General features: G+C 41.7%; 3 protein-coding genes and 2 long non-coding RNA genes across 7 annotated transcripts; 2 read left to right on the top strand and 3 right to left on the bottom strand.

The window, feature by feature from the left end:
- Window positions 1-31,388: 31,388 nt before the first annotated feature.
- Window positions 31,389-74,490, bottom strand: mapk8ip1a (mitogen-activated protein kinase 8 interacting protein 1a). Of its 2 annotated transcripts, none has more exons than XM_023806145.2 (12): window positions 74,337-74,490; window positions 54,065-54,176; window positions 48,934-49,176; window positions 44,467-44,548; window positions 42,604-43,494; window positions 38,632-38,707; window positions 36,700-36,872; window positions 36,419-36,522; window positions 36,204-36,308; window positions 35,001-35,071; window positions 34,703-34,801; window positions 31,389-34,437 (listed from the first exon to the last, which is right to left on the bottom strand). In XM_023806145.2, exons 1-12 carry the CDS (start codon window positions 74,417-74,419, stop codon window positions 34,365-34,367), a joined length of 2,112 nt encoding a protein of 703 aa, XP_023661913.1. In that variant the 5' UTR covers window positions 74,420-74,490; the 3' UTR covers window positions 31,389-34,364. The 2 variants fall into 2 exon arrangements, with proteins under 2 accessions (XP_023661913.1, XP_023661919.2); XM_023806151.2 differs by lacking the exon at window positions 74,337-74,490 and adding an exon at window positions 59,902-59,979.
- LOC111840870 (uncharacterized) lies at window positions 73,845-80,967 on the top strand. Its single transcript, XR_002837534.2, has 5 exons — window positions 73,845-73,865; window positions 74,013-74,139; window positions 74,280-74,385; window positions 77,740-77,930; window positions 78,638-80,967. It is a non-coding gene; the product is annotated as an uncharacterized lncRNA (long non-coding RNA).
- Window positions 77,239-94,796, bottom strand: cry2 (cryptochrome circadian regulator 2). Its single transcript, XM_023806163.1, has 12 exons — window positions 94,462-94,796; window positions 93,491-93,599; window positions 92,695-92,837; window positions 91,183-91,367; window positions 86,618-86,706; window positions 86,054-86,194; window positions 85,606-85,917; window positions 83,809-83,960; window positions 81,300-81,502; window positions 78,684-78,764; window positions 78,123-78,267; window positions 77,239-77,868 (listed from the first exon to the last, which is right to left on the bottom strand). The coding sequence occupies exons 1-11, from the start codon at window positions 94,617-94,619 to the stop codon at window positions 78,125-78,127; spliced, it is 1,716 nt and encodes a 571-aa protein (XP_023661931.1). The 5' UTR covers window positions 94,620-94,796; the 3' UTR covers window positions 77,239-77,868; window positions 78,123-78,124.
- Window positions 94,797-98,093: 3,297 nt separating this feature from the next.
- On the bottom strand, window positions 98,094-101,279 carry slc35c1 (solute carrier family 35 member C1). 2 transcript variants are annotated; one of them, XM_023804748.2, is made up of 3 exons: window positions 101,207-101,279; window positions 100,143-100,654; window positions 98,094-99,829 (listed from the first exon to the last, which is right to left on the bottom strand). In XM_023804748.2, exons 2-3 carry the CDS (start codon window positions 100,621-100,623, stop codon window positions 99,267-99,269), a joined length of 1,044 nt encoding a protein of 347 aa, XP_023660516.1. In that variant the 5' UTR covers window positions 100,624-100,654; window positions 101,207-101,279; the 3' UTR covers window positions 98,094-99,266. The 2 variants fall into 2 exon arrangements, with proteins under 2 accessions (XP_023660516.1, XP_023660525.1); XM_023804757.2 differs by lacking the exon at window positions 101,207-101,279 and having other exon boundaries at window positions 100,143-100,810.
- Window positions 101,280-119,295: 18,016 nt separating this feature from the next.
- LOC111841404 (uncharacterized) lies at window positions 119,296-120,559 on the top strand. Its single transcript, XR_002837661.2, has 2 exons — window positions 119,296-119,788; window positions 120,048-120,559. It is a non-coding gene; the product is annotated as an uncharacterized lncRNA (long non-coding RNA).
- The last annotated feature ends 23,620 nt before the right edge of the window (window positions 120,560-144,179 follow it).

Here is a 144,179-nt window from a genome sequence, read left to right as displayed (position 1 = left end):
ACCCTGTCAGCTAGGAGAAATAGATGCGGTTCCCCAGTTTGGTGCAGCTCTTACCCAACTTTGCATAATATCTGTCCTTATTCTACGCTTGGCAAAATAAATTCTGTGTGTCTAATGAGGTCCCTGCCACCACACAAGCACATACAAAACTGACTTCACTTTGAACTGCTGTTTTTCGAATAGAACTGGGGTGTACTTATGGCAACAATCTTCACAATATTAAGTCTATTTGAAATCCTTAATCATCTTCTCACACAATAAGCTAATCTTATATGTAAGTATATGTCTCCAAACTAAGCAATATAATTTATATTTAATTAGTGCGAGGTCACAAAAACATGCAACTAGAAAATGAGACGATTAACTGTTCCACAGGGTAACATGAAGGAGAGTGTAACTATAATATGAATTATTTGTAATAACAAGCAGTGATCCCAATTTGTCCTGTAAACATGCTAGACAAACACTACACTGACATCATTCCATCGAAATGATGAACTGGCAGTTCATTATTTCCTAAAACATCATTTTATTCATACCACAAGGCCCTCACTGGATTTTTTTATGTTGTGTATTAGCTGCCTCCCTGAACAACGAAAAAAAACGTTTGTGCACAGTTAATGCTTCTTAAACTCAGGCAGAGGGACTGCTGAAAGGAAGGCAAGGGTGGATTAACCAGATCACACCATTGTAGAGATAATCACTGTGTGTATCAACCTCAGAGACAACAGCAACTGTCAGTATTAGCACTGTTTATTTTATCTTTAACAACTCTAACAACTTTGAAATCAATCTTCTTAGATAACATAATATTCTACAGATGGATCTCTGTAAGCCTTGCTCAAGCACTATGCGCCAGAGAAAATAAATCCTCATCTGGCAAGGTATTGGGAGACAAATACCATTGAATCATGTATCAGTTGGAAACAGTAGAGCTATAATGGGTCCTTTAACAGATGAATGGGCACTAAGGGGTTGCTCTTCTTCAACTGCATGAAGTCTCTGAACGGCAGCTCCCCACTGGGTCTTCTGAGGATTTCTGCAACCAGTAAAATGAAAACAGCCCGATCAATGTCTTAACTTTGGTGCATTACACTCCAGGAGATACTATAAACATTTGCAGAATACCTCCTGTGTTTGTAAATGTGTCCAAAAATGGATAAACAACACCTGGAAGTCAAAACAGACATTGGTGCTTTATTTATGGGAGGCAAGTGTCCCGCTTGGCTCTTTCCTGGCTTGCAACCAGGCTGCGAAATCCAGTTTAACATCAATGCAAGTTCCTGTCTTCGCTGAATGGCACTTCAATCAGGTTATTGGATGGTGAGTGTTTGGTCATGAAATTACATGCATTATGCTGTCTGGGATGGGCTTCAGGTCCCCAATAACCCTGATCAGGATAAACAATTGTAAGATGGGGGGATGTATTGATGGATGGATAGAATGTAATATATGCCATGGGTAGAAGTTTTGTACAGAGTTCTGAAGATAGTAAGTACATATTTTGGATCACGATGCCTTGAAATAGTTTCAATGTATAAGATTTGTGTCCAGACTTCCCAGTGAAAATTAAAAGATCCCCGAGATACAGACAAAATGTTTCTGAAAATTACTGTGATTTTATTCAACACTTTTATAGGGAAATTTGAAACAGGATGGCAGTATTTCCATTACATTACACGTATTTCATAACACATAACAAAAGGTGAGGCACAGTGAGATTGGATGTTTTTACACAGCATCTATGACCAGAAAAAGGTTGAGCAGGCAGGAGGGCTCACATCCAAGAGGATGGTTCTGAGTTTGTGATAAAAAGAAAAGCTTTTTCTCATTTATGTAGAGGAGGCCCTCTGGCTTTAGTAAACGGAGTGTGGGAGGGGGTCAGTATTTGATGCTGCGTTCCATTTACCTCGGAAGCTGGGGCTGGGAATGATGTCACACCTGAGTTAAGACAGGTTAGCCATTAGCAGTTAGCAATACCAGTTCTAGCCAGGTTCATTGTTAGCTATTGTTATGAATTCCAGTTAATAACATGATAATTAAATGATATTTTGCGCTAACACCATAGCATGTTCACAGATACAGTGGAGGTCAGACAGTATTGTGCATATGGGGGATTAAATGAGACACAGATAACTCAGAAATTCTGACTTCCCAGTTCAAATGGAATGTACCATGCCACAGGTGCATGGATATACATTATAAGCTTATGGACTGTGAGCGCCTGGCCTGCCCCTGAGAGAGGGCCAGCCCATGTAGGGGCACCTTTATGTCCTTCATGTCTCCATCACCGGTCAAGGTGAGTCAGCAAAGCCAGCTTTGTTACTGCAAAGCCAGCTTTTAATCAGGCTGTGACTCACTGGTGGATTCAGTGTGTGATGACTGCTTCAGCCTGAACCAGTGACCTGAGTCTTGGGGGAACAGTCAGTATAGAGAGAAAAGATGGTCTGCTATTCTATCACACTATCCATGAAAAACACACTGAATAAGCAAATAATTGTACTATTTTCTCTAGCATTTCCGTTTTTATTTTGTGTTATTTTTATTACTATGCAGTTATGGCTACAGCTTGTCCTTGTTCTATAATAACTATGCAATTCTACAACAACACTGTGTATTCTTTTTCATAATGTTATTGTATAGTTAGGCTGTTTTAATATATTCTTTTTTCAATGGGAGAAAAAGGTTTAAATGACACAAAATTTAAATTTTTATGTAACAATCCACAAGGCACTATGAATTGTTGATGTTTTACTAAGGAATTTTATTCACTGTGAATACTGCAGCTGTAAAGCTTGAATTTACTGCCTGGAAAAAGCTGGATGAATACCTTAGTCATTTTAGTCCAATGCAATGGATTATTAAAACATAAGGAATTACAGCAACCGAAAATGGAGAAAAAATGAGGATGGATTTTCCATCATATCTGCAAAATAATCATGGGAGGGAAAATTGTAGACAGTCCTGGACAGGATTAGCAGCAATAATGGAATGCAAAACATGTGTCTTTGTGTTGATATAAACTATAAGTATAGAAGATGATATTTCAATCATCTAATCCCACAACAAAGACACAAGTTCCAGAATGTCCATTCATCTGAGACTGTGCATTGTTTCATCAAAAATCCGGTCTGAATTCCTTTTAAAGAAATGAATAGGCATGGAATTGAAAATTGAGTAAATTTTTTTGCGACCAGATTGCTTTTAATCAGAGCAGGCTGTGCATTTCTGTGGAATATTGCATAACCATGAACTCCCATTACAACCAATGAAGTCTCCGTCCATCCATCCATCCATCCATTTTCCGTACCTGCTTGTCCATCTGGTAAAATTAAGCAAAGTAAGCAAAGACCCACAGACAAGAATGGAGTGTCTAAATCTGCCTTGCATAATTTTCTTTGGTGTATTGTGTTTTGTTTATGTATGGCTTTCACATGCTAATTTGCATGCTTACCTACTGACTTTCCTATATACCTGAAAAAATAACGGATGCATCATTGCATCCCAGCCCTAGTGCCTGATTGTCAGCATTTCAAAAGCTTTCAGCAACATTTGATTTACCTTTATCATGCAAAAAAGGGCAATTATTCCTATTGAAAACCAGCCCGTCACAAAACACTTCATTAAACAGCAATACACATCCTGAATGATTCTTGTCTTTTGTATCATTGCACATAAGGTTAACTTTCATAAGTCTGAAGTACTTTAAGCACGATGATAAATCTTTTATTTGTCATTTGCGCAAGTAAATTAGAATGCTTCTGTTCACCTACCCCATCTTGCTCTCCATAGCTTGGGGGGTCACAGTGCAGGATCAGCCAATGTGCAGTGCCAATGTGCAGTGCCCCTGGAGCTGGGGGTTAAGGGCCCACGGACATGTGATTGTTCTGCCAAGGCCAGACCAGTGATGTTCTCGAACCAGTGATCTTCTGAGCCACTTATTGCCCCCATGGGTCTGCCCCCTTTCGTGCTCCAAAGGTTCATTGGCATTGCAGCCACCAGTGTATGGACTCCTCCAGCAGGTTCACATTTACAATAAGCTGGCCACTCACAGTCCTCATATGGGCCAGCTTCTGCAGATGGCTTGAGGGATGCTTAAAATTCCTCCTCAATCCACTGTACTTGCCAGGATTGTTTTTCTGTGTTCTGTGCACAGTCTGTCTGTGAAATTTAGAAGACAAAGCTGATTATACACCACTGATTTTTGATCTTCTATTTACAAGTGCATGACTGTCTTTATATTACCAACAAGTGCATGAAAGTCATTATATTAACAACAGTAGAATTACTTAGTGGGAATGAGGGTACAAGGATTGTTAACTCCTCAAATACATTTACTATAGGCTTTATCAGATTTTCATAATAACAAACAGATTACTAGTTTGCATATATAACGACAATGAACATGTTTTATCATAATAACAATAGAGTCATATATCATCTGATGTAACTTGAGTTATTTTGCATCATGATCTTTATTATATCTTCTGTGGAAGTAGGAATGGCAAGTATATCCCAGCAACAAGTTCTGAATAATAAGTTTCTGTTAAATAAATTATATTCCATGTCAGGACGAGACAGTGACAGATAACAGAATGTGGTGTGGATGTCCAAATTCACAGGTAAACACATCAAAAGACCTCTTTATGTAACCTTTGTTGTATTTCACCCTAAAACACTGGCACAGCGTGCACTCAGTTTGTGAGATGCACAACTTTCTCACTTCCACCCACGGAGCCTCTGTTGTAGCTTGGGTTTCCAGCTCCTGCATCCCCCCCCCCACAGACACACTCTTATCAACAGTGTCTATGGGCCAATTAGATGGACTCCTGCTGGGGTACTAGCTTTCATTCTGCAGAGAAGGTGCCATCTGCAAACTTCCACTGCATGTCAATTAGTGTGCAGTCATATTGTCTCACTCAACCATAACTTCACAAGTTAAATCTTCAGGCACCGCAGGGAAAATGGATTTGTTGATGAGATTTTATTTTTGCGCATTTATAACTTGACATGCAGTCATCTCAGTAAATTTGAGAACATTTTTTTACTACAATATTTTGAAGTGTTCACTTTAAACTTGCCCTAACATATGCAGGTATGGTGTAATATTAACATTTAATAAACAGACCCCTGACATTTGCAAGGCTTTCTAGAGCCTCTCTTTTGAAAGACTGCATGTGAAAAATGTAATGAATCCAAAAATTACATTCTTCTTTGGGACAGTGAAATCCAAAATGTAGTTCATACATGTTACTCCACATGACAGGCTAGGGTTAGAAAACAGGTCAGGTAAATGAGATTCCAATTTTAAATCGACAACAGAAATGGGACAGGTGGGCATGTAACGATGAATCGTGAATCGGTTAAAAATCGTGTAAAAACTGGTGTAATATTACATTTGATTTCAGCTTGACATCAGACGTTACTGCGTATTCACGTCAATGTCGCACGTAAGTTTTTGGTTTTGACCAAATGCAAGATGGTGAGCGAATTTGAAAGTGAGGACACAGGCCGTGCGACATGGTGGCGCATTGGTTAGTGCTCCTGCCTCACAGTAAGAAGATCCTGGGTTTGGTCCTGGGTCCATTCTGTGTGAAGTTCACATGCTCTCCCCTTTTCTGCCAGGGGCTCTGGTTTCCTCCCATGGTCTAAAAACATGCAGGATAGGTTGATTGGTGAGTCTAAATTGGCTCTGTAGTTGTGGGCACCCTGTGGTGTGTTGGCGACTGCCCGGGGTTGGTTCCCGTCTGCGCCCCATGTTCCTGTGATAGGCTCTGGTCCCCCCCGCAACCCCAGTTGGGATTAAGCGGGTTCAGAAAATGGATGGATGGAGGCACCACCTGATCTTAAATCGTGTGGCAGCATTTTAGCTTTCCAGTAACCACAAACGAAAACGACGAGAAAAGCACAGACAAGACAAAAACCTGCGTGCAAACATTGTAAAAGACTGATAACATACACAAATAGCACAATGAACATGCTTCTGCATGTCCACCGGCACCACAGTGAGCTGAGCGAAGATTATTAAAAAGGCAAACCATGCTAAAAAGCCACAGATGCAAGCCTTAGTTTATTTGAAGATTATTTTTAATTTACTTATTTTGATTTAGGATTGTTTTTAATAGTATTTTATTCAATTTCAGTTGCACTGTTAAGAAAATGACACGTTTTGCACAGTTTAGAAAGATAAATAAAGGAATATTTTTGAATAAATTTGTCTGCAGCTCATTCTGCTAAAACATCGTATTGTAATACCTTCAGGTATTATGTGTTCCTTGTTATTCTGTTAAGTTTAGGTTCTATACTTATGAGGGTGTCACGGTTGTGGGCATCTCGGGCACGGGAACGAGGCATGGTGCAGGCACGGAAAGGATGGCGGACGACCCACTTGCGGCTCAGAGAACAAAACAGGGTTTATTTAACTGAATAAAGAAAAACACAAGGAAGGGCTAACAAAACAAAAAGGACCACGAGGGGTCGAAAACTAACGGATTAAGTAACAAAACTAAATAACAAAACCTAAATACACAACTAATACTGGGAATCTCTGAAACAAACCATGAAACACAAGAAATACAAATCAACTAACACGCAATCACAAACAACCTAGACATAGACAATGAACCACTAGAGAACAGAACAGAAGCAGGGACTTAAATACAGAAACCAAAACTGGGTAATAAGACTAACACAGGACAGGTGAGACTAATTAACACAGACCAGGAAAACAAGGCACAGGTGAAACTAATAAACTCAAAGGAACAAAAACAGGGAAACTAAGAATTAATCAAGGAAACAGAAGCCAACACTAGGGAATTAAACAGGTAAAGACACAAGCAGGGGCACAAGGAACAAAATCAAACACAAGAACTAAAGAAACTCAAATGAAACACTAGGGAGCAAAATACAAAAACAGGAGGTGAGATTCAAACATAGGACGGAAGGGTACTCAAGACAGAAGAGTACACAGACAACCACATGCTCTACACATTGAGCCACAAGACCAGACAGGTAACAGGGGAGAACAAGGACTGACGTATGAACGGGATGACCAGCACCACCTGCTGGTCAAACGGGGAAGGGGCACGGAAGGACCACAGCGGGAGGCCGACCCTAACAGTACCCCCCACCTAACGCGCGGACACCGGACGCGCGCCGGGGCACTGCCAGGGCCACAGAGAACAGGCAGACAGGACGCAGACGCGGAGCAAGACAGGGAGCAGACTAACGACAACCGAGAAACTGGACAGACAAAACCAAAAACTCAGACAAGGGCATGAAAATAGACAGAGCAGACACCAGGAGCTGGGACAAAGACCAGACGGGAAAACACAGCAGGAGACAGAACATGGGGACCAAAAACTAACTGACTCGGGAACGGACGCGGGGACGGAGGAACAAAACCTGGGGCATGAGGCGGAAAACAAAATGTAGGGGAACCGGAAGGGAAAGGAACAAAAGGAGCAGGGCGAGGGAAAGGACCAGGGACATGGGACTGGGACCAAAGCGGGGCAGAGGGACCGGAAGGAAAGGGCAGTAATGGAACTTGTTGGGGCAGCTGACCAGGAAACGGAGAGGGGAACTGTTGGGCAGGATGTGGGGTAGGTGGTTGGTAGGAGGGCGACAAGGAAGGAACTGCAGAGTGAGGACGGGAACTGGGAACGGAGGGTGACAAGGAAGGGAGCGAAGGACCGGAGGATGAGGAAGGGACCCTAGGACAAGGACGGGAACTGGGAACGGAGGGCAACAACGAGGAGGGGACTACAAGACAGGGGAACGACGAGGAGGGCACAAGACCGGGATGGGGACTGGAGGACAATAAGGAAGGATGGGGACCAGAGGGGAACAACGAGGAAGGGACTGCAGGATTGGGACAGGAACTGGGACTGGAGGGCGATGATGAGAAGGGCACGGGACCGGAATGGGAACTGGAGGGTGACGGCGAGGAAGGGACTGCAGGAGTAGGACGGGAACTGGAGGGCGATGAGGAAGGGACTGCAGGACGGGGACGGGAACTGGAGGGCGATGAGGAAGGGACTGCAGGATGGGGACGGGAACTGGGATCAGAGGGTGACAAGGAAGGGACTGCAGGACTGGGAATTAATGAAGAGGGGTCTGTAGGATGGGAACCGGAAGGTGACAAAGGAGGGAGTGAAGGACTGGAGGGTGATGGGATGACTGCAGGACTGGGACAGGACCTGGGACTTGAGGGTGACGAGGAAGGGACTGGGTCTAGGTGGTTGGACCGCCTAGTGTGTCCCCGTCTCCCCTTTCGGGAGACAGAGAACCGGCCTGGCCCTCTGCTGGACCTCCACCAGCGCCAGGAAAGGTCCGCTTGGGTGGAGGTAGGCGTCCGGATCTTGGGGCTTGGGGCCAGGACGGTCTTGGGTGGAGAAGCAGGGGCAAAGTCAAAAGGCCTGGCCCCCTGTGGGCCGGGCGCGGGCAGAGCAGAGGAGGCGGCCCCTTGTGGGCCGGGCGCGGGCAGAGCAGAGGAGGCCGCCCCCTGTGGGCCGGGCGCGGGCGGCCGGGGCAGAGCAGAAGCAGAAGCAGAGGCTGCTGTCCCCTGTGGGCCGGGCGCGGGCAGAGCAGAAGCGGCGCCCCCCTGTGGGCCGGGCGCGGGCAGAGCAGAAGCAGAGGCGGCGGCCCCCTGTGGGCCGGGCGCGGGCAGAACAGAAGCAGAGACGGCGGCCCCCTGTGGGCCGGGCGCGGGCGGCCGGGACAGAGCAGAAGCAGAGGCGGCGGCCCCCTGTGGGCCGGGCGCGGGCGGCCGGGACCGAGCAGAAGCAGAGGCCCCCTGGGCAGGGCTCGGGCAGAGCGGCGGAGGCGGCCGCGGCTTCCCCTGGGCAGGGCTCGGGCAGAGCGGCGGAGGCGGGCGCGGCTTCCCCTGGGCAGGGCTCGGGCAGAGCGGCGGAGGCGGCCGCGGCTTCCCCTGGGCAGGGCTCGGGCAGAGCGGCGGAGGCGGCCGCGGCTTCCCCTGGGCAGGGCTCGGGCAGAGCGGCGGAGGCGGCCGCGGCTTCCCCTGGGCAGGGCTCGGGCAGAGCGGCGGAGGCGGCCGCGGCTTCCCCTGGGCAGGGCTCGGGCAGAGCGCCGGAGGCGGCCGCGGCTTCCCCTGGGCAGGGCTCGGGCAGAGCGCCGGAGGCGGCCGCGGCTTCCCCTGGGCAGGGCTCGGGCAGAGCGCCGGAGGCGGCCGCGGCTTCCCCTGGGCAGGGCTCGGGCAGAGCGGCGGAGGCGGCCGCGGCTTCCCCTGGGCAGGGCTCGGGCAGAGCGGCGGAGGCGGCCGCGGCTTCCCCTGGGCAGGGCTCGGGCAGAGCGGCGGAGGCGGCCGCGGCTTCCCCTGGGCAGGGCTCGGGCAGAGCGCCGGAGGCGGCCGCGGCTTCCCCTGGGCAGGGCTCGGGCAGAGCGGCCGGGGCTTCCCCTGGGCAACCTGGTTCAGGTTCCTTAGGTGACCCAGCCAGGTCCACCAGGTGCCAGAAGGCCCTCTCCAGCCTTCGCACCTCCTCCTCCGGAGATGCTGGAGAGAGCTGGAGCAGCTGGTTGCCGGCCTCGGTCAGGGCACGGCATAACCAGGGCGACTGGAGGAGCGTCGGGGTCTGGGACAGTCGCATCCAGACCTCCCGAAGGGTGCTGACCTCCTCCTCCCGGGTCTGGGCGGTGACTTGACCGTCAGGTGGGGCAGGTGTCTTGGAGCCTGGGGATCGTCCTTGTGAGTGGTTCATTCTGTCACGGTTGTGGGCATCTCGGGCACGGGAACGAGGCATGGTGCAGGCACAGAAAGGATGGCGGATGACCCACTTGCGGCTCAGAGAACAAAACAGGGTTTATTTAACTGAATAAAGAAAAACACAAGGAAGGGCTAACAAAACAAAAGGACCACGAGGGGTCGAAAACTAAAAAGGGATTAAGTAACAAAACTAAATAACAAAAACTAAATACTAGTGATGTTAAGCTTGACACCGAAGCTCCGAGGCATGTGTCAAAAAAAACGATACAGTGCGTTCTGAAGCAGAGCTTCGATGCTTCTTCCGTTCTACCCTAAACACGTGACCATGGTGATCCGAAGCTTCGTTCTGGGCTCAACCACGTGACTGCTTCAGAAAAGTGAAAATGAGACGCGAACCTCAGTGGCCCCAATATACCACATACTGAAGACCCTTTGAGGTTCTGGGATATGCACCAGGCTGTGTATCCACACTTATACGAACTTGCAGTACAGTTTTTATGCACTACAGCGTCCTCCGTTCCATATTCTCCAAAGCAGGAGAAGTGGTGAATAAAAAACGTAACCAACTTAGCCCCCGCAATGTTGAACAAATACTGTTCCTGAATAAAAATCTGTAGACTAATGGCCCCTCTTCCGTTACAGAAGCACCCCTTCCCAGTTAAGTCAATGGTTTCCCAGTCCACAAGAAGTCACATTCAATTTCACCAGGTCATTAATGTTCATAACGCACTACAGACCGTTTGAATTTTTGCCAATTTATAAATATTCAGATTCACTGCACTCTCAAAATTAAGTGTCATTTCCTTATTTGACCACTTGGTGTCACTAATGGACACCATTTCGGAAGGCTTCGAGTACTGAACCATTTTTCGACACACTTGAAAAGGAAGCTTCAGTGCTTTGGAAAGCTTCGTTTTGCCATCACTACTAAATACACAACTAATACTAGGAATCTCTGAAACAAACCATGAAACACAAGAAATACCAATCAACTAACACGCAATCACAAACAACCTAGACATAGACAATGAACCACTAGAGAACAGAACAGAAGCAGGGACTTAAATACAGAAACCAAAACTGGGTAATAAGACTAACACAGGACAGGTGAGACTAATTAACACAGACCAGGAAAACAAGGCACAGGTGAAACTAATAAACTCAAAGGAACAAAAACAGGGAAACTAAGAATTAATCAAGGAAACAGAAGCCAACACTAGGGAATTAAACAGGTAAAGACACAAGCAGGGGCACAAGGAACAAAACCAAAACCAACTACAAAATCAGACACAAGAACTCAAATGAAACACTAGGGAGCAAAATACAAAAACAGGAGGTGAGATTCAAACATAGGACGGAAGGGTACTCAAGACAGAAGGGTACACAGACAACCACATGCTCTACACATTGAGCCACAAGACCAGACAGGTAACAGGGGAGAACAAGGACTGACGTATGAACGGGATGACCAGCACCACCTGCTGGTCAAACGGGGAAGGGGCACGGAAGGACCACAGCGGGAGGCCGACCCTGACAGAGGGTGTGGTTATGGAATTGCGTGTGATGTGGGACATAAGGGAGGGGGAGGGTTTTTGTCGGGGAGTTCAGGGTTGGGAGCTGGGGTGAGTCTGATTCGATCTCGGGGTGTGGAGATTGGTGCTTGTTCCATTTTGAGTTGATGTCTGTGGACATATCCGCAGTTACTGTTATTAAATCCACGTTCTGCAGCAAACTCTTGGAGATGTTGTTTCTTAAATCTGGTCATTACAGTATTGTGAATGCAGAATCGTGAATCGTATTGAATCGTGAGCTGAGTGTAACGTTACATCCCTAGGTTCAGGGTCACTATACCAGGCAAAATTCTGAATGACACAATGAGCAAATACAAAAAGGTGCAACTAATGACACTTTTCCATTGACATACAGGAACCGAGGCATGGAACCGAGAGAGTAGTTGCAGTGCGGTTCCAGCTCGCTTCAGTTTTCCACTGCAGAAAGAAATGCTTATTTACTGTTTACATGGTGTACATCATGATTTACTATGTGCTAATTTCCTAATTTTCTAGCACAGCTGTGAGATGTTACCATCAAGTGCTAGCAGAATTAGCATTCGCTCTCATAACTTACATTACGAATCCATTCAGCTTTTCTATACTACTATTTTAAGTAGGGGGTTGGAAATCTTCAAGTTACAAGTTGTCTGGAATGCATCAATACATTGTGGTGTGTGATACTACTAATGAATAATATATATATATATATATATATATATATATATATATATATATATATATATATATATATATATATATATATATACACTGTACATGTCAATTTCCTGTGCCTTTGTCGGCATACTGTCTCCCCAGGCCAACTGCCAAGCCTGAAACCAATGATATAAAGTCATTTGTAATCCTTTTTGGATCATTTCTAGTAGACTACATATCCTACCACAAGATAAAGAGGCTGAAGTCATAACCATGAATTGCAATACCGTATGGCTTTAGTTTATCTTTAGTAAAAGTCTATATACCATGACGCATTTGGACCTTGTGTGGGCTACTTTCTTCTCAGCCATTGTCCCCACCAGAGCTCCACATCTTCGGGGTCAATCAGCTTGATCAGTTGTCTTATCCTGTCTTGAGATATAACATATCCTTTCTGGATTTATCATAGTTGTAATTTTGGTACTCTTGTATTTCTCCACTAGCACTCACTTCTCAAAAATACTGGGAAAAATACAGTCAGATGCCTATACAGTAAAATCCAGTTATACTGGACTTCAAGGGACCTGGCAAAACAGTCCGTTATACCCAAAGTCCGTTATATCCAGAGTTGCTGTATGCCCGGAACACAACTACAGGACACCTTTTGCTCATGCCACACCCCAGCAGACACACTTGTGGTATAGCTTATTATATTGTACATGTAGTAATCCAACTTTACCTGACCAGATGCATGACTATTAATAATCCCGACTACGTATGTATCTGCGCTGGATATCACCGGCACGCCACACGCCTTGTGGGCGGAGCTGCATGTCCGTTATAGCCGAACAAAACGACAGCTAAAAGAGGCCTTGGGGACCAAATTGTTTGTCCGTTATAAGTGAAATTCCGTTATATGCGAGTCCGCTATATCCGATGCTTTTTCTGCATGTTCGTAAAGGTGTATGGCTGGGATCAATGGACCTCGTCCGTTATAGACGATATTCTGTTATAAATGAGTCCACTATAATGGGATTTTACTGTATGATTCTTCTGTCTGTTTTTTCAGCAAAAAGTCTGTACACTAAGTATGATTCAAACTTTTGTGAAATGTTGCATGATCGCCATGTAAATTTTAATCTTGACATTTCAGTTTTAATCTTGACACTTTGCCTAAATTCTTGAAATGTAATTTGACTATTGTGAGTTTAATATAGACACTTCAATTTCATTTTTGGCATTTTGACTTTGTGAAAAAAACTTCTCAAAATGCTTTTCTTGCTTTTCGCTAGGTAGTCCCTAATAAACTTCTTTAGGATCAGTGATGGATGTGAGATTCTTTACTGGGACAGCAAAGTTTGTCAATATGAAAAGGGAGAGTTGTGGTACTCCAGTCTGGAACTGGGACTCGAATTCATTCTCCAGTCCACATTTTCTTGGTGTCCTTTGTGTTACAAGGACCTGGCAGCCAGTTGTGATCTTATTTTGGATTTCAAGTTGGATTATGTGAACAGAGATGCTTATAAAAAAGCAGTATCAAAAATTACACAAAAATCCAGGAGCCTTATTTCAATAACTTCATCTCTACTGGTTCAAATGAGATTGATGTATTTAATATGTAGGCCATAACGAAAAAGACATCGATTGAGACTGAAACAAGTCTTTATTCTCTTTAACTGTCTTTTCATCAGTCAGAGAATAGCCAACTCTTCCTTTGGACAGAAAGATGAAAGTGTCAGATACGGTAGGTACAGAGGTGGATGTGTTCACAGACTTGGTGACTGCCAAAGATCACCATTACATGCTTATGAGCTGCGAACAGATTTGTAGTAGCACAACTTTCTTAGGCTAATAACAAAACTTTTTGACCCAAACCCCAATCACTAGTTTGAAACCTGTCTGTTGCTAAGAACAAAAGCTGGTTGTTAGTTCAATATTGCCCGTTAATATTAATTAGAAATCACATTATCTATCAGCAGTTCTAAGTAGGCTAACATTAGTTTGAATCGATGATTATAATAGAACATTTATTTGCTGCTGTGATCTGCCTGGCTGGCACTACATGTGTGGTAATAGAGAATTAACCATCAGCCTTCTAGCTAATCAGATTGAGAATTCAACACCACCGTGGTATAATCACATTTTATTTTAATGTACTGCTGTTCATGCTATACTGTATATAGTATAGCACTGTGTTGATCTCTTCAGCCTTTGGCTTTTTGCCTGTGAACACCGTGCCAATATTGAACAATTTATCTTACAAATAATAAATCTGGCACCTGACTCTTAAATTTGCAAATTGCTTAGATGATTTTTTTCCTTGAGCTGTCTTTGATGCAGAACAATGTGATGATACAGCATCACTTTGGAAAAAAAAAGATTTTTTCTTTACAAGTTCATGCTTAACCCAAGCATCATCCAGCAGAAATACATTTTCAATTCAAGTTGCAAAAGCAATGTTAATATTTTGAGTGATACTTTGTTCAGAGGCCAAAGGGTTAAGAAACCCAGCTATTTCCATCCTCAAATAATAAGTTTTAAAGTGCATGTGGCTAATATTTATGCATTGATGTTTAAAGGAGAACGTTTTGGAGAACAGAATCAAATTTTTGTTAGTTTTTCATTGTGTTACTGTTAATTTGTGTATTTTCTAATGTTAAATTATGTTTTCTCATGAATAAATATGCACTAACTGGCAAGACACATAGCTTTAAACATTTTTGACTCATTCCATTCTAAACATATGTATGCTAGAATGTTTAAGTCCTAATTTTAGACAAAGAGTATCTAACAGTAATTTTCAAATGCTCTGATGAAGCATTTGTATATTTATATTACACCAGATTACACATATTTTAACAGATTCCTGTGATTTTTATATTAGTTGTTTACTATGAGTATTCTTTTACAAATCCATCTGTTGTCCTGTCCATCCAAACATCAACCGTCTTTCTAGATTCCCTAAACACAGATGGTCAAAGTAAATATAGCGAGGAATTTGTATAATGCTCTAAGTGCATTCAGACTAAGTCACTGTCAACGTCTCGAGCTTTCTGCTAGCCTGGAGATTTTGCTTCTTCTGGAGATATTCTTAGTCCAGCTGTTAATAGCCTGAAAGCTACATCCATTAATCTGCTTTTACTGTATCCTCTAGAAAATGACACAATTAACACCTGCAGCTACTTCTCCCATGTTACTCTTTTCTCATAACAGGAAATAAATACATGCACATTGCTCCCTAATATCCATTAGATAAAGAACCAAAGGAGGTAAACTCTGACAACATGGGGAGCAAAAAAACCCAAAAACTCCCCAAAACTGTAAAAATGGATTCAATCATTTCCCATCATTTTTTTTTCTACCAGATTTGAATAGCCTGGGGTCCAGGCAGGGATGGGAGGGTCGCAAAGATCTGCACTTTCTGGGAAACACCGATTCTGATTCTGAACTAATTTCTCCCAAAGATTTCAGAACCTCACCTGGGTGTCATAATAAATGTAGTCTGCAGCATTGTTTATATATGCTGATTTTAAATATCCAAATATCCATTCATTTTCCAGTCACAATAACAACATTCTAACTGTAACACACACACATACCTATCTAAATGTGGACCTTCCATTAATTTCTATGGCAAAACCCTAACCCCAGTCACGACACCCTTAACCCCTATCCAGCCCTAACCTTAACCATAAGTAATCAACCAAAAGTCTTTTGGAAGTTTTACTTTTTTGATTGAATTCCCAGATTTTTTATAAAATTGAGGTTATCCAAATGCAGACCTGAAAAAATGTCCCCAAATGCAAAGAAGTTTCAGGTTTTACCACACTTTGGGAACATTTTGGTCCCCAAATGTGACCTATGCAAACCGACACACACACACACACACACACACGCACACACACACAAACAAACAAACACACACACACACACACACACACACAGACCTGTACTAATATCTTTGTGTGGACCATCCATTCATTTCCATGGGCAAAACCCTAATCCTAACAATGACAATGTTAACCTGTACCCAGACTGAACCTTTACCATAAGTAACCAAACAAAATACAAGTCTTTTGCCATTTTTACTTTTTACTTTTTTGATTGCATTCACAGAATTTTATTAAATTGAGGTTATACAAATGGAGACCAGAAAAATGTCCCCAAAAGTACGAAAGTTTCAGACTATACTATGCTTTGCAGACATATTGGTCCCCAAATATGACCTATGCAAACCCACACACACACACACACACAGTTGACATATTCATATTTTGGGGACTCTCCATTCATTTCTCTGGGCATAACCCTAATCCCAAATATGACAACTGTAACTGCTACCCAGCGCTAACCTTAACCATAAATAACCAAACAGATTTTTAGTTTTTTGATTTCGGTCACAGTTTTTTATGAAATTGTGGTTATTCTTGTGGGGACTGAAAAAATTGTACAAAAAGGTAAGAAATTACAGGTTTTCGTGACATTTTGGGGAAACGTGGTTCTCACAATGTAATAATTAGTAAAATGCACACACACACACACACACACAGGCAGAGGTAGGATCCATACTGCCAAGCTCCGAGGTGTGAGGCACCGTGCCACCTACAGTATGGAGTATTTGTGGCTAAAACAAAGGTGGATCATTGAAAAGCCCCGCAATCCTTCTTTGTCTCATTCTATATAAACACTATTCAGAGGCAGTGGCACACGTACAGCCACACTCTGTTACATAAGATGAATAATGAGCGTGCGACAAGCCCACTTCTTGGGCCTTGTCTGCTCTCCCCTTGGGTGAAATGTGTACTCAGCTTACCAAAAAAAAAACTTCTCTCTGTGTCCTCTGCATTTCCCTGCAGCCCTGTACCTCAGCCGCAATCTGCAGTGACACAGAGCCTTGCCATGCACACACATCACTCACCAGGGCTGCAGAACAACAGCTCATGTGAAGGCCATATCCCTCCGGAGTAGGAGATGTCTTCAACATGTCTGTTTGTCTTTTTGTTTCTTCCCCGTGGAACGCTGATGTTTCTCCATACCATATTGTCTTTGTCTCCAGTAGGAATTATGAAATAAACCGCATTCTGCGGCATTTAATTTTTTTGGGATCTTTGGAAATTTTAGGGAAGCTCCTGATGAGTGTTGGAATTCATTATACTTTCAAATAACACTTTTGTGGAGTTACAAAGTTTAGTTCTGTTTTTTTGTTTTTGTTATGTGAAAATTGAATCCAGTAACTGGGGATAGATGCCACAGGATACATCCAGAGTTCAAGGCCCTTTTCAAGGCTGAGTCTGTTCGCTATGTTCATTTTTTTTGCTCCAATCTACTTTGGACTGACCACCTCCTTTTTACAGTACATTACTGCTTTGACTCTGAGTGGCAAAATCATGTGTCTGGTCACTGGTTTCTGGTTTATGTGTGGGTGAGGGAACGCGGGTGGGGGGGGGGGGAGTACTTTGTTTGTGAATATGTACCTTGGCAACAGCAGAAACCTGCAGCGTATGGCCCAGATAGAGAGGCAGAGATCTGAGTACAGGGTCAGACACGCTTGGGAAAGGCAATCAAACTGAGCACACAATCTCATAGTACACCTTTTGTATGTCAACTAAATAGTGCCTTCAATTTGCCTTCTAGAGATAAGACGCACACGCTAACCAAAGTTTACTTTTTTGTCCACTGAATAGTGCTTTTCCACCATCCAATACATTATATACCGTTGGGAATGTTCATAAATTGACATTTTGTGTAAAATCCCTCTCCCTTGCTGATTCTGCTATAAATTAGCAGCATCTGCTTTTCCTACACAGTGCTCATACCTCATCAATTTCAGTAGAACATCTCCCCCTGTTGGATTTTTGTAACATTAGCATCTTTCCTAGCAAATGCATGTTTGTGCCTTTGAGGGATGCGAGTTGAATAGTAGTTCTCTTAATTAGACATTATGGTTATCAGCTATTTGCAGTCAGAGATGCTAGTCTTCCAAAGCAATTGTCCCAGATAAAAGCAAGTTCTGAAATGGTAAAACACGACAACGCACAAGAAAGATAAAAGCCAAAATGAGATAGAAAAATGTCATTTGCTTACTGACTGGAATAGAAAAAAAAAATCTAAGTCAGGTGTTTATTCTGACTGTGCTTTGATGTACTTGCACTTTTCACTCTTATTTAAGGATTTAAAATGCAGCTGAGTTGGTGTATGATGAGTTAATGAGCTATAACAGAAGACAAACACACCTGTCCTACATGAAGCAGCAGCCTCTCACAGTAAGAAAGGATCTATCTAAACCCCTCTTCTTTCTTTGAAGATCACACCCTTTGTGAAGCACATAATTCAATTTGTTCTGTATTTTCTTGGCTCAGGGTCATGCAGATTCTCCCTTTGCAAAATTATGAATTGGATCCAGCTTGGAGACACAATAGTCTTTTGTAACTGAACTATATGTATGTATTGTGTACATAAGAACATACATTTTCCTTTTTTCTCTCATGAATAAACTTAAATGTAAACATAATGTGTAATATGTGTGTGTAATAATGAATGTTTTCCTCCAGAGGATATCAAAGCTTTGAGGGTAATGTCATATAATACTGTATCATCCTGGTCTCTGCATGCATTTATCACTCCTAAGTGAAAACTGAGAGTGTGGAATGGAGATAACAAAGGAAGAAGATGACTTATAATTAATCTTTTTCCATTTACTTTTGTATTTGCACCTGTTTGCGTCTCTGTCAAAAAAAAAGAAAGTTCTTTGAGATTTTTTTTCTTGTTTCATGTAACCCCTGAAAATGGTTATAAATGAGCTATGCCTCTTTGACTGCAGGTTCCAATGTGTATTTTTGACCCTTGGAATGGGCATTCTTCTGAGACAGAGACCCATGGTGCTGCGGGGGGATCATTAGATCTGACACACTTACTGCAGCTAGTCCTCTCCCTGACCACAAACACGTATTGATACAGTACATTGGCATTTCTGTCTTTGTGGGGACCTCTAATTGATGCCCACCAAAAATGCAGTCTTTGATTCCTGCTTCATGTTCCCATAAATCTAAAAGAAAATGTGTCTTGTGAATGTGAATCTATGGGGAAGTCCCAGAAATGTCTTTAATCCTTTCTTTAGGGGGTGTGTGTTGTTCAGCAGGCTAAGTCTCTGTGCCTATGACTAGAAGGTCACTGGTTCAAGCCTGGCCTCAACCTAACTGTCACAAGTCTGTGGGCCCTTGAGCAAGGTCCTTCACCCCCAGGTGTTGCAAGTTGGCTGACCCTTCGCTGTGACCCCGAGCTTGCTCTCACCTGCACGTGTGTCATGGAGAGCATCATTATCTTTGCAAAAAAAAAAAAATGTTTTGTACCCATAAATAGAAAAATACTGACGCACAAACAAACTGCTATCTTTGAGGACATCCAAAGATGTCACAGACTCTTGTGACACTCTAATGTCTTGACTAGGCACAAAGCAGCCAATCAGGATATGAAGACTGGGTCGTTAAGAATAACGTCACAGTGTTATGGGAACAATGTCTTGAATTGATTATGTCTGGTTGCCAAGTGCAAGACAGAAATAAAGTTATTAGCATCTGAGTGCAATTACTAAGCTTTTATGGTGTAATTTAACTTTGAAGTCTAATATGGAGAGATCTGTAATATGGAGAGATCTGTAATATGGAGAGACCTGTAATATGGAGAGATCTGTAATATGGAGAGATCTGTAACATGGAGAGATCTGTAACATGGAGAGATCTGTAATATGGAGAGATCTGTAATATGGAGAGACCACTATATATACCAATTTATTGTCAAGGTCCTTTCTAGAATGTTTTCATAAATCAATCAATGTTAATTTATAATAGAATACATTTCTGTCACCAACATGGTAGAGAATGATGTTTATCAATAATAACAACCATAACAATAAGCAGCATCCACCTGCCCATCCATCTATCATCTTCTAACCACTTTGCAGAGACATACAGAGCAGTTTAAATTTAGATTTTTTACAATACATTAATGAAACATGCTTATTTTCATGATTTTCAGTCTTCATGATGTTAAAGATAGTGAATGGCTCAGTATCTTACTCCAAGCTATTTTTACTGCCAACCCCACACCTGGCAAAGACATTAGGACATTATTTAAATCCCCATTAAATATTTGGGCAGATTCTCCCTCCCTGTGTAAATACACAGTGAGGAACTGATAGGCAGATATTTTAAGCACTTTAGCGCTGTCTCCCAGTTTCCTCCTTAGAGTCACGCTCAGTGGGCCAAATATATAGAAGAAAACCATTGTTTTTACTCAGCCATGCATTGCTCAGTACAGTGTGTCAGAACACTCATTTCCCTGTCTCCCGAATCACAGTTAATACATCAACAACATAAGTCAGTTACATAAATGCAACTGATGTGATTCATAGGATGGGAACTTGTCATCATGAAAGACCAAGTATCTGACATGTGACAGATGCTTCTGTTGATCATTTACACTGGGAAAAAAAAATATTTCTTTAGTACTAAAATGGCATTCATTGTCAGTCTAAGCAATTTGATTATTAAAATATTGTAATGCCCTGATTTATCTTATCAAGTTCTCTTAATAGTAAATATAAAGTGTTTTAGCTTATATAATGCCATCTGGCCACAATTAAGCTATTATTACCAGATATGTAGGAGAACAAAACAAATGACTGGTGTCATGGATCACTCAGGGGAAGCCCCTGTGACATCACACAGGGTTCCCCCGCAACGCCCTCAGGGTTTCCTTAGACGAGAGTCGAGCAGCGGCCGGAGCGCTTCTTCCACACTGGTCCCGAGAACCGGCAGGACCGGTTACCGTATGCCCTCCTCACCCAGCTGATACCGATCTGAGTGATTAAGAGACTTTTTATTCGCTTCTGGCTTGTCAGCCAGACGCGAGATCTTCAGCCTTCGTTGCGAATTTCGAGCGTTTATTCCCTGCCTGTCTGTACCTCTGCCTGCCTGTTTCCCTGACCTCTGTTCTGTTTTTTCCCGACCACCGATTCTTCGCCTAGCCCTCTTACAGCTGACGCCGATCGCCTGACCTCCTGCCTGTCCCCGGATTCCGAGCCCTGCCTATTCCCCTGGATACCGACGCCGATCGCCTGACCCCTGCCAGTTCTATCCCCTCATTCTTTTGGACAATAAAGCGTTTTTTTTCCTTGGACTGATCCGCTATCGCGTCCTCCTTATTTTTCCGGTGCCCCGCCGTGACAGAAGATCTCGCCACTGGGATGGACCCTGCGGATCGACCGGACATTCAGAACCTCACTGAAGCCCTGGGAAAGCAGGGTATCCTGCTTGGGCGACATGAGTCTGCGCTCGTGCCGATCAGCGATTCTCTGGAGTCTTTTAACGCTGGCCTGATGGACCTAGCGACTCAGGTACAACACACTTTGTCGGTTCGTCCTTCCGCTTTCGCCCCGATCAGTGAACCCTGATTGCCCCCGCCTCCACAGTATAATGGTGAGCCAGGAACCTGTCGCTCCTTTTTGTCACAGTGTTCTCTTATTTTCGGGTTGCAGCCTTCTGCATTTCCTATAGATCGCACCCGGGCCTATATAATTACCTTGTTGACCGGACCCGCTCGCGAATGGGCGACTGCAGCGTAGGATGCCGGAGCACCGTTTTGTATTACCCTGCAGGGCTTTACTGCCGAGATGAAGTGGGTTTTTGATCGCTTGACACATGGCAGAGAAGCGGCACACGAATTACTACAGCTCCGTCAAGGCGACCGGTCGGTTTCTGATTTTGCCATTGCTTTTCAAACTCTTGCGCTGTCCACGGGCTGGGATAAGCAGGCTCAGTTCGATGCCTTTTATAACGGACTGTCTGAAAGCATAAAGGATGAATTGGCATCCAGAGAGATGCCGGCTACGTTTGACGATTCAGTGAGCCTTGCGATTCACGTGGACAACCACTTCCGTCAGCGCCGCAGGGAACGTCACCGACTGTTGGACATGCCGGCTGTCTGAGAAACAGCTGGTGTGAGCTCTCCTGAGTCCCACGCTGAAGCCATGCAGGTGGACCATACTGGTTTGTCCCCTGTGGAACGACAACGGCGACGGACTGCCAATGCCTGTCTGTACTGTGGGCAGGTGGGACATTACATTTCTCAATGCCCAGTAAAAGGACGCACCCACCAGTGAAGAGGAGGGTCCTGGTGGGTGTACAGTAGCTCCGATTTTTCCCTCCTCCATTCGACGCACTTTCCTTCCTGTGCTGCTCTTCTATGGTGATATCCAGCAGCCCTTGGCCGCCCTGGTGGATTCAGGAGCGGATGATAATTTCATCGACACTACGTTGGTCCGCCAGTGGGGTCTGCCTACCACGCCAGTCCAGACGCAGTTGACAGCCCATGCACTGGATGGACATCGAATGGCCACCATCACCCGCGCTACGCTTCCAGTGAGTATTGCTATTAGGGGTAATCATGTGGAGGAACTATCCTTGTATTTGATTGATTCTCCCCAAGCACCTATAGTATTAGGCCACTCCTGGTTGGTTAAGCACAATCCTCACCTTGATTGGAAGAAGGGGTCCATTATGGGTTGGAGTCCTTTTTTGCCATTCACAGTGTCTCCGCACAGCTCTCCCTTCATTGGTTCCGGAGGAGAAAGAGGAGTTCCCTGACCTGTCTTCAGTTCCCGCTGCCTACTTAGACCTGAAACAGGTATTCAGTAAGGCCCGAGCATCCTCTCTTCCTCCTCATCGACCTTCTGACTGCGCGATTGATTTATTACTGGGTACCTCGCCCCCTAGGGGTCGCCTTTACCCCCTATCTGCCCCTGAAAGGAAAGCTATGGAGGATTACATAAATAGTGCTTTAGTGTCTGGTATAGTCCAGCCGTCATCCTCACCAGCGGGAGCAGGGTTCTTCTTCGTAGAGAAGAAGGATGGGACTCTCCGGCCTTGTATTGACTACCATGGGTTGAACCAGATCACCGTCAAGAATCGTTATCCCTTACCCCTGTTATCCTCAGTTCTTGATGTGCTTCAGGGGGCTAGCTGGTTCACCAAACTTGACCTACGAAGCACCTATCATCTAGTTAGGATCCAGGAGGGGGATGAGTGGAAGACCGCCTTTAACACGCCCTCTGGGCATTACGAGTATCTCGTTATGCCTTTTGGATTGACTAACGCACCGGCCGTGTTCCAAGGGTTGATTAACGACGTTCTGCGAGACATGTTACACAAGTTTGTTTTTGTCTACCTGGACGACATTTTGGTATTTTCCCAGTCCGAACAGGATCACGTTATACATGTGCGTGAGGTCCTCCAACGCTTATTAGTTAATAAGCTGTTTGTCAAGGCTGAGAAGTGCGAGTTTCACTGGCAGTCGATCTCCTTCCTGGGGTTTATACTCCGGATGGATCCGGAGAAGATCAGAGCCGTCGCAGAATGGCCCCTTCCCCACAACCGGAAGGAGGTACAACGTTTTTTGGGGTTCGCTAATTTTTACAGGCATTTCATTAGAGGATACAGCACCGTTGTGGCCCCTCTTACGACACTCACTTCCACCAAGGTCCACTTCCAGTGGTCCCCAGCAGCTGAGCAGGCCTTTCTGGCGCTTCGCAGAAGTTTCACCTCTGCTCCTGTTCTCCAGATCCCCGATCCCTCTCGACAGTTTGTGGTGGAGGTGGACGCATCCAGCACTGGTTTAGGGGCCATTCTTTCCCAGCGACTCGCGACAGACAAGAAGGTGCATCCTTGTGCTTTCTTTTCCCACAAGCTTACCCCCGCCAAAAAGAACTACGACATCGGTAATCGAGAGCTGGTGGCAGTCCGTCTGGCCTTGGAGGAGTGGCGGCAATGGCTCGAGGGCACCAAGGACCCATTCCTGATCGTCATGGACCACAAGAACCTCGAATATCTTCAATCGGCTAAGCGACTCAATGCCCGCCAGGCTTGGTGGTCACTGTTTTTCAACTGCTTTAATTTCCTTATCTCCTTTAGACCAGGCTCCAATAACCGCAAGCCTGACGCCCTGTCACAGCAGTTTGGTGATGAGGGCTCCCAGGAGTGCCCGGGGCCTATTCTGCCGGAGAGCTGCTTCATCGGAGCAGTGACCTGGGGGGTTGAGGAGGCCGTCCAGGCTGTTCAACAGTTCATCCAGTTCCCAGGGGGTTGTCCGCCAAATTGGCTTTTTGTCCCTGACTTCCTGCGTTCCCGGGTCCTCCAGTGGGGACCTTCTCTAAGGCCATGCATTTTGTTCCTGTTCCCAAGCTGCCTTCAGCCCAAGACACGGCTCAGTTATTAGTGGACCACGTCTTCAGGTTGCATGGTCTACCTTCTGACATTGTTTCTGATAGGGGTCCACATTTTGGAGGGAGTTCTGTAGGCTGCTTGGTGCCACCACTAGTCTGTCCTCCGGATTCCACCCACAGTCCAATGGACAGACAGAGAGGGCCAACCAGGACCTGGAGCGGATGCTACGTTGTATGGCCTCGCACTCACCGGAATCATGGAGTGGTTTCCTTTCTTGGGTGGAATACGCCCATCATTCGTTGCCCGTCTCCTCCACGGGTATGTCTCCGTTCCAGTGTTGTGTTGGTTATCAACCTCCCTTATTCCCAGCCGTGGAGGAGGAGGTCCAAGTCCCATCCGTCCACCGTTTTCTTCGTTGTTGTCAACGGACCTGGAACAGGGCCAGGTCCATCTTGCTACGTGCCCGTAAACGCATGGAGGAATATGCCAACTGCCGCAGGTCTCGGGCTCCCACTTTTCATGTGGGAAAGAAGGTGTGGTTGGATGCTAGGAACCTTCTGCTATGGGTTCCGTCTTGGAAGTTGGCACCCCGGTTTGTTGGTCCCTTTCCCATCGCCAAGGTTGTTGGTCCCTTGACGTTTCTGCTTCCGGTGACCATGCGGAGAGTCCATCCGACCTTCCATGTCTCCCTGCTGAAGCCCCATGCGGTCAGTCACCTGGCTTCTCCTGCTTTGCCTCCTCCTCCCCCCAGGTTGGTCGACGGCGGGGAGGTGTACACTGTCCGTCGCTTGCTGGACGTCCGGCGAAGGGGTCGTGGCCTTCAGTATCTGGTCGACTGGCAGGGATACGGCCCCGAAGAATGGTCCTGGGTTCCGGCTTGGCACGTCCTGGATCCATCTCTGATCTCCGACTTCGAACGTTGCCGTGCCGGGGGGCCTGTTCGCCCGCCGGGTGGCGGTCGTGGAGGGCGGGGTACTGTCATGGATCACTCAGGGGAAGCCCCTGTGACATCACACAGGGTTCCCCCGCCACGCCCTCAGGGTTTCCCTAGACGAGAGTCGAGCAGCGGCCGGAGCGCTTCTTCCACACCGGTCCCGAGAACCGGCAGGTTCCTCACCCAGCTGATACCGATCGGAGTGATTAAGAGACTTTTTATTCGCTTCTGGCTCGTCAACCAGACGTGAGATCTTCAGCCTTCATTGCGAATTTCGAGCGTTTATTCCCTGCCTGTCTGTACCTCTGCCTGCCTGTTTCCCTGACCTCTGTTCTGTTTTTTCCCGACCACCGATTCTTCGCCTAGCCCTCTTACTACTGACGCCGATCGCCTGACCTCCTGCCTGTCCTCGGATTCCGAGCCCTACCTACTCCCCTGGATACCGACGCCGATCACCTGACCTCCTGCCTGTCCTCGGATTCCGAGCCCTACCTATTCCCCTGGATACCGACGCCGATCACCTGACCTCCTGCCTGTCCCCGGATTCCGAGCCCTGCCTATTCCCCCTGGATACTGACGTCGATCGCCTGACCTCCTGCCTGTCCCCGGATTCCGAGCCCTGCCCATTCCCCCTGGATACCGACGCGAATCGCCTGACCCCTGCCAGTTCTATCCCCTCGTTCTTTTGGACAATAAAGCGTTTTTTTTACTTGGACTGATCCGCTATATCGCGTCCTCCTTATTTTTCCGGTGCCCCGCCGTGACAACTGGTCTTAGTAGACATTAAGTAGACATTTAAGTAGACATTCAAGAAATGCCTGAAGACCCAACTGAATTTCTCTGCTAACCTGATGCCTTTTTATGGTTCCTGAGTACCTTGGCAAACATATGCCTAGTCGACTCTTTGACAGCATGTATGATTCCAATGTGCTATTTGCCTGACTTGTGTGTAACTTTGGACAAAAGTGTCTGCTAAATGTGAAAACTGTAAATGTTAGTGAGTAGCAGCTTTTTGAATATTAAATAAGAAACAAAAGTAGTAACATAAATAATACACAACATAAGGAACACCCTTGTCTTTCTTTTATCGTATTTTTAATTTTTATGACTGCACTGCAACACAACAAGTGAAGCGAAGTTCAGTTCTAAATACAAATCGAAAACCGAACTGGGTGTATTTAAAAAGTCTGTATTCCTAAAAATAATATGCAATGATGCCATTCCCTCCCAGAGTAAGCAACAGAGTCATTCTTAGCTGCTGGTGGAAGCCTGATAGTCATGTGGCAGTATACTCAGATGTAGGAAGGAGAATGGTGCCATTATTCCTGCAAGGTGCTCTGTGTTCACCGCAGTTGCTTCCTGAGGTCAGCTTACAATATTAATGATTTATTGCACAGTACTGCTAGAAGGTCATTAAATATGGTGTTAACCCTGAAATTCCTTGACTTTTGTATTCAACAAAAGCCCCATCTCACTCCTCCCTTGATGAACATTTCTTGGGACAAATTTATCTTATGTTGACTTGTGTAGAACTGAGGTGAGAGGCCAGCAGGGAATGCAGAGGGAATGCTAGACCATATATGCTGATTTTTCATCAAAGTCATTCTATTCCACAGGGCTCTGGCTAATCAGAGCTGGAGTACACGCTGGGGAACATGTTGGGGTACAAGTTGGCATACACACATTGGGGTACATGCTGGGGTATAAGCTGGGGTACATGCTGAGGTATGAGCTGGAATACACACATTGGGGTACACGCTGGGGTACACACTGGGGTACATGCTGGGGTACACGCGGGGGTATGAGCTGGGGTACACTCTAGTGTACATGCTGGGGTATGAGCTGGATTACACTCTGGGGTACATGCTGAGGTATACGCTGAGGTATGAGCTGGGATACAAGCTGGGGTACATGCTGAGTTACACGCTGGAATACACTCTGCGGTACATGTTAAGGTGCATGCTGGGGTACATGCTGGATAAGATTATTCGACTGTATTCCCCAAATATCTTTTCAAGAGGAAGATATTAAGGGATCATGCCTGTAGCTTCTGGGATAGGCTCCGGACCCCCCGTGAACCAGAAGGATAAGCGGTTTGGAAAATGGATTGATGAATGGACATTAATGCAACATTTTGGATCATTTTAAAGTGCCATCATTTAATCAGTTTATTTTCTATTTCTATTATGTTTTTTTATGAGCTCTCATGAAAACCTGACCTGAATTTGATTCATTAATTACCTCTAGATTGTTCTTCACTTATTGTTCACAAAATTCAAAACCAATTTAATGCCAGTCAAATTACTTCATAAATGAGTAAATTGAATATTATAAAACTTGTGTATTTTTTGTGTCAAGACATCAAGCATGACTTAGAACTTAAATTTGCAATAACATATAACAATTTTAAAAGACGTTGTAATGATCCCTTACATAGCCAGACACAGTACTAATTGTACTAATTAAAACTGAACATTGTTCTGAAGTACTACATCTATAATGTCTTGTCATGTTTTTTTCTCAGAGAGGTAATGTCACAATTGAACACAGGGAATGAGTGACAATCCATATGCTGCTTCGTTGGAGTAAACAGGACTTAATTACAGGACAGAACTCACAAAGGACCAAGAGGGGTCAATACAAGAGGCAGGGAGGTTAAGGCAGGAGGAAGAAGGGCAGGTCTAAACCTTGGGTAAGCTAAGGGGAACTACAACACTGAATACAGATATAGACTGTGGGGTTCATTACTGAGCACTCACAATGACCGACTGGGGAACTTGATATGGGTAGGCACTTATGTGCAAGTATATATACACAGGGAGAAGACGAGGATAAACTAGGGACAGGTGTAGGTCATTGACAATACACCAAACGCTATGAATCACATGGAACAGAAAACAGGTGAGAGTACTTAGGAAGCTGAGGGGGAAGCTAACAGAGTCCTCTGCTGGGCAAACATGAACATGACAGCATGAACGGGAGAGATAGATCATGACAAGTTACAGGAAAATATCACGCTAATTTCTTCCAAACAAATCGGACACTTAGGATGTTTTAATTTTGCCTTTTTCCCCCAATGTATTCTTTTGTTAATATTCTTGCACAGTGGTCAACTTCAAACACAAGGCTTCATTGCAAATGTATTCGGCTATTAAACAGCCTAATGAACTCCTCCATATCTAAAGTACCCTGCCTCATTTTTTATTTAAAATTTTCAAAGACTTCATCTACAAGACCTAGGTTTTCAAGGGTGTCTAAGAGTGCATAGTACCCTTAAATTAATAATGTGCAACCTCAGGTGGAAGTAAACTACACTGACTATACTGTCAGAAAAAAGGTACAGCCATGGTACAATTTTGTTCCCTATGGTACAACCAACATTGATGTATCCACAATGGTACAGAAATGTTCCTCAGAATCCATTTCTATACCTTAAAAGGTCAATTTACCTACAGCTAGGGTACAACTGACAGAAACCTTAAGGGTACATCCCTAGTGACAGGTAATTGTACCCTCAAAGGTACAAATTGGTACTTTTTTCCTGACAGCATGTCAGATGCACCCTGAGTAATTTCATTCTGGGCCCAGCACTGCTAGCTACCTGTTGCACCAACTCACTACATACAGTATGCATGCAATTCTTTGAATTATTAAAGTAATGGGTATTAAGAAAACTGTACAGTATTCTGCACTAATCGCAGGCAACAAGATCAGGGTGCACCCCAGATGGGACGCCAGCCCATCATAGAGTCTGTAGACCCACACAATCATACAATACTTTGCAAATTAAAGACATCAATTTGCCCAGGGGTTCCCAAAGCGGGGGGCCATTGTAACGGTACCCACAATCGGTCTATTGTAATAAATCTAGGGGGACCATTCTCTGCATCAGCGAAATGGGGGCCATGAGTCTCTAGTACTCTTATTTTGGTGGTTGTGGGCTGAAAAGTTTGGGGACCCGTGAATTAGCTTTAACAGCATGGCTTCGATATAGGAATGAAAACCACAGCACATGGGAAAACCAGGATTAGAACCCCCAGGCGGGAGGGGGGAGAGAGACACAAGGCTAACCGCTAAGCCACTTTGCAGCCAGTCAAATCAAGATATCAGACCATTTTCCCTTGCTGCTTGTAAGCAATTGTATTCGTCATTAAACATAAAGCAAATACAAAAATCATAAATATAAACATTTTGTATTCTAAAGAAATTACTAAAAGTAACTGGAATTTTGTGTTAGACAGCAAGAATTTGTTACATAAATCCTTTACCAGAAGTACATCAGCGGTAGGAGTAATTTCAAAGTTATAAAAAACACCCGGATGAACAGAAGGAGAACACAAGACCAATTCAGCTTCAGTGTCATTTTGAGTGTTAGTGTTACTTCATCTAGGCCACAGCCAGAACCCAAACCATTAAATTAAGTATACATAATGGTGCCACGGTAAAACTGGTTTGCATGTTATATTTATGCACCATTTCTGAGGTATTATCTGACTCTCTAGCAAGTCGCTTTTGAATAAAAATGTAGGCTATCATTAGAGATCATTCTTGCAATTTAATGGTAGCTATGCAAATATCATAAAAGAAATGAAAGGGATAAGATGGACACAGAGCATCTAAATATTCCATATCACAATACTGTTGAATTCTCGATTCTGAAGGGTGTTGATTAATTTTCTATAACCACACATGCAGTGCTGGCCAGGCAAATCACAGTAGAAAATCAATGCAGAATTATAATCTTTAATTCCAAGTAATGTTACGTAATAAAATCAATGAAAGCGAAGAAATTGCTTCAAGTCACTTAGAACACAGCAGTGCTTCAGGCTGAGGAACAGAACCTGTGGTCAGTGATTAAATACCAAAATGATTTATTGATGTAATGCAGGGTTGCCAAGTATCAGGCATCTGGCGTGACACTCGCGCCTTCAGACTCTAACACCCACGCAAGAAATCTTACGGCAAATATATATTATTCCATTATGAACCTAAAATTAGCCACATGAAAAGCATCGGGGCAATTTGTAAACCCTACAGATTATTTATAAGGTAATAAAACTTTCACATGCATGTAAATGCATGTGCATATGTATGCAGAATTGAAAATCTCGCTCTAGCCAGCTAACCAAAGTTGACAACCCTGTGCAATGCACTTGTGTCCAGTCATACTTTACAGTCCTGTGTAACCTGCCTAATCTAGATGGTACGCAAATCCGGCTTAAAATAATAACACATCTGAATAGCAGGAGGTACATAAAGATAAATGAATAAAGCAATGGCTGAATATATATTTACAGTTCTTTGTCTTCACAGACATTCATTTGAAAAGCGTACAATGCACTTCTTGCATTGCATTTACCTGCTTATACCACGGTGACTACACACTTGGCTTACTCCTCTCACTCCTTCATATATAAATATTCACATATTTATGTCCACAGCTGAAACACTTCTCCACATCTGCTTCTATTCTGTACTAGAAAGAAACACAATTTAGTATTTGTTTTAACTAAAACATCGCATTATGCATTGTATACATGTTTTAAATGTGTATAGTTAGGTTAGGGTGCAGACCACTAACAGCACACCTTCGAAAGTTGTTGGGGGGGTTCTGCTGTTAGATAACAGAATGTCTACACTGTGCTTCTGCACTTTCCGGAGGCTATACCTACCTTTCAGAAACACTAGAAATTTACACGTGAGCCTATATGAATGCGTGTGTGTGTATGTGTGCGTGTGTGTGTGTATACAGTATATATACAGTATATACTGTATATATCAGCCATAGAGACCATAGGACATTTTTTTGTTTCACTCAATTCTCAATTTATGGGTGTGCATCTGTGAATAGCAAACCGCATGGTTATTTCCCGTTTCTCATTAATGAAAGGGTTCATCCATTTTTTATATGACTTTATTCCTGCTTGTAGGAGACTGATATGAATTCTCCTAGCAGTGCACTTCACATCTGGACTTAATGTTTCCGCAAAGGTTTACAGTCGTCTCTGGCATTAGAAATTCCCTTCCGTCCTTTACCTGGCTGGTTCATGGTCATTCCCAGTGCCTCCTGCTTCACCTTCTTCTTGTGTTCCATCTTAGAAATTTTGAACCTGGAAGCAACCTGCTGCTCAGTATAGTCTTCTGCCAGCAGAATCACAATTAAACCAGGATTTAAAAATGCAGCTTTGTTTAAAAATATAGAGTGGTCTCTTAATTTTTTCCATGGCTGTATATCAAACAAATATCCAGGAGCAGAACCACATTATGGAACACACACTTTGTTATTAATAATGACAGGGCACACATGATGCTGCTTTGAAACCTTTAAATAAAGAATAAAATTCACACTTCAAAAACCAAAAAATAAGAATTTCAAATACTACAGTATGAATTGGTACAGTGTAACACTGTAATTACAATATATAGTATATGTCTTATATGCCATATCTTTACACCTTTTTAATTCTTTACCATTTCTTCATATGTTAATGTTAAGATTTTGAAAATAATGTAATGCACAAAGTTTCTGACATTAGTCTGTTTTACTCAAAAATGAATCATGGAAGCATTATGCTCTCATTACATATTAGGACATCGTCTTCACCTTTATTCACACACAATTCAAGGCTTGTTTATGTGATAAATATGCAAAAACTTCCAGCAGGACATCCAGTAAAATGATAGCTTCTATTGGTTTGCAATGACAGCTCAGTTTGCATATCATAAGATGTAAAATAAAATAAACCATGGAGTGAGGGACCTTTCCACAGTGAGAATCTTAAACACTTGCTCAGACAGCTTCTTGTGTACAATGGTACTTACTTATTTCAGTGTCCCAACAAGATTAGCCACCATATTAAAAAAGCATTAAAAACAAAGGTTCAATAAATACAAAATAGGTCTGACAATAAGACTGCTCTTGGGCTCATTTGCATCTGGTGATCCAGAATAATTTCTATTTTGTTTATCGGACCCCGTCATTAAACACAGGTCAAGATATCATTTCCTATAAGAATTTCTTCTATTGAGTATATCTCCATTCCCTGGTTTTGGCAATGCAGAACTAATATTTGCAATGCTAGCAGGACCAGGGACTACAGCTGAACTGCATGGAAAATCTGACAGGGATGTACTGGCATGTTATGAGCCAAGTTTTTCAGGTATGTCTGGAGTGAACAATGTTTCAAAGGTGAACAGACTCCAACATCATGGCTGTCTGACTGATGTATTACTGAGCTAATGTCAGCATAGCTGTTCATCTGTCCATGTGAAAGGTTACGAGATTTTAAGCATAGAGTATGTCTCATCCCATTCTTAAAGAACCCATTCAGTATTGTATAAATGCGATCTGCCATTCATTCATAGTTTTGTCCATATTCTGATACGCTCTGTGGAACGTTTAAACTACTATATAATTAAAGAAATGTCTGCAGAACATTCCTGGTTTAAAATTTACTCTCTGCAATGATATCTGAAATTCATAAGAATGATATATTGCATTAGACTCCTTTTCTTCCTTTGAACTTATGTTAAATCTGATCTACAAGCTGGAGAATTTCACATGCAGACAGCTTTCAGCTGTTCAGAAGAGTGTGACCAGCAGTGTGATAGATAAGGAGGACATTAATTGGCCTCATGGGCACCTCATGTAACCTCGTGTTATGGAATGATAATAACCTTAAATAATAGGCACAAATTGTGAATATCTGAAAATACCAGGACTCCTATAATCTCTCTGCTTCCCAGACAAAATCACATCCTCTGTTAAACAGTTGGGATTTTCCCTAGTTTCACATTTAAAAATAGCTTTATTTCACATAAATTTTTATATCTATTTTGGGTGGGTTGTTAGGTACTTTGCCTACAGTTTCAGGGTGAAACAACCCAATTTTCCCTAAAACAAACATGTTCATTAAATCACCAATAAATATGTCCTAAAACCTGTTTTACAGTTTGGCAAAAACTTTGAACAGAGTAGCCCTTCCTGTGGATGCTGGGAAATAGTGTGAATGTCTACCCACACACTACATTATTCATTATCTGTGGGTTATTATCAAAATAAAACAGTGGATACTTCATATCCTTCCACTAAAGTGGTAATACATCAGTGGTGGGATCCCACTTTAAGTCACTTTATTCCAGGTAGTACGGTCACTGACCTGGATGAATCATTCACATCTGACACAGTTCCCTATTTCCACAACTGGAGCAGGACATATCTAGATTTAATTTGAATGACCACATATCCAAATGAAAGGCTTGCTGTAAAAAATTATATAGAACCCTTACTTTCATTTTTAAATGGTTGGCTTTAAACATAGCTACTAATTAACCAGCGAGTCTTCTCACTCTGTTGAATGACAGCAATAGAATTGAAACCTCCATTTTAAACAGGTTATCAAGTTTTCCAGTGCATCCTTAAAATACCCCCCAGTTCCTCTAAACTCAAATAAAAAATGGCAGGAACCAACGTACATTCAGTACAGGAGAATCACAAGCTCGAAAATCAAACAAACTGTCACATGTTTGGTCTTTATCCATGTGCAAATATGGGTCACCAAGAAAATGCCTGCTAATCTGATGTCATTACAATTTATAAAAAAAAGGAAGAAAACCTTCAGAAAAATGGCCCATGACCTTTCATCAGACATCTGATCTGTGGCTTCTAGCATTTTCTTTGTATATCAGCACTTTGATGCAAGAACACGTATGTATGTATGTGTGTGTGTGTGTGTGTGTATTACGTTTATATTACGTTGTGGGGACCAAATGTTCCCCACAATGTAATAAAAACCTGTTATTTTGACATTGTGAGGAACATTTTTCAGGTCCCCACAAAGATCTGTGAATGCAGTCAAAAAACTAGTCTCTACTTTGTTTGGTTAGTTATGGTTAAGGTTAGAGGCTGGGTAGGGGTTAAGGTTATCTTGTGAAATGAATGGTGAATCCCCACAAATATATAATTACAAACCCGTGTGCATATGTGTGTGTGTATGTATATGTATGGATACACCAATCTATTCCAGATCCACTCAACAGAGGGAAATACTACAGTGGTCCTTTGAGTGTTGTGCTTGTTCCCTTTGAGATGTTTATAAGAATTGGGCCATGTGTTAATAATGAGCAGTGGGCCCAATTTAGCTTTGAATCTAAGAAAATGTTTTGGCCAGAAAGCAGATGCCTCATTCCCTTTTTTAAATGTAGATTTTCCTCTTTTGGATTCATCATGCAACAAGTTATGATACACAATGATGTACAAGGCTCTAGAGAGCACCAAGGGCAGGCTACTCCAGGTAGATGTCTTCTGTTGGGCACGTGTATTCCACATACTCCTTGTAGAACTGCTGGAAAGCTCTCCTGCTCAGGAGAGAAAAAGTGAGACCAGTAATGAAACAGCTAATTTGATGACAATGAAACTAGTAACACTGAGTAAGTACATGTCCAGCTATCGGTGGCTGAATTTGTTACGTTAAACACCATGGACGTCAATGAGTCCACAAGCGATGCACGTACAGATCAAGATTAATTTATTTCTTTAGAAAGTAAATAACAAACACAATTTAGCATCAGAATATATGCAAATAAATTCTAATACAGCAAAAAATAGAGAAGCCGTACTCACCCCACGGATTCTGCCAGAGGCTTGGTGGAGTGCTCAGACACAAACACATGACAGGCAAACCTTTGATCTGCTGGGTGCTTTGTGATGAAGCCGAAATACCTGGAAGTAACACAGGTTTTATCTTTCACTCCCTGCAAAATTCTAAACCACACCCAGTGTCACACAACGGCCCCATGGAAAAAGCGTGCAAGGGAAGATTTGAAAGGATCACGTGTGAAAATGTTTTTCATATGGGTATGTAACATGACTATTAAGTATAAAATGATTAAGATTCTTTGAAATTGAAATATCGACTCACTTATTGTTCTTTGGATGATATCCACAGAAGGACATGTTCTTAAGCTGAAAGAAGTGACTGCATTTATTCTCCTGGGAAAACACAGAAAATATGGTTCTTGCACACTAAATACAAGGCAGTCTCACGTACGACCCATAACTCCACAGATGCTTATCACACTGCAAACAACTTCAAGTTCATTATTTGCTTTCCCAAAGAGAATCGTTATTTAGGTATGTGTGTACATTTCTACAATAGTTCTCCATTTTATTTTACAGATATTGAACTGTGCTCTTTCCCACAATACCCCAGTGCTTCTATAAATTCCACATACATTCATACATTTTTATAATACCCTAAAAACAGGGTTTCAATCTGGGCTCTGTGACCCCCCTGCACTGAAAAAATACGTAGGGGGGGATGCCGCTCGGTCTCTCTCACCCCCCACCCCCCCGGGTCCGAACAAAAAATACTCTGTGATCAGCACAATGTCTGCCTCCGGTGCTTAGTGCTTAGTTACTGAAGTGGTCACACATTAGTGGTGGGGGCCCAAAGCTCTGATTTCTTTTCACAAGGGGGTCCCTGGTTTAAAAGTGGCTGAAAAGCCCGACCCTAAAGTGTGCAAAGCCCCATGGGCACTGGGCTCCAAAAGCCTGCACACAACCACTGACAGAACCTGCCAAGGAAGTCTGCAATGTAGTGGTGAGTAATGCTAGCAGGTGCTCAGGCCTGTCTCCATCACGCAACGTTCTCAGATGCACCACACAACACTCATTCTTCTCCCAAGATGTCTACAGCACACCATTCAGGGTCTGTGACCGGGCAAAATCACCTCGCAAATAAGATAAAAACCCTAGGCTGTTCAGAACATACGAATTGCCACTCAGTGAACATTACGCAACTGAACTATTACATCACAGGATATATTGTATTTCACTGTCCACATGAGGGCAGCATCCACCTTCCTTGATGTGTCGAGCTTAATGTAAGCAACCTTATGTGAGCTGGTCAAAAGATGATTTTTAGACATTATGCGATTTTAGTCAATTTTGAAGTGAAGCTAATTCAAAGAGTAAGAACTGATCTGTTGCATTAGAATATACTATATCTTAAATCAAATTAAATTTAGCTATATATTGTCAAACATTAATGTCAAGTACAACACCTTCATAAAAAACAGTAGTATAAAAGGTTACATGAAACTATTACAGCGTGGTGACATACTCTGTAGTCATTCTGCACCACGATTTTCACTCCTTTTATGTTGATCTCCAGTATGCAGGATGAGGGTGGATTGAACTGCACTGTCATTCTTCTGTTGGTGGCAATCTGGAACAGGGTGCAAACACGTTAGTCTTACAACACCTCGTATTAACACCAGTAAGCCCTCACATCCCCCTTCTCCTGCTCCCCGTGTGTCTCCCATGACCCCACAGTACCTTCTGCATAGCAGCACAGAGGATGTCGTTCCCTTTGTGGTATGGCACCTGGACGGAGCCCAGAAACTTCACCCTGAATTTGTCCACCCAGTCACTGCTTTGCTCTGTAGGACAAACCTCAGATTAGAAAGCTCATCTGTGGCAAAATGTTACACATTATTATCAGTATGTGTACTGATATTCACAGCAGGCATCTCTGAAAATCTACATAAAACACACAGAATTTCTCCAAAAAGAAACACATTTCTGGGAATGATGACCGGTTGTCATGGCAGCCTCACCTTTCAGGCTCTCGGGTTCCTTGGCAACCTCGATGGCATAGTAGGCCGGGAAGATGCCGCGGGCCCCGGTGCGCATGTTGTAGCCCTCGTACCAGTAGTCCTCCGCCTGCACTTCCACCAGCAGCGGGTCGTCAACTTCCAGCTCCAGCTCATCGCCATGGCGTGGGACAAACCTGAGGCCCACAGTGAGCAGGTCGGGGGGGGTCAGACAGGGGTGGGAAGGTCAGGTCCTCATAGTCCGACCATCATTTCCAGGGAGGACGCTCCGCTGGAGCTGAGCTGGGATTGGACCATTAGCACACAAAGCAGATCTTGTGTGTAATCTGCCTGATGAGCTTTTGGCTTTTAATTGTATAATTGTTAATGGGGTTCTATTAGAAGACAAGTAGAAAACAAAAATGGCTGGCATAATCCTTACCTACTGCAAATATAGGTATTGTCAGAGCACTAAATCATACCTGACATTGTTTTTTTTCCCCTAAAATTCCTCACTGCTCTGAAACTCAGAAAGATTAAAGTCACATGTGATTGGATTCTTCTCAGATCCACTGGGTGGTTCCATAACCTAGTAAAACACCAAGACCAGATTAAGTATCTGTGTTAATATCAGATAAGTCTCTGTTTTAATCCCAGGGTCCCCACACATTTGCTTTCTAAAATTCCATATTTTTCCAGACTCTTCCGCGTGGTTGTCAGGGCTAGGTGGTGGTTGGCACCAGCGATTTGCTAAGTCTCCCCCCTCGCCCCTGAAGATCCCTCCCTGGCCAAATGTCCATCTTACACTTGCCAAGATCTTCCACTGGCTGTGACTAAATGTCAATGTTTCTGCCTGCTACGTGGTAAGAACCCACTCAGGTTCCAAATGTCGAACTTTACACATGCTCTGCATTTTGCATTCTGTTAACATTTGGAATCCTTAGCCAACCAGTTACAATATTTGGGTAAGCAAAAAGGATAAGAACTTGCATTTCCCCACAGTAAGCATTGTAAATTACAAGGTAGTCTACATCAGTCTGTCTTGCTGGAAATTATTCAAGCGTGCGCCCCATAGACCGACCCCTAGTCCTTTGTTGGGGATGCTGCTCTTCAATGTGCACTCTATCTACATTCTGGCACGGACAACCAGCTCACATCAGTGATTTCATCAAAAACATTAATAAGTACATTCATATGATTTGTTTAGTATACATGTTGTAATAGTCTGGAAATATTTCTATAATACTTTCTTTCCTTTTTCTATACTAATCCAGACTTGGAAAGCACCAGAAAAAAAAATCAAATTCCATGCTTCTCCATACTGTGCAGGAACCCTGTAGTCTTCTTGTGACAGAGTGCACGGGGACATGGCCTGAACATGTTGGCCAAATCACAATAGCAAGCCTTGGTGAGCTAAAAACTGTCTATTCAATAGAACTTCAATCATTAAACTTTTGTGTTTTAAAAACAAGATGGAGTTCTGAACTGGAACTGATGTGTTGACATTTTAAGATGTAATGCCAAGGTCCTTTGATTATCACCGTAACTTATGACCCTGTTTTTACCTCATCCTTAGTTCACGGCACAGAAGCGGATTGTGTAGCTCAGTGCTCACAGCCTGCAGCTGTGGAATCTTACTCTCTCACCTGAGCCTCACCCATTGCTGCCATCACAGATAGAGATTTATTGGTTCCACTTCCTGGAAATGCAAAGGCCAAGAGCCAGGGAAGCATATTAGATTGGGTTCAAGCTAAATCTCTTGTGTTTTTTTTCATGTTTGACAGAAAGTACTTATGGGAAAGGAAATACAAGCCTATTACGAAGCAGTTTTTGCTGGATTTTGGCATTGGAGAGTACAGTGTATGATACTTGATATGTGTTGTGCTGGACAAAGTGCTGACGAGGCCCGTCGATATTCCCCATATTCAACATCTGGGATCTTTGGAATGGACTCACCTGAATACTGCTCTATGACTCTGGTCCCTCTCCTCCCCATTGATGAAACAAGAGAACAACCCAAAGGACTCTGCACCTGGGGGGAAGGGTGTAGAGAGACTGTGTGCACATCACAGACACATCATCGTCACAGGCAAAACCAAGGCAGAGCAGTGACAGCACCACACCCTCGGTCCACATCTACCATCACAGTTAAGGAAACTGCATTTCTAAAATCCATGCAAAATTGGTCTGCAACAAAATCAGGACCTACACTGAGGAAGTGAGAGCACGGACCAGTTTGGAGCATCACAGATTAATAATGAACATTTGCAAATATATTTTAAAACCATTCTACTCTGAATTATTAGCATTAGGAACCTGGCACAGTTTAAAAAGTGTATTTTTATGCATTTCTTTATAATAAATGGTTTGCCTTCCTCGTGCTGTGTACCCACACAAAGAAGAAAATACACACGCATCCATGTCAGAGTAATTCACACGTAATTAGAGCCCATCTCTGCACCCTCTAGGCAGCACATGTTCCGCAGTGGAGGGGGTGAAAAAGCATGTTAAGCAGCACAGGCTCTGGGAAGGTGGGGGCTCTCCAAGGTGACTCAGGCTCACAAAGAGATTTATGCACACATCCCGTGTTGTGATGCGCCCGGTAACCTGCTCATCGTCCTCCTGGAGTCCCCCCACCCCCCCCCCCCACCAGCAAAACTCCTAATTTAAAATCTCATGCAGACATTTGTCGCTCCAAGTGTTGGAAATCTGCCGCAGCTAGATGCCTTATCAGGTAACTAGGGTGTAGGTCTTGAGAATAGCTGGGGGTAAGGGCCTTATTCACGGACGCAGCAGCAACACGATTACTCTGCTGGTCACAAACCTATGACCTTCTGGACATGGACATAGAACCCTCACCCACCAAGGTACGCTCCACCCTGATACATGATATGTAATATCTAGCGCATCTTTAACATGATACATAATACTTAATCTTTCCATAATAAAACTATATGCAAACAAAGGTCTCACGGTGTATGGCTCAGTGGTGTACGACTGATCAGAAGGTCACTGGCTCAAATCCTTTTGCTGGCAGAGTGATTTCACTATTGGGCCCTTGAGCAAGGCCCTTAAATCCAGAAGGTCAATGAACATAAATCATTATGTCAGCACTGGCATTTAACGCTCGTCTGCAATAAACTATGTATCTTAACATACAGGTGAAAGAATTTAATGGGCATCCTCTCCAACTGCCAGCAGGTTCAGAGGGTATGGAGACCAGGAAGATAAAGTGATTGATGGGAAAAGTCCAGCACACACTGGGCAGGGGTCACCCTCTAACTCTGTCTTTTGTACATGCTATACAGGAACTATGAGTTCACTAGAAAGTGGGATTATCAGCACAACATCTGATCCATACTCCTCACACGCTCACCAACCTGTACAATTTCGAGAAGTACTGGATGGATCAACTGGAAATGTGAAAGCCAGTAAATGTATATTTACTCAAATGTTCTTGAGTCCTTGTTGTGACATGTAATTCTTGAAACTACACCTATTCATTCACTGCACATCCCACTTAGCAGAATCTTCCCCCACCAATTGGGGGGGGGGGGGGTAACTTTTATTTCTTTGTCTTAGTCTTAATGCCATTTATATTATTCATATTTTTTATATGACTAAATATTTATACATATTTTTCATTTGCAATATGACAAACATTTTTCATCACATAATTATATGAACTGTAACAGACACACTAATGAAAAGGCCATGGACAGTTTTTTTATGGGCATGATGTACCAAATTGTGCACAAAATTTAGTTTGAGATTCCCATGAAGTGTTAAAATCAAACTCATATAATCCTTAAAATGTGCACAATTTACTTTTTTGTGCTCTTCATTTGCTATTTCAAGCTCTTGAATTAATTTTCAATCTAATTAAATTTAACATTTTAGTTATTTGTTTTCTTGCCTAAAGAAAACGTGACCAAAAAGCCAGAAGTTGGAGGGTGAGCGAATACCACAGATTTTATGGTCATAATTAACTAGACCTGACACTTGTTCAGACAAAGTTTGAACCAGTTTTATGGCAGAAATTAGGCTTATGGTTATCTAATTCTAAATACAGTGCATGGTAATAACCAATATATGCATACTTCTCCAAGTGCGTATCTTTATAATAATTTTTTATGAAGTTGCCTTGTATTTTGATGAGTACATTACACAGATTTACATTACTGCTTTCCTGTCCATTACATTGGAAACCACACAACAAAAGCCAGAATACCATCATAGCAGGAAAGCACATCTATAGTTTCCTTTTCTGTCAGAGTTTTCACCCTCATCGTGTTCCTAAACATCAGATCCTAATGACTAAAGAATTTAATTACAATAATCTGCCATTTCAGAATCTCATTGTCAATCTGATTTTCCTCACTGTGTGTCTGGGTAACTGGAAACATACACCTTCAGTGATCAAACTATCAATCCTCACTAAGACCGCCATTTTATGAAAAGCATTTTATCAAATGAAGGGCCGACCATGCAATATACAGCATGGGTTAGCTGCAACATAGCTGGCTCTAATACTGAGGTTAGCTGCAACATAGCTGGCTCTAATACTGAGGTTAGCTGCAACATAGCTGGCTCTAATACTGAGGTTAACTGCAACATAGCTGGCTCTAATACTGAGATACGACTGATGGGCCAGGCATGTTAAATTAGAGCTACATCTAAGCTCTGCAGGGCGGTTGGTCTCCGGAGGCAGGGTAGGGCAGCCCTGCTTTAGACCTTAAGACTGTGACAGAATGGTGGTTCTCTAGCTCAGTACTGTGCAGACCAGGACAAAGGGGCTTCTGTATTAGTGTAAACAGGAAATCTATACACCCTATTGGATACTGTTCAGGGAGTTGTCTACATCCCATTCTTGAGGAAAATCTTTAACATTTTTAATTTACTTGGTTAGTTTGGCTGTTAATAACACTGGACAGTCAAATTTTATGTAAATAAAAGGTACCATATGCAAATGGGAATCTTGTTTGAAATCTTTGTGCCCCCAATTAATTTAATAAACGAATAAATTGATCGTATTAATATGAACACTAAATAGTGACTTTACTTTCAAAATGCAAAATTAAGTTATCACTGTTAAAAAAAAACAAAAAAAAAAACATATTGAGTGCTACAGCAAAACGGCACCACAGATGGGAACCACTGACTCTATCTGTCAGTGAGGTCTGTGTACTAACAGCCCTTTCATTTCTCAGGATTAGTTTCTAGCAGAAATGCTTGACACCTAGCAGCCCCAAATCCTCCAATCTCCAGCCTCACCTCTGGAACCAAGAGGAGCTATGAGGTTGGGAGCTGGGCCATTTTGGGGCACTTAATTATGCCTAGTCTTTATGGAAAAGGATAAGTTCCACATATCTGAGCTGTGGGGGCCCTTCCTATAAATCCTGTTCTATTATGGGAATACTATGGGAATATTGCTATAAATATAAATACTAAACTAATACTATAAATATAAATACTATAAATTATGGGAATATTACTATAAAGATCTGTCCATTTAGTGTTAAACCATCCATCCATCCATCCATCCTGTAGAACATCTGTTCCAGTGCAGGGTAAAATGACCATTCTGTTGTTTTTGGCATAATCTGTGTCAGACAGTAAAATACTAAATTAATTGTATAACACAAACCATTTCCTTCTTTAAATAAGAACAAATAACTCCTGTGAGACACATAACAGCTAAATTTAAGTAATCAAACAGATTGCACTTTTTGTCACATCACTCCTTTCTTGATCATCCTGCAGTCAGGGCTGGAGTGGGATTAAAAATCGGCCCTGGACTTTGGGGTCCCTCACAGTACATTCTGCTGAGCTGGGGGGGCACATACTCATTGGCCCACCAGGAAAATGCCCGGTATGGCAGGTGGCCAATCCAGCCCTGCCCATACCCCCGTTGATGGTCAGACTTACTGGAAGAGCGTGATCGCCCATTCATGAAGACATTGAGGAACTTGCGGGAGAACGGCAGGTCAGCCTCAGGAGTGGAATCCTCAGACAAGCAAGTGGCGTCTCGCCGCAGGCTGCTCGTCTCCTCCTCCTCATACTCCTCACCGACGGCCGACTCATAGGGCGAGGAGACACAGTTGTCGTAGACGGTGGCCGAGTCGCTGTCGTCGCTGTAGCTCTGGTAGCACTGCCTTAGGCTGACCAGCTCCAGCTGCGCATGCTCATCCACCACCAGCGTGTACTTCACCGAGTCGTAAGAGAGCCCACTGGCCTCTGAGCTGATGGAAGTCCGTGCTGCACCTGCCTCGGCCCCTAGAAAGGTGTCATCCTGAGCCTCAACGGGCCTCCTGTGCCCCGGCCGCCGTGCGGAAACGTCCAGGACAGTTACGGTGGAGGTGGCTGGCTGGTATACTTCATCCTCCTCACTAATTGAGGGGTTGGTTCGGTCAGGGAGGGGCTGGTATGGCGGGGGGCCCTCGGCGTCTGAGCTGACAGACATGCGGTTACTCTCACTGGGCTGAGACAGGAAGGTCCTGTCCTGCTCAATGGGGTCAGAGTTCTTCTGCACCGGGGTCAGGTAGATCTCCTCAGTGGGCTCCAGGCACACATCCGTGTGGTAGCGGATACGCTCGCGGTGGGCCTCCCCCACCCCGCTGACCTTGCCACCCTGCACAGGCGGCTGTGGGGGGGGCCTGTCTGGTACCTTGGAATAGGTGCCCCCGCTGCTCTGGGTGGACAAGCTCCTCTGGCATGGGCCGTCCGTGGAGGTGCCTTTGTCTTTGGTGTGGCCGCTGCTGTGCTGAACCTTCTCCTTCTCACTCAGGCATATATGGTCGTGTGTGGGAGTCAGGTCTCCTGTGAAAGACAAATGCAGCACCAGTAACAGTTATGGCCTGGAAATGAGGGAAGGCTTTGGACGAACAATATCCTTCACATGCATTGAGGATAGCAGCTTCACTTGTATAATAAACATGGAGTTTATTCCATCCCTCCATCCATCCATCCATCCATCCATCTTTCTACTTCTGCAGTCCAGTGGTCCGGTGAGTCTTACTAATACGTAATACGCCATGATTTCTTTAGCATTTTCTAGAGGATAGCTTCAGTAGTTACAGAGAAAAAGCAAAATTACAAAAGCCTTACAGTATCTGAGAATTCACTGAATCATCAGCAAAACAAAAAAAGGTATTTCTTTGCTTTCATGTTATTTATTACATATACACTAGCATTAATACCTCCAGGATTCAGTCAAAAGTCAGAATCCTGATGGGATAATACTAGGATATTTAACATAAAAAAACACTATATACCTTGCAGAATTTAACAGCACTAAACTTTTTAAATCTGTCACCTGGTTTCTGCTGCACATTCTGCATTAGTATGGCTTATATTAATTGCAACAACAAAAATCCATTTTAGCAGCGACAGCTAACACCTTACCTCAGACGTGGAATAAAGAGTAGGAATGCCTGGTTCAACACGTCATACCGGCAATGCTCACTTTCACAAGATGTGGGCAAATTATATTCTCCACAAACTCACCACCTGACACTCAGCTACCCTGGCTGGCTGCCTGGGTTGTCACAGAGCTAAGAATCAGTACTGACACAGCAATTTTTCTTCCTCATGAACATTCCTCCAAAGCAACATCAGCTGAGGGATTTTCATACAAACAGTGCTGGCTTTTCCACTGAGTATATGAAGAATGCAAATGTGTCCCATCCTGTCAGAGTCAGAACGGGGAGAGGAACTCCAATTCCTACTCAAACACAGGCTAGCACACAGAGCCCTCCCACACCAAAGATGGCGTGACCATCCCATGCTCACCTGTTTTGAGTGGGGATGATGAGTGTGAGACCTTCTCTTGCCAGCTGTACTTCTTCCCAAGCGAGTTGTTGTTCAGCGTGTCCTGGGATTCGATTATGGGGGAAAGAGATGGTGAGTGAGCGGAATGAGAACACACACACACACAAAAGGGGGGCCTTTTACAGGCTCGCACAACCAGGACCCTTTGTGTCCTGTGCAGACATGCGAATTTAAAGGGGACTGACAATTTTTTTCCCCTCTGTCAAAGCTTGTAACCCTAATCACACACACATTCGTCTCTTCATAGTTATTCTCAGTGTTATCATTTGAGGAAACATATACCTTCCAGGTTTCATTTTCATTGCAACATTTGCGTGACTAAAAAGTTAATTTCAATACATCAAAATAAAATTCTGATATCTTAGACATCATGATTTGTGCATCCATTTCTTTTACAGATATAACACCTGCCTATGAATCAAAAATAACTTGACTGCATTCTGTCATGATTTGCGGGACAAAGGACTCGAGGAAATGGGTGGTAGTGAAACGAAAGGGGCTTATTGAACTAAATAAAATCTGGAAAAAAGCAGGAGTGCGAGGGATCAAAGACAGGTGGGAATAAGGAAGGACACAGAAAACAAGAAGGTTTGACATTAATGACCAGACTGGGGCTGACAAGACAAACAGGTGCTTACATATGTACAGAGACTAACTAGGGGTAACAAACATCAGGTGTGACTCATCAGGGCCACGATAGGGAAGAGACAGGAGGGTCAGGCATGCAGGATGTGACAGATTTTATGATTATTTTAATCTCTTGAGGATAAGTGTCAACCTGCCAGCTTTTTATCTGTTGGATGGTTTTCTTAACTAGGTTCAATTTCCTTTAAGCAGAAATACCACAAAACCATTCTGAGAGATACTGTACATGCATATGAAGACAGCGCTGGCTGCCAAATTGCCACTCCATCCCTTGTCTATCTCTTTCTGCATATCTCAGACAGACAAATACAGTAGCACAGCAGCACACAGACAAATATAGTAGAATGGCTTTCCAAGGAGAGTAATATTGCTTGTACAAGCTGGCGGCTGTGTACAAACAGCAGTGGTGTTTGTTTTCGGCCCACATATACAGGCTCAGCCCTTCCAATCGCTGACGCACCTCTGTGATGTGGCAGGCAGAGAAGGTGGGCTGTTGCCATAGTAATGTCACTGACGATGCTGTGGTGGAATTGATGAAAAGGGGAGAGGCGTGGGAATGACGAAAGCCCACAAAGACTGTTTTTAGGGAAGTGATGTCATTGGGTGAGTCATGGGGATGCACGACCACTTTTGACTGTCTGGAAGATCATGCGCTTGGTACCCTGTTTGGTCATGCCAGTGGCTGATTGACTGTGAGAGACCTAAAGAAAAGCTGATGTGATTTCTATCATATTTCAAATGACAGATATCATAAATCATTAACCTAGGCCTTATCAGCTATAAAAAATATAATACAGACTGAAAGGAAACTTAAATAACAATGACAGAATGTGATTATTTATGTAACAAAAACACCATGGCAGCCATTTTGAGGAACTAAGAAAAACAAGACCTCAAAATGATCCTAATGAGATATCTTTAAACAGGAGTATTTTTATGCGAATATAAATAGAATACAGCATCATTCTATTTAATAATGTACATGAAATAATTTTGCGACTACAAAGACTAGGGGCAAGCCTGCATACAGGCTTGGCAGGCGGCCAATCCCACTAATACTTTGTCCACCATGATGACAAACAAGGACCCTTGTATGTGGATGAAAACTGAGTGTCGAATTTAATGTATTCTTAACCAGCATCAATAAAAAAATTAAATTTCCCCCTCATCACCACAAATTCTATGGAAAATATTGAGATATGCAATTATACAGACTTTTATACATTTATGCAAAATGCTGTAGCACCTGTAGTACTATCTATGTGCAGTTCCTGACACCAATGTGCCATTCATCACGAGGTCAATAGTGATCCCCTTAGCAGGGTGTAAATACAGACAGAGCCTGACAGAGCCCAGCTCCGCCTCCTTATGTCCAAATCACACCCCTGCCTCCTTCAACCTTCATCTTTCTTCTTCTTATTGTGCCAAAACGTAGTGACAGATTCAAAGTGAACGGTTTAATAAAACATCAGTGTTGCACTAAAAATAATGTCTTTTTTTTCTTAGCTTGAATGTTCATTTTCATTAGTAGCTCTAACCACACATTCATTTCTCGAGTGGATGAAATATTCTGACATGATGCCTTGATTTCTGTGCCGTGCTTTTGAATTTTAACTTATTTCACTTACTACAGCCAAAACTTCACCTACTAGCTAGACGTATGTGAGAAGCAGTTGATTATATTATGAAATTTTCCTTTTCACAGGGACAATATGAATAGATAAGAATATTGTTTGTAGTGATAAGCCATTTTGGTGCATTTTTCATTTACATATCATGTTTAAAAAAATTCAAGTAGTATTTAACCATGTGATATGTACAATACCAATGCCAAATAAGAATAACTTTTTGAGCAGATTTTTTAGTTTATTTTGTATTGCTTTCAACTGGTAACACAACATGCAGTTTTCACTTTATCGGCTTTCACTTTGAACGTCATTATATTAGAAGCCAAGTTATTCTAAATGAGAAGAATCAGAGTGGGCCAAGAATATTTAATGAGTCGTTTCTCCGCCCCTTCCACAAGGAATGAGCCGCCTAGGACATCCCTAGCCACCTCCCAATTAGTCATCACATTAATCGATGTGGCTGGGCTGCCACTGCCCCAGGTATAACCTCTGAACTGAAGACTACATACAAGTCATGGATCTGTGCTGGATGTCTATCTGCAGAAATGAGTCACAGTGTCTCGGAAAGGGGCTGTGGCTGGGCACAGAGAGGAAACCAGGCAAAAGACAGGAAATAAATATCATGGTGGCAACTAACAAAAGTAATGGGGGCAGGGATCATGGGGCATAGTGCCCTCCGGAGGGGAACAGGCAGGAGACGAGCACACTCATTCATATCTGTGTCTCATTACAAAGTGCATAGGCTATATCACAGGTGCCTTTTTGACCAACAGAAAACAGGCCCGGACCCCACACCCAGCTGGTGCTCATTCCTTAATCGGATACCTGTTTTGTTTTCTTCAGTTTATACCTGTGCCTGTGCTAAAGGGGCTCTCTTTTGCTTTCATCCCTCTACTACTTTTCCATCTCCATTCCCATCCCCAAGCAAAATACTCATTCCTGCCTCCCATCTCATTGCCATCTGGTTCTGTTTGACAACCTCCCTTCGGTAATAATAGTCACATAAGAGCAGACATTTGCTGCCAAAACCTTGGTAACAAAAAGGGAGAATTAAAAGCACTTGTTATTTGATCTCATCTTCTTCAGTAATCAATAAGACTGAAACAGAATTCAAGCATGTTCCGTGCGATATTGTGATATATAATATATCAACACTAATTTTAAACTGTGCAGCTAGACAATATACAGGTACATTATAACATTGTTTATGACTAGTTTCTACTTCAGGGCTGCAAAAAAAATCACAGAATATTGAAGGCTAATTGCTCTCCAAATAATGTGCCGTATGAGTGACCATAGAACACAGCTTAAAGGTTTTCACACGAATGCTGGACAAGAAAAGCCCATTTAATCAGAGAAAAGGAATTCAGAGAAGTATGCAAGCCTAACTGGGAAATTAATTTACCGATTTCACTTTCTTGGGCTTGGCAGCTCTGTCTATTCGCTTTCACTTGCTTGTGGATCTACAGATCTTCTCACATCAAAGCTCTTTGCCCTCAAACAATCCTTTTGCATTAAACTCGCATACAAAAATAGCTCTGCACACACGCACAGACTCCGACGGCGACTGAAGAGATGACAGCATGGGAGATGTGTGGCTCCGGACACCTTGTTCTCGCCTAACAGAACCAAAAGCCCAACCTGCTCCAGCCCAAAACACAGCTGTGCCCCCTTTCTGCTGTTTATTGTCACAGCCAAGAAGCATCATACACCACTGCAAATCTGTGGCTGTATTCATTCTCCCGTCACTCTGGGAGCTCATTGAGATTCGAGCTGAAGTGATGCTATTGTCAGAAAGGAGAGGTCCCAGGGTGGCAAGGCAAAGGCAGGCCATGCAGATACATTATTCCCGACTGAGGCCATCAAATCCCCTTTTTATCATAAAACACAAAATGATCTCCTCCTATAAAAGGATGACATTTTCTGCAATGATGTTTCATACGCAGCCACACAGAATGTTAAACACATACATTGAAATATAAAGGAGCTTTTCATTAACAGACGTTTATCTAGGCTCTCCTTAAATGGTCCGCAATGCTACTTGACAGTATTCCCATCAAGCTACCCAACCCACCTACAATCTAAATTTAATCTCATCCCTTAATAAAAGAGCGGATCTCAGATAAATAAGAAGCAACGGCGGATATCACGGTACCTGTGTCCGAGGCACCTGTGGAAAAAGGTTAAGGGTGGTGGGTCTCTTGGGCCGATAAGTATCCATGGTAACGGGAGCTATTTCTTTTGCTGTGGGCTCCGTGGTGGGTAGTGCAGCTTCTTCACCCTGAATCTCACCCACAGCATCGATCAGTTCCAAGTGAAGCATCTCCGCCTGCAGCTTGCTGGCCACGTTCCCATCGGCCTTCCCTGCGCCGCTATTGGACTCCCGTGTCATGTGACCCTGGGAAGATTGGATAGTGGTATTTCAGTCAGAGGACTAGCTGCAGTACCGACGACAGGGAGGAGGTGGGGAGGTGGGGGGCTGGCAAGCCAGCCAATTATAGCCGAGCTTGAGAACAGGCTGTAACCCTTTAAGTGCTGGTATTTCCTGCTGTGTTCAGTGTGGGTAGAGTATGACTATGCACGACATCACGGGCGAAAAAGAACACGATTCGACCTAAATTGTACTGTCATATGCACACTACTGCCTGTTTCATGTATCCAAATATTTGCAACAGTAACGTTGTAATAATCAATTTTTCCCTAATATTAACTACTGTGAGGTGGGAATGAGTGATTGTTTAGATTAACATCAGACCTTTTTAAACAGAGAATAACTAAATAAAATAGGAATGTTCTCTGAAGCATACGAGAATAGGATGTAAAGACTTGAAAGGTCATCAAATTTCTCTTCACACAAAGAAGATATCCCACATCTACCTATATCCAATGCATGTGAACTTAAATGCAAACTAAATTAAAATCCAAGCATAAAGCATACAAACATTGAAAACAGTATACAGGTGCTGCACCAAAATATTGATACACTACTTATTAATAAGTACATTAAAAAGATCAACCTGATCTAAAGCTAGATTAACTTTTTAAAGCCTGCATCACCCAGCAAACTCCTGGCACAGCCTGCTTCATGTAGATATTACACTGAAAATCACAGGTATCAGCACAGGGCAGCAGACCATTTTGCATAAAGAATCAACCTGCGGGTTGAGCTTCCAGCAACTCAAACTCCCCTAACACTCAACATGCTCCCATTCATGTTGATGTGGCCTGTGCAAATGCAAAGGATAGTCTGGTTATGTCGAACATCCATGCTTTTTGAGATTACTAAAGAGCAATCCATAAATAACAATGAGCAGTTACACTCTGTATTGGTCTGTAGTCTGTGTGTTTGTGGGAGTTTGTGTGTAGTAACACAAAGTAAAATGATAATTGACTGGCTTGTTTCAAACCATAGCACTTCATTATTTCTCACTTGCTCCTCAGCTCAGCGCAGGTACTGGTACAGGAATACAAACAAACAAATGAGTAGCTACGTGACGTGATGTTTACTGGGGAGGCGATATAAACAATACTAATGGCGATTAATGACAAAGAAGCTAATCAGGAACTTCACAAAGCTTGGTGACCCTTCCATGCAACACTGAAGCTCAGCATCTGAAGCTCTGACCGCTCACTTACTGTGCATTGTTCTGTGTGACATCAAATGGCAGCAAAAAAGCAGGCCGCAGCCATCTTTATCTGATTAGTGCAGATTAAGCAGGCTAAATACATTTTAAGTCAGCAAGCTAAATTCTAATCCTATAAAACCACTACATGTAAGCATGAATACAATTAATCATAAATTCACAACTAAACAAAATTTTTATTCACCCCCCTATTTATTACAAAACAATTAGTGTACCTTACGAATAAATTGTGCTTGACGGCTTGACCCTTAAGTACTCTTACCCTGTTAAATACTGTGTACCCTTAAGTGTAAAGTTTTGGAGGTAAAGTTTATTAATCCCCAGTGGAAATTAAGAAAACATTGATAATTAATGAGGGGAAATTAATGCAAAAATGAAACAAATCTTGGAATCTTGAAATAACTGTATCAGAAATATACAGTACAATTAATATATTACAAGCAGTGAATTAATGTCTGGGATAAAATCTAATAAGCAAGCTAATCTGAATGTCCTTTTGGGAGGTGGTCATGTGGCATGTTCCTCATGTGTTCCAGTGCACAAGGCTCCTTTAAGAACTTCTCCTTTGTTGCTTGGCGACCGCTCAGAGATGACATGGTTCTGAGACATTGCCAGAGGATTTCTAAGCCGGCATTGGTGTACATCCTGTTTAATTTTCCCTGCTGTGTCATATGTTGTGCATCTCAAAATCTTAGAAAAATGCACATTAACACCAAACATAAAGCAATAATGAATATGAATTCAATTCTTGCAAATATACTAAATAATTGAAATACACTTGCACAATTCTTACAGGAATTACAGGAGTATTTGGACCCGGAGAACTGCCAAATACTGCTGCTGCCAAATCCCTTTGTTCAACATGCACAGATTACAGTTCATGTACAGTAATTGTTTGTCATCTCCGCACATCTAGAATAAACCCAGTAGATCACTTCCGAGACTTAAAGGCAAACACTGTAGATTTATTGATGAATTCACAGCTCTACATACAGTAACAGCTTAACAGTTTGCTTGTAATACGTCATTCCCCAAGATCAAAACAAATAAGTGGCCCCAACCTTCTTAATTCTCCTTTCCATTTGCCATTAACCCTCACTGATCACCAGAAACCAGGGGGAGATGTGAAATGGGACGTGTGTGTCATAAATGGGGAATACCAGCGCTCTCCTTTCAGCCATCCTCATCCTACACTGAAAAGGGGGGTAGCATCTATGTCTCTGCACATGTCCAGTGACTTCCCAGGAAGGGATTACCTCATCTCTGAGCTCACCACTGGGAAACAGCTCTGCCTAACCTCGTAAATTATGGGCTCATTCAGGACAGTAAATTGTGAGCTCTAGTGTGGTGTTCATTTGTCTGGAGAATGTGGTGGGCTTCCGTGGAGTGGGCTGAGGTATACCTACAACTCTGATGGAAGCCATGGGAAGTGTCCATGGAGCATTATAATGTATCTGACATGCATTATAGTGATGGTGGTTGAAACAAATATGCTATGGGAAATCAATGAGGGCCTTACAAAGAAAAGACACACAAGACGAATTAGGAACATGAATGCAGACAAAAGGTAGCTATGGTTCAACATGTTTATTTGAAAACGCTGAACAAGTGGTTCAGTTATCTATAATGGAGATGACTGAAATATATAGTTCATGTAATGAGAAAATTAAATAAACTTTCTATTTTGGAAAACAGCACTTGCATTACTGAGAATGTCTGGGAAGCTAAAGCCTCTTATTCATGAAATTATCTGTTAGAGGTTCAGGGATACTAATGAACCAACCATAGGGCAAGGAATCCCATTTCTATGGTAACTAGATCTTTCCTGAAAGTGCACTATATGAGTGAATCACAGAGCATGCTTCTGACACTGATACATACAGACAGAAGTCATTGTAACTGTGTCGTTAGAACTTAATCCCCCACCAGCTGGATTATCTCATTACAAGTGGAATTTAGTACACATTTAAGGCAAATTAAGCAAAAAGCGAATTTCAATTTGAAGTTAGTTAAAATTATGTCAATACAATGTCTTGAGACCAGCACAAATTTGGGTATGGACAGTAGGGACAATGTTGTGGTATTACCCCGTGTCTTTAGGGGTCCGGGGGGTTGGGGCTGATTTTGTCCCTACCAATATTGAAACCAAACCTTGAAAACAAACCTAAAAGACTTGAAACTGCTTGTCCTGTCAGCTTCTAGATTAGATTCTGATTAATTATCAATTAGGTCCATGCAAAAACGTTGAAAAAACTCTTGAATTTCTGATTAACAAGGCGCTGTCCATTTGATATTTGGTATAGGATAAATTATGATACATGAATTGATACATGATACACGAAACAGGAAATTAATAAACATGAAGCAATAGGCCTACACAGCGTGAAGCGTAAAGAACTTCAGAGTTAAATTAAATCTGAGGATTCTGTCAGCAATCATTTACTTAACTCATGTGCTTTTAGTTCAAAAATCAATTTACAGAATCAATACTTCCAACATTAATGCAACTAATATGTCCTTTTTCATTCCATGCAAGGGTGAAAGATGAACACGGATTTGCTGATTTTGAAAGAATAGTGAACAGCAATGATTTTTTTTCATAAATTATTTTTAGAACCTAGCCATTGTTCTTTGGAGTTCTATTTGACCTGATTGCTGATGTATTAATTCACTATAGTTGCACAGCAGCCATAAGGATGAGAAAAGCCCTACCCTTTAAATAACAACATCAATCTTGCAATTTCCTTTTGCCTCAATAAATAGGAATTTGTTTTTAAGGTGCTGTTTGCTACTTCTGTCTGGAGTGTAACAAACTTCATCTGTTACACCAAAGCAAAAAGGGCTCCCAGTGATTCCAGCATTATGCCAATGGGTCCTAGGAGTGGGACGTGATGTATTTTTAGGAAAAGTCTTTAACTTGAATTGATCCAGTAAATATCATCAGAATATGCAAGTTCTGCCTTGTCTACACTATACGGACTGGCTGAGAATACCTGCACCTTAACAGAACAGGGTATAAATATACAAATTCAGTATGAAGCGTGTTTTATGTTTATTAATTATTAAGAGCATGATGGAATACAACCACTAGAAAACAAACATGCAGTTAAAAAACATTTTCAGGGTGTTGACACACGCATCTGTGCCAGTGCAGTTTTCCCATAATTCACAGCATGTGTCATGAATGCTGGAGTAGTAATAGTTGTTTCTTTGGAAAACACAAGTCATCTCTTTCACACATGTAAACAGAATGGAGTACTATTATAAGAGGACTGTTCTTTGCCATTATTCATTAATGTAATATAGATAATCACACATGGCACTGGATGTACACAACTTGCTAACTGTGTGTTATTTTCTATTTATTCTCTAAAAAATGATCGTGAGGCGATGCAGCACTAGACTAGATAAAGGCGCAGTAACTAAGAAAAAAATTAAGCCCACTTTAGACCACTGTTTGAAATCTTCTTTTATATAAATCCACCTCTGCCTGATAGAAAATGTTTTATGAAAATGTCTTGTTTTAATAATAATACTAAAAGCAGGGGTATTATTCGGGTAAATGTCAGGGGAAATTTGAAATATAAAACTTGGAACAGGGAGAATTATTTAAAATATTTTCTGAAAGGATTCACCCCTTACCTTTATGTCCAGGCTATTGCAGTTAAGGCTCATGCCGCACTCATCAGTAATCTCAGTGATTTCAGATAGGTCTTCATCCTCAAACTCATCCAGACTGATGTCATGGGTGAGCCTGGAAGGGAGTAAAATCAGTGGTCATGTTTCTGAGACAGTGTCTAAAGGCTCAGGAGCATTTCAGACTGTGTTTTACTTTCATACAGTGTATGAAATACACAGTGTATACACTGTAAAAAGAGCACACACGTCTGTTAAAATGGCAGGTTTTTGTGATGCAAAAAAATGAAACCATGATAAATTGTTTCAAAACTTTTCCCACCTTTACTTGACCTATAACCTGTACAATTCAATTAAAAACAAACTAATCTGTTAGAGGGAAAACATAAAAAAAAACATACAATAAGCTTGTTGCATAAGTGTGCACTCTCCCGTAAACTAACACTTTGAAGCACCTTTTGATTTAATTACAGCATTCAGGCTTTTGGGGTGCATACTGGCATCAATTAAAGTGACTCTGATTAACTCCAAATATTCAGCTGCCCTAGCAGGATTTTACTGACATTTACTCAGTTGCATCCTACAGCAAAAACCATAGAGCTTACAAAGCATTAAAAGAGATCTCATTGTTGAATGGTATCACTCAGGAGAAGGGTACAAAAAATTCCACAGCATTAGATATACCATGGAACACTAAAGACAGGAAATATGGGACAACAGTGACGTTACCAAGAACTGGACGTCCCTTCAGAATTGATGAAAAGACAAGATGGAAAACTGGTCAGGGAGGCTGTCAAGAGGCCTACAGCAACACTGAAGGAGCTGCAGAAATTTCTGACAAGTAATGGTTGAGTACTACATGTGACAACAATCTCCCGTATTCTCCATATGTCTGGACTATGGAGTAGGGTCGCAAGATGGAAACCGTTTGTGACAAAGAAACCGTTTGTGATAAAGAAAAGCATTCAGGCCCAGCTAAATTTTGTAAAAAAAAAAAAACAATTCTCCCAAAATAAGATCTCAGATACTGCAGCAAAATTCAGGTCTCCCAAAAGCATGTGGGAAAATGTGTTATGGTCTGATGAAAACAAGGTTGAACTTTCTGGACACAATTCTTAAAGGTATGTCTGGTGCAAAAACAACCCTGTGGAGCACCAAAACAGCACCACACCCACAGTGAAGCATGGTGGGGGCATCATCATGCTTTGGGGCTGTTTTCCTTCAGCTGGAACTGGTGCTTTAGTCATAACACCCCAAATGTTCATCCAAATCAACAAAACAATGGCTTCACCTGAAGAAAATTAAAGTTTTGGACTGGCCCAGCCAGAGCCCAGACCTAAATCCAGTTGAAAATCTGTGGGGTGACCTTAATAGAGCTGTGCACGAGAGATGCCCTCGCAATCTGACAGATTTGGAGCACTTCTGCAAGGAAGAGTGGGCAAATATTGCCAAGTCAAGATGTGGCATGCAGATAGACTCCTACCCAAAAAGCCTGAATGCTGCAATTAAATCAAAAGGTACTTCAAAGTGTTAGTTTAAGGGTGTGCACACTTATACAACCAGTATTATTGTATATTTTTTATTTTCGCCCTAACAGATTTGTTTGTTTTTCAGTTGAATTGTACAGATTATAGGTCAAGTAAAAGTGGGAAGAGTTTTGAAATTATTTATTGTGGCCTCATTTTTTTACATCACAAAAACCTGGCATTTTAACAGGGGTATGCAGGCTTTTTATATTTACTGTAAATGTGGAGGAGATGAACACACAACAGATTCAGTCTCCCAAAGCAGCATTTATACCAATATTGGAATTATGTTACAATTTCACTCTTAAGCACATTCTCAGAGATGTGCTGCTTAAAGCTGTAATTATTTTTCTGCTGAAGTGGAACCAATACAGCATAAAGTATTTCAGTGCATCCACATGATTTATAAATCTATTGTTTCCGGCTGCATGATCACATTCACGATTGTGCCAATTATAACACAAAAGCTGCTAATATGTGTCGTATCAGGAATAGACAAACCAGGAAGAGTATTTGTGTGCGGATTAGGGCAAAACTCCACCCATATTTAACATTTACTGAAGCACATCATGTCTCTGAGTGCTTTTCTCAAGGATACAAATGAACCTGTAACCAGCAGCAAACAGACTAATTTCATTCCTACTTAATCCCTAGTTACTAATTACTCCAATTTGTACTTGCGGATTTTCCATCACAAAAGCATTCCTAATCAAAGTCACCATTGATCACAGCTGCCATTTACTCCTGGCTCATCAGATCGAAAGAACAGAGTACAGAGCAATTTTCAAGCGCACATCTGAGATAAACATTAATTGTGAGAAGTTTCATTACAATCACTATCAATACACATGAACTGCCAAATGGAAAGAGAGCTACGTAAAAAGTAATGTCTTTCTACATTTAAATGCCCTTAGAAAAATATATATTTTGAGAAAAGAAAACAATTTGAGGCTTGAGCATAGAAAAGCCACGGAGTATACCACATAATACACTTTCCATGCTGATTTATAATGTTACAACTTTAAAACTTTGAAACATTATGACACATATAATGAACCTAAAATTAATGATGACTGAAATTATGCAGATACAGCTGACAAAGCTGAGTATCCAGTTATGGATAAAACTGAGAGCTATGCAACATTCCTGTCAGTTTATTCACTAAAAAAATACAAAGACATTCTTACTATTTCTCTTATAGATGCTTATTATCAGCTTAGATTGCTCCATGAACTGATATTGCTTTAGCAAAAATATCTTCTTCCTGGCTGTAATGTTAGACAAAAGTCACTATTCGGGGTTTGGCTGAGCTGCCACATCCCTTGTGTTATTAGTGAAAAAGTGAAAGGAAATGGCTTTTTAGGTCACTAGAGCTGGGAGCACTGGGTGGAACGGCCAGGACCTGCAAGGGGTAGCCAGAAACATTAGGAAAGCTTTGATGGGACCGGAACATTCTGACTTCCTGGGTTAGTAACCAAGAAAGCTTTAATGTCATCATACTTCCACATTATGAAATTTTCTCTTCCTAGTGTATAACAGGCGGATTTCCTGAATGCCAAGGAGAAGCGTCCTTCAACTGTGAGCAGTAGTCAACTGAACTCGTGACCAGAGGACACTGGGCAAGGCTTATAAAAAGATGAAAACTGGTCTAATAACTAAACAACTGGACGGTAGCTTTACAGTGATATCCGAGGAACCCTGAAGTTGGAAGATTTATATGACATCCTGCTGTGACCCCACAACAGGAAATCTTAATGCAGCAATAGAACGACAGAATGTGTTTGGATTGCACTCTATGTGAGCTGAAACCCATTCATTAAACCCATGAATTAATCTATTAATTAATGAACTAAATCAATGAATCAATCAATTAATTCCTGAGGTTTTTAATGCTCCTGAAAAGTCAGAGAGACTGAGAAATCCAGCGGTACTACTCCACAGAACCAGAAGTGATATTCCATACATCTCTCTTTCAACTGTTCATTCTAGTGAGGGCCCAGGGGGCCTTAAAGGCAGGGGACACCCTGGACACGACACCAGTCCACTGCAAGGCACGTACGCGCACATACAGTACTCACACCGTTATACAATATAGTGAATATGGAGAGACCATTTAGCCTTTAACTGCATGTTTATGGACTATGGGAGTAAAGTGGAGTACTCAGGAGAACCCTATGGCTCATGGGGAGGACCACTTAGTGGAAGCCAAAGGAAGGGTGAAAGCAGATGACTTTTGACCCTGTTAATGTGATATGTTTCTACTGTTATGTCATGGAAAATGATGGTTATAGTGCAAAAGAAAATAAATAAAATACATATAGAAAGGAATACAAGTAACCACCTAATTGATGGGGAAAGATTCTGCAAATTGGCATGTACGTGGAATGTGCATTAAATCAGTACAGTAAGTGTAATTTCACAACTAGAACTCAGAGCATTCAGGTAAAAACACATTTATTAACTTTCACATTTGCAGTTAATCTATGCAATATCTCTAGAAATTGTAGAGAACATTCTTATGTGACAATTTTCCACAATACTGAAGTTATAGCTAATTAGATATTGATTACATCCTACGGAACCTGGTATAGCCTCTATAGTCATAGTAGAATACAGCTATAGTTCAACACAGTGCAAACAACAGAGTTTGGAACTTTTTTATATTGGTGTTCCTTTTCCTTTGTTAGAACATTCAGAATTATGTTTATATTGTGTATACTAAACAAAGTCACCACATTAAGTTGAACAGATGTTTACCCTGGTTTCCCCCTTATAACTGGCTAGTGCATACTCAGTCTTAATAGCTCTCCTGAGGATCTTGAAAGCAATATTCTGTGAGGTCATTACGGGAATTCGATCCCATGGGGAAGAATTATAAGTCAGTGTGGAACACTGACTAAGAGAAGAGCTTTGGGCAATAACGGAAGGGCAGAGGTCACTCTTCCACCAGTTGACTGGTTGACAGTGAGGCTTGAAACCTAGTTGCTGCCTTTAAGTTCTAGGCTTTTCTCAGCAAAGAAAGATCAGAGGTTCAAATTAGAACTTCTTTCATAACACATAAGGCAATGAGTTGTTCTGCCCATGCCTGGTACTTCCCCAATAACAGCATCAACGGTATAGAGCCTCTGAAAGATGCAGAGATGCAACCCCACTATATGCAGGAGAACCTCTCAAATGACTCAGCAATTTGGAGTCAAAATGCCATTTTAAAATCCCTACCCAAGGAACACAATTTTCCTGTAATTAATGAAACAGAAAAAAACCTTGATTCCAGTTACTGTACATGTCATACAGGAACAGAACTAGTAACTGGAATTAAATAAAAGACCCAATAGTGCAACACAATGTCCGGACACTATTGATGAGGTGCAGGGTGGGAATATTAGGTATTAATAATTTAGTACGTCCAGATGCAATGACACTGAACTCCACACTGGAAACAAGCGATGTTTCTCTCAATTAACAAAAAACAGGAACAGCGTGTATGGATAGATTTTAAAGTACCTGTGAATGCCTTTTTTCTAGAGTATTCTCCTTTCTACAACACAATCAGAAAACACTTCTGTCTGATTAGCTGTGACTGCCATGCGGAATTTACATAAAACAAGATTCTAAAGGCACTGATATCACTCACAGTGCCCACCCCCCCCCCCCATGAGATTTAATAATAGGCTACACTGGAGCACATTATTTTTTAATATGATAAACATGTTACCAAAATCATTGAATTATCATAATTACACCACCCTGACGGAACTTATAATAAGCAATCTGTTGTTTTGTAGTGGCCAAAACACTCATATATAATATTTATATATGCTTCCTGGGGCAGCTTAATATATTAGTTAACTGCTAGATTTCAGATGCAGTCTTTCACTTGTAGATAAACTGAAAAGCTAGTATTTTTCTCCCCTGTCTGTTTACATATAGTGGCATAACTGAGTTGCACAGCCTGCACGAATCACTGCTCACACCTATAAAACTTCCAACACAACAGTACAGTATTTTGCTGTGTAACATTTACAACTCTTACATTCATCCCCAGTGCACTGAAATGCATACCCGTCACGAGAGAGCTAATCATGATTCAGTAAGTTTTAGTATAAACCTCGTATTTTTTTCTCATTGTCAAGGGCATTGCTCCCTAGCAGAGCTGTAGAGAGCTGCAAGCCATCAGCAATCCCGACACACAAACTCACGCGTGTGCACACACACACACACACACACACACACACACACACACACACACACACAAGTTACAACAGCACAACACTAATCTAAACAAAAAGCCAGAAACTTGGCTGATGTGTTTCCTACCATTTCTCCCACTGATCCTCCATCCAGCTCTCTCCTTCCTTGTCTGACTCCATGATGACACTAAGCAGCATACGCTCGGCGGCTCGTGAAGGAGACTGGATAAATTTATCAGGCTATTATAGAGCTAGCCGGTATCCTGAGTGCCATTCGCGTTTCCTGGATCTCCCGGTCCACGAAGCAGCAGTGAGCAGACTGCAGACTAAATTTGTTATTATATAACGTATCTCACTCTACTCCACTGTCTATTCTGTGTTTTTTTATTCACGTTGTCCCAGGACCATCAGAATTACCACCCACTGAAGGGGAAAATGCTGCCCTGTACAGAAAAAGAAAATGCTAAATGCACAGCTTGAATGTTAGCTGAAGACACTTCACTAAAAAGCTTGCCTCCTCAATTATTAATGGTGGATTGATCCAGCTCAGGTTGCCCTCTTGGTCTGTCAGTGCCCTCCTGGAAAAGCAGAACCCGGGATCCGCTTGATCAATGACAACCGCAGAGGGATGAGCCTCCTCATCGTCACTGAGGATGGCTGCGAGGTCAGCACCATGTGCAGTCATATGCCTTCTCCATCTTCCAGATACTCACCCAGTCTGATGGGGATCCTCCTAACCACTCCCTGCACTTATCCAAGGTTAGTACGTGGACAAAGGGGACAGAAGAATCGCATTCCTATTTTTAGTGCTCTGCCTTTGAGTTATAAAGTCAAGCATGGGAGTGGAAGGACATGCAGGACAGACGGGTTATTTCAGCAAGACCCAGCACTTCCACATAGTGGAAACAACCCTTGATTTAACAGAATGGTCAACATGGAAGGATTGAGAAACCATGACAAATTATTCTGCAATGACATTCACAGGTTCATAATACAATGAAACTATAAAATAATAGAGACAAACCTAAGAGATCAATGACAGAATGTCCACTCAATATAATTTCATACATTTCCATTCATCAAAGAATGCTCAAATATTTAAACCAATTTAGATTTCACCACTGACTCTCTGCGCTGCTTATTTGCTACCGGAAGATGAACCAGCAATACAGCACAAAATATACTTGCCGATATGTAGCCTGTGACATATATAAAAATCTGTAGTTCTCTCCAAAGGTGGGTCCATTCAAGGATTAAAATGCTTCTAAAGTCATTGTCTTCTACAACATCATCAGTAAAAGGTACATATCCTATATAAATGTTTTACTTTCGATGAGTTTTTTTTAATAAAATATTGTGGATGAAGAATGTGTTCATGTCATTTTGTAGTTTCACAAAACCAGCTGCCTTACAGAGGGTCTGATTAATTTCTCAGAGCATTTTACTGAGGGAATCTGGGAACAGCACAGATACATGCTCTCTGCTCTCAGCCTTACTGGGTGAGAAGCCTGCAGGTGGCTGGTAGCTACTACAGCCTGGCCATAAGGCTTCCCTTGAAATACCAACTAATCCTCTCTGACACTCATTCCAAGGATAGAGAGAGAAAGTAGGTTTCCGAGACAGAATGTGGTCACCATGGGGTCATGACTTTACAGACAAAACTGTTGAGAGAAAACAACTTTAAAACGCCTCATCTCTATAGTGCATACCAAATAACAGGGATCTCTATAGAATGCCAAACCCTCTCCAAGTGTAGCCAATTAGAAGCTGCAAGTATACAATCACATATCCAGTACAGGGTCACTGCGTGGGTCTAGAGTCTGTCTCATGCAGTACAGGGACATCCTGAATCTAATGCCAGTTTTTCTAAATAAAAACATTTTGGAAATAAACCAATGGACATCTGATGTTTTTCCCAAAAGTGTCCTTCCAATCAGTATTTTTACAAAATATAATGTATTAATTCAGTAAATTATACATAAAATTATACAAAAAAGTGTTACATCACACAAAGGACTGTAACGTATCCATATAGCTTGCAAGCAAATATGAAAACAGTGGTTTAGTGACACAGTGATAAAGGCAAGTCAGCTAACTGTTGTCTCTAACCTCCCCACAGTGTATGTTTGTGTGCTCTGCAATGGACTGGCATCCCTTGTGCCCTATGCTGAATGGGATAGACTCTTGGTCTCCTCCCTGTAGGATGACCAGATATTCTACAGTATGTCAGCGAGGGCACTTTGAGCTACTTCAGGTTTTACAAACTACTTTAAATATGAACAGCTCCTGTGCTTCTTCAGGAGCACATAGTTCTGCTTTTCTTGTGCTTTGACTGGTTCTTCTCCTTCATTGAAAGACTCATCCAGCTGTTTCATATTAACATTAATGACACATGTATGGTTACAGGAGACTGACCAATCAGCACACAGCAAGAACTCGGCGCTTAAGTGAAATACGAGTCCTTTTAATTGAAATGGTAGTTTACAAATCCTGTTTTAGGTCAAAGTGTCCTGCCTGACATGGATTATCCAGTCCCCCTACATTCCTGTGGCCCCGATCAGGGTGAATGGTTGGGAAATAGACCGAACAAGGATGACCCCTGGTGGTAAGAAGTAAAACTGCAGCTCAAATCACACAGACAACACAGCCCGCATTCTGGAAGAAACTCCCTGTATGTGCGGACAATGCTACGATGTCACTGCCAGGCACTGCGGCGCATATGCTGACACCCAAGCAAGTCCTGAAGCCTTTTCCTGCCTTATTTCTGCCATTAAAAAGTGAATGAGAAAAAGGGCCAATAGCAGGATGGCTGCAAGTCTGCAAAATAACTGGAAGTATTAGCATAGTGGGCTAAGCTAACAGCATATTAGTAAATTGTTTACTTTATCTCAAGCATGTCATATACGCTAAATGCTTTAAACTACAGATGGCACTGATCCAATACCTACTGTAGGTATCGGGCAAAAAATGGATCGGATATCGGGGGGGACCGTGGAGTAAAAAACCAATCCGACTTTCAATCGGAAATAGTTCTAGCCTAAAAATGGTGAAAATTTTTGCAGCCTTAGCACGGCATACCATAAACAGAAGTGAGGCTACATGATGGCTGGATGTTCAACAACACATGTGTCTGGGCTGCCGTGTCGGCTGAGTGGAAATGCAGTTACTGTAGTGCACACTGCAGGAAGAAAAAGCAGAACTGCACAGTGCGTGTATGTAAGGCCAGTGTGGATTTTTCTTAAGTCTGAAAACAGCAAAATTTAGAGAAAGTAGACGTCTTCAGACTTGTATTATTTCTAATGTTTGGTGAATTACTACTTACAAGTTTTATCTCTGCGCCTTTGTATATTTTGTACTGGAAACTTATATGCACATTTTTACTAGTGGTTAGTTGGAGTATACAGTGATATTTATACGATATATTTCTTTATTATATTGAATTTGGCAACAGATTGCACAATTCACACTTTAAGAAATATTTATGTTCATTTTTGTGAGAATAAAACAAAGAAGCAGACTTGCGTAAATCATATTGGTCGCGGATGTCTTACTGTGGCATAGCGGCATAGCTTTTGTTTGAGCAACGTGACGATTATAATTTCCTATTCTTTTCATACTCAAACAATGCTGCTGCATCACTAAATGCAGACATTTTATCATGTTGATTGAAATGTATTGATCAAATCTTTTATTTAATGCTTAGTATTGATAAAGGGTAATAAATATCAGATTGGTACCGGTATAGGCCTATCAGACCAGAAAAAAAATATATCGTGCCATCTGTACTTTAAACCCGCAACTCCTCATGGAGTGAGGTCATTTTGAAAATGCTGAGACTTGTTTTAGATAAGAACAGTGGCTGGACGTGGCTGGAAAGACAAATTTCAGTAAAGAATAATGGGCAGTAATACATGTCCCATACCCACTATGACCTCACTGTGAAACGATCTGCTCTCCTCTCTGCCAGCTGTGTTGCCTGCACCACATGCAGACGCCAGGAGATGGCAGGTCAGACTCCAGGCCAAACTGCACTCAACGCCTTTGTTCAGGAGACCTATCATAATGCCAGCTGAGAACTATAGTGACTGCTGCTAAGAGTGAATGAACATTGAATAACCAACACTGAACACACACCACAGACAGTGAGAGTGGAGTGTATTTCTGTAAATACAGAAAGAGAGCATATGTAGTATTCCTTATACTTATATGTAGTATTCCTGAGTCAGGATTCTTTCTGAGGCTCCATCGCCCTGATATTCTGAACCCCTCTGGGTGAGGATCGGCCATTAGGTCCCACCCCACTGGTCGGATGAAAACTAAGGCCAAAAAGCTCTTGTTCCAGCAAGCCCCCCCCCCTCCCTGCCCTGTGGCACAGAAGGACGGAAGCAGCAGAGCAATACAGGACACATGGCAACAGCGTGAGCTGCTGCCCGCCCCCACCACGTCTCAGTGAGACTTGGATGGAGCCCGTCCCAGCAGAGTGAATCTGCCATCACCATGGAGACCAGTGTTGGGACACGCCCCTTCACCATGCACTCCTGCGAACACCTCACCATGATGACAGCAGAGGTAAGCTGCTGTTGCCCCATGGGAGGAGTGATCGGACTACGTGAAACACGGTGAGTGAACGCTGGGGAGGCAAACTGCAAATGAAAGATGGGTAGTGCAAAGAAAACAATGGATAGAAACAGAGCCATCACCTTAAGGCGGGCAAGGACAGAAGGGCTAGGCTTGAAACTGTGTTCTTGCATCTTTTGGACAGCTACTGTAATACTACCGCAAATCCCCACTCCCCAGACAGCCCAATCACCTACTCTGCCCATCTAATCCGCATTCCTCACACACTCACCACCTTGTAGTTGATGAAGTCAGCACCTTTCAGAAAGGCAATGATATTCATACAGGACCATGCCCCTTCCTATGCATCAAAATATTCCATAGACTGGCCAAGAAAGGCTTTAAAGGTGATTGAATTATGACCTGCCTTCAACGCCTGACTTAACCCCCATAGAGAACTACTGGGCCTTACTGAAGTGTGACATTTACCAAGATGGCAAGCAGCACACTTCACATTAGCTACCTCAGCTGATATAGGATGCAATTAAACAGGCCCATGATGGTTATTGAGAAGAAAGGTGGCTATACAGAACATTAATCTAGGTAAATAGTTTGTTATTCCTTATTTGGATTGAATACCTAAAACTGTTTTTCTTATTTCTGCTGATGGTGAAAGGAAAAATCCACTTAGTTTCTGACTGCCTAATAATTGTGCATACTGATAATCAAATATTTTTCTTTTATTTTTGTTTGTGACCAACTAATGTAATATTTTCCCTTTAAATACATTTTGGGGCAAGAGAAATCTTCTGAGTTTATGTTTATAAGTCTGCCCAACTTGTGGAAAGAATTATCTCCAGGAATAGGACTTACCTAATAATTCTGTGAACAATGCAGAGCAGTGGTCACCAACCCTACTCCTGGAAATCTACAAGCCTACTGAGCTTCATTTGGTGCTCTGGACTGCTATGAATGAGTACAATTTGCCGAATGGGGAGGCTAGTGATGGAAAATCCATATAAACTTTATAATACAATATTCAGAAAATCATCTCATGCCCAACAGTACAATGTTCCTGGGAAGTTTGCTAAAGATCCATGGAATAATTTCAGTGAGCAGGTGGCTGTATTCACAAGACGGCGGCTGCAGGCTTCGTTTTTGCTCTCAGCTGCCTTCTGTCTTTCAGTTCCGAATTTGCTGCCCAACTATCAAAGCATTTAATTTTGAATCTGAATAAGTGTACTTTTTAATGCAGATTTTAATTTAATATTTTTGTGAGGATAAGTGGGTAAATACAGTAATAATAACAAATAGGTTGATCCTGTTAACAAAGGTAAGCCATTAAGCATCTCATCCTTCACTTTGCTGTCACTAAGCACTGTTGCTTAAATTTTGGTCTGATTTGTCTCAGAATTTGAACTGATTCAGATCTTCTGCCATACAATGTGTCTGAGAAGTTGGGAAACGTTTGAGCAAATAATTTTTGAGTTATCATGCTGACAAGATCAAGTGTCTGAGGCTGCACTTCTCTTTGCAGTCACTAGGTGGTGTTGCTTCAATGTTGGTGCAGTTTGTCTCAAAATTCAATCAGATCCAAAGCTTCACCCTTACTACATGTCTGCAAACACTGAAAAATATCTGTCAAATACTTTTTGACTTAGAGTCACATGTCAAATGTCTGCTCTCCCAACTTCCATTTGCTGCCACTAACCGGCATTGCTTCAGTTTTCAGGTAATCTGTCTCAAAAAACTAATCCCAGTTCAGCACAAATACAAATCTTCTGTGAAGTTTGAAAACGATCCGTCAAACGTTTTTTGAGTTATCACCTTATACACAGAAGATGTGCTGGACTGGTGCTAAAACCATATGTATTCCCCAAAGTCCAGGGAACACAGTTATCTGTGAGTTCATAGACACAACACCAGAAAACCATGCTCAGGCTGGGCATCATTCAGAGAAAAAATTTGCTGTTGACACCAATTCTTTTACAATATAAATGCCATTTTCCTCTGAGAGGCAAAAACAGACTGAATAAGGTAATTAAAAAGTGTCTGGCAAGATAAGCTGTAATAGCTGTGTCATGCCTGCTTACTTGAAAACAGCCTGGCTGTCTGTGCGCTGCCAGTGTATGGCTGCATTTAAGCTCGTCTGCCCAAGCCTCAGGCAGTGAAGCTGGCGCATTTGTGAGGTTGCATGTAATTTGTTATGATGCCCTGACAGCTTTTTGGTGCCTTGTGCGCTGATGTTGCGCTTTAGTGGGCTTACACTGCATTATCCCAGGATTCTGACCACGCGCGATCCAGATCAAAAAACTAGCTGGCATGCTTTTTTCTCTCTCACTAATCATTTACCCCACATTCCTAATTAAAATACATTAGGAGATATGATGTACAGTCATGTGTCGCATAACGTTTTGGTCGGACAGAACGCATACATACGATAGTGGTCCTGTAAGATTATAATACTTGATAATGATAATTTTACTGGTTTGTGTATTTACTATACTCTACTTTGTATTGTTGTTTTACAGTGTACACTTATTAGTTATGTAAAAAGTTTACTGTAAAGCAGTATGCCGTGTTACGCATAATGTGTAAGTCGATATTCGCACAATGAATTTAATTTTTAATGAAATTAAAAATGTATTCACCATGGGGTAAAGAAACGGCTGCAAGATCCTGCCTCTCTTTAGTGTGAATGTCCTGCGATGGTCTGGCATCCCACCCAACATGGCATCCCACCCAACATGGCATCCCACCCAACATGGCATCCCAGTAACATGCTCCCCCAGCCGGGTACCATGTGCTGCCTGAAATAAGTTCCGGTGGTTAGAAGATGGATGGAAAAAACAAATTAGAATTAAGCATGAAGTATAATTCTGTAAAATCCTTTCATATTCTTGTGTAAGAAAAAATGAGAGCATGGAGTGATGAAGTATGTCTCACCCCGATGGTGCCGCTCCTCCTGTGCCACGCCCCCCTCGTTAGCCTCCTGATTCCCAGTGTTTATCAGCTGTTTTCAATTGTCTGCATTAGTTTGACGTATTTAAGTTCACGTTAGAGTCTGTTTCCCGACTTCTGTCATTGTATTGTTGTATTTTCGTGTAGTGTTGTGTTTTCCCCTGTTATGCCCTTGCATTTTCCCATTAAACCCTTTTGTTTAACCCCGTTCCTGCTTTTGTTCGCCTGTTTCCCCGGTCCGTGCTACACGCAATGTGACAAAGTATGGGATATTTACAGCTAGACATCAGCAATGTGCATGGCAGCAGGTCTGTGGGACCTGAGCTCCCATGATAGCACAATGGCTAGGAAACCCCTCTAACAGGTAAGGTTACAGCTTATAGGCCTGGCCTAATGGGCCATTAGCAGGCCCAGCTGAGGTTTCCATCAGTTAAGCCACTGACCCACCAAGCTCACTTGCCTGTATTACCTCATGACATTACAACCAATTTTGTTTTGATAATTACCCAGCGACCTACAAGTCCCTCACAACCAGAGACACGACGGCCCTGCTTGTTGGGACTCTGTGTAAAATGTACCTAAGAACAGAATGCAATGACTTACAAATCACATAAATCCATATTTAATTGAAAAAAGAACACGGACAACATATCAAATGTTGCAACAGAAATGTTATAGATTTATGACAAATATATGCTTGATTTGAATCTGCAGCAACACGTTTCAAAAAAGGGTGGGACGGGGGCCTGTATATCATTGTGTTGCCTCACCTCTGTGAGCAACACTCTGTGAGCAACACTCTGTGAGTGTTTGGGAACTGAGGAGCCCAGGTGCTGGAGTTTTGAAAGTGAAATGTTGTTCCATTCTTGCCTGATATAGGATTTAAGCTGCTCAACAATTCGGGGTCTCCTTTGCTGTATTTTTCTTTCATGATGCGGCAAATGTTTTCTAGCACCTGGACTCTTCCACTATGGAGCCATGGTATTGTCATACACCCAGGATGCGGTATGACATTGTATTACTGAAATATACAAGGCCTTTTCTGAAAAAGATGTTATCTGGATGGCCAGCTGAGTATAAAGATTCAGTCACAGAGTACTCAGCTGGTTGGTTGAAACAAAATCTTTGTCTGCATTTTTACTTTCTGGACCCGAAATGTCCACCTCTGATAAAAACTCTCAATAAAAGAAAAAAGATTTGAGTGCATTTATTACATTTGACAATAAATACATATTTCATCATTGTGCATCCTTCCAGGGTGTGAGAAACAAAATCACTTCAGTATACACACATACATTTCTCATAGGCATCTAAAACACAAACACACAACATGCACACAGGTTTGTAATTACATCTTTGTGGGGACTCTCCATTCATATCTACAGGGAAAACTCTAATCCCAACATGAGTAGGTTAACCCCAACCCAGCCCTAACCTTAACCATAAGTAACCAAACAAAATAAGAGACTTCAGGCATTTTAACTTTTTTGATTGCATTCACAGATCTTTGTGGAATCCTTAAAAAACGGTCCCCACGAAGTAAAAAGACAGGCTTTTATCACATTTTTATGTAATATAAACTTAATCCACAGAGAATGAGTGAGTGAGAGAGAGAGAGATAGAGAGAGAGAGAGAATTGAAATGCTGAAATTTATTGTCTTCCTGAACATGTTCCTGAACACATACATCTGCGTGGTCACCCTAATATCTAAAAACTACTCCAGTGAGAAGTGGGTTTGGGTATATTGAGGGAACAGTCACCTCTGACATTCACAAGCCTAATTATTTTCACATTAGCACACAGATAACAGCATTCCAAGCCCCCCAAGAGCTGCACTCTCTGAAAATGACAATAATGTGATTTTCATGATGCCTGTGGTACACATGGACTGTAACATAATCCACGATTCTCCCTGCACTGTGGGCATGGAGCCCAGGACCCATCCATTAGCTATGACTGACCAATCAACAATTATTTACAGCAACATTCAACCAATAAGAATTAAATTAATTATATGCTTTTATCAAAGTGGTCTTAATTGCATTGTTTATCTGAGTTTCTCAAAAACTAAGGAGCAGATATTTAATGCTCTGTTCATAAGAAGATTGTGCACCTGTAGTTTCCTTATAGAATGTACGCGGATGAAGGATTGGAGGAATATTTAACATTGCATCTCAACATCATTCATTAAACAGCTAAAGAATGGGATCCAGTGTAGATATTGTACATTAATACCACAGTGTGTATTGTTCCAGTGTAAAAGGAGAATATGATACTAGACTGGGGCTGAAAACTATGGCTGCAACAGCTACTGCAGGCGTCTGGTTATGGGGAATAAGTGACATATTGTGACATATCTTTAACTATATGTGTCAATCTATGTTTAATTGTGTGTCAATCTATTGTCAAAAAAATACATCATTCAATTTATTGTCGCGAAACTTATTTCAATGTATATTTACTGAAGAGAGACTGAAAACAGAGATGCACCGATCCCATATTCAGATCAGTATCGGCACCTATACAGACCTATTAGACGGATTGGGTATCGGCCCAATCCAACTCGCTCTTATTCTGCTAGATCTGCCCAAAGGTTCAACCAATTATATTGTGAAAATGAGGCATTGTGGTCATCTAATTCTTAATACCATGCATGGTAATAAACAATGTATGCATGCATTTCCAAGCCCCTGTCTTTATAACAAAGCATTCAAACAACAAAGTATCTTTGAGTGAAGTGTCAGAGATGTTAATTACATAATATGTCTTCCATTCCAAATTTATTCTCCTCTACTTTTTTAATGGACAAAAACTACAGCTTGTGGTCATTTGATTACCATTTACATATTTACATACCAGGTAGTGTTTTTAAAATGGATTTTAATTGACTTTTATTTTAATGAGTAGGCTGCACAGCTTTCCATTACTGTTTTGCTGTACACCACACTGCAACAATGGTAGGCAGGGTTCTGATAATCTGCTAACTGCTATTTAGAGAAGCTAACTTTTTTTTCGTTAGTATTTCTGCTAACTTTGTAATCTGTTAACAGACCAATTAGCTTAAGCTAAATTTCTTTCTACTAACTTTTAATGGTGGAAAAGTGAGGAAAGTTTAAAACATTTGTAAACCCTAAAATCATACATACTTGTTCCAGTCTGCTGTAAGCATGTCTATCTGGCACGCTGCTGGTTGACTATTTGTAAACAAAAGACATGATTGGTTGGATTTAATGTAGTCTGGGTTAAATGTAAGTGAACAAAGATAACGTACATTTAAACTGGGATACCCTGAACTAAACGGAGAACAGAGGCCTGTGTCACAAAGCTGGATTTCTTGCTTAGCCAGATAACTTGTCAGATTTAAGGTACGATAGTTGACAAGTTGTATTTTCCAGGTTCTGATTGACAGAGCTATAGAACGAAAAAGAGCTGAGACCTGCCTTCCTAGTTGCGGTTAAATGGCACCATGTTTGTCCCCAAGTCCCCAAGCAGCTTCACTGTAGGGAAAATGTCAGCATGGGCCAATTGTGAAATAGAACTTCTCAGAGAAAAACACTTATATCTCGCAAAAACGGAGTATCATGGAAAGAAAAGTTCTATGCAAATTAATTTATTTAATCCAATTGGGTAAGTCCTAAATATCCCCTGGTAATCACTCTAGTCTTACAGATGGGACTTCAGTGTGAAACAGGTTAAAAATGAAGCTCTCTAGGTTTGTTTTTAAGAGTTTCAGAGCTAGAAGCCAAACTGAAGCTAAATTCATATGATAAAAGTTAGAAGTCAGCAGTTATCGTTAGCTTCCAAATTTTTAAATTAGTTTATCGGTTTAGCCTTATCGAGTTAAACTTTGGAGTTAGCAGTTATTGAAGCTAACTTTTTGGTTAAATGTGCCCACTACTGTACTGCAATACAAACAACAACAAAAGATATAACATCATCATAGTGGGAAATATAGTTATCTTTCCTAGTTTTCACTGTCATCGTGTCCCCTAAATACCGGCTCCAAAGAAAGAAATTGCATCAATCAGCCTTTTCAGAATCTCATGGTTTTCCTCACAGTGTCGTTGTGTTTTCTTGAATGGAGAGGCATGCCTTCATCAATTAAAGTTCTCACTACTTCAATCTTAACAAATAAGGGATGTCACTCCTCATCTCCTTAGGTCCTTTCAGGGATTATATTGAACAACCAGGATATACCAGACAAATCGCTTCCTATATTGGTTCAAAACCGAACACAGAATTTTATTTTTCAATACATGGTGGTCGTGCCATATACAGGATGGGTGCAAACTCTCATCTTCTCATTTCCCAAAAGAATTGCACGACTACACTTATATGTTCCTTTTGCACAAAAGGAACTGAACAGAAACTTGAATATTCTTATTTACAGTATATGTATGGGATTATAATCAGCAAAAACAGTATTTATCAATAACAGTATTTTAAGCTCTTAGGTATTAGACTTATGGTGCTTTTCCACTGGCATACTGGAACCAAGTCAAACCGCAAAGGGAGACTAGTTACAGCGTTGGTTTCACCTGGCTTCAGTATTGCACTGCAGAAGGATTGGCTCGGTAAAGGTGTTGCTGGGTTTGGAAAGCGACAGCCTGCAGTTCACATCCTAGAGATGGTGGCAGTAGGAATTATCAAACTTTCTGACTATGGACTATATGTCTCACACCAGCTACCTCAGGTCGATGATACACTGGATCATATCACCGTGATTGACATGGTTCAGCTCCTCAGGCCTCTGAAGTAGCTCCTGGCAGGTCATGCCTTTCGGGGTCTGTAAAGCCTCAGCCCGGCTGAAGAAGCGAGTTCTGGCTCAAATCCCACACAGCCAGTGTGTCTGTTCACCCACACTGCTGATTTTGATGAAATACTCAACAACCTGTGCATGGTCTTCACTGCCATCTGCGAAATTCACTTGCGCCTTAAACACCGGAAATGCTCCCTCCTGCGCCAAAAGATGGAGCTCCTGGGTCATGTAGTAAGTGGTGAGGACATGGCGGTGGACCCAGGAAAGACTGCCATGGTAAAGGGCTGGCTGACCCTGCAAAGTATTGTGGAGCTCTATAGTTTCCTAGGTCTCACCTTGTACTACTAGGGGTATGAGACTTCATCAGCACTCAAAGATCTGCACTCAAAGAGGCCCCAGTGCAGGTGCTTCCAGCTGCATAACAAACAGCCATTTCTCACCTGGTTGCTATGCTTACACAATCCCACTTCTGTTAGCCTTGCTGCAGCAAGGACACCAAGCTGTTTGTCTATTCCTGTGGAAATGCACCACTCAGAGGGACCAAGCTGCCAGCTCAGAGGGCCACTGCAGACATATCAGTTGCTAATGGAGAGGGTTGGGGTGGACGTGCCGGCACCCATTCCCCGTAGTGACCCCAAGAACCACAACGTGTTCATAGTTATGGATTACGTGGTTCCTATCCACAGCGCAGTGACCACAGCTCGTGGAGGAGTTTTTCCTGATGTTTCAGTGTGCAGGAGGAGCTGCACAATGACTAGAGGTGAAACTGCATGGGTGAGGTGCAGGTATCTGGCGAGGTCTGCAGTTGTGCAATTGGTTGGGTATTGTGAAGAACTGCACCACTCCCCTTCATCTGCACCTATGGTGCCTCAGGTGGCATCTAAGAGGCATACACAAGCCAACTCTGCAGCAAGATGCTTACTACACACACTGCCGCGGGCAGGACTTTGGCAACAGGGACCCAGTTTAAGTGTACTGCCTTATTCGCAAAAAGGGGAGGTCGCCCAAGATGGACAATCACTGGAAACTGGAGGGGGAGGTCCTCCAGTGCCTCTCCGTTGTCGTTTATTACTTGTGGCTGCCTGAGCGACCTAAGGCTGAGGTGCTGCATAGGAACTGTCTGGCACTGTACTGCCCCTGGCCGGACCCCCCTGCAACGGGGAATGCAGTGTGCCGGCCATAGTGAGAACACCAGTCTCTGTAGCATTTGTGGGACTTTGTGGTCACTGGGGACGACTGACCCCTTAGGTGGGTCCAGTGTGACGCCATGGGCTGGGCAGTAGAGACATAATCATTTACATACTAGCATGCCTTGTGCAGCATTTAAGTTGTAATATCATCAATAAATTAATGTATGTATTTGAGTATGTTGCAAATTGTAAGTGCTGTAACATTGTGCTGTAATGTAGTGTTTTTGGTTTGGTGTGGTTGTGTAGTGGTTAAGCTGAGTGACCGTGATGTGTCAGTTGTTAGCTGTCTGTAGCAGTGTTAATAAAGGCAAACACCTTGTTTTTATAGAGAGGGTGTCTGTTTTCCTTAAAGCATGACCCACAATGCAGACCTGGTTATGACAGTTTTGATGCAATAAGCTATGAAATGAATGCGGATATTTTCTGTAAGCTGACCAGTGCCACGGAGCATTTGATTTCTCTTTAGATGTATCAATACAGTATGAAAGTTTTCCAACCACTATTAATTCAATACACCGTATCTCGGTACCCGCAAGGTATTTAAACCATTTAAACGTTTGCTTCAAATATGTTGTCCCAACGTCTTTTAAAACTCAAAGGTACAATTATAGTAACAGATTCAGGTACCTGAATATGTAGCATGCGTATCAAATTTCACTTTATATCAAAACACAATATATAATTTCAGTAACCTTGTATTGAATCTTATTCTTACGTCTAGTTAATATTTATTTCAACATGCGACTATTAATGAAATTATATTGTTTCAGTGGGCTAATGCTATTCACCGTCTCCACCTAAGCGATCGGGCCAGGCTACGCCCTTCAATTTACATATGACAGAAAAGATGTCAACAAACAAACAATGTTTCTCAATGGATTCGTTCCACCACTTAGGGTATTATTGTGTTTTCTTAATTAATCTCGTTTGCAATGAAGGGGCTGAATAAAAGCCGTAGGCTGCTGATCTCAGTGATATCAACAAGCATTTAGCATCGCAGCGCACGCTTACAACCTGAGCGCTTGATCCCTTTCCAGCTGTAATCTTTCCGCACCCGGCGACAGTGAATAAATGCTCCAGAGAAAGCCGCTTACTTGAAATGGGGAGGAGATACAATGTGCAAGCCACTGAAGGGAGATCCAGGTGATGCCGGTGTGCGTTTGTCTCTATCCGCCATTTGCACCCTTATTCATCCATGCATGCGTTACCTCTGAGACAGCAGTAAGCTAATACTGCGATGTTGCGATATGGGCTGGGAGCCTGTGTGTGACTGGGGCGGGGTGCGGGCGGCTGGATGGATGTACTGTATCACGAAACGACCAGCAAGCGGGGGCGCGTCCCTGATTACCCCTAGTAATAGAAAAGCAGTTGTGCGTTTGACTTCATTCATTTCACTTCAGCACCGATATTGTTTTCATATTTAAAGATATACTTGTATAGATCATAAAAACGTTCGTATGAAATTCATGAGCTTAGTCTGCAGTGAACCTCGGTGTTCTGCAAATTAACTACGCTTATTTAACGTGTAATTGACATCATTACACGTTTGTACATATTTGGACGTACGCATAAAATAAATGTTGAATATTTCTAAATATTGATAACTTCGATAATTAAATGCTTATTTCCAGGGTTGGAATGTACCTACATGTACATACCGCACAGCAACATCATCATTAATTCATATCCCACTGACGTGTGGTATGGAACCATCTCCAACCTGCACAAGTCATCCAGCAAAGGGCTCCGTTGCAGGCAACACACCTTACAGGATGTAATGTTTTGGTGTCTTCAGCATGACACCATTTACTGTGTTCTAAGGTTATGAGCCTTGTCAGAGTGGCATGTATAATAGAGCATAACTACTTCACTTTGCAGCTGGAGCTGGCAGCATCATTTTCATATCCATATTTGACATCTTCACTACCGGACTAACATGGTGGTCTCACACCTCTAGGGTAGTAGGGTTGAACCTAGTCCCCAGCTGTGTGTGTGGAGTTTGCATGCTGTTTCTGTGTGTGTCTCATACTATCTCAAAACATGGTTAGATGATCCAGTGTCTCTAAATTGACTGTAAATATAGTGCATGCTGTGGTGGACTAGAATCATGTCCAGGGTATTCCCCAGCCTGGTGCATTATGGGATAGGCTCCAGCTTAAAACTGGAACTCTTTATTTCATAAGTTTTTATGGACACACACAGCTGGGGACTAGGTTGAACCCCACAACCCTGGAGATGTGGTGCTGTAGACTCACCGTTAGCAGCAGTATCATGGCTGTTATTTCAAACATCTCAAAGCCATACAGTGAAGGAGACACACTGATGTAGATCATGCGGCTTCAAGATATGTGTAAATGTAGCATCTTTTACATCTACAAAACCCTGACAGGAGGTTTGTGAAAGTTCTGGTTTAAAGATTACATTACATTTTAAGTATGGTTAAAATGTGATTACCAGCACAGAGCTCATTATCATTATCATTGCAGTGTATGGTGACCTGAGAGCTTGACCCATTTTCAGGTGTAATCTTTTTTGTGCTTTTTTTTTGCTTAATTACACAGAATTGATTTCCAAACAATCTATTGAGCCTCCCGGTGGTATTGCTTGAAAATTGCAGCTACTGGAACCTGACAAATATTGTTTTACTAGCTCACCTGACATTTAACATAGATAAGAACATACTGTAGATAAGAGAGGCACATTATAGTTACAGAAGCTCAATTTAAGAAAAAGAAAATTATACTTTACAAATAATGTAAAACAGATTTACAATACATTTCACAAGAGCATAAAAGCCCTCATGGATTAAAAATCATATTTTTAGAAATATAATTTTGTGGATATAGCATTCTTAAAGATTTCATGAAGCATGGGCCTTACTTGTTAGGGATGTCTGTTCATAATTGCTGCTCGTGGTGTTTCTAGGCCTGTGTTGAGTTTTGTAGGAACAAAGAGGCTTCATATTATAGTTAGCAGCACCTCAATTAAGTTAATATGTTTTGTATTTTGTGAAAATGCAATGCAGCACTTAAGTGGAAGAAGCATGTCTGCCTCTCGTGGGTGACTCACATTCTGCATCCCAAAACGCACATGATCATTGATGAAGAGCATGGTGCAACCCCCACAACCCCAGAAATGTTCTGAAACATCTAGGCAAATATGCTTGTTAAAATAATGTAAATTTAACCCAGTTGTGCCGGATCCAGAAGAACAGGGTTCAATTAATACTGGTGTACATGCCCATGCAGAAATTCATGTACAGTTTACTAAACATACAGTAATTTTAAACTTTGCTTGGAAGTTAAATGCATCTCCAGTATTATTTCCAGACAAATCTGTGTTATTTTTGTCAATGTTTCACCAGTCCTCACTTCCAGATCAGAAAAGATGTGCAAATAAGGCCCTGTATCTCAGTTTGCCTGGAAATGAGATCTTTGATGATCCAGCAGATAATGCTTTGTCTGACAGACTTACCCTGGCATCTGAGGAAGGTGGTGCCTTTTGATTACGGTGGTTAAAAAGGTTAGAGGGAGATTATTTTGTCTGAATACCACTGACACAAACTATAAATACTTTATGTGTATATTACTGGATTTTTGTGCATTTTTTTTGGTTGAGTGAAACATAATAATTTCTCACATACATTCTCTAGTGCCAGCTAGACATTTGTGATGTTAAACTGGGCTATAAACAGAAGTGACTATAACTTTTGATCAATTCAGAAATCAAATAAATGTTATTTTTTATAACACTACAAGAGTAAAATGAAATCAGACTTAAATCAGGATTAAAAGTCTTTCCTTGGAATGAGCATCTTGTGGCATTTTCTAATGACTTAGCAGCTACACATAGTCTAAACATAATTAAAAACATTTTCCAAATGTAGCTATTCCCCTCCTCAAAAAACCTAATGTAGTGGTCCTCTCTTGTTTTTAGGATCACAGATGTAATATACAGCTCCTCATTGACTACAACAATATGACACTTACAAAGCTGAAAAATGACTTCTTGTTTACTTTTCACATGATTAAATAATACTAAATTACATTTATGTAAGTCTATGCATCTAACACAATTTAGACTTTAGATCATTAAAAAAATGCAGATCAATGTGTGTTTTCTCATACTTCTTTGTATGCCATAAGTACAGATTATACAGAGAAATATTTTTATGCCTAAACTAAACTATTATGTGATGGCAGCACAGTCAATACAAACAGCAGAGACTGAATTTTGATTTAGGAAACTGGAGTGTTCTGGATTTATTGCTTAATGGAATGCCATGCTATGTTAAAGACAATCCAAACCACATGGATAACAGAGAAAGCGGGAAAAACCCACAAATAAGTACCGCCGCACTACTCAAACATTTTGTAAATGCAAGAGACATTCAGAAATGGCAGGCATGAGCATCTTCTGTAACCTTGTAGTCAGATTCTCGACCACCACGTTACTTTTATGCTGATCTTTGTGCTGTTGATTTGCATTCGTTTTTAGGACTGCTGCTGTCAAGAAGCATTTTCACACCTCAGGGAGCACAGGAGGGCAGCACAGGGCAGGAGAACATCAGGCAGACCCTGCGTGCCTCACGTCAGAAGGCTGCACTCCAGGTCCGGCCAGCGCCATCTGGGACACATAGCACATACGTCACACCACAGACTGCCACTAGCCGCAGGGAAGCTGAACTTGTAAGTTGTAAAATATTCCTGAGAAGAAAGATCAGAAATAGTAAAAATATGTTCAATTACTCATAGTTATTCAGAGTATTTAGGGACTCAGCCAGACACAGGGAGTCCTTATCTGCAGTGTTGGAAGCACCAATGCAGCTTAAGAGCCTGTGTAGTTCATATGAAGCATAAGCCAGTTCCAGTGGTACATACTGCTACTGCTGATCATCTGCACTCCCTTCTGCCGAGCTGATGCGCTGCACCTTGGGCTGTGTGCATGCAGCTGCTCTCTGCATCTCTGCTGGCCTCTCCCTCTTCCTCAGCAAAGCCTTTCTGCTAGGCTGAGCAGGACACACGTCTGTGACGGAAAACCCATTAGAACCAGCCCTGTTAAACCCAATCAACCAAATGTGTTTGCCATCAGCATTTTCAATGATGACCGCAAATAATTCAATATTTATCCATTTGGACAGCATCTTGTCCCCGTTCTGATGGAGTACATAATAGAAACTAATATTGTACTCTAAGGTGCACTATAATCATCATCATTATTAAAATTTATTTTAAAATACTGTTCTGAATTTAACTGAATACATCATTAATAATGAAGAACTTCTAGTTAATTTACATGCCCTCCATTCAAAATCATTTACTTTTCCTGTATTTAATTAGAATAGGGATAAGAGGTACTAGCTAAAGGCTAATCGACTTCTTTATTCTCCATCCAGGAGCGTCATCCCAGCACATAATCCAGACAGGACAGACCAGTTATACCATTGCTGCTGTGGGCACCCGAGTCCTCCATCGCTGGTGGTTCTACCTCCTCTTGAATAGTAGGAACAGTGGCCAGCAAGCCTGGAAGAACGAAGGGATGGACTTCAGCAACAAGAAACGTATTCATAGGGCAACAAAGTCAAAGGCTCCTGCCCCTACATTAATCAAAAAGTGTTTCGATAAAACTTAATTTATGGATATAAAGCACATTATTAGCATGATAAGGGAATGCCGCAATATAAAAAAGACTGTCATCTTGAAAACACAGATAAGTTATATTTTAATAGAATCCCTGCCCTTGTACCCATAGCCTCTAGGATAGGTTCTGGACTCCTGCGACCCTGCATAAGACAAGCGGGTACTGAAAATGGATGGATGAAAAACAAACTTAAAACATCATGTTATCACTTACAGCCTACAATTCCATCCAGTCCTGACTGAATGATGTTCAACACTAACGAGGTTCATACATCACCGCTGAATCTGACATGGTCTGCCTGGGTGAACTAAGCTTTCATAACTGTGGGCCACAGCTCCTTGAATATAATCACATTTTCAATGGATGAACATGTCCATTACTTCACTACATGTTATGTAAGTTTTTGCCATGGAAAGGCTGGGTAATAAGCAAGCTTCAAGTTGAATCAGCTTCCAAGCACAATATGAATCTAACAAGCTACTCTCCCAAAATGACAAATTCTACTGTTCACAGAAGGATGAAATTTAGGGGGGGGGGAGGTCACATTCATTTTTTTCCCCCAAACTGGGGCACACTGTTCCTGATTAGCTACTGAAGCACTTCAATTTGACTGCAGCCATAATGGAACCAAGCTGTTCTGCTAATCAAACACCTACCTCTTTAGCTTTCCATCTTAATAAAGACCTGTTTCTACATAATGGCATTATGCAAGTCAATCACGTCATATTAGAATCAACCTTATATAAAGGTTGAACGCATGGGACGGTGCCAGAAAATATTATGTGCTGCACGCACGCTGTGAAATGCTATGTAAGCTCACAGATGTGCATGGTCACAAGTGGGCAGGTGGTGTCACTACAGGATCTGAGTCGACTGTGGATGTGAGTAGCGGCATGCATGAGTGGTGCAAACCAAATACAAAAACAACTAAAAACCAACTAAAAAATCAACTAAACTAAAAGCAATCAAAACACAAAAAAAGTATGTGCCCGGTTCCTGCAAGAGGCTTTGCCAGTATCAATATAGAGGATTAAAGATAATCAACCATTTTATGAAAATTCACGCAAGTACATGAGATGGGCCTTAACTTTCTAGAATTGGTAAGGGTGCAGCTTTGGCAGATGGTCTAAAGTCCTTTATAGATTAATACTCGAAAACTACCATGGTTGACTCAGATTGTGCAGTGCATGCAAGACTCGCATACAGAGTTGATTCAGATCCTGCAGTGACAGGTGGTACAGATCGGGTAGTTACACCTTGGATGTGTGCTATGTTCACAAACAAATAAACTGACTTCCTAATAGACTGCTGTGCTGATTCACCAAATGATATCATGTGTCTCTACCACAGGGTCTCTTTCCTGCATGACGCATTTGAAAAACAATTCAACGTGAGCTATTGGCATGGCTCATGAAGAGGTTTTGTATGGATAAGCTAGTGACACGTTATTACTGGAGGTCAAAGTTTTATGTGAAGATTGGATATATTAGTAGGAGGACATAGAAGATCATAATCTCTATGATTTGCATAAAAAGTAGATCATGGATGTCTTCAATGTCAATCACAATATAAAATTATCAGATCACCCACCCCTTCCCTGGTCTATAGTTAATTACCCTCAAAGTTACTAACCAAACATGATGTAAAATGACTTGTTACAGGGATACTCAAAAGGATGACCACAAAACTATTCAACTAGAATGGTCGGTTGTTGGAATGACAGCATTGTATTCCCTGGACAACTGCATCATGCTGTCCATCTAATCCATACTTATCCCACACTTGCCAACCTGTACAATTTATGGAACATACTGGGTGCATCAACTGGAAATGTGTAAATCAGAATCAAGTATCAAAACTCATTACTCAATTTTGGGGAGACTTCAAAATTTCACCAGCTTTACTGTAGTTCCTCTCCGATACAATGACTGTGAAAAGTCCATATAATGCTTTTTGAGTTATCATCCTAACAAGCAAAGTATCTGCAGCAGCTGAGGACCGGTACCAAAACCATATGTATCCAGCAGACATTTTGTGCTAGAAAATCCGGCTTCTCAAATAATTGAGTGGAATACTAATCATCACACAAAAGAATGATTTGATGGCCTTAATTTTTATTAGATCTGAGTAGGAGTGAATGGGCACTAGATTCCCACACCCATTTAACAATGAAGTCAAATTTATTTATTAACTGCTAGAGGACCTTGGTGCAACATCTCATCTGAAGAACACAGCCTTCAGCTGTTATATGCTGGACCTTCATTTGGTCTAGAGGGAACAGTATTCCCTACTCACTGGACACAACTTCCAGCAGCAACTTTGATGTTCCTAGATGTGTCCTACTAAAAAAGTAGCCAAATCCTACAGGTATTTTAACGTAAATGTCAGAGGGTAATATGGCTTCTGTTACCACTTACTGAGTCCCTTGTAGCGTGAGAGCTGCTGGTAGACCTGCTTCATCCGTTCTATGTTGAGGCGGCTGCTCTCAGCATGGTTTATCATAGGCTTGGGGTAGTCCTTGCCCACCACGCAGTCAGCTGCTTTCTGCACTGTCTCTGGGGCATTCCAGGGCTCATAGATGTACCTATTCGGATAGTTCTTCAGCTTTGGTATATACCTCCTGCAAAGAAGCACAAAAATACAATTCAGCCGCAAAGCAAAAATGCAAACACGCAGATTTGCAACTGTTCAACAACACTTTAACGCACTAAAAGCTTGCAGCTCCACATAGAAATGAGCATGAGAACCCTGCCACTATCGTCTGCGCAATGATACGATTGGTTTGTGGAGTTCGGTAGAAGAGTATACAATAGTTCCTACATTATACTGCTCACTACAAAGTCTGTTGATTATCTTATCTTGTGATGATGTTCGGTAAGAGACATTGCTGTTGAATTTTTCTAATGTATTTGTTTAGCACTTTAATATTTTAATCTTTTTCCATGGCATCACTTTTAAGTTTGTGGTGATCTGTCTCACATTTTAATCAGTTCCAGGTTGGCACACATTCAGTGCCTCTGCAAAGTTTAAATAAGGTCGTAAGACCATTATTGAATCCAGTCCATCAGACATTTTGTGGTAGAAAATTCAGCTTCCCACGTAATCGCTGCAAAAAAACCCCCAAAAAAAACAAAAAACACAACCCTTTACTGATCCCTTTTGAGGAAATCCTCTTTTCGGCTACCCCATCTTGTGCTCCATGACACAGACACATGTATAGGTGAAAGCGAGCTTGGCAGCAAAGGGCAGTTACCTGCAGTGGTGCCCATGGAGCAGGGGGCTATGGGCCTTGCTCAAGGACCCACAGACATGACTATTCTGACGAGGCTGGGCTCAAACTGGCGACCTTCCAATCACAAGCACAGAGGCTTAGGAATGTCTATGAATGTTACTATTAGGAGTAACTCATGAAATGTTTTGTTTTTATGTTGCGACACCCGGGTGTATTTACAGTAAACTTCAGTACATGACTGGTCACACTACACACATACTTGATCATATGTATGAATTACATGGCGTTGAAGTTAAGACTTTAATCTGCAAAGAGTACCACCACACCACCAATGTGTTTCTGCCTAGTCAAACCACATCTCCTCTTTAAACGCTTCCATGACTTACCAAAACAATAGCATGTGGCATGCTCCACTAATCAAATTTAATAAGGAGAAGGATGTGTCAAATTTAAACAGATTACTAACTTTTGGGCATCACAATACGCATCTCATTAATATTTTGGGCATACTACCAATCTGCTAATTGAATTATGGGCAAAATAATGTCCATATACAGTAGTGCTGAAAAGCCAGCATCCGTTATCTAAAGCCCTGCAATGACATACAGTTTGTTGTTGTCAAAATAAAATGAACTTAAGTTAAAGTGTCAATTTGAGTTTCTGGAAGAAAATTAATCAGTTAGATTAATCGACCAATCAGTAAAACAGTGGATAAATTAATCCATAGAAAAAGTCATCAGCAGCAGTCCAGCTTGCAATACTGTAATCTGCAGTTATACTACTTAAGAGAATACAGTGATATACAATATACAATAAATGTAGTTGGTATGTTTTACAGGGTCCAAACTGATACAATTGTGGCACATGATTCATTCATATGTAGAATTTGTATTAACAGCGTAATGCAATAACAGGGGTATTTATGAATGAAGGCCTGCATATAACACAAGTCTGCCTCAAATAAATGCTGTTATTTATGTGGCTGAGGTACACTATGAGGAAATTTACTAAATTAGCTCATCCTCCCTACGTCTCCAAAGAAAAAGTGAATTGAATTGAAGTCGATTGAAGTTTCCTACAATAAATTTCACTGAATTCTCCATGATACATTTTGCCAACTGGCCACCGGGGAGGTTAGTGGGGGAAAAAAAAAGCGTAAACTTTTTTATAGAATATTCAAAAAAATCATCTTACGCCCCACAGTTTTAGAATCACTGACCTGTACAATGTTCCTGGGAAATTTCAAAAAGATCCACGGAATAAGTTTAGATGGCAGATGGCTGTGTTTTGGATCTGATCAAGTGTACATTTTTAGTTGTGGTTTGACAGCCATTTAATGTTTTTATGAAGAGTTAATGAGACCCATCAATGATCAAATAGGGTAAATTGCATATAAAATAAATGGATCGATCCTATTCACAAAAATAAGCCTCCAGTAATCTCATCCTTTTCTTCGCTGTTACTAAGTGCCATTGCTTCAATGTTGGTGTGATTTTTCTCAGAATTTGATCAAGTCCAGATCATCAACCTTACAACAAAAGATCTGTCAAATACTTTCGGAGTTACCACGCTAACAGGATCAAACATTTGTAACTACCCCCCATTTTTTTAGCCATCACTTACTCAAAATGTAATCAATTCTATTTTTTTGCATTTTATATTGTTTTGCTTCCACTAAGTGGTTCTGTTAATACCTGATGTACTCTCCACTGGGATCTGTTCTTCTTCCAAAGCCTACAGGGCAGTAACAGTGGAAGAACTGCTGGAAGAAGCCACTGCAGGACAGCCACATCCAGCTTCCCGCATTAATACTCCAGTCTGCATCCAGAAGCAGCTCCTCAAATACCTGGGGCAGAAAAAAGCTTCTAGCTCGAGTGCTTGCACATACTGTGTGGAGAATATGTAAAGGGCACTGAGACATTACTACTGATGGACAATGCAACTTACACTAAACTCTTGCAATGATAAACAGGTAACATTTTGAAAACATCAACATTTTCATTAATTTTATTTTGTACTGAGATCAACAAGCAAGTCACTTCTCCTCCAACACTCAAAGTTTCAGAATGTTTGATTCCTATATAAGAAATACCTCTATATTTGAGTATAAAAGTATCTCATGTTCAGGCAAACAACAGAACCACACAACTAGTGGAAAAAACTGTTCTCTTAAAGAAAACAAATCCAGGAGCTGGGTTTCCCATAAACAAAAAAAGAAATATAAAACACTGGGCTGACAAGTAATGCAATTCAGAATTCACCACTGGTATCATACCAATTGTACCTTTTTGTGGAAAATGAGAGATTGGTGGAACTCATAACTATAAATAACCTTGGTTTCCTGTGACATGGGCACATACACTGAGTGGCCTGTTCCTTTAAGCCAGTGTTTCCCAACACAGTCCTCGAGGAACCCTGGACAGTCCACGTTTTTGCTCCCTCTCAGCTCCTAGTACCTGTACCAGGTATTCGGTGTTCCTGATTGGCTGAGAGCTAGGAGGGAGCAAAAACGTGGACTGTCCGGGGTTCCTCGAGGACTGGGTTGGGAAACACTGCTTTAAACAGCAAAGCATTTGGCTACAACTGAATATATAAATGTAAAGCGTGCAGCTAAGAATAAGAATGGCTAAGGCATCTGATCTAAAAGGTACATTAAAGACTGCACCTTCAGGCTGTTTCTGGATTATAGCCTTTATATTTATCCTTGAAATAATGGCCACATGCCAAACAACCTCAGAAGCACCATAAAACTGGTGAAAATAACAGTTTACTTCTGAAAACAGCACCTTGTACTAAACGCATTCTGGTGAAATTCTATAAGTGCATCATCATACCCTTCTCTGGTCCTGACACTGCACCCCAAGAGCAAAATACAACATTTTGCCAAAGCTGCAGAGAAGGTCATCAGCTACCGCTTCCTCTCATTTATGTTTCTGCACATCTCCAGAACAATGAAGATCGTCATCAGACCCTCTGTTCAACAGAGTAACTTTGGGAAACACTACAGACCTATGTAGGCCATAGTCACCTTATATTTACATATTTCTTTCTGGTCAACAAGCAATCTTGGAGAACTTTCTGTGAGCCATTATCCTAAGCCTAACCTTAACCATTAACCTCCAATTACAGATGAGTTGCACTTACAGACTATATGGTCAGATAGATGTTTTCCTGCTTATTATCTACCAACAGACACCCATTAGTGCTTATAAATTTCCCCTGTACCCAATAAAGTAAAGAAGATCCAAGATACTGAACCCCAACACTGACAGACATCCTGAAATAGCTAGCTGAGAGGGATCTCCTCGCATAGTCAGCAGCTACTACTGTTTGCATTATATAATCATGAATCTAATCATCTGAACTTCAGGACAAGCCCCATTCTCAAAAGGTACAACACAGCACTCCTAGGACTTGATCCAGTAACCTTTAGTCTGGGAGACAATACCATTAACCAACAGAACATCGGTGAGAAATTCTCATGGCCGTACTCTCATTCCGCTCTCCCAGCTGAGCCACAGGTCTCCCCGTGTGAGGAAGCAGGCGACGGCATGCCGAGCCAGCGGGTGAATCCAGCCCTCCTGCCGCAGCTGCGTCATGATGGCGTCGATCCAGGGGAAGCCCGTGCGGCCCTCAGCCCACTTAGCGAGGGACTCGGGGTCATGGTCCCATGGTATCTGCACGCAGATGGGGTTCCCCTCCATCCGGTCAAAGTTTTGGTTGTTGGTAGCTGCCGTATAGAAGAATTCCCTCCAAAGCAGCTGACCAAAGAGCGAGAGCGGTGGATTAGGGTGCTTGCGTACCTTGAGGGGAGGGAAAGGAATATTCTGTTAGCATCCCTCTTGGAAACACTCGATGCTGCACTCCACTGGGGGAGGTGAGGCCATTACATATAGTAACATTTGAGAATCTGATCTACATAATGAAAGTCATTATTACCTTCAAATAGAGGTCCCGTAGTTCGTAATAGAACAGTCGAGATGACAAGCAGCCAAACCGTAGGTAAGGACTCAAACCAGTAGGACTGGCGATGAGGGAACAAACATTGATCTGGGGCCTTTCAAAATTTGCCACCCAAGCCTGAACAACCAAAAGGGGGAAAAACAGACTTAATCCATGGATTGAATCAGGTGAAGTGGTGGAATTTAAGTGGTTTTTATTTTGGTAAGTTACACTGGTCCGTTTGTATAAGGTGGTAAGAAGCGTGTTCTCACCAACGCTCCTCAGCCTGCAGGACTGGCTTAATGCACAGCTTGAGAAGCCACTGAGCTGTGCCAAAAACCCCATAAGAGGTGCCTCCCAAGAACTATAGAGGCTCTGACATATATATTTGCATTTTTAACATCATCGGGGCTTCCCAGTTGCCATTTTAATGACAATATTACTTTAAAAAAAAAAATTAAAAAATCAGTTGAAGCTTAATGTGGTTAAAGTAAATAAATATTTTCTGGTGTAATACCCACAATGCAATGCACACAAACAGAGACACACATGGCTATGCACCTTTCTGTCCAAATGCTTTTTAAGCCTGTCCAGAGCTTCCATTTCACCACCCTTCCACACTGCAGGGCTCAGTCTCTGTGTCTTAAACCCTGAAAAACAACAGAGGCAAGTGAATTCTCGTGAGGTTCGTGTTATGGGGTCAAAGGTACCATTGGTAGTGCTTGTAGGTTTAGGGCCAGGGTTTTTTTTTTTTTTTTTTTTTTTTAATGCAAAGTGATACTAGAAAGGGGGGAGGGCTGTTGGAATTCTCTGCCTGTCTGATCTGTACTCCTCACACACTCACCATCCGGTACAATTTCTAGAAATACTAGAACTGGAAATGTGAATTGTTTTTACCTGAATGCTCAGAGTCCTAATTGTGACATGTGACTCCAAAACTACACCTATTCATATATTGCAGGTTCCACCTATGTGCCAATTTGCAGAATATTTCCCCACCAATTAGGTGGTTACGTGTATTTCTATGTGAATGACTTTATGTCCATGTCTTAAAGTGTTACATTATTCTTTTTTTAATATGTCTCTTTATATTCTGTTTATTTCTTATTTGCACTAAGACTAATATTTTCGATGACAATAAGAATTATTACCGATTCACAAGTAGTATATAGGGGGCCCTGGACAGTTTTATTTTAAGCAATGTGTTAAATCGTGCAGTACTGAAATTATGGTCATGTAATCCCTAAAATCTGCAAATAAATTACTTGTTTTGTTTTTGCTTTTAATTTACTATTTTGAGCTCTCAGATTAATTCACTCTTTGTAATAAAACATGTCTCCCAATCCAAATTGGTCTTATTCTGCCTGACCTGGTAATTGTTCAAAGTTTCAACCAGTTCTGTGGCAGAAATGAGGCATTATGGTCATCTAATTCTTCATTGCAAGGAATGAACAACATTTAATAGTCATTCAGTTACCATTTACGTATACGTATATCAGGTAGTTTATGAATTAGGTAGTTGGAATTATTTTAACATTACTGTTCTGCTGTACATTACATTGTAAGACAGACACAACAAAACCAAAAATCTATAGTTCCCTTTACTATCAGAGCTTTCACTCTCATTGTATCCCCTAAATACCAGCTCCTGTCAACTGAAGATTTAAATCGCATCAATTAGCAGCTTTTTCAGAATGTCATTGTTTTTTTCCCAGTGTTGTTGTGTTTGTCTGAATGGAGATGCATACTTTCGCCTATCAAATAATAAGTCCTCACTACTTCGATCTTAAGAAATATGGGAGGTCAATATGGGAGGTCATAATGTATTATTTGCAAGTAATATATTTGTTGGAAATGCATAATGTGTACATGTTTAAGTTAATTTAATTTTTAATCGCATATTAAAATGCGGGTTTTTCCTCACTAACTTGAGAATTTTGAAGAAAAGTTACAACGAAATACTGTAGGCTGTTTTTTCTTGCATGAAGCAACTGACATTACCCAAACTTTTTCGGTATATTAAAATGTCATTTATTGCTCTGATTCGATCAGTTTAACTAATTTTCTCCACATAGGTAGCAAAAAAAAAAAAAAAACACACACACACAATACCAGATGAAGTGTTTTTAAAACTTTCAAGTATGTTGCATATAACCTACAACAAACAATCACTATATATGATAAAGTTGTATGCTTTTGTATTGCTCCCCCCCCCCCCAATTACTGTGACTCTAGCTCTACAGCCATGGCCAAAAGCTTTGAGAATGACACATATATTAATTTTCACAAAGTCTGCTGCCTCAGTTTTTATGATGGGAATTTGCATATACTCCAGAATGTTATGAAGAGTAATCAAATGAGTTGCAATTAATTGCAAAGTCCCTCTTTGCCATGACAATGAACTTAATCCCAAAAAAAACATTTCCACTGTATTTCAGCCCTGCCACAAAAGGACCTGCTGACATCATTTCAGTGATTCTCTCGTTAAAACAGGAGAGAGTGTTGATGAGGACAAGGCTGGAGATGTCACTCTGTCATGCTGATAGAGTTAGAATAGTAAACTGGGTGCTTTAAAAGGAGGGTGGTGCTTGAAATCATTGTTCTTCCTCGATCTGTTAACCATGGTTACCTGCAAGGAAACATGTGCAGGTATCATTGCTTTGCACAAAAAGGGCTTCACAGGCAAGGATATTGCTGTTAGGAAGATTGCACCTACATCAACAATTTATCGGATCATCAAGGACTTCAAGGAGAGAGGTGCAATTGTTGTGAAGGCATTAGGGCGCCCAAGAAAGTCCAGCAAGAGCCAGGACCGTCTCCTAAAGTTGATTCCGCTGCGTGATTCGGGAACCACCAGTGCAGAGCTTGCTCAGGAATGGCAGCAGGCAGATGTGAGTGCATCTGCATGGACAGTGAGGCGAAGATTTTTGGAGGATGGCCTGGTGTCAAGAAGGACAGCAAAGAAGCCTCTTCTCTCCAAGAAAAACATCAAGGACAGACTGATATTCTGCAAAAGGTACAGGGATTGGACTGCTGAGGACTGGGGTAAAGTCGTTTTCTCTGATCAATCCCCTTTTCGATTGTTTGGGGCATCCAGAAAAAAGATTATCTGGAGAAGAAAAGGTGAGCGCTACCATCAGTCCTGTGCCATGCCAGTAAAGCATCCTGAGACCATTCACATGGGGGGTTGCTTCTTACCCAAGGGAGTGGTCTCACTCACGATTTTGCCTAAGAACACAGCCATGAATAAAGAATGATACCAAAACATCCTCTGAGAGAAACTTCTCTCAACCATCCAAGAACAGTTTGGTGACCAACAATGCCTTTTCCAGCATGATGGAGCACCGTGCCATAAGGCAAAAGTGATAACTAAGTGGCTCAGGGAACAGAACATTGACATTTTGGAAACTCCCCAGTCTTTAACTCCATTCAGAACTTGTGGTCAATCCTCAAAAGGCGGGTGGACAAACAAAAACCCACAAATTCTGACAAATTCCAAGAATTGATTATGTAAGATTGGGCTGCCATCAGTCATGATTCAGCACAGAAGTTGATTGACAGTATGCCAGGGCCAATTGAAGAGGTTTTGGAAAAATAAGGGCCAACGCTGCAAATATTGACTCTGCATAAACTTAATGCAATTGTCAATAAAAGCCTTTTTTCACTTATGAAATGCATGTAATTATACTTCAGTTTACCATGATACATCTTAAAAAAATGATCTACAAACACTGAAGCAACAAAACTTTGAAAACCAATACTTATGTCATTCTCAAGACGTTTGGCCACGACTGCAGATTTGTTAAAATATTTCTGTTGTTTGCTACAAAAAAAGGTAATATGACACTGATTCACTACACCAGAAGCAAAAATTGGCCATTAAAACCAGGGGTCCAAACCACTAGTTCATCTGGACCCAGCTGGTAATGTACCTTATGAATCAAAATGGTTAGCGTAAAAAGGTTTAAAGTGGTTTGAAGTACAAGAATACAATGTAGAACCACCAAAATTTCCGCAAACACATAACTCATCATAATTCCCGCCCCCCATGACAGAAAGTCGAAACAATTAAGACTGTTAAACCAGTCTTTACATTAAGTTCCCATAAATGACAAATATTGTCCAGATTGAAAGTCATTGTTAATTCAGTAAATTTCATGAAATGTTGTTTTGATACAGAAATTGTTCTGGACCTATGACAAAAATCTGATGTGGACCTTAAAACAAAAAGTTTGAGAGTCCCTGGTTTACACAATAAAAGTTGTACAATTAAAGAAAACGAAAGAAAATGTTCCAGTTATGAGTTTGTGAGAATGACCCATTATACCTAATATATAATTATAAAACCCTTTGTCTTAATTCTACATTCATTTAGGGATTGATTGTATAAATATCCATGGCTGTAAGTTTTGATGTAAATTTTAATTATATCATGATTAATAACAAAAAACTGATTAATTAGTTATTTTTCATACAATTCATTATTTACATAAGTATATACACGCACGCACGCACACACACACACACACACACACACACACACACACACACAAAGCCTGCTGCAGAATGTCTAGCACACGTGTTTGTCTCATCTGGCTGCACGTTTTGTAGCATGGTGAGCTCCCACAGACTACCACTAGATGGCAGCACTTTGCGTACCACACGCACAAACACAGGTGACAGAGAAGCTTGGCATCAGAGTGCGAGGTCAAGAAATGTGTCTGTTGCCCCTAGAGCACTTTGTGCGACTTGTCTTAAGGTAATTAGGTTCATCAGATCTGTGCCTGTTCTTTCATGTGTCACCACTGAGGTAGTGAGAATACCTGACGTGTACAGTATGTGAAAGGAGTCAGGCCCTAACCTCTGTGCCTCTCAACTAAAGACCACAGTGAACAGGACATTAAAAACTAATTTAAATTAGCCACAGATATTCACTTCTTATATTAATATATGATCTGAATAGTAGTAGCTCAGCTGGTACTTCAGGTACAAGAAAGTAGTATTGTTAGGTGTGATCATTTTGCAGAGTTTCTATAGGGTGCCAAAAATAAATCAAGGATTGTAGTGGTACTGTGTGCTATAGATAACTCACATGGTGGATAAAGAGATTAACACTGATTCCTCACCTAACTCCTCCAGGGAGGGAACCCCAAACCGCTCGTCATGGTTGACCAACACATCTGTCCAACAGCTGTCCATCTGCTGCCGAGTTACGGTCGGCAGGGGTTTCTTGGGCAGCTCCAGACGGTTAACAATCGCCTGGAACCGTTTGAAGGTGAGGGGAGGGCTGTTGTTGTTCAGTTCAATAATTCTGCACAACAATAAAACAAGAAAACATTTTAATGTTTTAATTGGAAGCAGCCTGTGAAAAGGAAAAATAAGGAGAAATTTCTAATGTAGGTGTTAAGGAAAGTAATACGACGCAAGGAACGACAACAGCTGCTTTTTAATTAGCCTAAAAACATTTGAAAATGGACTCGTGCAACACTGTACTTTGATGCACATTTTTAGATGTAAAATACAATTCATACAATATTTGTAATACTCAATCCAGTTGACAGATAGTACTAAAACCAGTCTCAGGCTATTGCTGTAATTTTACTACAAGTTAGAGGAATGCAGATAAACAAGAAAGCATTTAGAAATTCAGTAGTATATTCTAGAAAATGTAAGGACATGCCTTAAGGACTGCTCCTAATCCTGCCCACAACACAGAGATCAACGGCTGAAGCTTACACAACAGCATCTATAATCAGGGACTGATTTACTCCAACGGTTAGATCATTTCCTGCCAGTTCTCGTCATGTCATGAGGCGGCCATGTGCCTGCTGCAGAATGTCTAAGCACACGTGTCTGTAGTGGTGACTGAGACCATTTCTCCTCCCACCTGGCTGCACATGTTTTGTAGTGTGATGGGCTCCCCCAGACTACCACTAGATGGCAGCACTTTGTGTGGCACATTTTCCAAGACAAGCGAGATTCTGTCCCAGCAGAGTCTGTAACAGGGCTATTTACTTTGGGTCAAACCTAGGAATGCATATTAAGCTCTCACCATATTTATGCACCTCCCAGACTGTGCACATTTCAGACACAGCATGACAAGTTTGCAAGGCACTAAATCCCGAACAATAATTCAAAGCATGACTTGGTAAATACTACCTTATTCTTCCACACAACTTCAAATATGTCACATGAAAAAAAATCCAAAACAACTTATTCAAACTGGGTTCCACTTTAGTGAGTTTTACCACTTTTGATTTTAGGATAATAATTAAATACACTGATTGTCTTGAAACAGTATGCAGAATAACCTGCTGCCAAGTTTTCTGAACACTGTATTCCTATTAGCTCTAGTGTTTAGCTGCATTTTGTCAGTGTGGAGTGGACGACGTTTTGCTTCTAATATTAATGAATGCAAACATGTTTGCTAGTCATTATAATGCTGTTTGATGAACAGTACGATTTATCGAGAACATTAATCATTTCAGCATTTCCTAATGTAATCTGATCACAACAAGCAAGCTAAATTTTATTCAATTGTATGAGATCAAGATCTGACACAGGCAATACATATTTAATCCACAGGGTTTGGATATATTTAGCATTTCTTAGCTGGAAATAGTGTGAAACCTTCTTACTTGTCCAGGTTATACAGTGTATGCGAGTTCCTCACAACAGTCTCTATTCCGAACTCTTTTGCCATTTTAATAATCATAGCATCCCGCTCTTTTCCATATGGTTCAGAGTCATATTCAAAGGTCAGACGGGTGACATTCCACTCCTAAAGATGGATGAGAGAGAGACGTCATACCATAGAGAGGTTACCATGGCACAAAGGGGAAAATGAGGGCACAGCATTGGCTCAATGACAAAGGTAAAGGAGCGAAAGCATGTAAAACATTAGAAAATACCAGTTCTTTCCAGGCCACAGTTAAGACTGAAACTGGGATGCTAGCTCTTGCTAATATACCAAGTGTTTTACCATGTACTTACCAACAAAAAAAGTTTAACGAAACTTCATTTTTTAAATATTTGCTATGTTTCTACAGTGAGTCAATCTAAACCAAATTCATTACAGTAATATTCTATAAGTGTATGAGTGGCATCCTCTACACCACTAGTACATGTGCATATACTTTCAGCAGAACAGTAAGGAAGACTGAAATGTACGCATTAGACAAGCTCCAAAATCCAAGAGCATCATTACACCTGCTAAAACCGAGGTCTGATTTACAGCAATGATTAAATAAACCTCTGGTTTAGTAGTTCAGGAATTCAGTGGTTTTATTTCACTGTATGTGTTTGCTATATCAATAGCACATAGAAATTGTTCAACCGGAAGACTTACAGAACAACACACCTATGAGAAGTTAAAAAAAAAAAAAAAAAAAAAAACTACAACTGAAGCTAAATATTCAGCAGATTTTTACTGACCTTGAACAAACGTGGAAATACATCAGCAGGTTGCCCACGAACCACAAAGAGCCTTGAATTCAACTTTCGCAGGCTTGTATCTAAGTCCTCCAGAGATTCAAGTAAAAACCTGCAAGGTGAAAATAGTTTATGCATGTTAATCTGACATTTGCTCATATGGGTGCAGTATGGGTTAACATCTAAAGACAGGAAGAATTAGCCTCATCCAAAACATCTGATTACATCAGATATTAATTAACCCCTATATTATTTTTATTTGGTGAAAATACGAGCTTTTTATCAACAATTGTCTGGACACCAAAACAATTAAGTTGCTCGGTTGAATATTAACGGCTCCAAAAATAATAATATAAAAAATAGATTATACACATTTTAAAAACTTAAAACAAGAGCTAAAGCAGGGTCAGGTGCAACTACTGTACTGTATATGGATAGTAAAATCATGTGAGTGAAACTGAATACTTAAGTTTGATGTAGTTGCATAAAATGCAAGTCACCGGGTGGGCGTGTTCGCTAGGAGGATAACAAGCTAATGAGGTGCAAAACGCAAAAATAATACTACATAACTGATGCAGGACAGAAAGAAAACGAATAATAATAAAATAAAAATAAAATAAATAATAATAATAATAATAATAATTAAGTGCAATGAAATAAGACATTCAAGTCCATCAGAAACAAATTTCAGTATTTACTATTTCCTTCAATGTTACAAATTACAATGCAAATTGTCATGAACATTATCAAAATCAATAAGAAAGTAAAGAAATATATGGATCTGCTTAGTTATTAGGTAAATGAGAATGTTCAGCTAAAAACCTTATTCAGGATTGGGACACTGACAGGGCATGTTAGCCAGCCATCGAGCCGACAGAATTTGTAGCAAGAAAGGAACGTGATGGTGGCCAATGCACACGCACACACTGCAGAAGCAAGCACTATGTATCTGAAACGTGATTCACATCACTGACCTGCATCTGTTGATACCAACGTTGGCAGAACCCGCAAACCATGGATCCAGTATATAAACACACCGCACAGTATCTGCACCGTTCAAAGCTTCCTGTAAAGCCGGATTATCGTGAAGCCTCAGCCCTTTCCGGAACCAATGCACAGAATTGACGACCATGATGCCAGTTTTTTTGGACGGGAATGATGCCTTTTATCTTGCGGTAGTTACAGTATAAGCGAAGTCACTCCATGTCACTTCCCAGACCAGCAGACACATCGGCTCCTCCGTACCTGCTCGGATTTTAAGCCTGGCCAGTAAATGGTGAAAATGATTCCGGGACCATCTCCTGCAGCTCCTATTGGCAAATCCGTAACACGTGAAACAGCATTACAATAAGTGCTGCTCGCAGTCGCTCGTGATTGGCTACATGGCACGTGTTGGCCAGTCCCCCAACGTTTCTCGGGTGCGTAGCTAGAATAAATTAGGAATGGAAAATGCATCTTCTAGTCATTTTCACAATAACATCGATCGTCACTTTTAAAGCAAAACGATTATTTTTCATTGTAGTATTTCGGAAATTTATAAATTAATGTGAATGTTCAAAATTCACCATACAACCCAGTACAAAAAATTGGAAACAATCAAATGTTTATTTTTTTATTGCATACAGACTAACCGTGACCTAAGGCATTTAAAGAGTTTATTTTTAAAGAATCTCTACATTATGTTTATACACTCACCTAAAGGATTATTAGGAACACCATACTAATACGGTGTTTGACCCCCTTTCGCCTTCAGAACTGCCTTATTACTACGTGGCATTGATTCAACAAGGTGCTGAAAGCATTCTTTAGAAATGTTGGCCCATATTGATAGGATAGCATCTTGCAGTTGATGGAGATTTGTGGGATGCACATCCAGGGCACGAAGCTCCCGTTCCACCACATCCCAAAGATGCTCTATTGGGTTGAGATCTGGTGACTGTGGGGGCCATTGTAGTACAGTGAACTCATTGTCATGTTCAAGAAACCAATTTGAAATGATTCGAGCTTTGTGAAATGGTGCATTATCCTGCTGGAAGTAGCCATCAGAGGATGGGTACATGGTGGTCATAAAGGGATGGACATGGTCAGAAACAATGCTCAGGTAGGCCGTGGCATTTAAACGATGCCCAATTGGCACTAAGGGGCCTAAAGTGTGCCAAGAAAACATCCCCCACACCTTTACACCACCACCACCAGCCTGCACAGTGGTAACAAGGCATGATGGATCCATGTTCTCATTCTGTTTACACCAAATTCTGACTCTACCATTTGAATGTCTCAACAGAAATCGAGACTCATCAGACCAGGCAACATTTTTCCAGTCTTCAACTGTCCAATTTTGGTGAGCTCATGCAAATTGTAGCCTCTTTTTCCTATTTGTAGTGGAGATGAGTGGTACCCGGTGGGGTCTTCTGCTGTTGTAGCCCATCCGCCTCAAGGTTGTGCGTGTTGTGGCTTCACAAATGCTTTGCTGCATACCTCGGTTGTAACGAGTGGTTATTTCAGTCAAAGTTGCTCTTCTATCAGCTTGAAGCAGTCGGCCCATTCTCCTCTGACCTCTAGCATCAACAAGGCATTTTTGCCCACAGGACTGCCGCATACTGGATGTTTTTCCCTTTGCACACCATTCTTTGTAAACCATAGAAATGGTTGTGCGTGAAAATCCCAGTAACTGAGCAGATTGTGAAATACTCAGACCGGCCCGTCTGGCACCAACAACCACGCCACGCTCAAAATTGCTTAAATCACCTTTCTTTCCCATTCTGACATTCAGTTTGGAGTTCAGGAGATTGTCTTGACCAGGACCACACCCCTAAATGCATTGAAGCAACTGCCATGTGATTGGTTGATTAGATAATTGCATTAATGAGAAATTGAACAGGTGTTCCTAATAATCCTTTAGGTGAGTGTAAATAGTATAATTAGTAATTTCTCAATCTAGAGCTGTGTAGTACACCTTGTATTCTGTTTGTTAATCGACACTAACAGAAATATAACACAGGTTTCGACAATATACGGCTCAAACAGAAAAACAAATTTTAAAACACATTTGCAGAAATATGTTCACCATCTCGTTCTAATGCAATAAGAAATAGGATCAATAAATACAACTTACTGGAAATTTGAAAATCTTTCAATACTATACAGCATATTGATTGTCATTATTAAATTAACTGAATAGTATTCATAATTTAAACAATAGAGATTATATATATAAAGAAAATCTTAAAATAAAAAGGAATGGAGTGAAAGACCACAGCTTTTTGTGAGAACCAGCAAGGATATAAAAGTCCTAATAAATGTTAAACTGCTCCATCTAGTGGTGTTTTCTATATATTTTTCACATCCTGCAGTTAAATTCAGTGGTACCTCAGTTCTCGAACTTATTAGAAGTCGATTGTGAATTTCTTAAAAGTCGAATCAACCAGTTAAAAAAAAATTAGCTAGAACTCGATCTGAATCTCAGAAGTCAAACCGTGAAGGGAAATGAGTCACGCAGCACGTCTCTCAGCGGAAACAAAGGGTAAAGCTTCAGTCTCAGCCTCGCATTCGCTGTGGTAACATCGTGCATGTTTACACTAGCTGAATATATATAGACAGTAAAAATACATTTAGACAATGACAGACAATAACAGTAATTATTATTATATAATAAAATACATTTAAAAATAAAATTTCTTATTAATTTAATATTAATAATAAACCATTAATACATTTAATTATAATAATATTATCGTGCAGAGCGGGGACGGAACGGAGACAAAGGCGCAGACGTCAGGGTATCGGGGAATACAGGGTTTAATTACAGGTAAGTCAGGCAAAACGCAGACGGACAATACAATGACCGAACTGGAGAAACAAACTGAAACGCGGACTAAATACAGAGGACTAATGACAACAACCAGAAACAGCTGATCACACAGGGAATCCACACGCGGTTAAGGAGGGGGCACGGCAAACGGAAGGAGCGGATGATGGGGCAGGGCACATTGTTTGGATACATTTATTTTCTTACTTTACAAATTACTGTTTTGATAAATGTGCTTAGACGTGTTTAGCACAGTATATGCTCTTCTTGATTTATCCGGTTCATTTCGTGTGTAAATGCTAAAAAAAAACAAAAAAAAAACACATATTTAGGTGTAATTTTTTGGGGCCGGGAACCAATTAATTGGTTTTCCATTATTTCTTATGGGGAAAATCTGATCACAACTCAAACTTTTTAGGATTGGATCCGGAGTTCTGAACGGATTGAATTCGAGTTCTGAGGTACCACTGTATATATCTATTAATATATACGTTATATTAACAGGTAATATTATACACGGGAAGCCTATCACCATATGAAACTAAATAAAAATAAAATGAATTTAAATGAAAGCAAGTTAAAGACATGAGAGAAAAAAAATCTATTATGTAACAGGCTTGGGGAAGGTTCTTCAACAAAATAAGTAAGGCTACTCATCAGATCACAGAAGTTGTTCAAACAGCAAACCTGAAAGGGTGCAGAATGTAAATGTTAACTGACTGATTCAACCAACAATACAACTAATCTTAATTTCTCACAAGTTATATTACTGGAATCAAACAAATCAAAAATTCAGTATACATACCAGTATTGAAATCATTTTAATTCAAAGGAATGATTTTATCAAACATACAACAAAATCTGATAATCCATTGAAAATGCAAATACATTTTATATCTTTATTCTAACAACCACACTTAACAACATTGCCCATTATATTCCAACTCAAGAGATCAATAATGCGTTATTCACCATCCAGAACACCAGAGAATCTGTGTCTTTAATCAATTTTCTTTCAGCTTCCCGCTCCATCCAACTCTTGCAAGTATTTATCCTGGTCAGGCTGGGTCTGGATCCTATCCCAGGCAGCACAAGGCACAAGGCTGGGATATACCCTCGATGGCATGCCATTGCAGGGTACACTTACACTTAATCATCACATGATCGATTTAGGGGTGCCAGTCAGCCTAACTGTATTTCTTTGAACTGCAGGAGGAAACCAAAGTACCCAGTGGAAACTCACACAACACAGCAAGAACATATAAACTCCACACACACACAGTGGAAGTGGGATCTAAACCCCAAGCCTGAAGGTGTGAGGCATGAGTGCTAATCAATGAGCCACCATGCCACTCAGCTTACCACTCAACCCAAAAAATAACACAATCTGATACAAAAGGGATTTCTTTTTCACCCAGTGCTCTTAATTAGAAATCCTGTAACTAATTTAATTAATCTTATAACATTGATTGTTCTTTGGTTTCTACTATTAATGAACCAGATAACATTAATTATGACAAAAAATATATGATAGTTCTTTCCTCTTGTTGATATCCAACAGCTCCAAAACTCAGTCACAAAATTTGAAATCCATACTTAGACATAAAAGCAGACAAAATTGTTTTTTAGTTGAATGACACAAGTATTTCTACTTTGAAACCGCACTCGCCTTGTGATCTCAGACTGCAGTTGTCTAATACCAAAACACATTTTAAACACGTAATGAGTAATGCAAATAAATAGTCTGACAATGATAACCCTTTGTTAAAGAGGAGAAAAATGCAGCACATAAAAATTGCATAAAACTCTCTATGTGCTACATGAACTGGCACAAAATTAAAAAAAAAAGCAGACCCTATAGAGGCAATGAAATATAGGTTGCATTGCTCATTGCCAGCATTAGGATATTATCTTGTCCACTTTCTTACACATAAAGGGTCTTTGCCCTAAACAAAGATCATCCCAGATTCCTTACACACCAGAGTCAGTCTTTTGTACCTTAGCTTTTGACTCAGGCTCATCCTGAACCTTTTTCATTTCCATCCCTTTAACCCAGGTGTAAGCAAAGGAGCCACCCAGGACCATCAAGTTACTTGTCCACCACAACAAACTCTTGATACTGGAGTTGTACGCGACAGCCAGGACAGTCTGTGCACAGGCTTTGGCCGTGCCTGACACATTATGCGTCAGCGGGCTTGTGTATTTAATCTGAAGGCCAGTGACGTAGCCAATGGCAAACCCAAAGATTCCTCCCGTGATCATCATACCCCAGAAATTCCAGTCGTCCATCCCGTTAAAACTGTAGACTTTTGGCGCCTCACCGAAGACAAAGATGAGCGGAATGAATAGGACACAGGCGTTGATGTTGTTGTAAAATGACAGCTTCCATATGCTTTCATCCACAACTGGCAGCACCTTTTTTGTGTAAATGGCATTTAGGGACACGCACATACTGGCAAGGACTCCATAGACAACTCCTAACCAGGACAGTGATCCTTCTGCCCCCTCCTGGTCGACACCCAGCCAGAACCCTCCTGTGTCAAAATAATAAACATCATTCAATCACTTCCATGCTATTTCAGGCCTTATGCTCCACAAAAGTCAGTCATAAAAACTTGGCACCAATCAAAATCAAAGACAATTACGATAATTAAGAACCTTCCCTAACCTCTCTGCAAGATAATGTATAATTAATTATTATTCAATTCATAATAATAAAATTTTGTTCTTAGCAGCTAGAATAAAAAAACATAAAACCCACAGCCGTCAAGTTATTAAGATTCTATACATAATTATATATAATAGCGGATGAGTGACAAAAAGTAATACAAGAAGAAATATACCTACCTAAAATCACCCCGCAGCACAGAAGCGCATATAAAGAAGTGGTTTGCTTGAGTATGACATAAGACAGGATTACATTAAAAACTGTACTGAGCGACCTTCCTACAGTGTAAAACGCAACTCCCAAATGTTTCAGGCACAGGTTATTGAAAGTAATCATGCCGATGAAGACGAATGACAGTGGTAAGACTTCTCTTGAGACTTTATGGTCAAACTTAAGGGAGGGGAAGTACACGACTCCGGGACACAGTTTCGACGTGAGGTGCATGCACCAGCAAAGACCCACGGTTACAAGGCACTGGAAAAATGTCACGAACAAGGGGGCGTTCAGTTCACGGATTTCTAGCAAATGGTTGTTTAAAAAGACCATGGTAATAGATATAAACCAATAGAGAGCTACAACAAAAGTTATTTTGATGGCTCTCACTAAAAAAGTCTCCGTCTCTCCATCTTGATCCACAGAATCAGAGCCTGCGAGAGCCATGCCGAGAATTTTCGACCGCTTCAGTTGTGTCCTGTTCATCGTGTTTTCAACAAAAACAAAGAAAAGGAAGCAGTTAGCATTGGAAACCCATTTATAGGCTATAAACAGATAAGTAACTGAGTTAGCTATCGAACTAGCTAGACACAGCTTCTCCACACACTGATGCCCGCCTCCTACAGGGTGCAGTTCCGGGATCTTAGACACGCCCCCAAACAGCAGGCTGCATTTTCTTAAAGGGACCTTGTCCAACGAGACCAACTGGAATTCATTTACCAAAATCGTATTAGCATTACTATGATCGAAATTTCGACTGAGCCTGATTAAATTTACATCTTACTATCATGGTGGGCTTACGGAACGCACCCTTGAACACGAGCCCCTAAAAATTATATATTTTTTATAATGTTACGCGCAAACAATATAAATACTTTCTTTCATACAAATTCATTCTAGGCGTAGTTAAAACACAAGCGAATGAATTAAAAAGTAGGAAAAACACAACCAATCACCCGGCTTCTCAATATTTCGCATAAATCTATTTATTAAACATATAAATCGCATATCATTATTTTAAACTTCTTACTTTATGGTAGTGTTCCAACGTCTGTCTTTAGATCAGGGAAGTAGGAAGCAAAATAATGTGATCTTCTGCTCCTCCTCCATATAAAAAATCAACCAATCAAATCTTCTCCCTTGACCCTAATTATTTAAAGAAACTGCGGAAAACTTTGAAAGGTACTGCTCATATACTGTACAGTCCATCCATTGTCCAGCTACTTATCCTGCAGGGAAATGGAGGGTCCTGTACAGACCGTGCGTACACAAACACACACAGGTTTATAATAATATCTTTGTGGGGACTCTCCATTCACTTCTATGGGGAAAACTCCAATCACATCATGACGACCTTAACCCCTGCCAAGCCCTAACCTTAATCATAAGTGACCAAACTAAATGAGACTATTGGCATTTTTAGTTTTTTGATTATATTCACAGACCTTTGTGGGGTCCCCACAATGTAAAACACACACACACTCACGCACACACACACAGACATGTTTGTATTCATATCTTTGTGGGGACCATTCATTCATTTCTATGGGCAAAACCCTAATGCCAACAACGACAACTTTAAACAATTTATGGGAGGCAAGATACTTCAGATGAGAAGTCAGTAATCATTAAGAACAATTTTTGAAATTGCTAAGATGATTGGCAGGCACCATTGTGCTATGTATGTGGGTGGATTAAATGCAGTTAGGAAAAGGTCAGATAAGGGGAAAATGAAAGTTGTTCCACAAAATAAGTTCTTCCTCATTAAGCAATTGCTGATGAAAAAGCAAAGAGATGTTGGACGAAGTTGGTTCCACCAATGTATCAACATCAAGATAATGTAGGATTCTCTGCCACTTTGGAAAATATGTAAAGCAAGATTTTTGACCCATTTGAAGGACAGCATGTGGAATGGCCAAAGAATACTTCCAAGCTACACTGTTCATTGATTGACTCAGCTAGTGGTGAGCTGATTGGTCATTGGTGAGTTCCTGAAGGTATAAATTTGACTGGAGTTGCTTATATTGTGTTTCTGAAAAACAATTTTTTGCCATGATAAAGCCTCCAGCCTAAAGACAAAAGGTGAAATTTATGCAAGACAATGCTCTGTCACATACTGGCAAAAAGACAGAGGAGTACTTCATGAAATTGGACTTCAAAAATGGCTATTTGATGGAGCAGCCAGCATCTTCTCCCAATTTGAATCCCAGTGAGACCTTATAGAGCATCATCAAGCAGCGATTGTATGCCTCTGGACAATAGCTTTCTTCAAATGATGAACTGTGGGGTGCTTATAAAAGAACTCTACTCACAGAAATTGCAGATCATCTTGGGGAAATCTATCCATGTATAAATAAGCTCTTTATCTAGGGGCATTGCTATAGAGGAATCAATGCAACACCCCTGTTATCTGTTCTGATTAAACATTGTTACAAATTCCTGTGTTTCTGTAATAACCACTTTCATGAAACTGTTGTTGTCACACATTTCATTGATATTACACAGGCTTGCATAATAGGGTGACACAGTGAAAAGTGAATTTTTTGGTAATCATAAATAGATCTCCAAATATTTCATAACATGTCCCATGATTTTGACTATTTATGTACTCATAAATAATGCAAATTTAGTGCAATTTTCATTAGAATCTACTCATTAATTTGTGAGATATAAGATAACTCAGTGGCATGGTGGTGCAGTGGTTAGCACTGTTGCCTCGCACCTCTGGGACCTGGGTTTGAGTCTCCGCCTGGGTCACATGTGTGTAGAGTTTGCATGTTCTCCCTGTGTAGTCGTGGGGTTTCCTCTGGGTACTCTGGTTTCCCCCCACAGTCCAAAGACATGCTGAGGCTAATTGGCATTGCTAAATTTCCCTTAGGTGTGCATGTGTGAGTGAATGTTGTGTGAGTGTGCCCTGCGATGGGCTGGCCCCCCCATCCTGGGTTGTTGCTTCCAGGATAGGCTCCAGAACCCCCATGACCCAGTAAGATAAGTGGGTTGCACAATGGATGGATGGATAAGATCATTTATGCTTTGAATAATAGCATGACACAGAGTGTATATCACTATGGTAAATGGGCAATTTAAATGTCCCAAGTTCTACAAATGAGTAGAATGGAATGCTCTTCGTTTGCTGTAGCTTTAAATAGCCTACATATATCTCTCCACTAGGTGGTAATATTACAAAGGACACAAGACCGGCAATGAGCCCATCCCTCACCCCACCCTCCCAGAGCTCAAATCAAATCAGAGTTTAAGTAGCACAAGATATCTGGGTGCTAACCAGCTAGCTCCTGTCTATTTTGCAATAAAAGTACTGAAATATTAAAACGAATAACTGTATTGTCACAGAATGCACCTCAATGTGCCCCCTAATGAAATGATGCCCTAGGCGATCGCTTATGTTGCCTACAGGGTGGGCCAGCCCTACCCTGGATCACAGGGCACACACTACTTGCATGTTTTTGAACTGCAAATCCCATAAACACAGTACCTGGGTAGAGATCCAATCTGCCGGTAGGTAGGGATGAAGCCTCAGACATGCAAGGATGCGTAGAAAGCAGATATTAAAAAACAACATCTATTTTTAACAAAGCAAATAGCTCACCAGCTAAGATGCAGTGCTGTTATTCTTGCTTAAAACTATTCGTGTGAAAAGAAGCAGAACTACCAGATATGAAGAATTATGGCAATCGATAATGTGTATGTCTGATATCTCATTTATGAAATATATTCTCATAGTCACAGCTTTTAGACCAGAGAATTATCTGGCTCATGTGCCAGAAAATTAGGGCCAGGGAGTAAGAAAAGAAGCAGCAATCTCACCACCGGCCTTGGACATGGAGACTGCTTTCTCAGAATTTATTGATAATATTTGATAGTGAGAAATGAGGCATCTGTAGAGCAAGCAGCGCCCAATTATTGGATGTTGCTGTGCAGAAGTTTGGATGTGACCAATGAACTTGTGCTTTCTATGACCTTTGAAGAACTGCATAAGCTGTGTATTCTTCAAGATACAACCAAAGTATGCCCTCAAAAAAAGAGGTAATTTCTCCAAACTCTCTAATGCCTTTTTAATCAACTAGATACCTATTGCAATGCTCTCGATTTTTCAAAACTCTAAAATTAGAAGGAAAAAAGGAACACCATTTCGAAAAAGTGGCATATCACAGAAAGTGGTCTAGTGAGTATTGGCATATATTGTTGTGTAAAGCAGTGGCAGAGAATGGAAATGTCTATGCACCAAATCCATTCAAACTATTGACTAAAATAATTTATCTTCATCTTCTACCATTCAAAGACATTTCATTGTTGTTTTTTGCATCAGCACAAACAGCATGCTTTAGCAAGACAAGCTTTTCATCGTTTCCTAAACCTGTGCCAGTATGAGACTCACTTAAGGGTTCTCAGCTAGTACGCTAAAGCGCCTCACCTCATACGCAGTTAAATGAGCTTGCTTGAGCAGAAGTGTTGTGCTGACTGGTTATGGAACGTGATCTGATTCCCCCATCACCCATCTCCACACTCTACACTTCTGACCAGTAGCATGAAATTTGAATATATCATGTTTATTGCTAAGGAAAGTTCAGATTCAATAGTGGTCGTGTTGGTCAGTAAACCTAACCCTAATGCACATATGTCACACTCAAGGCCTGCAGGTCACATCTTTACAGCCCACAATTCTGACATTCTGATTAAGATGGCCAGGGAATAGGGGTGTGACAGTACACAAAATTCATAGTTCAGTACAAACCTCAGGTTTGGGTTAATGGTTACAGTAGGTGCAATTTCAGTACAGCAAAACAAACACAATCAGAAGCAACTATAAACCAAAGGCAATGTGTCTCAAATCAACGTTTCTATATAACAAAAACTGAGGGATGAATTCAGAAAACACAACCATTCAGAAAACACTACAACATTATCTAAAACCAGAACAGGTAGATACAGTACTTATTAAATCACACGGCTTTGTCACTGATTGGATGCTAAGTATATCTATCATAACAAACTCTGAAATTGTAATCTAACGGTAAGTGCATAACTTTTCCAGTTTCAGCTAATGTTGCCATGTGTTCTGAATTGTCATTGTGTTTTCTTATTTTTTTCGTTTGTTTTGCACTTTGGGGCTTCTGTAAGCAACATATCTGAGTTTAGTTAATCAGGAGCCAGCAGACATACTTGGTCTTATCAATTACTCTGTCTTCAGGGTTGGTGTAATTTATTGGGAAACCAAAATGTTCCCAAACTGCTGATTATGACTAACTTTAACCAGCATTGGGGTGATCAGATAATCCATGTCAGGGAGGACACTTTGAGCTAAAACAAGATTTATAATCTGGTTGTTTTGATTTCTTGGGACGAAACTCAGCCCATTTCTCAGAAGGATCCAGAGGACAATGTCAGGAAAAAAAATTGGTGAATAATAGTTCATGAAGTCAGTGGACACATTTGGTTTAATTCACTATGTTCGGAGAGGTTTTGGTGTATCATTGTTTAGTTTTATTTACAAAATGAATTTCAGGAATAATGTTTCCTGTAAAGTTAACATTTGTAACTGTTACTTCCATAAAGTAATGATTTCAACCAAATAACTGCAGAATTTGGGTCATGCTGCTATTAATTAAATAAACAAGCCTTGGTCTTCCCACAAATTCATTGGTGGGCTTTCATATGGTCCTTTCAGTGGCTGAGTTTGACCCCCCTGCCCTAATGTTTTCATGTGGTAATGTGCTAAAAAAAAGCATGTAAATGCCCCTAGATTTAATTGCATTTAATAGATTTATTAGTTAACCTTGTAGTTAAGGTTAGCTGTAGTTGAGGTGTAGTATGAGGCTCAGAGGGCTGTCTCTGTGCCTGTGATTGGAAGGTTGCTGGTTTGGGCTCAGGCCTCATCCAAATACTCACGCATGTATAAGCCCCGAAGCAAGGCCTTTAACCCACAGCTGCAAGGGTGCTGCATGCTGGCTGAGCCTCTGCTATGACTGCCAAGCTTGCTCTCACCTCTCTGTGAGTGTCTCACAGGCTAAAAGAGAATTTCCCCTTGAGGATTAATAAAGTATGTATATCCTTTCAGAAGCAAACACTGATATTTCATTGAACCAGTTATGTATTAACAGTTGTGTGACCTGCTTAATATATTTTTCTCTTTGTGTAGCTGTAGACAGTTAATCTTGTTAACAGTATTTAAAACATCTCCGCATCTCATAATCTTTAACTTTGTTGAAACATCTGGAAGCAGCAGCATCTGTATCTTGACATCCTGTATTCGTGCCACACTCCCCTATATTCATAGCATAATACGTTGATGGTCAATAGGTACAACATTAACAGCAAGTGACGTAACCATGAATGTTTGGGCTGACGTTAATGTGGAAGTGCTCCGTACTGTTTTGTCTGCAACAGACGAAATGAAGCATGGTTGAAAAAGGAAATTGGCATCTCCTTTCTATTTTCATAAAAGGTCCCAGTACAAAATAATGTATGTACCGTGTAGTATATAATATGGCACATAATAATTTGTAAATGCCCTGTATTATATTGATGAAGGATAATTGGACAATTTGAGATAACGGGATCATACTCCAGCACAATTTTGTTAAAATATTTATTAATGCTGGGAGGCAACTAGCTGAACCTGAGATGATATGTGTAAAATACAGCTTCACTGATATAACTGCTGCTACTAATAACAAATAACAGGCAATTGTGGGCTTTCTGAAAGAAGGCCCATAGAATTTAGCTTCGACGAGTTGTGCACATATATGTGTTTGTTTACTTTCTGTAGTTTTTTAATGTGTTTTTTTTGTAAAGTTTCAACCCCATCTATGATGATTCCCCATGAATAATACTAGTATGTAAAACCTGAGTTCCTATTTCAGCTTCTGAAAATGAACACTGTGAGGCACTATAGCAACACTTAAAACATTTTCTTGTTTTTCAAAAAGCAGTATTATTATGAAAACACATGGGCGTAATTTCCAGGGGGGTTAGGGTGGTCATGACCCCCCAATAATCAGATCCAGCCAATATAACCCCCCCAATAATCATGTTTCCCCTGTAATGGGTGGAGACCTCAACCCCCCTAATGTTCCAGCCAAAGTTACGCCCTTGTGAAAACATGCATCTTAAACTATTGATACAATAACAATGTAGCACATTCTTTAGAGATATAACCTCACATTATTATTTTTTTAATGAAATAATTCTATTTATAAATAATACAGTTCTTAAAAGTATTCATTTATATTTTATAATCATGGTTTTGTAAGAACTTTTAGTCATGATTTAGTTATGTTTAGTTTTAGTTATGCTGATTGGCCCCATGGGGTCACAGTATGTTCAATAATGCATATTTTCAGATTCTGTAGATACATGATATTTATTTGTACCATGGCAATTAAAGGAATCTATCTATCTAGCCTATCTACATGATTTTTATGTGAACTAGTTTTGTTCTTTCACTTTTGTGACTGAATTCAAACATCTCACTAAACAAAATAACTTAACTAGCTTAACCTGACAACACAGTGTGAGAATGTGTAGATATCAGTATGACAAATCGGAATGTATCGTAATCCATCACAGTAATGCACATAAGAAGCGAAATGTGAAACAGGTCACTTTAAAATGGAATTGTGTTGGGGGAGGGGGGTGACTGTTTGATCTGTTTGAATGCAATTAACTTTGAACAAATTGCCCAGGATGAATGCACAATAATAAAATGCTCTACAATCCTTGTGGAAGATATACTGCAATAAATTACAGTTAAATATTGCTAAAATCAATTTGTGAAATCCAAAAGTCACCAATAAAGCCAGCATGCATTATCCAACGATCCATCCATTTTCTGTTATCGCCACTATAATCTACACAGGGTCAAGGGGGGTCCGGAGCCCATCCCAGAAGCTACGGGTGTAAGGCAGGGAACAACTCAGGATGGGGCTCCAACACATCGCAGGGCACACTCACACATCATTCACTCACACATGCACACCTATGGCTATAGGCAATTTGCTGACTCTAATTAACTGCAGCATGTTTTTGAGCTGTGGGGGGAACCCGGAGCACCCGGAGGGAACCTTACAACAACATGAGGAGAACATGCAAACTCCACACACATGGAGCTATGGTGGAACCCTGGTCCCAGAAGTGTGAGGAAACAGCAATAACCACTGCAGCACTGCACCGCCCCCAGCATGCATTATAGACAGTTTAATTAAAAACATAGTAATTTGGTCAAGTGGCAAAGCTAAACTGCATGGGCTTTGTTTCAGAAAACCTGCAGTTGCATTCTGGCATTTCTATTAGCAGCAACACTTTTATTAGTGAAGCTATATTTTATATGTAACATCTCAGGTTTAGTGTGTTTAAATAGTGTAAATTGATACGTGCATTTACGTAAATATGTTGTCAATAGTTAGTGTCACAACCATGTAATGTTGGCCCTTGAATGTGTGTGTTTTTGTTAGCTTGCAACTGTGAGTGTGATTGTCCTATACATTGTATGTGTCACTGTCGCACTATAGACATGTCTCATTTAACAACCTACCTGTTTAAAATCCGCCTAGACTTACAACCAGCTCGTTGACCAGTCGGTATAGTACACTGTACGAGAACTTTGGTTGTAGAAACAGCAGTGTGGTGTATCAACATCAATCGTCTCGTCTTGCATCATCCTTTCTCGTCTCAGTCTCCTTCCTGCAGTTACTCAGTATTCATTACACTGGCATTTGCAATCTCCAAGACTACATACAGTCATGTGAAAAAATTAGGACACCCCATTAAGTATTTAGTTCTTTATTAAGAAATATCAAGATATCAATATTAAATCTTCTTTCAAATTATATCTGTAGATAAAGGTAATTGCATCACCAATGCAAAAACAAGAAATAAATTCACTTATTTAACAAAAGGAATTAACTAAGATGCAAATTTCCACTGAGGAAAAAGTTAGGATATCTTATGTCCCAATAGCCAGTATTTCCCTCTTTGGCTGAAATAACCTCAATGAGACGTTTTCTATAACCATCTATCAATCTCTGACTGGCAGAAAGTTTCCCCCACTCTTCAATGCCGAATTCCTTAAGCTGTGTCATGTTTGAAGGGTGTCTTGCATGCATATGTTTCTCCTGAATAAAGATCATCCCTCTTGTACAGATCTGCATCAGTGTCCATTTTTGGTACTCCTATCAGAAGATCTTGCCATATAGGATGGAACCAGCGGATCAGGGAAGTACCCAGCATCTTGCGGACGCCCTGGGAATAGGGTTGGGTATCGTTTGGGGTTTTTTTGATACCGGTGCCAAATCGATACTTTTAAAACGGTACCGGTGCCAAAACGGTGCCTGAACCGATACTTTATCCACACCGATCGTGCCAGCTGTTGTCCGCAAGCTGTCAAGCACGGTGCATCCCTCTGCTTTTAGGTTTATTCCGTGTACCCTCAAATGTTTCATTAGATTTGACGTGTTTCCCCCTTTACACGCAACTGCTGTAAAACATTTGCTGCACGCCGCGGTGTTGGAATCCTTTCTTGTGAAATATAGCCACACTTTCGACCGTTTAGTTTTAGGCATTTTAACAAAAGTTGTTTAATTTAGCAAGCTAAGATAGCGGTAGACCACCTGCTGCCGTCAGAGCAAGTGTAACGTTAGTTGCTGCATTCACACGCATCTCGGATGGTCTCATTTCCTGATGATGTCACGTGTGTGTTGATGAATCTTATGCTTATTACAACTGTGTCATCATAGCCCCAGAGAACAAATATTTCAATCGACAGTTCAGGCATCTAAGTGGCACCGAAATTCGCGTTTTGTTTCGGTCCGGTACATACCGGTTATATACTGTAGGTACTGGTGCCGTACTGGCACCGGTTTTCGGTACCCAACCCTACCTGGGAAAGCAGGGAATCCTTCTCAGACGTCTGCAAAACAAGCTGGCTGCTATCGGGGAATCCCTGGGGTCTTTCCATGCCAGCCTGATGGTTGACTACCAAGCTGTGGCAATGCCTGCTTTCTCATCCGGTCAGTGAACCTCGGCTGTCGTCTCCAGGGCAGTATAACAGGCATCCCGAGTTGTTTCGTGCGATGCATGTTTGATCACTCCAAGTTCGACAGTGAAGCATCATATGAATTACTACTACTACGGTAAGGCAATCAGTCCGTCTCCAAGTACTCTGTTCAATTCCAGACATTAAGAATGTCCTGTGGCTGAGGGCAAACGGCTCAATTCAACACATTTTATTAGGGGCTCTCAGAGCAGATAAAGGATGAGCTGGCAACCTAAGAGCTACTTGACGCATTGGAGGATTTGATCGACCTTGCAATCTGAATAGATAATCGCATCTGCATGTGGATGTCCTCCTGGGCATACTTGGGAGTATGGGGCATTTTATTGCTGCCTGCCTGTTAAAAGGGGGCGCCCGCCAGTGATGAGGAGGGCACTGGTGGGTGTGGCAGCGATTTCACCCTCATCCCCCCACAGAACCTTCTTCCCGGCAGTGGTATCCTGGGGGTCACATCATCAGTCCGTGGCTGCCCTGAAGACAATTTTATTGATGCCACCCCTGTGAAACAGCGGGGAATTTCCACTTCTCCAGCAGATGTGCCCTTAGTGGCTCAAGCACTTATCAAAGACAGAATGGCTACAGTGACCCACACCACTGTTCCAGTACACCTTTGACTTTTGGGTAATCTCGTTGAGATCATCTTGCCATTTGTTATCGACTCTCCCTAGGCACCTTTGGTCCTGGGGCATCCATGGCTCCTGAAGCATAACCCGCATATTGACTGGGAGAAGGGACTGATCAATGCTTGGGGGCCATCTTGTACCTCACAGTATCTCCCACTCCAGGGGAGATACCCGACCTGTCCTGCAGAATACTGGGATCTGGAAAAAGTGTTCACTAAGTCCCTGGCCTCTTCTCTCCCACCGAATCATCCTTTCAATTGTTCAATAGACTTCACTGAAACCTCCACTCCACCCTGGTATCAATTATAGGGGTCTAAATGAGATCACGATTGAGAACCATCATCCCCTGCCTTTGTTGTCATCAGTGCTTGACCAGTTACAATGAGCCACGATCTTCGACATGCTGGATCTTCAAAATGCCTACCATTTGGTCTGGATCTGGAAGGATGACGGATGGAAGACCGCCTTGAACACACCCACAGGACACTTTGAGTATCTTGTGATGTCCTTTGGCCTTACAAATCCTCCAGCATGTGTTCCAGAATTAGCTTAACAATGTTCTATGAAACATACTCAATAAGTTTGTTTATTTCGAAAACATCTTGATTTTCTCACGAAATGAACAGGGCTTCATGCAACATGTTTGCGAGGTACTCCAGAATAAGCTGTATGTTAAAGCAAAGAAGTGTGATCTCCTTTTTGGGATTCATCCTTTCTGAGAGATCAGTTCAAATGGATTCTGCCAAGGTAAGGCCTGTCACTGACTGGCTGGTACTGAGGTCATGGAAGGACCTGCAATGCTTCTTGGGGCTTGCAAACTTCTATACCGGCGTTTTATACAGGGGTACAGCATGGTCACTGCACCATTAACTGCTCTCACCTCTTCTAAGGTTGCCTTTCAATGGAATCCTGAGGCTCAAGATGCAATTTTGGAGCTATGGAAGCACTTCACTTTTGCACCCATTTCACAACTTCCTGACCCCTTGAGACAGTTCCTTGTCGAAGTTGATGCCTCCGGGATGGAGGTGGGAGCCATTCTGTCTCAATGCTAGAAGACGGATGACAAGATCCACCAGTGTGCCTTCTTTTCCAGAGTGTTAAGTCCAGTGTAAAAAAACAATGCCATTGGGGACTGGGAACTGTTGGTGGTTAAGCTGGCTTTAGAAGAATGACATCATTGGCTGGAAGGTACTGTACAAAGGAAACATTTTTGGTTTTGACAGATTACAAGAACCTCGAATACCTACGGTCCACTGAATGCCTGCTATTTTTTGCTTGCTATTTTTTGCTTGGTTTCATTTTCTGTTTTTCTTCAGACCTGGCGCTAAGGATCACAAGCCAGATATGTTGTCTCATCATTTCAGAGAGGATGCGAATTGGGGGGACTCAAGTCCCATTCTGTCTTCTCACTGTTTTGTCTATGCAGTCTCTTGGGGTATCGAGGAGGCAGTTCAAGCGGTCCAGCATTTTGTTCGTCTTCCAGCAGGTGTTCTCTCGGACTAATGGAACAACAGTTCTGGTGGCCTTCCATGAACTGAGATATTTGGGACTACATTGCAGCCTGCACAGTCTGTGCTCAGAATATGACCCCTTCATGAGCCCTTGCTGGTTTTCTGCACCCCTTACCGATCCCCCATCGACCCTGGTCCCATACCTCCTTAGACCTTGTCAAGGGCCTCGCCGCATCCAATTGGTTTTCAGGGGTTCTTACGGTCATGGACCGTTTCTCTAAGTTCATTTTATCCCTATACGTAAACTCCTTTCTGTTAAAGAAACCAACCAGCTGCTGGTGGACAATGTTTTCAGACTTCAAGGTCAACATAGTCTCCAACAGGGGTCCCCAATTTGTGTTGCGGTTCTGGTGGGAGTTTTGTAGATTAATTGTGCCCATCCCCAGTCCAATGGACAAACGCAACGAACCAACCAAGACCTGGAACAGATATTGTGCTGCCTGGCTTCCCACTCCCCCAGTACCTGGAGCACCTACCTATTCTGGGCTTTACATAATTCCTTACCCTTATCTGAACAGGACTGTTTTCTTTTCAATGCTGTTTGGGCTATCCACCCCAGTTGTTTCCTGGCCTTGAAAGAGAGCTCATAGGCCCATCGGTGCACCACTCCCTGTAGAATTACCATTACACCTGGAGCCACACCTGTGCTCATTGTTACAGACCCGGGGCTGAATGGAGTACTACGCCATCAGGAGGCACTCTTGTGCCCTTGTTTTTCGGGTTGGTCAAAATGTTTGGCTGGGTACCTATTACCTGCCTCTCCATATCCAGTCTCACAAGTTGATACCTTGCTTTGTAGGCCTGTTTCTGGTTTCCAAGGTTATGAGCCCCTCATCGGTCACCCCCTGGGTAATCCCTGTCATTCCAATACACCTGAATAGGAAAAACCCCAGTGGCTCTGTTTTGGAGCCCCGCCACTCCCAGTGGCTCCCTATCTCCCGTGAATCTGTAGCCTATATGGGGAGGTCAGGCTTGTAAGCCTGTTGTGAGATCTTCATGGTGTTACCTGAGTTCAAGTGTTTCCTCCTGTGTTTGCCCTTCTGTGTACCGAATTCTGCTTTGTTCCTTAGGCTCTGAAACTTGCCAAGACCATTAAAGCCTGAAGCTAATCACATAGCCCTTATCTGGACCCAGGATTTCGATCACCACCTCCGCCTGTCTACGACTAATGCCGATCACCTGACCTGCTCGTGCTTACCCAACTCCAATCATTGCCTCTGCCCTCCGCCGCCTGGCACTGATCACCTGACTCCTACGACTACCTCCCCAACTCTCTAGAATTCAGAACCATTGCTGCTAACCTGAGGTGGCTGGATGACTGCCTTCAAACCATCTTTCTGCGGGCATTGAACCCGGACCTGCAAGACGAACTGTCACATAAAGGAGAAGCCCCATCCTTCGATGAGCTGGGCAGACAGGCTATCCGACTTGACAATACTGTGAGGGATCGTCGTCACCGACGTCACCAGATGGAACCCCCCCCGGGGAGCACCTCTCCTAGCGATCGAGCCTGCAGAACCCATGCAGGTTGGCCGATCGCCGCTGACCCCTACCGAGCGGCGACGGTGGCTCCAGGGGGGCCTGTGTTTATATTGTGGAGGAACCGGCCACTCCATCTCCGTGTGTCCTACTCGCCCTGCTTGCGAGGAGGCCATGCTTCCGGTAGGTGTATCCTTCTTATCTATGGCTGCTCTGTCTCAGTTCACTGTTCCTGTATATTTGGAGTGGGGTGGTTGATGACATAGAGCGATGGCGCTCATTGACAGCGGGGCAGCAGGCAACTTTATTGATGCCAGGCTGGCTAAGCAGATGAACCTGCCTCTTCAGAGGTTGGCCTATCCTATCTCCGTGCAAGGGGTTACCGGAGAACGGATGGAGGAAGGGACCATTGTCCATCGTACTCACCCCTTTGTGTTGCAGGTGGGGGTTCTACACTCCGAGTCGTTGGAGGTTTATGTGCTGCCTAAAACCAAAGATCCATTAATACTGGGGCTCCTGTGGCTGCGAAAGCACAATCCCCGGCTGGAGTGGCGAACGGGGGAGATCGCCGCCTGGTCCGAACACTGTCTGCGTGACTGTATGTCTGTTCCCTGCAAAGCTACAGGAGTGGAGAGCCCGGAACCGGAGAACCTAGGTGCCATTCTGGAGGAGTACTTAGACTTCCTAGATGTATTCAGTAAGGAGAAAGCTTTCGGCCTCCCTCCTCATCGGGATTGCGACTGCGCCATCGAACTCCTGGAAGGAGGTACGTGGCCTCGAGGCCGGTTGTACCCAGTCTCGTTAAATGAGGAGGAGTCTCTAGAGACCTACATCTGGGAGGGGCTGAAGCAGGGAATCATCCAGCCCTCCACCTCGCCCGTAACTTTCTTTATTAAGAAGAAGGATGGAGGACTGCAGCCCGTGGTGGACTACCGGGCTCTGAATGCCATTACGGTCAAATGACGAGACCCTCTCCCATTAATCCCTTCCTCTTTAGAGCGGCTCCGTGACGCAGTGATCTTCACCAAGCTTGATCTACAGAGCGCGTACAATCTGGTGAGAATACGTGCAGGTGACGAGTGGAAGACCTGTTTTATCACCAGTAGGGGGCAGTACGAGTATCTTGTGATGCCTTACGGATTGGCTAATAGTCCCTCAATATTCCAATCCTTCATGAATCGAGTGTTCCATGACATGATAAACAAGTATGTCGTAGTGTACATTGATGAAATATTGATTTACTCACCCTCTAAGCAGGCTCACATACAGCATGTGTGACAAGTATTGCAGCGGTTCCGTGAACACCATCTCTATGTAAAAGGAGAGAAGTGCGAGTTCCATCAAAGCCAGGTGAGGTTTCTGGGGTATGTCATCCAACCCGGGGCTGTGGCTATGGACGATCAGAAAATCACAGCGATCCAAAGCTGGCCACAGCCTCGGACCCTCAAAGACCTACAACGTTTCCTGGGTTTCGCAAACTTTTACAGGAGGTTTATACATAATTACAGTCAGATAGCCGCGCCTCTCACTTCCTTGACTCGCGGTAAGCCCACCCGGCTCCACTGGACCTCTGACGCCGATCACGCTTTTGCTCACCTTAAGCAAGCTTTCTGCACCGCTCCAGTGCTCAGACAGCCAAATCCCAAGCTCCCGTTTGAAGTGGAGGTGGATGCTTCCGAGGCCGGAGTTGGAGCGGTTCTGATTCAACGCGACCTGGAGACGGGGCGTAGACATCCCTGTGCCTATTATTCAAGGAAACTGACTGTAGTGGAACGTAATTACGAGGTGGGTGGTCGAGAACTTCTCGCTATGAAGTTAGCCCTAGAGGAGTGGCGACACTGGTTTGAGGGGGCTCGTCACCCTTTCGTGATGCTAACCGACCACCGTAATTTGGAATACCTCCAATCCGCCAAGCGACTCTCCTCTCACCAAGCTCGCTGGGCTCAATGATTTGCACGTTTCACCTTCCGAGTCAGTTATCTCCCAGGCAAGAAGAACATCAAAGCAGACGCCCTGTCAAGACAATTCGATCCTCCGGAGAGCGACGACCACACTTACCCAGTCCTCAACCCTTCTTGCTTCGTCTCCTCCATCACCTGGGGGTTGGAGGAGGCCATAAGGTTAGAAAATGAAATTCGCTCAATCCCGTCTGGCTGCCCCCCAGGATTGCTATACGTGTCTCGCCACCACCGATTAGAACTGCTGAGGTGGATTCACACACAACCCGGGACCGGGCATCCCGGCGTGTCTGCCACCCAACTCCTCGTGGCTTGCAGGTACTGGTGGCCCGGGTGGCGCCAACAAGTTCACGCCTTTGTGGACAGCTGTCCGGATTGTGCGAGATGTAAGTCTTCCTCTTTGAGTCCCGCCGGCTTCCTGCAATCCCTACCTGTGCCCTCTAGACTATGGTCACACGTTGTAACGGATTTTATCACTGACATTCCTCGCTGCTCTGGTAATTCTCACCATCGTCGACCGCTTTTCCAAAATGTGTCGTCTGGTTGCGCTCCCTAAGCTGCCCACTGCAGTTGACCTCGCTGATATCTTGATTTGTGAGCTATTTCGTTTCACAGGCATCCCCGAGGACATCATCTCCAATCAAGGACCACAGTTCGCTTCCCGGGTGTTTCGGGAGTTTTGTGCCAAATTACAGGTGTCACTCAGCCTTACCTCAGCATATCACCCCCAGTCGAATGGTCTGGCTGAGCGGACTAACCGCGAGGTGTCCAAGGCTCTACAACTCCTATGTCGAACAGACTCAGCCAGCTGGTCTTCTCATTTAGTATGGGTGGAATACTCCCTGAACTCCCGGGTGAGTTCAACCACGAAATTAACTCCTTTTCAGTGTGTGCTGGGTTTTCAGCCTCCCCTATTCCCCTGGGATGCCCTGGGACCCGTACCGCGCGTAAAGACCTGGTACCACGACAGCAAACAGGCGTGGCGACACATCCAAGCCGCCCTTCGTACTCTGTCAGATCGCTACAAGATTCAAGCGGACAAACATCGCCGACTGGGATTCCCCTATCGAGCGGGACAAATGGTATGGTTGTCCACGAAGAACCTCCGAATCCCTGGTTGTCGCAAGCTGACGGCTTGTTACATTGGACCCTTCAAAATAGCACGAAGAATGGGACATGTGACGGTGAGGCTCCAACTACCCCGTATATATCGCATTTGTCCCACCTTTCATGTGTCCCTCCTCAAGCCAGTTAAATACAGTGGCTTACGTCCTACCTCGGAGACCCAGGAGGAACAGCTCCCTCCTGTCGCTGAGGAGGGCCTCCCTTCTCAAATCCACTCCCTTCTGAATTCCCGACGGCGTCGGGGACAGCTCCAATATCTGGTTAGCTGGACTGGGGACGGCCCGGACGAAAGCAGCTGGGTTCCTGCTTCCACCGTGACAAATCCGGCCATTAGGGAGGCGTTCCACCAAGCCCACCCGGGCAAGCCGGCCCCTCGTCCGCGGGGTCGTCCCCGCAAGCATCGCCGGCCACCAGGAGGAAGCCGTCGGGGGGGGGGGGGTACTGTCACGCCCACGGGGGCGGGGCCCGACAGGTGCACCACATCAACAGCCGATTAAACCCAGTTTAAAAGGAGAACACTGGCCAAGACTCCTTGCGAAGTATTGAGCCGATGTTACCGTGCCATACCGAGCGTTTTTCCTGTCTCTTGTTTACCCACATCTCCCAGCCTTACCTGTCCTCCCGGTGTTTGACCCTTAACTCCTTCCCTTCCCTCCTTAGACCCGCTCCCGTCCTTGACTCACCTGTCCCACCATGTACTACGTCCCCAGCCTCGTGTCCCTTGTTCCAGTCTATCTGTGTCGGACGGACCTCCCTGGCATCGACCCCGGATTACATACAACAACCCCGATTCCTGCGCGCTGCTCCGATACCTCAGCACCGGCTCTCCGAGTGGGAGATCCCACTCGGGTCACCTGCCCCCGCCCTTACCATCCAGGCAGAGAAGCTGTTTTCCCTTCTTTGGGCGGGACTGTTCACCGTCATTTCCAGTCGCTCGCTTACCTCATTAAACCCCTCTGATCCCTGCATTTCTGGATCTCCGTCTTCTTTCTTGCTGGAACGTGACAACCGGTATCACTGTTTTTATTATTTAATGCATTCTGTTACATGTAAGTTACTAAGTTTTGGAGCTGCATTCCCCTAACCATATCTTTCCCCTTGGATATGTGCATTTTAGTATACCAGGTTGACTAATCTTATCCAGAAAGGGCCAGTGTGTATGCAGGTTTTCGTTGCAACTCCCTAATTAGATTACCAATTAGAGGACTGATTGGCTGAAAAGTCCTGACACCTGGGCTTGAAAAGCTGACCTAAAGGTTATCCCAAAAACCTGCATACACACCGACCCTTTGCGGATAAGATTGACCACCCCTGTAGTATGCATATTAATTAATGCATTAGTCACATTGTAGCAGACTGCAGTGACCACAACTGGGAAACTCATCGGTGAGTTTTTCTGCCACCTCAGTGTAGTAGAGGAACTGCAATGTGACCAAGGGTGGAACTTTGAACAGATGTTTGGTGAGGTCTGCAAGCAGCTGGGCATTGTGAAGACCCACACCACCCCCTTCATTCTCAAAGTGATGGGCTGGTGCAGCAGTTTAATCACACTCTTGCCATGCAGATTGCCATCCAGTTCCCCCCCCACCTGTGTGACCGGGACTGCCACCTGTCTCTGGTCCTGTGGATATACTGATTGGCAGTGCAGGGGAGCACTCGGCGCATGCCAGCTGCACTGATGTTTGGGAGGAAGCAGTGCATGCCAGTGGACTTGGTGTTCAGGCTACCCCTGGAGCCAGAGGTACCACAGAAGTCAGGTATGAAGTAGCTGGGGTGTCCCCGGGAGCATCTGAGTATCAGGGTTGATGTCTGATTGTGTGTGTTCCCCTGTTAGTCTGCAGGTATTGCTGGTCATCCTGCCTTTCTGCTCTCTGTCTCTTAGCCCTTTAGCTCCTGTGCGTTTCGCCCTTGCTCCCCCAGACTGCTGCATAGCTCATGGGTTGAGCAAGTGGCTTAGAAGCTGACACTCCTCCAGATGTGGGTTTGAGGCTGGCCTTTGGCCCACCTTACCATTTGTTTATTTTTGGGTTTTATTTTATCCTTAGCTTTTGGTTTTTCCTTGTATCTTATTATTTTTCCTGCCTCTGTCTTGTTTTATTATGTTTGCGTGTTCCTTGGTTCTTAGTTATTCCCAGTGTTGTTAGCTTTTATTGTTTTATAGTGCTCAGTGTTTGTTGGAGTTCCCTTGTTCCAGTGATTAGTTAATTGTAATCCACTCTGTTTCTAATTAATCTATGTTCTCTTTGATTGGTTGAGTTGATTGCAAGGTACTCCTGTCCTTTGTTTGCCCTGATACCTTGTGTGTATTTAACTGCCTGCTCTCACTCAGTTTATCAGTCAGTTGTTATGTTGTTGTGTGCTTTTGCTATGTTGCTTTTCTGGTCCTGCGCCCTGATAGTGTTCTCTTGATAGTGTTGTTTTTTTTTTTTTTTTTGGTAGCTTGTTTTCCTAACCCCTCATGGTCTTATTTTGTGTCATTCTCAGTGTTGTAGTTAAAATATACCATTGTTTTTTTGTTGCGGAGCCAGCAGTGGATCGGCACCTTATTTCCCTCCTGCTCCCTGCTCTGCGCCAATACATGACACTGAAGGGCATCCAGCAGCAGGTCCAGCAGATGCTTGCCTACACACTGTAACTCCCCCACCACCTTAGAGAGGTTAATGGAAGGAGTCTTAGCTAGTGCTGTGAGGTATCACCAAAAATTTGTATCGTGTTAGCCGGTCCTTGCGGCCCCCGTTTCCTGCTGTGTTTTTTTTTTTTTTTTTTTTTTTTTTTTTTTTTTTTGTTTCTAATTCACCTTTACTGGAGCAGCAAGTGTTCACATCAGTAAGAATCATTTTTGAAAAGGTTTGTTTAATTTATTAGGCCTAAAAAAACATTTCGATCACAATCTTAATAGCTTAATAGTATTACTAGCATTTTTATTGGATATTTACCTAAATAGTGACATGTTTTGATTCATACTGTGTATTTAGTTTGGTAACAATATGTCATGACTTTAATAATTATCATGATAAATCGATATTAGGGAGTTTGCTTTACCAAACTTCATTTATTTGCAGTCCTAATTATCCACCCATCTTCTGTAATTGCTTATCCTACTCAGGGTCATGGGGGGTCCAGAGCCTTTCCTGGTGCAACCCAGGATGGGGTTAACTGGTATTCTGTCCGGCACTAGTCTGGACTGATGTGCCCTGGAGCCAGTGTGTTATCCATCTGGATGATCTGCCTGCCTACACTGCCAATTACAGCGTAACTCTGAGCAACCTGCACACCATCTTCACTGCCGTCCGTAACACTGGCCAGCACCTCAACCCACCTGTTGCAGAAGATGGAGCTGTTGAGCCATGTTGTGATCAGTGAGGGCGTGCAGGCAGACCCATGGAATATTGCTGCAGTGAAAGGCTTGGGAGTCACTATGGATGGCTGACCCCTCAGGTGGGGGCAATGTGATGCCATGGGACCAGTCAGCACAACCTTTTAGCCAGTTACTGGCATGTTTTGCACTTTGGGTATGTGTAAATAGTATAAATTGATATGTGTATTTGTGCATTTTAATGTTTACCACGGAATGTGTACGCTTTTATTGAGTAAAAGTGATTGTGACTGTTGGGTGAATCGTCGACTTCTGTTTTCATTCCATTTTAAAAGATCTGTTGTCTTCATTATTAAAATGAACCACACATTCATTACACTAGCATAGCGCCAGCAGGGTTTTCATGTCCCAGCATGTTCCTCGCGTAACTGTAAATAGCCCCATATATGCCCTGATGTTCTGCTTATGGTTATATTGTATTTCCCTATTTTCACGTGGGTGTTTGCCCATGTTACTTTTTGCCCATTTGCATCCTGTATGATCCTCGTGTGTCTCTAGTGTTGTGTAAGATACCCACCATGTGTTTACCTGGTGGTCCAGCGTCTGGCCACCTTGTGTTTTTGCTAGTGTGGAGCAGGGTTCGGTGCTCGTTGGGTGCCTGTTACAGTCCTGTTCAGGACTAGAATAAAGAGCATGTTCTATCCCAGCAAGTAAGTCTCCTCATCCTCCTCTATGCTCGCAATGCCTCGGTCCACCCAGTACTGCAATATTATTACTTAGGCTGACAAAAGTAATCTGATTGCTGCATCAGTATTGCAGTTTTACACAAGTACTTGACAATGAATAGTATCTGATTCACTTTCAGAGCATTTCAGCTATATGGCTGCAACTACATTTTTGATCTCCCATCCATCACATGTAGATTATTTGAGAATAATAATCACAATCAATAATCCTATTGTTCCTGTCATGGGCCCCTCACCCTTTCTCCCAGAAATTTCTGGCCCAGAATATAGATCAATTTGGTGATGAGTGATGCAGAATTGTGAGCGCGGGACTACTGATGTCAGTGATATCACCAGTCTCTGTGCTCCTTGCACTCTTGATCTGGAAGATTACACCTTGAGCTCCACATGGGCAGTTATGCTGTGTGCAGTTAAAGGCTCTGTTTGGCTATCACTGCAATATTGCCCTGCTATGCTGCATAAAAGCGTTCCTCTGCTACATGTCTATGGTTGCTGACACAAATCAGGGGTTTTGTGAGTAGGGAAGAGTGGGGTTAGTTGGAATCAATACCTTCATATTACATGGACATGATTTATTTTTGGAATATTGTATCATTGCTATCATACGTATCTAAGCTACAAATGTTGCATATAATGTTCCTGGACTCTTTGATTATACTCTATATGATCCATTTCAAACAAGATTATTTTGGGTGTTCCATATAACCTCACTATTGAGGTTAGTTTAAACATGGTATGGAGTAAGTTGGCTGTTATAATTCAGGCCATAGCTAAAGGAAGTATTGAAAACCTTTTATAAGTGCATTTTTCATGTAATTTATTCACCACTCTCTTGATTACAAATGTTATTACTTTGGATTGTAAACTTGGTTTCAACTTATTTGAATAATCCTGCAAGTGCAGTAATACTGGGTCTTTTTCCCATGGAATTGCACAAGCACAACGTCTCCTTCATCAATATTATCAGCCACATCTGGAACAACATTACACTGCTAAGTGTCAGAAGGTTCTTCCTCACGAGATGTACCCCCTGGTCATAAGACATATCCTTGAAATCATTTTCTTCCAGCGTAATCACATGTCAAACAACCTTAGACTTAGCAGTATTTTTTTGTTTTGTTTTTTCATGTTTAGGCACCTAACTATGATGTGTATTGTTCGATGTTTGAAAGGTGGGATTAGTTATACCATGATGCTCACTGTGATTAGGTTTCATTAATGAACTCATTAGTAAGATTTAGGTTTTTTTTTCTTAATTCGACCCGGGATCATTGTTAGTGATTAATTCTCATCGCTGTTACCTGAAGAATGGAAGAACATCCAATTTTATTTGACCTAAATTGGCAACCTTGAAATCCTGACCTGAAAGTTGAAAGTGCTCTCCAACTTCATTCTGACCAGCACCTTACTGCTGAAGAACAGGTGCTGGCATCCCACACTGTTTTAGCTTTAATTCATTGCTAGCCTGGGTAAAGCATCTCAGAAGGTGAGCACATTGGTGATTTATTGGGCTGCCCTTCATGGCTGACTGTCCATCAGTGACGAGGCACAGTGTTTCCCATGTGCCCCAGGGTTTGTGTCAAGCCAGGCAGTTAATCTCCCACTTATTGACCAAGAGACAGCCTTTCCTTGTTGGGTGCAGGGAAGATCTGCTGGAGATGCTTCCTGTAAATTTCACCTTAGGTCATTCAAGGCACAAATTTAGTTGTTCCAAACTGCAGTGCACCTTGTTAGTATTAAGAATAATCCATGAACAGAATTACTTACAATCCACAACCAAGACCCAAGTGAATTTTGGGTTTTAAGATTCTAGTTTCTATTCTATTTTACCAAGAATAGAATCTAATGACCTAGAAAAGCAACATATATTTATGATCCCTGAAAAAATAAGTCCTAAAATTCTTAATGCATTTTAAAATACCCCCAAAGAGAACTGCTGCTCAGTATGCTGCATAACTATGGCTTATAGAAGCAGGAGACCATATCTGCTGTATAAAGGCAAAACACTGTAACTGCATATTTCATCAAAATTGATCATTTCACTTAGGCTCAGTTTTACCACACGACAAAATATTTTAGTTGAGCTATGCTTGATTCTGAAGACTATTATTTACCTATCTGCTACATACTGTATATGAGTGGCCAATCAAGACATTTTGAAGGTTTTTTTCTTAGTTTCATTATCAGTTTAGTTTCTGTATTTGGCTATTGTAGGACAGATATGTTATACAGCAGTGGCAGTTAATAATCTTCCTTGACCAAACCTCCTTTATTGAGTAGTTTTTAGTTTCATTTTAAAGTATCCTGCTAGTTGCTTGATGTTTTCCGAAATAATGAAGTCAGTATGCACGTTTGTGGGTGGATGTCCATAGGAATAGGACTGTGTTGGCATAATTGGCAATAGGGTTATGCCCATAGAAATTAATGGAGAGTACCCACAATTATATGAATACAAACGTGTGTGTGTGTGCATTATTCAAAAACCTTGAATAATGACAACATGCTATTTTTAGAATTAGATTTTTAGATTAGAATTAGATGCTATTTTTAGCGTTGCCTTCTGTGTACATTAATTCATCCAAATGGCCAGGATCCAGGCTCTGTCTCCACCATTTACTCTTTTCTTCTTTAGTCTTCTTATATTCTGCTTGCTATCGCTACGGTTTGGGCAAAGGTCTAGACGTGTATAACTTGCTGTCCCACACAACTTGGAATAAGATCGTAATGTCTTCAAGAAACACCAAGCTTCAGGTGAGTCATTGGAAGCTGGTGCACGGGGCACACTTGACACCACTGAAACGTTTCCATATGAGACTGACTCCCTCTCAAATCTGCACTCTGTGCACTCATGAGGTGGTAGAGACTTTTATGCATTTCTTTTGGGAATGTCCATCCCTTTATACCTTTTGGAGACAGCTGATAATCAATACCTCTTCATTAGTTGAAAGAGAACTCAGGCTTACACCAGACATTTTCTTTTTGAAAAACTTCTCTGCACTCTTTCTGTCATCTCAGCAAAGGATTCTGCTGTTGTCTGGTCTCACAGCTGCCAAAAAACTACACTACTGGCAAACCACTGGAATCCTCCACACACAAAGTGCAGATGTGTATGGGCCCTCATACTCCAAGACATAATTTCAGTGGAGCTGTCAACAGCTAAATGGTGTGTGTCCCTTTGGGACAGTCTTGTCTGTATGTTGCCTACCTGTTGTGTCTTGTGTAATTTAAAAATGAATTAAATTTGAAAAAAGAATTTTTGTCCTTGTTCACATAGCAGAGAAAAGAAATATCTGCATATAAAACTCCTCCTTGTGAAGGTTCTTTTGTTAAAGATGCACCTGTAGAAGACTTTGGTTACCTCAAGCTTCTGTACTTGGTAGATTCCAATGTGCATGATGCACAAATCATTTGATTATACCTTTATATATTACGATATAGTCTACGTTGTATAACTTCAATTAGGTTTAGTGTCATACTGGGGGAAAACGGTAACAAGTCTTAACCTGCTTAGCTTGGAAATGTAGTTTATGGGCCCCATACAGATTTACATAATGACCTAAATGCTGTGAAATACGACAAATTGCAATGTACGCGGATCTGTATACAGTATTTACCACTACTGTGTGCAGCATTCAATGCAGATTGTCTCTTCAGCTAATCAGCCAGGTTGCGAAGGAGATGTAGAACAATATTAACAAAGGACAATTTATGCTGAGGGTCTGGGCTGTAGGAATAAATTCTGATATTCTGCCCCTGTAATTTTTAATTACGTGGAAATTAAAGGAAAAACGTGCATGGTCGCTTCCCATCTTGGATGTGCACTTTATGTCTGATGCCCTTTGCTTCCGAGTGTAGTTCCTGTGCTCACTGCAATCCCTTGTTGGATAAACAGGTATGAAATATTGATCAATGGATTTGAAAAGTTACTTGTGGTGTGATAGCTCACTTATTAAGGCTGATGCTGGCACCATGCAATGAAGTGAAATTCCCGCACTAGAGTCACGGATGCACGGCTGGCATTGTCTTGGTAGGAGGGACCTGCCTGAGTGTGAAGAGGAGTGTGAGAAACAGGAGGTGTGAAAATAGCAGCAGAACAGATGGTGCAAACTCAGGCTCCTGAAAATGTGTGGATATGGATCAGGGCAACCGGCGGCCAGTGATGCAGTGCAAAAAAATAATTAATGCAGTTAATACTTGTTTTGTTTGGTTCCTCAAGGTTCCCAACTGACAAGGAATTTGCAGCATTTGGAAATAATTTTTGATGTGTGAGGCACCTCCGGCAGGGTTCCTGTTTCTCACTATCATGCTGTAAGTTCTCGGAGTTTATCTAAGAACATGAGTCCTCTTCTATCCACTCTTCTCACTAATGCGTCTCCTCCAGCCTTTTCCCCACATATGCTTCATCAAACCAGGAAAAGTGCCTGTTTCAGGCCTCTGGGCTTGTTGTGCTCCACCTTTCTACTGCGGGCACATAAGGATGATGATGGGGCAGACACAGATTCAGGTCTGCTTTACAATTACTGACCTCATGACACCAGTCTCTGAACTCATTGGTGAAGAAGACATGCCCATCCCCCTTATCTTGTCATTAGCCCCTCCCCTATACCTCACTATATGCACCTCCCCTGGACTTCGCTATATGGCTCCTGGCTGCAGTGCCATACCAAGGAAAAAAAAGACTATGTTCCCACTGTGCTGTTTTTTTAATTATTATTTTTTTTTTAACTGACACCCTGATGAATTGGTAAGAACACAGTGGCAAGCTAATTCCTCTGTGTATGAATTGGTGCTATAAGTGGAAGTCCAGCTGCAGAAAGCAGTATATTGCATGTTAATACACTCATCAGCTGCGTGCTCAACCTTTTGCAATACAGCTCCAGTGAAGCGGGGAGCAAGGCTGACCAAAGGAGTTATGCATTTCTGCAGAGTTCTCAAATTAACCGGAGCACTGCACTAATACATTTTCAGTACAACAGGCTAGAGATTAAGAAACATGAACAAAACCCTTGAATAATAACAACGTGCTATTTTTAGAATTAGATTTTTAGATTAGAATTAGACGCTATTTTTCGTGTTGCCTCAATGGAAAGCATGTTTTTGATGACATTAAGATTCTGTAGTGATTCTTGTAATGAAAGAGCATGCTTTGTGATTTTCTCTGCAACATTAGTCTAAGAAACCTTCCTGGAAGAACATTTGAAATCATGGGGCTTGTTTTTCTGTTATTATATCAGTCTTTTTTCATTTATCACCATCAAATAACAGTTATTTATTTAATAACTCGATTAACATGATTTACATGCAAAAGGAAGGATTACCAGTGAAGGTTCCTTTCAAGTTCCTTGTGAAAAAACCTAATCTTTTTGTTAGTCATTTTCAATCCATCTTACAAGCACTTATTGAGTAAATGTTCAAGGCAAGGTGGGATGGAGACTACCCCACGTAACAGGGTACGCCCTGGATGGGCACACGCACACACACGCACACAAACACACACACATATTTGTATTCATATAATTATGGGTACTCTCCATTAATTTCTATGGGCATAGCCCTATTGCCAATTATGCCAACACAGCCCTAACCGTAACCAAAAGTAACCAAACAAAACAAGACTTTTGACATTGAAGTTTTTTTGATTGCATTCACAGATTTGTATAAAATTGTGGGGACTGAAAAATGAACCCACAGGGTCACAAAAACAGGTTTTTATCACATTGTGTGTACCAGACCTAATATATACATATACATGCTCCCCCCCCACACACACAGCTACTGACAATATAGAGATGGCTGCTCACCTAACTGCAAATCACTGGACAACCTCCACAAACCCCACAAACTACAAAGAGAGTTGTGGCATTTGTGGCATTCAATCTTCCAGTCCTGAAAATTTGTAATGTCGCTTCTGACAGCCATTTAACATCAAGCTACAGCTGAAGACTGGCCAGAGAGTGCATAAGACTAGATAAACTATTCTTACATCCTCTGTAGCATGACAGTGATTTCTATAGCAAAAGTATAATGGTAAATATTTCAGTACTAATACTAGTACTGGCTGAGTTAGGCACTGGTCATTGTGGCTTTAGAGCATCTCTGAACAAAGATTTCCTTCTCCTTCAGACAGATTACTCATAAAGATCATCTGTGCATTACATGCTGATTTAAGTCACTGCGTTATATCAGATTCGAGTGGCTGGTAGCTAGACGATAGCCTCTCTGTTTCCCTTATCAGGCATATCTTGTGCCATTTTAAGCTTTGAATGAATGAGGGTATTTATTTCTTTTTGTGCATACTCCACTACTAACTTAACACTGACCCTCATTGTACTAATCATTGTATCAAATGTCCCCACGATGTAATAAAGGCCTTTTGAAAGGGGATGGGATTTCCCAGTATAAGTACTGTTTTTGTGCACCTTAATCTTACTCTATGGTGGAAATGTTTTGCGGTCTGCGATGTCATGGTAAGGCTCTCCTGGCTTCTGTCATCAGTAATGCAGAGCTGGTATGTGAGATACACCTGAACCCGTCTCTGAACTCAGCTGAAAATTCAGCAGGGATGGAGGACAAAGTAATACTCTGGCAGCACAGTGGGGCTGGGTTATGCTGCTGTGGTCACATTAATGCTTTAAATAGGAACTGGGAGGGACTGGCTGCCACAGCCTACAAGCTGTTTCCAGGCTGCCTGGCCTCCCATTTCACTGCACTTTGTGCAGTCACAGCAGGTCTGCATGGCACAGAAAGTACAGCTGCATGCTCAGACACAGGGCGGAGGTGGTGTCCTCGCAGTGTCCAGTTATTTTTAACAGTTGACCCTTATATTTTTGAAAAATCGCAGAACAATGAATAAAATGAGCCAGAATTGTTTAAGTTATATCAGCACAGGACACTACACCACTGTTATTAATTCCTGAGCCCTAATCTTTGTTTATCCTGATATACTCTCAATATGTGATTGGAAAATAATTTTAAAGTCCTAGACACCAGTCTATTAGTTAGTAATCTATTAAATAAATAGCAGATTTTTGGAATGGGTGACATTGAAATGAATTCAGACAGAAGCACAAAATGCAAAGTTGATCTGTCCTAATATTCTTTTTAAAAACATAGCTGAAAAAAATGATTTGTGCTTTGGATTACACATATAATTCCCTGTTTCTGCTAGGTAGTAAACAATCATCTTGAGTAACAATTTAAATACTCTCTTGCAAATAGTGTTGTCTGGTGTGCTTTTAAAGAATGCACTGTGTGCTGTTCATGAACCTACATTTGAATCCGGTTGCAATTTTGATCCAATTTTAGAGGCTACAGTACCTGGCATTGTTGGAGTAGCTGACTGCACCTCCCTCCCCAAAATGTACAACCTTTGCAATCAAAATGCGTCCTCATCCCAGGCTCCAGTTCTGGCACCTGATGCCTGTCCTTGTGACAAGCTGAGATAGGACAATAAAAAAGTTCAGCTTTTTCCCCTCAAGCATAATCCAATATTGATGATATTAGCTCATTTAAGGAGATAAATCATTTCTCATGACCCCTCGGCCATCTCCAAACTCCCTATTTTTCATAGTGAAAGATCATTTTCCATTATTGCTGTATTATACCACATTCAAAAAGTAATTTGCTTCGTTTACTCCCAGGTGTGATTGGCCCTGGACATTCAGCTTTAGGACTGGCTAGATTTATTGCATTTCACATAGTTAAATTACTATCATCAATAGTTCCCGATAAATGAATAAACTAATCCTTTCCAAGTGTAGCAATTTTCACTAATTATACTACAAACTGGAATCTAATTTGCTAAATGGTGAAGATGAAGTTAATCTCTGTTTTTTATTTAGTTATTTAAGAAAGATCATCTTTCTGACAGGATAGGGAATAGCGGTCAAATGTTATGTACTTTTTTATACCTTAAACAAACAATCAAGAAGCTTTGCCACTGTTCATTTGCTGAAATAATTATGTTTGGACACATGCCTCAAGTCTTTTCTCCTTGCTGTTTGGGGTAATGGAATCTTTTTGATGGATGGCATCAAACAGACAGGGAGCACACAGTAGCCCAAGGCCATCTCTACCACATCCTATATGCATTTTCCTGTGTATGTGCAGATTTGTCATTACAAATTTCATTGCACCGTATTTATGAAGGCAGGAGGGACAGCCACTGTGAGATGCAGCTAACAACTTAAGGCCCAGCACAGACTTCAGCTGGTAACTGAAGAGTTCCTGCTGTGTGTCGGGGTGGAAGGCCTGCAACGCATGTTGTACAGACGTGTCCACGTTTAGCAGTCTGAAACAAAGCCTTTGAGAGAGATGTCCAGTGCTATGTCAAGTTTTTAAATGAACACATTCTGCATAGTTGTGTACTTTGTATATTCCTGTTTGTCAGTAATAATGCTTTGGAATAACTCCTGAATCAAGACTAAGACGTCTCCAGTGTCTTATCTCATGTTCAGCGCATGGTTATCTATGTCGGTCTATGACCAGTGGGACCTCGCAGCTTCTGCTGCCCACTACTTCTGCTCACTGCTTGCTCTGATTTGCCACTGAGCCTGTTAGACCTCCGATCCACTTCAATTACTGCTTCCACAATGAATGTTGACATTAAATCTACTTGCAATCTAAAGCCTCTGCTTCATCTATGAGGTGCACCTTGGGGCGGACTGTGAATCCTCTTGAAATCACTTTCAGACAAGCACATTGATGCTGGCATGTCATGCATATAGCGTTGGGCTCATTCCCTCCATTTTAACCCAGTTTAAAGCTCAGGCCCATTGAAAATATGCTGGTCTGGCTGCAACAGCAAAAAGTAATTTGATTAAAAGTATTGATAAGAACACCAAAGACATACAGTAGAATAGACTACGTCAAAGAATGTGTGCCTTTGACTAGGCTGTCTGTTTTATGTACCTCTCCAATACCCAGAATATGACAATGATACTGAAATGAAAAACCAGAATGCAAACTGGTTGGTGGTATCTGATGATTTTATAATCATGATTGAATATTCTCCTAATAGTCACAGGTATTATTACATAACTTAATCCATTCGTTTTTTTAAAGTTTATCCTGATCAATTCAGATTTATGTTAAGCTGCATTAAATGAAGGTAACGTTAGGTAGAGCCGGGAAGCATTCTGAGCAGCTGTCTTCACTTTTGTGCTGCTATTTCTTTGTGTCAATTTAATGCTTTCATGTAATATTTTCAGGTAATCTAGATCCGATTATGATGTTATAATATGTGGTAAATTCACTTTTGTTCCTTTGATGGAGGCCCAATGAATTGCATAAGTATATTAGCATAATATTCTAAGTATATTTGAATGTTGCTTTCGATAAGTTTTATCTATGTAATTAAATTGTAATAATGATAATAAAGATCAGTCTTTCAACCCCTGCCCATAAATTCCTTTCATAGCTTACTGCTTACAGCTATACAACCGGCACAGAGTAAACAGTATAGCTTGTACAGAATAAGCAACATCAAAAATTAATTGCAGTATGACAGAATCTCTTATTTCTCATTATTTTTTAATTATTTTAAAATATACAGTACCAGTGAAAAAGGGTTATTTGTTCTATCCCCTACTTTTTAGAATAATTATAAAGACATCAAAACTATATAAAAAAAACATAGAATAATGGAATAATGCACTAATCAGGGCTCTTGAGAGACTGAGCGAGGACTCTGTGTCTGGGCTTGAGAGTATCTTGGATAAAAACCAAGATCCAGGCCTTTAATGACCTCTTGGGCACAGCCATCGGCAGTGTGTCTGTCTGTGGAGAGAATGTCGACCATATCGAGAGGTTCACTTACCTTGGCAGCGGCATTTATGTCTCTGGTGACTCTTTCTATGAAGTCAGCAGATGGATTGGTAGAGCATGAGGTTGCTGGAAAGGGTGTGAGACACTCCTGATATTTTTGTAAGAGGTCGAAGGTCCAAGTCTTCAGATATTCTGGTGCGCCATGTTTTGCTGTATGGCTGTGAGACATGGACGCGATCCAATGACCTGAGACCAAGACTGGATTCCTTTGGTACTGTCTCTCCAGAGAATCCTTGGGTACCTCTGGTTTAACTAATGTAGAGGAAGTGGTTGCTCGGGGATTCCCGAATGAGGCACGACCACATAACACCTGGCTGCGGCAGTTAGATGACCATTTCCAGAGGGTGGGACTGGGCCGCGTGTCGGCCTGGGGGGCTGGGACCCCTAGGAGTTTCGTCGTGTGGTGAGTGTTGCAACATACTGTACCAGTGCATGCTCCCCAACCTGACCTGATCTGGGGGGGCAGCCCCTGTGGGCTGGGACTCAAAAGGTTGTCGATTCAAATCATGTGGTCTGCAGAGTGATCCCCCCCCTGGGCCCTTGTCCTTGAGCGTGGCCCTTAACCCAAATTGCTCCAGGAACTAGCTGACCCTACTTCCCCCTCTACATCAGTTTCGTGAGGTGGTCTTCTGGGATGCTTTTCCAGGTGTGCTGAAGGAGGTCCTACATTTATGCTGAGCAATCATTAGCCACTTTTCCTACACTTCCTTCCTAAACCATTTCTACTGTATTTAGGTCAGGTGGTCAGGTCATGTGATGCCTCACTCTATCACTCCCTAGCTTTGTTGGCAATTTAGTGTGTCCAGACTTTTGATAATAATAACTAACCATATTTCATTCGCAGTTTATTCTGTAGAAAAGTATCATATTAGGTATATTAACATATGCGATTGACACAGAAGCCCGAAAGACCATGAAATATCATTTTTAAAAGTAATTTTCTCATGATAATAAAGTAATTTTCTCAAGATCTTGAGAAAACAGAAGTTGTTTTCTCATGTTGATGAATGTCGTTCTTTTGAAATGACAAACTTGTTTAGTGGGGTGACATTATCACTCTTGCCTGCCCTCTCTGGGACATAGGTTCATATCAACCTTCCAACTTTATGTGTGCGGAATTTTCACTTTCTGATCTGACCACCATGCTGTACCTTTGGAAAAAAATCATACCCTTTCCTTTGTTAATTAAGGCAAGTAAGTGGTAATTCTGATCAGATGACTTGGGCACAGCATCCATCACCAAGCTACTGTACCTCGGCACACTTCACTGGAGAGTTTCCCCAAAATCTGTCAAACAATCCCTGATGTGTACACAACCATGTGGTCTACAAGGCCTCCAAAGTGGGTTGGTAGATAGCTATGTTCTGACACAAGTTCAGTGATGTCAGTAAAGTTGTTCCCTGTCTTCTGCTACTAGAGCTAAGGACATTTTGACAGCAGCTACAGTAGGGACAATGTCTCATCTTGTGCTGCCACATTACCTGAAATACTGTAAGAGATACCACACTGATTCATTAGATGACGGAAAACACTCTGCAACTGTATTGCAGTCGGGTTGGTATTCCAGCCATGTAACCCACACACACAGGTTTGTAATTATATATTGCGAAGACTTTCTATTCATTTCTACAGGGAAAACTGTGATCACAACATGACGACCTTAACCCCTACCCAACCCTACCCTTAACCAAAACTTAACCATAAGTACCCAAACAAAATATGAGACTTTTGCCATTTATATTTTTTTATTGCATTCACATAGCTTTGTGGGGACCTGAAAAATGATCCCCACAATGTAATATAAACCTAAGCCACACACACGCACACATAGACGTTAACACTACATGGAAAGTAAACCCAGGTGCAGAATGAACATAAACCCGAAACAATACATTAGAATCAGTCAGAAACAAGCGCAAAAGTCGATAAGCCAGGAAGTGTGTCCTGGGGAGTGCAGGGAAAGGCATTCACTGACCTGGGAGAGAGGGATCAGGGCACACAGTCAGAGGGTAATGGGTCTGGGAGGACACTCACACTAAGGCACACAAGAGGGAACTCAAAGCAGGCAGGAGAAAGCAGTGTAGTAGAATACACATAGACATAGTCTCAATTCCTTGTAAAGTCTCAAACCAGTTTTTACTGGTTAAAGAAGCTCAGCAATACCAGAACACAGCTATCAGTATTCAGGCAATTACTGGTGGGCAAGGGGGCATGGCTGCGGAGAGCGATCGGGATCTGTCCTCACAATTGTAAGCCTATTTATTGTTCTGTTTATCTTATGTATTTTATTTAATTTAGTTTATTTGTGTTGTGTCCCCTTTAAAATAATTATATATCTATATGTAGATGGAAATAAACCAGAAACTTATATAATTTTAAGAGTTTTTATTGCTTTTATTAATTCCTTAAAAATTATTTTCCATCTTATAAGCAATTCAATATGTAGAATATCAACACAATCCTCTCCTTTGAGAGTCAAGTAGCATACAGTATCTTGACTATAAGTAAAACTAGTGACTATTTTTCAAATGTAAACACTTGAATATAAAACAAATTTCATTGAGAAATAAGAATGGTTTCTATCTAGTAGAAAATGCAGGAAACCATTGACTTGTAAGTCTAAAGGCCATAAAATATTACAAGACAAGAATAGCATCAGACTCACTTAGATTGCAATGCCTATAAAGCTTAAGCCTTGCTAACCCTTCTTATACGACAAACACTAATGTTAACACTTCCTAAAGCGAGGCATAAAGCTATTGCAACCTGTGTCAATCCCTGCTTAATCAAAAATGAGACATGCTGATCAAAATATTCCTTCTCTGTGTTGAACGGTAGCATGTAATTGTGTATGGTGCTCCCGAGAAGTGCACACGTTTCATTAATGTTTCCCTCTGTGTGTACATGCTGATGCTTTAAGTCCTGCTGATTTATTCGGCAAAAACGGTTATTGTTTCTATATACCCTCAAATTGTGGGAAATTCATTTTGTCCTCGTAGTTTAATTTAGATTAATTTATCATTTCACCAACCTACAGCCGTATATAGCCCTGAATTAGCGTTTTTATTTCATTTTCTCATGGTAATGGAATAATTTTCACGATATCTTGAGAACATTAATTGTGGCGAGCTCGTGGGTCATTTTGCAAAATAAGGAGATTCACACTCTTTTCAATCTGAAGTTCCACCTTTAGACATCAGGCAGACCAGTGCCCACACACTCTCCTACACAACAGCACAGACAAAGTAACTCAACTATGCAGTATAATTTAACCTAGGAGTATAAAATGAAATTCTCACACTGTTAAGTACAAAGAAACGTTTTGGCAAATAAATCAGCAGTACTTTAAGCATCAGTGGTCAATTATCAGGATTGGTGTCTGTCTGGTCCTGTCCTATGGTTCTTGTTCCCATTTGGCCAGCAGGTGTCGCTGGCCTTCCTGTTCGCTCCTCTGTCTTGTAGCTCCTTTGTCCCTAGTGTGTTTGCCTCTTCACTGTGTGGCTTAACTGGCTAAGTGGTTAACCACTGTTTCCACCGCCTCTTTTGTGGTCGTGGTTTCGAAGCTGGCCGGAGGCCATTCTCAACTAATTAATGTTTCTTGTTTTTTTTTTTTTTGAGTTCTCCTGGTTTAACATCTGTACAGGTATTTCAGTTACAGTCCGTTGTCTTGCTCCTTGTTTCCTGTTCATTTGGTTATCCTAGTTTTGATTTCCTTAGTGTTTGGTCTTTTTTCCCCTATTTGTTAATTGACCTCTTGGTGCTTTAAATGTAATCCATCCCACCTGTTTCTAATTAATCGTGTTCTGTTTAAGCTGATTACAAGTTAGACCTGTCCTATGTTTGCCCTGATGCCTTGTGTGTATTAGGTGCCTGTGCTGATGTTGCTTTGCTTGGTCTCCTTAGTCCTGCTCTCTAGTTGTGTTTCTTTTAGTTTGTTAATCTGTGTTTTTAATTTTTTTTCAGTTTGATCCCTTGTGTTTCTGTTAATTTTGGGTTTTGTACCCAGTTTTCATTTTGGTTTCCCTAATAAACCCCTGGTGTCTCGTGGAGCCACAAGTGGATCATCACCTCTTCCCTGCCTGTGCCATGCCTCGCTGTAACAGTCAATGAGCACAACTCAGTAGAATACATTTTTGATTAATATGAGAATTTATATGTGAAGGTCATTGCATTTGTTAATGAACAGGTTTTGATATCCTACTTCCCATCTCATTAACTCACTGTTTGATCAGTTATTCATCCATCCATCTTCTGTATCCCTTGTCCTATTCAGGGTTGTGGGGGTCCAGGCCTATCCTGGAAGCTATGAATGCAAGGCAGGGAATAACTCAGAATGGGGTGCCAACCCATCACAGGGCTTGATCAGTTATTCAATTTACGTCAATTTCTTTTTAAATTTAAATGATAAGCTTATATACGAAGCTTCCTTTTGTTCATGGGCAGTTTTCCCTCTTCTCTCTGCTTTCAGACTTTTAGATTGTCATAAGATTTCAGTGGATACAATCAGTATTGTACTTTGCCTTCAGATGCAGCCCAATTCCCTTTCATTTTATTTGAACATGTAAGATGGAACATTCTAAGGGTGATGATACACAGGACAATTTTTTGAGCAATGTTGCCAGGCAATGTTGTTGACCAGTGTTGCTCAGGCACTTTCCCATTGATATTGGGCAACAAATTTCTATTTGAAAATCTTTGATTGGCAACTTTTCACAATCATCCAGATGATTTGCCCTTTGTCCTACCTGGTTGGCAGTTGTCCGGCAACATCGCTCAAAAAGTTGCCCTGGGTATCCTCACCATAAGGTGATTGTATGAATAAATTGTCGAGATCAGTCTGTCTTTCCCCATTTGGTCCATCATTTCCCCGTTTGGCCAATGGCTGCCGCTGACCATCCCATTTTCCTGATGTTCCTGTTCCTGGTCCCCTACTCCCTGGGTCACTGCGTGTCTAAATAGGTTAAGCAGGAACCTACAAGCCAAGCATTTCCTCCATCATATTAACTTGTTAAACATTTACAGTATGTTTTTGTGCCCTAGGTCCTGTGTTTTATACATGTTAATTATGTTTCCTCATGGCTCCTTGTTTTGTTTTGTAACCGTTGTTAGTTATCTTTGCTTGTTGTTTTTTTCCCTTTTTTTTAAAGGGTCAGAAAACATACAAGGTGACGACAAATTGTTAAAAAGTAAAGCGAACAGGAAAAACGAAAGGAAAAAAATTATAAAATCAACTGAAAAAGAATACAATGACAGAATCATTAGGCGGTATCATGCTGTGAATATGTGTTGACTGTTGAGGTTGCATAATACTTAACGGCAGGCATGTGCTGTGCATGAGCATGGGGAGTGTGTGGGAGATGAAAGCAATAGATTAGGAGGTAGAGATGGAGGAAAGGAGAGGTAGGAACCAAAGGAGCTACTACTACTACTACTAATAATATAGTATTATTATTATGTGGCCGATGAGCACAAAATTTTATGCTGCAACCATCAGTATGCATATATAGAAATACTGAGAATAATATATAAAGAAAAGACAGAAATGGAATAAATAATAACAGGAAAGTTGCAGCTTGATAAGGAAATACAATGAGGTACGTGTTCAACATACAGTATAAGTACCAAACAGATGATGCCAAAATAATGAGAATACTAAGGAGGATAACTTAACCACAAAGGAAAAAAAGACATATCAATAAAGAATAAAAAATAAAAAAACAAGTAAAGGGGGCTGTGGTAAAATAAACTGAAGTAATAGTAACTGAATAGGTAATAAAACTAGATTGGTGATACGGAAATGATGTATTTAAGTTCTACCCAATGCAAATATATATGCAGTGCCTCTAAGTTATGTCCTCTTTCACCTGCATTATTAGTACCTCCTAGTGTTTGATTCCTGAGAATTTACTGTCCCTCGCCTGTTCCCTTTAGTTCCAAGTCGTTTGCATGTAATAGCCCACACATGTCTTTGTTGCATGTAATAGCCCACACATGTCTTTGTGGAATGTAATAGCCCACACGTGTCTTTGTTGCATGTAATAGCCCACACATATCTTTGTTGCATGTAATAGGCCACACATGTCTTTGTTGCATGTAATAGCCCACATATGTCTTTGTTGCATGTAATAGCCCACACATGTCTTTGTTGCATGTAATAGGCCACACATGTCTTTGTTGCATGTAATAGCCCACACATGTCTTTGTTGCATGTAATAGCCCACACGTGTCTTTGTTGCATGTAATAGCCCACACGTGTCTTTGTTGCATGTAATAGGCCACACATGTCTTTGTTGCATGTAATAGCCCACATATGTCTTTGTGGCATGTAATAGCCCACACGTGTCTTTGTTGCATGTAATAGCCCACACATGTCTTTGTTGCATGTAATAGCCCACATATGTCTTTGTTGCATGTAATAGCCCACACATGTCTTTGTGGCATGTAATAGCCCACACATGTCTTTGTTGCATGTAATAGCCCACACATGTCTTTGTTGCATGTAATAGCCCACACATGTCTTTGTTGCATGTAATAGCCCACACATATCTTTGTTGCATGTAATAGCCCACACATGTCTTTGTTGCATGTAATAGGCCACACATGTCTTTGTTGCATGTAATAGGCCACACATGTCTTTGTTGCATGTAATAGCCCACACATGTCTTTGTTGCATGTAATAGCCCACATATGTCTTTGTTGCATGTAATAGCCCACACATGTCTTTGTGGCATGTAATAGCCCACACATGTCTTTGTTGCATGTAATAGCCCACACATGTCTTTGTTGCATGTAATAGCCCACACATACAGTATCTTTGTTGCATGTAATAGGCCACACATGTCTTTGTTGCATGTAATAGCCCACACATGTCTTTGTTGCATGTAATAGCCCACATATGTCTTTGTTGCATGTAATAGCCCACACATGTCTTTGTTGCATGTAATAGCCCACACATGTCTTTGTTGCATGTAATAGCCCACACATGTCTTTGTTGCATGTAATAGCCCACACATATCTTTGTTGCATGTAATAGGCCACACATGTCTTTGTTGCATGTAATAGCTCACACATGTCTTTGTTGCATGTAATAGCCCATACATGTTTTTGTTGCATGTAATAGGCCACACATGTCTTTGTTGCCTGTAATAGCCCACACATGTCTTTGTTGCATGTAATAGCCCACACATGTCTTTGTTGCATGTAATAGCCCACACATATCTTTGTTGAAACCTTGTTGTGTGAATATGCCTGCTCATGCCCTGTTACTTTGTCGGCCATAGTAGGTCAGTGCTGTACATTAGCTCCTGCTAGTGCTTTGCTGGTGTTCCCTGATAGTGTTCTCGGTTACAGTCCTCCCAAGCATACAGTATCCCTGTGTTTAGGTTGGACTATGCCGCATCTCATTTATCTTGGCTTCCTCTTATTTTGACCTCTTGTTGTTCCTTTGTTTTTGCTTATGCGTATGCATGGGTGCCTTCGGTGCTCAAAAGCTGCATCATGGATCATCACCCCTTCCCATCCTCCTATTGTGGCATACATTTCCTTGCAAGGCTTTTTCATGTTCCCCTCAAGCTAAATGGATAAAAACAGACTCAAATATGATACATCAATTAGTAAATAAATATTTGTCATTTTGGACAACTGGGAAATTCATTATGTAATCTGGGTGTTCTAAGAGGGTCAGTTTACTATAGAACTTTTCTCCATACAGCTGTATAGTATTTATAGCTATAGGGTTTTATTCTTCGATTGCAACTGGCAGTTATTAAAGAGATAAATTTAGTATCTTTCTTTTAATGGAATGAAAGTTAAAGGCAGCCAAGGAATCCTGGCAGCTTACAATGGGGCTTATAGGGAGCAGGTCACACCATCCATGGAGGTTTTCAAGCTGCATTTCATCTGACTCTTGGTATGATTGCATGAGGCTATTAAACCAGACACTCTCCTGCTGGTCCCCTTCTTTTATGCATTTCTAGATTGCCAGATATTCTGAAATATCATCCTTACTCCTCCCAAGTGACGTGAAAGCATCAATAAAACATCCAAAGTCTAAGCAAAGAACACATTGATGGGGACATTTGTCCCCTTTTCTGGCCTTGATATCTGTAGCTCTGTGTAGAAGATAATATAAAGCATGTAAGCCACTTGATAAGTTGTGGGAATGCAATCCTAGTGTAATATTAAAATTCTCACCCCTTCCACAAATGAGGGAGGAGGCAAATCCACACTCTGCCATCTTGGCATCTTCAAAGCAAAATGCATTAAATAATCATGGGAGCAAACTTTGATGTGGAAACATATTGCCTGACCAGAAACCAGGCAGCTGTGCAGTGCTATCTGAGGCTCCAGCTCAGGTGAGGCACTCTGGTGCGACACTGTAAATGGGCAGCGGCAGTCACGTGTCTGAGGCTGAGCAGGGGCTGCTCGTATTGACACTGTAATCAATGGCAGGAAGCTGGTGGAGTGGGGGAACAAGCTCTGTCTCTTTGATGCATTTCTCAGTATTTGCAGTTACTGTAACAGGAACGGCTGGGCTAAAGTTTGCCCTACTTTTGTTTCAGGGCAGGGACAAAATATAAAAAGAAAAACTTCTTTCATGTTGATTTGTTGGGCAGTTTTCTGCAGTTTTGAGTTGTTTTTTCAGTGAGATCTAGATTTCTACTCTGATAGTATCTTCTCTTTTCTCCTTAATGATTTAGTTTATTGACATTGTTCAAATTATAGCTGTTTTATTTGAGTATAGAGACATGGTTGTTAACAGACAGCTAGCCAAATAGTACTAAAAACAGGTTTCCACAGGTGCTCAGGTGGGGGGGGGGGATATAATTGCAAAGTTTCATCCCTATAAGGGGACTAGATGTGAAACGCTGACCTACTTGAACAATTTGCAGCTAATTTATGAGACACTCTCTCACTGGGATGTTCTGCTACAAGCCTGTTTATTACTTAGCATGTCGAGTGGGAATATGAGAACTGCAAGCCTGTGTGGGGACATCAATGTAATGCCGACAGATTTTTCGACGACCTATTTTACAGCTTTGCAATCTGCCTCTTGTGATCTTTCCAGAGAGGTAACCATCACATGAGGATGATAAACATTTTCAGGTAAACATCTTTCAAAGCTTTCAAAATAGCTGTGTTTATTTTATCCATGCAGTACATGAAGACCACTTTTTTTTTGTACGGCTGTGCTATTCCGAGTGGGTGGCTCTGTTGCTTCACACCTCCTGCACTGAGCGCTTGAAGCCCGCCTCCGCACAGTGCACGGCTTTCCAAAGACATGCATTTCGGCTAATTGTTGTCTCCAAGTTGTCTACATGACTGTGCGTGTGTAAGGGACAAGCATGTCATTCATAGTGTGTCCCAGCCTTGCACATTATGCTGCCCGGGGTTTGCTCCAGGTCCTCTGGTTATAATAAATTTACCTATATATGTTAATAGAGAAGCACTACTAATGATTTTCACTCCCACTCACTGGGACTGACTCCAGAAAAAAGCCAGGTTATGGCTTTGAGGCGCGTGAAGGTGAAAAGAGTCATAGTTGCCTGTAAGACAAGTAGTTAGGCCTGTCCACTTCCAAGTAGCACGGGATTAAAAATTACCCTCTGATGGACCATAGGTGTGGCCGAATATGCTAATCGGGCAGTCACTGCTCTCAAGGCCATGCTTAATGAACTGCTTTATCATTTAATATCATCTTTCAATTAGACTGCGTGATGGAGTTGCACAACTGACAGCACTGCCTGTGAAATACCAGAAGGAAGAAAAGGAGAGAAAGAGCCTTTGAATATGGGATTGGTTGATATCTACTGGATAGGGAGTCAAAGGGTGACACACAATACTGGGCTTAGCATGCAAGTCAATCACGATGCAGAGGAGGACACCTGGTGGCATGTGAGGGACTGTTTAATAATGTATGTGAAGTTCAGCACTCAATGGAACGGGTGGCCAAACATAACTGGCCTTGGATGACAATGGACAGGAATGTGGGCAAAAGTTAATGTAGCATGTTTGTAGAGACAGCCAGCAAGGTCTCTGATTCACAGGAATACAAATCCAACAGTACACAAGGTCAATGGAGCAGCAAAAACTTACTGGCATGAAATAGGAACAGCCATGCCGGGACTCGCTCCATAAAGTTTTACCTTCTATGTGCGCTCCACTTTTAAATTTCAATTCTGCTTTCTGTTTTTTTTCAGACTGCATTTTTCTGCTGTTGGGGAGGGACGAAAGGTCACAGGGTCTTTCTAGATGCAGTCAAGACATATGGATCTATAAGATCTGATGATTCCCATTTGTTTTAAAATGAAAAGGAATATATGCCTTTTCCCTGACCTTCAATAGGGACCCACCACTCTACTACTGAAATTAGTCCTATTTGTATTCCTGCCAGTTTATACTTTTGATTATCAGGAATAACTCACGACATGCAGAAAGGTCTTCAGAACCCTCTTCTCCCTCTAAACATTAAATGCATAGTGTAGATATTCCATTAGATTTTCAATTGTGCTTTTAAATGTTCAATACAGAAACCAGAAAGTTCTGTTTTTTGGCAGCAAGACACTGCCTGGCTCTCTTTTCCATGTAAGTTTGAAAGAGGGCCATATAAGTAAAGTAAAGAGCTTTTAAAAATGCTCTCACATGTCCTCCTCCTTTCTCTGAGCTTCCTGTGGAGTGTGAAGTGCTGATAACCCCACTGTAACAATATTTCAAAGAAAAGATAGCAGAACATGGGTATTTGCCGCTGGCTTGTCATTCAGCACTGAAATGCTTTCCACATTTCTGTACTCTCTCTGACACTATACCTTATGAATCTGTGACAAGTGTGAAGATTTCTAATAGTGTGTATTACCCAAGTTTCCGAATTTGTGACTACAAGACACCTCAAACCTGACCTTCAGGATGACGAGTGTACTTCATTGATGCCACCTAAACCATGTGCCTTTTCTTTATGCAATACAGGTTACCTAGTAGCGACTCTGGGATGTTCTGTGATTGGTTAATGAAGCCAGTTACAAATACAACAGCAGCCAGTACATTGATTTTTGTCAGCATCTGTGCTTGAGCTTATTTATTTAGGCAGTTTTCTAATATGAGTAGTGTAACACAAGGGCACAGGATGCTGGGCTTGATTGACAGCGTTTTGAAATTATACCTCGGCATCTGAGCATTTCAAGTGCCGATTTTCGGCACGTGAAGTTTTTTCATTTTTTGGATTTTCATTTGTACATATCCTACTGTAAATAAATACAAGTAAATATAGTGTTTCTTGAATCTTGATTATTCAGTAAGGTTCATACGTTAGTAGGTTAGGGAAGTTTGTTTCGTGCTCCCCCTGTCTGAAAGACCGCCAGCTGCCACTGGGGAAGCAAACTCACACTCATTCCAAAAGAGTGGAGGCATTCATACTCCGGGGATTGGGTATCATGCAGATCAGGCGAGCAAAACCACACAAAAGAAAGTAGGAGAGATAAATGTTCTGAATTGTCACAAATACTAAACCGGCTAAACCGGTTAAATGAGACCGGTGATGAACTACAACTAGAATTCATGTAAGAGAGACCAGGTGTGGGTCATAGCAGCGGTATGGAATTTGGAGCCAGTATCACAGTCCCTCACACCTCCTGCCCCCCACCAGGCGACTCCTGGTGCCTGAGAACATTGCTTGGGCAGATAGCCCCAGGGCTGGGGAGCAGGATGGATGAGGTGTACCCAATGAAAGTCCCCAGTGAGTGACTGTTCCAAAATGTCCCTGGCAGGGATGCAACTACACTGCTCCAGATTGTAACCCTCCCAGTGGACAAGGTACTGGAAGAAGCTATTCCCTCTCCGGGATTCTGGGAGAGCTCACAGGGTATACCTGGAGGATCCCTCAACATTGGTGGGGCTGATGGTGCCCACCTGCTAACTTTGCATTTGACAAGTCAACCAAACAACTGGATTGGGAACAGTGGTTCCCGAGAGCCATTGACAATTGGAAACAAATTTCCTGTGTGTGCAAACATACTGTACTTGGCTAAACTAACCTGATTCTGATTCTTTTGGAATTTCGAGTGTCCCAGAGACTTCTAATGGAAAATGTCAGAGAGTGCAGAATAGCCATAAATATGTAGATGCCTTATTGACTGCCTTGTCTACAGGAGCTGACGTATCAGCATGGCCGCCATCTTTTGTAGGTACCTGCTTTGCTTCCAGAGCCTTAATTTCTGTTGAGAAAGGAGGTGTATGCACAATTAAAATATTCATAACTAACTGAATGAATATTCATGTATATATATGTATATGTATATATACAGACACACGTACAGTATACACAATACATAATATACTGTAGTATAGCATATTAATAAACATATTAATAAATATTTTAATAAACAGCTCATTGTTGATTGAGTTTATTTCTCTCACTTTCACTCACTCTGTCACAATATGTACAAGGGGACTTTACACCAACTGCATGACTTTCCTCACCTTCAAAATCATGACATTATAATCAAAAGTCAATGGACCAACAATTAATTATATACAAATTATACAAAAAAGACCTGGAAAAAAGACCCATCGAATATGGCGGCGACGCTGAGCTACATTCCGGTACGCAATGAGGCGTCTACGTATTTATGTCTTTGGAGTGCAGTGCCTGGAGGGCATGGTAGTGTTTATGGATTATATCCTTGTGTGTTGGACAACCATGGAAAAGCACAATACAGACTCGGTGAAGGACAAAATGGGTAGAATATACAGGCAGTCCACGGGTAAGGAACATTTGACTTACAGACAACTTGTACTTACGAACAAACTGCCACTAAGCTTATTATATTACAAATTTGGGTTAAACACAATGGTTCATAATAACAAACACACATACATTTGGAAAATTATACTGTTACACAATGTTTCCATCACCCACTTTTTAGTGCTAAAGTTTATTTGCACATAAAAACTCTTGGATGGAAACCTGCCAACTATCTTAGATAAGAACATAAGAACTATACAAACGAGAGGAGGCCATTCGGCCCATCGAGCTCGCTTGGGCTATGATGGGATAGTTGGTACTCACCCAGTACCTAAACAGTATTTATCAGATCTGGCAGGGTTGGACCTGCGAGGTGAGTATTGTTGCTTTTAGTTTTAAAGTGTGCTTATGTTACAAACTTCTATATATTTCTATATGATTTCTATAATTATGCATAATGATACATGTTTTGGTAAAACTAAAAAAAAGGGGAAATGTCATCTATGCGTAACCACTCAAATAACATATTACAGTAAGATACCTTATATTATAGAGATATTATGGTAACTTACATGGTGTGAATGCAAGAAGAATGGGTGTTAATTAGTACCAAGA

Source organism: Paramormyrops kingsleyae, chromosome 11, assembly GCF_048594095.1.
Source record: "Paramormyrops kingsleyae isolate MSU_618 chromosome 11, PKINGS_0.4, whole genome shotgun sequence".
NCBI classification, from domain to species: domain Eukaryota; kingdom Metazoa; phylum Chordata; class Actinopteri; order Osteoglossiformes; family Mormyridae; genus Paramormyrops; species Paramormyrops kingsleyae.
This window is presented reverse-complemented; position numbering and strand designations above follow the sequence as displayed.

Coding starts and splice junctions, on each gene's coding strand:
- slc35c1 (XM_023804757.2), bottom strand. CDS start 100,662: ATGAACAGGACACAACTGAAGCGGTCGAAAATTCTCGGCATGGCTCTC. Junction 99,830..100,142: donor GTGCTGCGGGGTGATTTTAG/GTAGGTATATTT, acceptor ATTTTGACACAG/GAGGGTTCTGGCTGGGTGTC.
- mapk8ip1a (XM_023806145.2), bottom strand. CDS start 74,419: ATGGCGGATAGAGACAAACGCACACCGGCATCACCTGGATCTCCCTTC. Junction 35,072..36,203: donor TGGTGCAGAATGACTACAGA/GTATGTCACCAC, acceptor GTGTTTTCCCAG/GAGAATAAATGCAGTCACTT. Junction 34,802..35,000: donor TATCATCCAAAGAACAATAA/GTGAGTCGATAT, acceptor TGTTACTTCCAG/GTATTTCGGCTTCATCACAA.
- cry2 (XM_023806163.1), bottom strand. CDS start 94,619: ATGGTCGTCAATTCTGTGCATTGGTTCCGGAAAGGGCTGAGGCTTCAC. Junction 93,600..94,461: donor GTTGGTATCAACAGATGCAG/GTCAGTGATGTG, acceptor TTCACCTTGCAG/GTTTTTACTTGAATCTCTGG. Junction 91,368..92,694: donor ACACTGTATAACCTGGACAA/GTAAGAAGGTTT, acceptor ATTGTTGTGCAG/AATTATTGAACTGAACAACA.